Raw genomic sequence first — 144,179 nt, 5'->3', positions numbered from 1 at the left:
CTACTCTAGTGCAACAAGACTTCTACACCATGGGTTCCGAACATACAAACTAAACATGTTAATTGTAGGAAAGGTAAATGCGGAGTTCAAACGGTGCAATAAGTGCAAGACGTAAAGGGTGGAGATAGTGCAAACTGGACACGATAACTTTTCTATAGGTATCGGAGAGTTGCCATTCTCCCCTTGTCCTCGTTGGAGCCCCTATCATGGGTTATGCTCCTCGATCGGTGAGGGCTAGTAAGCTCGCAAGTCATTTTCCAAACACAACCAACTCCGCTAAGGTAGTGCTTCGCCGTTCTAGCACGGCCCAGTTTTGCCACTCACAAAGTTTGCATGTGCTCCACAATCGCCTCGAAGGATCTTGAAAGAAAACATCGCTGCAAAGTCATCTGGGTGCCAGCAAGCACCAATAATAACAACTCTAGGCTAGGGGCGGAGGTAGAAAAATTACAGAGATGGGCTATATAGTACTAAATAAATTATTAGGGGGTCAAACTGAAATTTTCATTGATTTGTAAGGTCAAATTCTGTGTATATCAATGGTGTTCATCGAGCATAGGTGCTAGCCCCCCTCATCTCCCCTTGCATCCGCCCCTGTTAGATGCACACTAGGCCTAATCTAATCAATCTTTCATCTTGTGCGGATTGCCTTGACCTTCAATATACTCATTAAAGTACTCCTCATCCTCTCCAATTTGTGTCTAAACCTTCCAAGGGATCAGGGCCACTTAAAAAGGCCAGGTCGAGGGGTTTATATGAAGCCAACCCATAAACTAGCTGTTGGAGGAAAAACCTAGCCATTGTACCGTAAACCAGGACCACCGGATGGTCAAGTGACCCCACCAGACCATCCGGTTAGTAGGAACCTTTTAAACCTTGAAAATGGCCTTCTCAGAAACATAGGATGGTGACCCTCAGAAGACTATCCAGTGACATGAAAAACTATGATCCGTATTTCAGCCATAACTCTTTCGTTCCGAACTTTGATTTTGATGATGTTAGACTCTATAGAAAGCTTGTGAAGATCTATACACATTTTCTTTTGGAACCTTGAGATGAAACAGCTTTGGAAAATTCAAACGCTACCGAACTGTCCGGTGCACCAAAAACTTCAATTCGTATTTCGGCTATAACTTTTTGCTCCGGAGTTCAATTCCGATGATCCTAGGCTGTATGGAAAGCTTGTGAATAAACTAAATATCCCCTTTGAAATATTGAGCTCAAACCAATTTTGTCATATTCTGATTCATGGGACAAGTCCAATTCAATCCTCTCTTAGGGTCCGTTTGGTTGGGAGACAAAGTGGGATGGGATAGGGCCATCCCTGTTTTTAGGGATGGGATGATCCTGTTTTTTGTTTGGTTGGTTGGATGGGATGAGTCTCTTTTTTGTTTGGTTGGAGGGACGAGGACGGATGAGGATGAGAATCATCAACTAATTATATTTTTAATTTTAAATAATAATTATTAATAATACACTAATCAACATGCACCAACATGTATTAACGTTACTCTTGCCATAATCATTACTAATTAACAATAAAATATACTAATTAACCATAATCATACTCTAATTAGCTCATTAATTAGCAACAATTAGTACATTAACCCTTACAAATTCTAATCTCGTAGTAATATGTACTAATAAGTAATACAAGTATACTAATATCATTAATCATTTTACTAATGTGCATGATTAGCAAAGGTGGATGGCTTCATCCCATATATTTTGAGGGATATCTTCATCCAGCATATTGAGAGAATATTCCTCAGGAGGGATCATCCCATCCCTGCTGCCCCTGAACCAAACAACACAAAAACAGGGATCGCCCCATCCCATCCCACCTCATCCCTTGAACCAAACGGACCCTTAGTCCCCGCTTCGGTTCTTCAATGTCTTGGGTATTCCTTTGGTCTATTAGAGCTAACCAAGCATAGCGTGCATCACCTATTAGATATCTAGCCTAAAGACAATAGATCAAGATACTAAACCCAAATCCCTCTTTGTAGTATGGTCAAAGGAAAACAAAACATATCTACTACCAAGTGATACTCTCAATATCATGATCACTTGAGCTAAACAATGAGTCCTTATTTCTTTATGGCACTCTTCTTTGGCCTTCGCTTTGATCTTTTGAGGTGTTTTGTTCGCAAGTCCATCTTCTTCATCTATGAGACTAAACTTTTACACACTAGCAAACCTCGTTAGTCTCACTGATTATGTTGATATTAGTCACCAAAATCACATGGACCCTATGCTATGATCATTGATCTTACACTTGGATCTTGTGCAAAACCTCTCCGTAATCGTATATCTTATCTTGTCTATCAGGATTTGTCATGACTAATCTAGCTATTGAATGTCACAGCAATGTTGTTTGTCACATAATCACACTTATAGATAGTTGAGAACATACATCTATCCCATAAATACTTGTTGTTGTCATGTAGCCTCACCGCTGAATTTGGACAAACTTTATCCACCATATTGCAGCACCTCTAAAAAATGTCTCTTATGTAGGCCTGGAAGAAAGCCACAAGTTTCTCTCAAAATCCTCACCACACAATCTACTTTGGAAGGTCTTCACAATATGTCTCTTGCATTCTCTATGCTCAACCCCATTGTTAAAGATGTTTGCAACTATAGAATCTATTCTATTTCTTGCATATGTGGATATTACCAACTCATGGGTGAACTTATTGCCTTGTGCATCTTCTCCATAAACCACTACCAATTTTCCTTTGACTTGGAGTCAAAAACACCACAAGCAACTAGGAACATCCAGTTGTGCCCATCTACGGCAATGGCAGATGCCAATTGTCCCCTCCAATTGCATGTTACCACAATTGAGTCAATTAAAGCTTCTATCAAATTTCTAGAACAATTACCAACCTTAGCATAGAAGAAAGGAAATACAACTACACAAATAAGCTGGGAGAAGGCAACACAACTAGCAAGCAAAGACACTATGTAAATGTGGGATTGAAAGCTTACAAGAATGCAAATGCTCAAATTAAATTGCAAAATGGTAAAGAGATGGACGAGAGAACACCAATTTTTTTCCGAGGTATCAAGGAGTTGGCACTCTCCCCTAGTTCTTATTGGAGCATCCACCATGGATATAGCTCTCCCTTGAGTCACGAAGACTCGAGTGCTCCCTCATGATTGTCACTTCTCCATCTCAGATTAGCGGATATCAAACTAAGTACATAACTCTTCCTGAGGCTCCCACGAGAACTCCAAGAGCTCACCAAGACAACTCCAATCACCAAAGATTGGCTAGGTATTGCCAACCACCAAGAGTGACGATCCAATAGCTTCACTTTACTATGATCAAGCCTAGACTATAGCTAGATGCACACTTGCTACTCTTTAAGCACTAATGACGTCATTAATCTTCAATTAGAGACTTGAAAATCAACTTAAGTGATCTCTCTTCCTTCTTGATGACACACACAATGTATAAACTCCTCTGGGTCGTATTTATAGGCTAGAGGTCCAAATCTAGCCATTACCCAATAGCCCAACTTTCTATTAACGCTGGAAGGTCTGGCTTGCACCTCACCCACGCAGGACTATCCGGTGTGTATATTTTCACAGCCCCAAACTGTGCCAGTTGTCATTAGCTGTTACTGTGAGAAATACTCCGGTGAAGCCTTTGGTTCACACGTCGGACCATTTGACGTGTACAAACATAGAAACCAGTCTGAAATTTCTTCTCTACACTCCGGCGATGTCATTCGGTGAATGCCAGACCATCCGGTGTGCACACTCAATTCTTCTGTCGAAAATCCTATTCTGCGTAAAATGCTCCGATGTTCTTCATCCTCAACATTGGACCATCTAGTGCGTAGACTCGAAATTGCCTTTCTGAGTCGAAACACTCTGGCGTGTTCATCTCGCAGTGCGTCGGACCATCCGATGTGGACTTGTTGTTATTCTAGCCACATCACCCAAAAATTGCTCTAGTGTAAATGACTTTGTAGATCGACGGACCATTCGATGCACTCAATACTTACTGAATTGAACCAAGAATACTCCATGGAGTTCATCTTCAAGATCGTCAGACCATACGGTGTAGGTATTTTCTTCTGAACTCATCCAATTCAACCAATTTTGAGTTCTAACATCTCGACAACTTATCCATGGGCTTCTCTAAGCTACCTAATTGTAGAGTTTCACAAGTGTGCATCAACCATGTCTAGACACACCTAGGTCAAGCTACTACTCTTAGTCCCTCTTTATAGTACTGTCAAAAAACTACCAAAAAGGAACCTATACTAATCTAAGTGTCCTTCATCTCCTTATGACACCTAGAACTAGAAGATATTTAATCTTGATGCTCAAGTCCTTTGATCGTCCATGAGCTCAACTTAAGAATCAAGAATACGCAATTAACATTGTGAACTAAATTTTTTATTCCATTCAAAGCATACACGTTAGTCACAATGATATGATTGTCATTAATCACCAAAACACTTACCACTTACCTAGAGCCTAGATGCTACAATATCCCCCTTTTTGGTGATTGATGACAACATAATAGGAAGATAAAGATATGAATTGAAGAACACCCTATCATACTAGGAAATTAACGACATATAACAATTAAGTAAGAGAAAATCTAGCATTAGAATAACCTATCATCCTAGTAGAATAAGAAATAAAACTGAGCACGAAAGGAAACACAATACGATGACAAGCGAAACACATCAATTAAGAACCAAATGACCTATCATTACATCATAATCGATGAAGAACCAACATTTCGTCCCTAGTCTACCCAAGCTCCCTCTGAGACTAAGAAACTAGAAAGCTCACTAATCACTCTAACTTTCTCCAACACAAAAGTCCCCCCTATCACCTAGACTCCTTCTAGACTATCTCCCCCTTTAGCATCTAAGCACCAAAAAGAGTACACTCCTAGACATCTAGAGCTAGAGGAGAAGAGGAGTCCAGAGCTACAGAAGATGGCAACACGACATACTGAGATCCTGAGTTGGACTCAAAGCTGGAAGAACTGATCTCCTAGGCGGCCAACTACTAGTCAACCTATGACTGTACTGCCCGAAGAGTAGAGTTTGCCTCGTCAAGTGCTGGCTGCATAGCTGGAGGAGAATGAACTAGTGGCTACGGAGCTGGGACTGTCGGCTGAGGAGAGTCCTCAAAACTAAGAGGTCCAGTGGTCAAATATGAAGTTAACGAAGGAAGCATTGGCCTTAGAGACATCCCGGCAGGCTATGAGAAAACTCCAGCTGAGAAAAGTGATGAGAGAGGAAACTTTGACGCTGGAGTACCCAAAAGTCCACAAACACTGCCTGGGAGAGGAATAGGAGTTGGAGTAGGGGCTCGAGGGGCAGTTGGCTGCTAAAGCCCGGTAACCTGGAACAAGAGCCTAAACAACCGATCGTGGTTCTACCTGTCTAACTGAAGCATTGAAAGCATGGCTTACTGCTGCTGCTGAAGAGACTGATGCTGCTACTAAAAAGACTGTAAAAGAGCCATCTATTGCTCCTGCTGGTGTACGAAATCTGCTTGAAGTTTTCCTGAGCCTCATCATGACGTATCTGCGTCTCAGCCTGGAAAGCATGCTGCTGCAAAAGCTGCTGTTGTTGCATCAACTGAAGAATAGTTGTGAACTCTGAAGGCGGTGCAGCAGTAGGTACGAGAGGTGTCGACTTAGGTGTCAAAGGAAGGGGAGATGAAAACTGAGGAGCGGCCTAAGAGCAACCTCCTACCTCGGTGTCGTGAGACCTAGCGACTGGAGGAATGTACTCGACATCATCTGAGTCGTTATCACTATCCAAGTCAAAGAGCGCCTGATGTAACTCTGCCTCGGCATGCAACAACTTACCTAATAGAAGACTCACCGACATGCAACAACTTACCTAATAAAAGACTCATCAATTGACTCCAAATGACTCAAATTGTAAGGTGCAATATTCTTAGATGCTTGCCTTGCTGCTCCAGGTGCTTAGGTCACGATCAGAAAAAATCCGGTGTCAATCTTGACCACGAAAAATGGCGGCACATCACTCTCTAAACAAAATACGAATGCATCGAATAAATAATCAAAAAATAGAAAAGTGTGCATATGATGCATACTTGAACAATAATAGAGCATCGTGTTTCAAAAACATTTGTAAAAGACCGCAAAAGATCAATGTTTCAAAGTTTGAAACCCTGGATAAGGTAACCTAAGTACATACAGCCTTGAATGGCCGGCGGTCAGACTGACATGCAAGTGGCGGTTTGACCAGCAGCCAGCAGAGAGTTTTGGCGCTTGTTAGTTTGACCGAAGGCATGGTGGCGATCAGATCACCGACCAATGATCAAACTAGCCCTAACGGCTGTTTGACTCCTGTATAGGGGTTTGAACTCGGAAGGTCCAGTCCTAACGTGCAATCAAACCGGCTCTAGCGATGGTCAGACCGCCAGACCTTGCTGGCAACACCTTTGCGGGGTCGCCAACGAGCACTCTGGCGAAACCTTTGATGACGAAAGGCACCAAAGTACTCAACAAAACTAAGATAACATTTTATGTGGTCGTTCGGACAACATGCACGGTCTGAACACGTAAAACCCCCAAAATGAGATTTAGATCTAGCTTTCACTAGGGTTTTGCAACAAAAATCACAATGGCGATGCCTAGGGCTGGAATTGACGGGAACACGGTAGGGGGATGTTTACCTCGGTGTAGAGGAACTTCCAAGCGGATTGGAATCCTTTGGGAGAGCTTCGATTCCCGAATCGGGCTCCCAAAGTGGTGTTGGAGTTTGCAGTGGAAGAATACCTGAGGAGACGATTTTGGCAGGGAAAAGAAGGGGAAGAACTTAAGGAAGCGTTCGGGAAGCTCAGATAAGTCTTCACCGATGGTCTTCAGCCTTCAAATATGACGGACGAACCTCACCTTCTCTCTTTAGGGTTTAGGGAGAAGGGGGAGTGAGAGAGGGAAAATGAGAGAGAGAGACCAATCAATCCTCTTAAGTGAGCCTTTGTGGTTCTAGCGGTCATACCGCAGGAGACCCTGGTCAAACTTTTAGAGAGGCCTTGTGCTGAAAACTTGATTATATTCCCCAATTTCTATTCTTCTTCATCTCAAAGGCATTTAGGGTTTTCCTACAGAGCTCTAAACTATCTCCAAGTACTTTTGAAACATGTTTAACTCAATTTAACAACCAAATACATATAAACATAACATCATGATGATTATGCATGCTTAATTACGTACTAACGTGTTGGGATGTGACAAACCTTCCCCCTTAAAAGAATCTCTACTCGAGATTCGGCAAACTCAGGGAAAAGGTGATGGTGATGAAGTCGAAGGGAATCCCCCACAAATGGAAAAGAACTCTCATTGAATTTCATCGATGGAAGAAAAAGATAGCCATTGGGCCTTCACATGAGCTAGTGGTCAGACCGTAGCTAGGCTCGGTATGATCGTGGCTCAGTTAGACCGCGGGGATGGCGGTTAGACAAAAATCTATACAGATAGTTTTAGGCTTTAAATGCCTCTGGCAATCTAGCCACTGTTGGCCTGCCGGTTTGACCACCAAGAGTATGTTCTCCCGGTTCGAAAGGTTTCTAAGTGCAATCCTTTGGGAACAAACTTTCCATTCAACATGGTGCTCCAATATGCAAAATCACAATGATATTTACACGTTCTCAAAAAGTTTAGGATATTCAGAGCGGATTTGATCCTCACGCTCCCAAGTCGCTTCGTCTTCTGAGTGATTGCTCCATTGGACTTTAATGAAATTAATGGAATGTCATCGAGTTTTGCACTCGGTTTCATCCAAAATCTGTATTGGTCACTCACAATAAGAAAGATCCGGCTGTAACTCTTGATTTGTAATCTCAGTGACTTCGATTGGAACTCGTAGGACTTCTTCAGTTGCGAGACATGGAAAACATTATGAATGGTAGAGAGGGACGGAGGCAAGTCCAATTGATAGGCCACCTCTCCACGTCGATCAATGATTTGGAATGGTCCCACATATTGAGATTCTAGCTTCCCTCTAACTTAAAAGCGTTGAACTCCTTTGAGTGGGGAGACTTTGAGATACACAAAATCCCCAACGGGGAATACAAGCTCTCGGCGGCGGCGATCTGTATAGCTCTTCTGTCGGGACTGAGCTGTGAGGAGACACTTCTGAATAGTTACAACATGCTCTTATGCATCCTTGACCAAATATGGACCTAGAAAAGCTCTTTCGCTGGATTCAGACCAATTCAACAGCGTCCAGCATCTTCGACTGTAGAGACCTTCAAACGGTGATATTTCAATACTTGATTAATAGCTATTGGTGTATGAGAATTCCGCAAACGGCAAGCAAATCTCCCACTTCTTCCCACATGAGCACACAAGCTTGGAACATATCTTCCAGAATTTGATTCACCCTTTCGATTTGACCATCAGTTTGAGGGTGGTATGTGGTACTGTGAAAGAGCTCGGTTCCCATGGCTTCATGAAGGCTCTTCCATAAATGAGAAACAAAGATAAAGCCATGGTCAAAGACGATCTTCACGGGAACACCATGAAGACAAACAACTCATGTGAGGTATAGCTCTACATACTGCTTGACCGAGTACGTGGTCTTGACAGGAAAGAAATGAGCAGACTTTGTCAATCGGTCTACAATGACGCAAATAGAGTCATAGCCTTGAGAAGTCTTGAGCAACCTGGTGATGAAATCCGATCTCCTCCCACTTCCAAGAGGGGATAGGTAGGAGATGAAGTGTACCAGCCAGCTTGAGGTGTTTGGCCTTCACCCTCCGGTCAACATCACACTCGGCAATATACCGAGCGACTTCTCACTTCATGCGAGTCCACCAAAAATCTCTACTTCAGATCTTGATACATCTTTGTGCTCCCAGGATGGATGGATGGATAGCATTGAATAATGAGCTTCCTCTAGAATCTTTTTTCTCAACTCTGAAACTTTAGGAACCACTAGTCTCTTCCCGAACCATAAGACACCCCCATCATCCAGAGTAAAGCATCTAGCTTGCCACTCCTTGAGCCTATGACGGATCATTTCCATGCCTCTATTTTTCTTTTAAGCTTCCTTGATTTGGTCAAGGAGGATGGATCTTATCTCCAAGTTGGAAAGATAACCCTCCGGAACCATCTCGAGTCCAAGCCTACGGAAATCATCACACAGTGTAGAACTTGCAGGTGAAACCAAAAGACAACTACACCAAACCTTTCTTCTCAAGGCATCGACGACAACATTCGCCTTGCCTGGATGGTAATGGACCTCCAACTCATAGTCCTTGATCAACTCAAGCCATCTCCTTTGCCTCATGTTGAGATCGGCTTGAGTGAAGATATATTTGAGGCTCTTGTGGTTGATATAGATGTTACAACCATTCCCGAGGAGATAGTGCCACCAAATCTTTAGGGCATGCACGACTACTACGGGCTCCAAATCATGAATCATGTAATTCTCCTCATGTGGCTTCAATTTGGCGTGAAGCGTAAGCAATAACTCGACTCTCTTGCATAAGAACACAATCGAGCCCGATGCGAGAGGCATCACAATAAACATCAAAACTCTTGTGAATGTCCAGTTCTACTAGAACTGGTGTTGTGGTGAGACGAGACTTTAAAGTCTGGAAAGCTACTTCACACACATCGGACCATTCAAACTTAACATTCTTCCTCAACAACTCAGTCATCGGCTTGGCAATCTTGGAGAAATTCTTGATGAACCGGCGGTAATATCCAGCAAGTCTGAGAAAACTCCAGATGTTGGTAACACTTTGGGGTTGCACCCAATTGAGCACATCCCTCACCTTGCTCAGGTGAACCGCGACACCTTTCTTAGAAAGAACATGTCCAAGTAACGAGACTGCCTCCAGCCAGAATTCACACTTGCTCAGCTTGGCATAGAGGTGATGATCTCGAAGCTGTTCAAGAACCACACAAAGGTGTTATGTATGTTCTTCTACGGTCTTAGAGTAAACGAGAATGTCGTCAATGAAAACGACAACAAACCAGTCAAGTTCTTCTATGAAGACCTTGTTCATTAAATACAAGAAATATGCCGGTGCATTAGTCAGGCCGAAGGACATAACCGTATACTTGTGTAGTCCGTAGCGAGAAGAGAAAGCTGACTTTGGAATGTCCTCCCAGATTTTTATTTGATGATAGCCCGACCTCAAATCAATTTTGGAGAACACCCAGGCACCGATCAGCTAGTCAAACAGGATATCAATCTGAGGAAGTGGGTATTTGTTCTTGATAGTGACCGCATTTAACGGATGGTAATCAACACACATCCGCAAAATCTAATTCTTCTTTTTCACAAAGAGCGTCGGGTATCCCCAAGGTGAGGAGCTCGAACGAATGAAACCCTTTGCAAGTAATTCCTGAATTTTCTTCTTCAACTCCACCAATTCATTAGGCGGCATATGATAAGACTTTTTGAATATGGGAGTTGTTCCAGGCACAAGCTCAATGGCAAACTCGACTTCTCGGTCAGGTGGCTTTTGGGTAACTCATCCGGAAAGACGTCCGGATATGCACTCACTACAGGAATACTGGCAAGCTCCATGGAGATGGCACCCACCATTGCATAAAGATGTGGATCACTCTCATCAAGGCCTAGGGTGACTCGATCACCAGAAGGACTTGCAAGAGAAATGGACATTGGTGCACATTTGATGATTGCATTATACTTGGTCAACTAATTCATTCCTAGAATAACATCCAAGCTCATCGAGTCAATCACAATTAAATTGGTAGAATAAATGACTCCATTGATGAGAATTTGTGCACCACGAACAATATCCTCCGAAAAAATCTTCCCACCGGACGATATTACAAGATAGGGAGTAGGCATTACTTGCATGACAAAAGCATGGGTCGTGGCACAACTCCACTTAATGAAGGAATGAGAAGCCCCAGAATCAAAAAGCATAGTCATCGGGTGAGAGTTGTTGGGGAGCATGCTTAAGAGCACACCGATCTCCTTTTCAGCTTCCTTAATGGTGATAATATTAATATTCCCATGCTTCATCCTCTGCGACCCATGAGATGGTGGCATAATTAGGGTATTTACCATACTGTCTCACTTTAGGTAGCGACAACACTTGGCAAGGTGCTTGAACTGGCCACAATTGAATCATGGATGCCCCTTTCCACAATCTACGCAGCTCCTCTGATTCTTCACGGCTCCTTGGGAAGAACACGAATGGGCCAAGCACATGAATTGTGGAGGCATCACAATCATTGCATGAGATGAAAGTGACATTTCTGTGCATAAGTGTTGTTCACTGTCTCCATCAGAAGAATGTTCCTCTCTCTTGTGCTTCTTCTCATCTTGATGCTTCTTCATTTTGTACACCACCATAATAGACTTGCTCACTATTATGTTGAAATCATCAAAGCGATGCAAGGAGAGCATCTCTTGCATCTTCATGGAAAGATTGTCCATGAAGTACTCTTGCTTTTGCTTGTCAATGGAGATGAACTCAGGTGCATATTGAGCCAAATCGTTGAACTCCTGCACATAATCCATCACAGACTTATCCCCTTGCTTTACATTGAGGAACTACTACCTCTTGATGTCCCTCACACCCTTAGGGATGTAGGAAGCACAGAAAGTTGCGTGGAATTCCACCCAAGTGATGAGGTGTCCAGGGGCTTGCATGACGAGGTAGCTCTACCACCATTCCTCGGTTGTGCCTTGAAGCTGATGGGTGGCATATCGGACCATGTGATGATTGCTGCACCGTATGAGAACAAGATTCTGCTCCATTGTGCGATGCCAATCATCGGCGTCACTGGGATCTTCGACGCTGGTGAAGATAGGAGGTTGAGTGCGAAGAAACTCAAAGAAACCTCTATGCAAGTCAACTCCACCTCCAACAGGATGGGTTGTATTCTGAGTAATGACCTTGAGAAGATCTAACATCTCCGCCATGGGTGATGGTGGAGGTGGCTCTCCATCACGGGCATTCGAACCCTTCGAATTGTCTTTAGAGCCACCACGGTGGGTTCTCATCCTGTTTGAGATGACAAAATGAAAAAGAGGCTTACAGTCAATCTCTGACTTTGCAAAACATCGTTATCTGGATCCCAACAAGCGATGCATGCTAAGGCATCATATAACAGGTAGAATGCATAATCAAACATGTAGTGCAAGATATGCACAAACGTAGCCTAGCTCACAACTCACAACACGTTTCTTTCTCGAGCGCATCACTCCACAACAAATATCAAGATCAGAGCCATTCATATATCCAATAACTACCAATCATCACCCTTCGTGCTACCTTTTACTTCTCACATGAATGGTGCTTGTGCATCTCGCCGCACAAGCGACATTTTCACACATTCTTGCCAACATATTCACTTCCTGTATCGTCGCCTTACAGGACACCCCATGTAATTACCACATGGGTGGACAACCATATCTACCATCGTATGATGGATTTCATACGTTATTGCTAACGTATTCACTTCCTGTACCATCACCGTACGGGACACACTAGGCCCCTACCTTGCACTTGTTGAGCCCTCGATATTCATCACCATTGGGATGTGTTCCTTACCTTTTTCGTTGATGCAACAACCAAAAATGCGGAACCCAAATGACTTAAGCACCACAAACAACACGTTACACTTAGGGGTATAATATAGCAAGTTCATACATATTAACCGAGGAGGTACAAAATAATTTTTGTGAGTTGTTTAAGTGAAGTTGACACACTTACTAAACAACATCCTAATTATGTTTAGGCTACTTCATTAAACTAGGTTCTGATACCATGCTATGAGAAATCATCCAAATAGTATTCTAATTAATCATTAAGTTGATCATTTAAATAATCATGACTTCAATGATTAACCAGAATACCATTCCAGTAGTCCTGGTATGTGTTTTGTACCCAAGATCGAAACACATGCCTTTCCAACTTATGACATCACAACAAAACTTAAGGAAGAGCGAGTAATTAAATTATATTATAAACATAAGAGTTATTACAATTTACAATAGTTTACAGAGATATTATGTAACAACTGGTTTTATAAAGGGATAAAACCAGATGTAAACCACATGTATGTCAGGATCAAGTTTCATACATGCAGCGACTTCATCAGTGTATCACACATAGTGTCATTATTACAATGCTTAACTTAAACAAAATAGAAAGACCTCAAAGTTTTTAACTAAAATACACTACCAAAACACAGCGAAGCTCCCATCTTTCACAGGCAATCGACCGGGGGTCCACCAGCCTAGCAATCTTCATCTTCATCAGCAAAGTAGTCTAGTTCTTCCTCATTGTTTGAGCAGTGTTTGATGTACATTTGGATGGAAATAGCAAGTGTGAGTACATATCGTACTCCGCAAGTGTGGGAAATAAATATCATACAAGCTTAAATAAAGGAACAAGTTGTAATAGGTTAAATTTGCATAAATATCAACTATGCTAATGAAGAGTTATAAAAGCATCCTATTTAACTATGTGATTCACCACTAAACTTCCAACTCTTAGAAACATCTCTGTATGTTTCTCAACTTCTTGAAAACCACTTCAAATTCCCAAACCATCCGACTCGATTCCCTCCAAATGTAACCAGGAACTATCCAACTAAACCAAACCAACTAATCATGTGAGGATCCAAGTCTTTCATGACTATGAGCACAGTTGATTTATCAGATTTTACACTCTGCAAAGGTTGTCTAGCTTTCCCCACGAGTTGTGATTTCTTGTTGCCATTCCGGCCAAGCACTTAACACACGCCTTTGGTGTGTCGCCGGAAATCACTACAAAACTGTTACAAAGTTTCATCCAGTACGTGCACGCCCACTAGGTTTCACTGTCATCAAAGTGGTTTTCATGCCACCCAAAAGCCCCATTTTGCGCCTTATAGATTGTAGCAAGTTTTCACCCTTCCCTTCCACTACACATATGATACCACTAACCAAATGGTTCTGGCCTTAGCCATCCCCACACATCCACTCTTCTGTTTGGCATGCACAAAAATTGGAATCCACTAATTAATAGGCCAAGCTTGTCCCATACCAGGTCTCGTGGTTGGTACAATATTTCTTGGGTTGTCGCTCCACGAACCGGTCCTTACTGAGGTCACTTGAGCAAACACTAAACCAACTACATAATCATCATCATCAACAACACTACTTTGCTCAAGGCCTAAGGTTCCATATTGCTATACAATTACCAGAATTCCCAAGTCATAGTTGCATAGTTCAATAGTCATGTTTAACCAACAATCCATCCATACCCTTGTGTGAAGCTAAGCATAAGCTACCCCACATAACCACTATTGGAAACTAGGCGATAAGGAATATACGGAACAGTGTACTACAAGTAAATAGGATTCAGTATTAATAGCATGCATGTTTGAAATAAAGAATGCATTTGAAAAACTAGGATCAGAATGTTCAAGGACACTTGCCTCTTCCAACTTGCTACTCAGACTCTTCAAAGACTTGGTCATGGTAATTCTCGAACTGCTCTTTTTCTACTTTCGAAAGACACCGGAAAAGCACACAACAAAACTAAGAACAGTACACCAAACATCATTAAAACACTTTAAAAATACTAGGGTTGGATAAGCATGATTTTAGAATAATTTAGATGCAAGTATCTCCTAAATCAAAATTAGAATGAAAAGAACGAACTTTTGGAAGATCGATTAGGTTGAAAAGGAAAGGTTGATTTACTAGAGTTATCTTCCTATGGGAATAGGCATTATCACACAATTATTGTATCAGGCTTGACAACATCCTTATGCAAGGTTCAAGAAGTATAGGGCTGACTAGGCTAAGGAGGATGATGTTGTGCTAACTTGGCATGCTATGGAAGCATCGATTTGGATTAAAGAAAAGATACACTGAGATCTAGTCTCGATCACCCATGATCAAATGGCCGGGGTTATTCTTCTAGGGTAAGGATACTACTGGTAAGTCTGCATAGCGGCAGCGGCTCGGGTCTCGTCGGAGACGGCGATCGGGCACGTGGCCACTGATATTGATGTTGGGCTTCATTGGTATTTCAGCAAAATGAGGGAAGCATAGCATAGAGCGTGGAAAGTCTAACTCAAAGGTATGATCAGTTTTGAAATGAGTCATCCGAGGTAGCGGCAAAATAGTGACAACTGCTGCTAGGTTTGGTGGTGACTGTGAACAAATGCAGCACCAAAGATGCTCACGTTCCCAGAGATTAGGTATGAAATTTGAGAAACCATTTGAACAAAAATGTTCATATATCTTAGAAACACAATTCTATGGTATGGGTTTGGGTATATCATCCCCTGAGAGGAAGAACAATCAGCGGGGATTAGATGAGTGGCGGTTGAGATATGCTGTGGTTGGCAATCACGTTCTAGTCGAGTCGTTGAACAACCGGTGAAAGGCTCCAATGGTCGCATAGCAGACTTCATGGGACATGTTGTGACGTAGATGAAACATCCATACGGCCTCTGGATTGATGCGGAATGCGACAGCAAACTCGGTGCGCGCGCAGAATGCGTCCAGAAACCTGATAGCGGGCATGTCAACCTTGATCCCGATGGTTTGGCTGATCTACTGGACGACCCGGTTTGTGAGGGTGTGGCTAACATCATGGGTCATGCTCTGGTTAAAGGGAATTATGATTTGAGATCTGGTCAGCAGGGAACGTCGTTGCCAATCGATGACGGTGTGGCTGTCAGTGACGGCGATGACCGTGCTAGTGTAGATCGTGCTTTGGCCAGGGCTAGGGCTTGGCTAGGTACTTAGTATGATTGTGAAACAGGGGTAAGGAAGGAGAAGGAGGTGTCCTCACCTTGCTTTGACGACCGAGGAAGGAGGATTCATGGAGACGACGACGTAGCGCATCACGGGCGGTGACGGCAAAAACACTAGGAAATGAGCAGGGCACCTATGGTGGTTATGGCTTGGAGGCATAGAAAGGGGGTAGGGGAGGATGTTCAACACCTATTTATAGGGCTAGGGATGGCTAGTTGAGGTGGAGTCCAAGCCGGACATGATTCGGATTCGAGTTCGAGTCGGTTAGGATTTCCTTTTTCATTGCTCTTTATTCCGAGGACGATATCTCCACCGTTAGGACTCCAAATTGGACGATTCTGAACTCTAAATTATAGTACTCGAAAATATCTACAACTTAAGTATTCATTGGAACTTCTGAAAACGCTATTTTGATTTCCAAAAATGTGTCACAAGATTAACTATTTGAACTGAGAGTTATCTGCGTAGCACTGATTTCGGGGGCCATAACTCCTAGCTCCATTATCCAAAAGGGGACTTCCAAAGGATTAAATTGAAGCTCTCTATGAGACCTACAACTTTGGTATTTTCAAGATTTGCATTTAAGGTTGTCTTGAACTCCGGAACTGCATGGAAAGATTAGACTGTCCAGGACTCAGCGAATATTTACAGATTTCGTGGATCTTTTGTGTTGGGCCTTCTAGATGACTTGTGTGCCAGCCAAGGGATTGGGCTTGGGTAGGATTGGGTCCAATAGCACCTTAGCATATCTAGGGTTTTAGAAAAGTGTCATATCCCAATTCCTAATCATGTCATTATGCATAATTAAGCATCATAAGCACCAAGTTTATTTGTTAAGCATTTGGATTGCTTGATTAAATCAATTGATGGTTTGTTTGTTTATATGTATTTTAAAAATACCCGATGATAGATTTTTCGTTATTTAAAACCTCCGCTTATGTGTGTAAATGAATCCTTTTAGAAAGGTTTCATCTCCTTTTGAAATTGGGTCACAAATTTCCTTAAATTTTTGAAACACTAGAGTTCTAATCTTTGGGCTATTAGATTGGGGAGAGAAAATTTGTTTTTCAGCTGTACTTTTATTCTCTATTACGTGTGGGACCCATTTTGGTCAGCCCCACACCCTCTCCTTCACTTGGGTAGCAACCCCACCCCTCCACCTCAGCTCCCTCACTATCCTCTCCTCTCCCCCACGCCCAAACAGCAGCAGGAGCTGCTGCTCCCTCCCTCCCCCACTCAACTCTCTCACTTTCCACCCAAATCCCACCCCAAGCCCTTGGATTTGAGGTATGCATGTATTATCACTGAAATCCCCTCCTCTCTATCTCTCCATCCCTCTAATTCTTGCCCACATGTATGAAGGTTTGAAGGTTTGGTAATAAAAATTCGTCACCACATCTGTTCTGAAATTTTAGCAGCCCTTTGGTCTTCCTTTCTCCAAGCTTTCCTTCAATTCTTCTCCAAATTGATAGCCCCAAACCTTGGCTAAACACCTTGGGTAAGTCTCCTGGGTTGGAAAGGTGGATTTCGAATTCGGAGCTGCAGTCAAAGAATGGTGACGCAACCATGTGTACTTGAGACATTAAAGTTAGAAGAAATGTTTAGATGGAGTTGAGCTAATGATTCGAGTTTGTAAAGTGAGTAAATTAGATTTAGAACCAATGTTTTAGTGCCTTTACATGTTTAGGTGGCTTAGATTTCGATATGCAAGTCGAATAGGCCGAAGAATCGTCAAAAAAAACTCGCATTCTGCTGTCAGAAACAGGACTATATGGGTAAACCCGGAGGTTCCAGGTGATTTTAACCAAAAATACCTGAGGACCCCCTCTCGGAGGGCCACTGAAGACTCCGGATTTTACTGTTCATCAGGTATTTTCTTATTTTCCTGATAGTTTGTATATTTCATAGTTAATTCATACGGACTCCAAAAATTATGAAACCAGTTGTGTTAGCATTGTATCAGTATGAAATGCATTTTAAAAATGTTGAAACTTAATAAATACTTCCTGATATTTAATTAATTATTTAAATGCATTTTAGCTTAATTAAATCACTGTTAACTAATGCTATGTCCTAAAATATGGAACCACTTGGATAATTCATATTATGATCAGTGCTATCTAGGAAAAATATACTTTGGTGTGAAAGTGTTCTTTAAATTGTTGAAGCTCATTTAGTCTGGATAGCTAGGTTAATTAAGATCCTTTTTGGACAGACCTTAAATAAATTCTTTTTACCATGAGCTTATGTATTTAAAGTCGAGTGTTTCTTGCTGCATTATATTCATTACCCAGTACCACATCCTCATTAAAAAAATTTAGCATTTTTTTTGCATCTCTTTCATGCTCATGCGATCTTCGTTAGTGAACGAAGGACCGGAGGGTGACACAGCGTGATTGAGGGCGATTCGGAAGTTGTTTCCCTTGCTTGTGAAGCTGATCAACAAGGCAAGCATCTAAGCATTTTCAACCTATTACTTTGGATCATATATTGTGTCAATTGATAAGTTATGTTTTATGTATGTTTGCATGTCAATGAGTCTTATGTCATGTTTTGGGTTAGATCCTATTTGTTGTATTACCCTCCCTTGACATTGTTTATCACTTGATCCTTTGTAACCTGGGTTGTTCATGTCACATAATGATCTAACTTAAAAGAATGCTTATGCTTAGCATGGCTTAGGTCCTCGGTAGAAGTCGAGCGGTGGTTCGGCCATCGTTCGCGAGATTAGGGCTTACCTTCTATCACAAAGAATGATGATGGAGGATGGTGTAAGTTAGTGAGAATGAGCCAAGATTTGGGCGGGCAATAGGGATGGCTCGAGAAGGGAGTCTCGGATGCTATATGCCCGCTTGAATCGATTAAGCACCGTCCGTTGTTGCAATTGGCTTTAGCACTTATCCGTACTTACCACGTAATCCGTATATGGGACGGATGAGCCAAATACCTTATGTAGCTGTGATCTTTTGGCGTGCTAGTCTCGGGTATTGTCGGTATAATAGGCTTGTAAGGGGTATCTAGTTTGCTCTGGGAGTAGTTCTAGATGACGCCCGCATGCCGAGGCGCATGTTCAAACAATTGGGGCTTATTTGGGAAAAGTTGATATGAGTACCCCCCTTGTGTGGACCTGTGTGGTCACGCAAGCCGTATGGTCCTCAAGTCGTGTGGGTAATGGAGTATCCCCCCTGCAGGGTGTAAAACAATTCGAATTGTCGTGCTCTCCGTTATGAGCACGCTTCTGTCCATTTGCATCAATCATAGAGTTTCGGTTGTGGTTGTGATGGTATGTTGGAAAATGTATGGTGATGTTGTTTAAGTTTTGATACGGCTCAAGTTAAAAATTTGGTATGGTAATGATCTTAGGATAGAAGGTTGTTTATGGTTAGATGTAGATGCTTGCACCTAAGTCAAAATTTGCTCTTGCATATAAAATTCACTTGACTTTGTGGCCGAGTCCTTGCTAATTATCCAAATTGTATTCTCCTTAGAGTCAGGTTAATTATAAATGCCTATTATGGATTAAGTCTTACGAGTACCTTCGTACACATGTGCTTGGTTTTCTTTTCAAGTGAGGAAGGTTTAGTATTTGGCTACTTTATGCCTACCGATGTTGGTGACGGGCATGAGTAGTGCCGTCTACTCGGTTGATGTTATTTTGGAGTAGCGCCTTTGGGAAAATGGTGCTACTCATTTTTTTGTTGTCATGTATTTTATTCCGCTGCGTAGCTACTCTAACAATATTGGGTTTATACTTTTGTTGTAAAGTTAATCTACTTAAAAGACTTGTAACTTAATTTAATTACTCACTCTTCATTATATCTTGTGATGATGTGCTTGTTGTTAAGGTGTGTGTTCCGATCCTGGAGGAAACACATGTCGGGACTACCGGGCTAGTTAATCGTTGTAGTCGTGGTTATGCAAATGACCGACTTGATGATTAATTAGAATATTATCTGGACGGTTCCCCACAAAAAGAAACTATTGTAGAGAAATTTGAAAAGGTTTTGAATTTGAATTGAGCTTAGAGTGAATTTAAGTGAAAAGGGCTTGAATTTGAATTGAGCTTAGAGTGAATTTAAGAGAAACGAAAAATGAGGTTGAACAAGAATAGGAGTAGATCAGGAATTTGAATTTGGATTTGGGTAGAATTTGAGAAAGAGGAAAGATTGGCTTTAAACAAGGATTTAGATAAGATTTGAATTGAACTAGAGAAGGATCAGGTATGATCAAGAATTCAACAGATGATGAATTCAAAGAATTTTGAATTCCAACCATTAAGATCCTTAACTAATTTACTACAGAGTTTTGTAAAAACCTTTTCAAAATATTTTTCACTTGAAACACCAAAGAGAAAGAAAAAGAAAAAGAACTCTAATGCATTTACCTGGCTCCTAGCAAAACTCAGCATGCAATGCACACAAAATAATAACCTATATTGGTTGATTGTTTATGAAAATAGGTTTTAAACCTATTCTACTGGTGAAGCTACTTACTAATGTTGGAAATTTTTAAAAAAGTTGCAAATTCTAAAAACCAGGGTGTTACATACTAAGTAGCAAAAAAGTAATATCTATGAACAACAACAATTTGGTGAAGCCATATGCCCTTAGGCTCCAACCAAAAGCACGCCACTCGAGTAGATAGCATTACTCTTGCCCACCGCCAGCATCAGCGGACATGAAGTAGCCGGCAAGTAACCTTTCCTTGCCTGCAAACTTGAAAGAGTAGCGTGAGTATGAAGGTACTCGCAAGATTTAATCCATATTGGGTACATATAATAACCCGACTCCAAGGATTATGCAATTGAGCCATTAGCAAGGAGTAGACTACAAGGTTAAGTAAATTCATATACGTAAGCAACCTTAACACCTATGTGTGAGCACCTAGACTTAACAACATATATCTTTCTACCCTGTAACCAACAACAAGAACATAAAGGTAACTGGAACCATAATAGTCATAGCTGTGAACATAACCATCTCAACCATAATCCAACATACCCTACATTTCCAAAGTCGGAACTCTATGACTGCTGCAAATGGACAAAAAACATGTCATTGACTGAGAGTACGGCAATGCAAATTATTTTTACACCATGTAAGGGAGTACTCCTGGACCCACATGACACAAGACCACCGCCCACACCATTAGTTGTGAATGATGATTCACGTACTAACCGTTCACGTACCTGCCACGAACCTTTGTTCCCATGTCAAGTAATGTGGAGGCCACCTAGATCTCGTGCCACATCCCAAATTTCCCTAACCATGTCACTAAGCATACACATGTCATTAGCATCATAAGCATCATGTTTATGTGTTAAGCATAGTGAATTTATTGAATTTCATATGGTGGTTTGTTACTTGTTTCGTATTTTATGAATGGCCGATGTTAGAGTTCGCGAGAATGTGGGAAACACTAGAGTTCTAATCTTTAGGCTATTAGATTGGGGAGAGAAAGATTTGTTTTTCAGCTGAACTTTTATTCTCTATTACGTGTGGGACCCATTTTGGTCAGCCCCACACCCTCTCCTTCACTTGGGTAGCAACCCCACCCCTCCACCTCAGCTCCCTCACTATCCTCTCCTCTCCCCCACGCCCAAACAGCAGCAGGAGCTGCTGCTCCCTCCCTCCCCCACTCAACTCTCTCACTCTCCACCCAAATCCCACCCCAAGCCCTTGGAATTGAGGTATGCATGTATTATCACTGAAATCCCCTCCTCTATAGCTCTCCATCCCTCTAATTCTTGCTCACATGTATGAAGGATTGGAGGAGTGGCAATCGATTTTGTCTCCCGTTGTAGTGCTGAAAATTGCAGCAAGTTGCTCCCCTTATTCAAGTGTTCTCCTTTGATTCTTCCCCAAATCAACGTCCTCAAGCTTTGGCAAGGGACTGTGGGTTAGTACCCCAGGTTTTTCCTTGATGGCATTGCACATTTTTACTCGATTTTAGATGGTGTTGAGGGCTGCAAATTGAAGATTGGCGAAGCACCTCATGTTCTTGAGGTTTTGAGCTTTACGAGTGAAATGAGGTGAAGATTAGTGATTCGTGTTGCTAGAGTGAGTGTATTGGGTCTAGAACTAGTGTAGTACCATTGCATGTTTATGTGGTAAGGATTTTAACATACAAATCAAATCCACAAAAAAATTTGCTTTGCAAAGTGCTCTCTGGAGAGCCCGGAGTATCCGAACTAACCCGGATAGTCCGGGTGGCACAACGAGAATCCCGTTGATTTATATTAAAAAATCATTACAATTTAGAGTGTGTTTGAGTTTAGAACTCTTGTACTAGTCCTTATGCATGTTTGGGTGGAAGGGATTTAACATGCACTTCTGAATCAATCGTGAGAATTGCCATGAGTTTTGGTACTGCCAGAATCCGGAGTGTTCGGATCCACCCAGAGACTCTAGGTAATTCGGGTTAGAACTTCCCGAGAGTCCCCCCACGGAGTATAACCCGGACAATCTGGCTGACCCAAAGTATCCGGCCCAGCTCGGATAGTCTGGACCAATTGAGTTAGAAAAATACCGAGAACCCAGGTTGACCCGGAAGGTCTGGCCCCACCCGGAGGGTCCGAACCCTAATACTCCGGCTTGACCCGGACTATCCGGGCAGCTATTATTTTCCAACGTTGTTTAGTTTGCAAATCTTATTTGTTCCTTTGTATGTCTTGTGCCTTTAGCTTGTGTTTATGATGCATCTTGTACTGTTATACATCATGTAGCACATATCATACTCATCATTGCACATGTTCTTATTTAGTGAACGAAGGACCGGAAGGTGACGAGGCTGCGATCGACGGTGATCCAGAGACTGTTTCTGTTGTTGATGAAGCTAATCAATAAGGTAAGCATCTAAGCATATTGCACCTATTACTTTGGATCTCATATGATATAATTTGATAAGATATGCTTTATGTATGTTCGCACTGTTATGAGTCAAGTGTCAGGTTGAGACGGGTAGACCCTAATTGTTGCACTATCATCCCTTGACGTTGTTTATCCCTTAGTCCATTGTAAACTGGTTGTTCATGTCACTTAATGGTCTAACTTAAAATGAGCATGTTATGCTTAGCAAGGCTTAGATCCTCGGTAGAAGTCAAGCGATGGTTCGACCATCGTTCGTGAGCTTAGGGCTTACTATTCTACACAATGATATGGAAGATGGTGGATGGTGTAAGTTAGTGAGGAGGAGATGAGATTTGGGCTGGCAACAGGGATGACTTGAGAAGGGAGCCTTGGTTGTTATAGGCCCGCTTGAATCGATTAAGCACCGTTTATTGTTGCAGTTGGCTTTAGCACTTGTTCGTACTTACCACATATCCAAATATGGGACGGATGAGCCGAATACCTTATGTAGCTGTGATCTTTTGGCGTGCTAGTCTCGGATGTTGTCAGCATAATAGTCTTGGAAGGGGTATCTAGTTTGCTCTAGGAGTAGTTCTAGATGACCCCCACATGCCGAGGCGCATGTTCAAACGGTTAGGACTTATTTGGGAAAGGTTGACATGAGTACCCCTAAGTGTGGACCTGTGTGGTCATGCAAGCCGTATGGTCCTCAAGTCGTGTGGTTAATGGAGTACCCCCTGTAGGGTGTAAAACAATTCAAATTTCTGTGCTCTCAGTTATGAGCATGCTCCTGTCCATTTGCATCAATCGTAGAGTTTCGTTTGTGGTTGTGATGGTATGTTGGGAATCTATGGTGATGTTGTTGAAGTTTTGATACGGTTCAAGTTATAATTATGGTATGGTAATGATCTCAGGATAGAAGGTTGTTTATAGTTAGTTGTAGATGCTTACACTTGAGTCGAAATTGCTGCATTTGCTTAAGAACTTACTTAACCTTGAGGCCGAGTTCTTGCTAATTATTCAAATTGCATTCTCCTTGAAGTCGGGCTATTTATTAGTGCCCACTATGGATTAAGCCTTGCGAGTACCTTCGTACTCACATGCTTTGTTTGCTTTTTAGGTGAGGAAGCATTAGTTTTGCGCTACTTTACGCCCGCTGATGTTGGCGACGGGCAGGAGTAGTGCCTACTACTCGTGTGTGGATATTTTGGTGTGGCACCTTAGGGCAAACGACGCTACCCACCTTTTGTAGCTATGTACTTTTCGCTGCATAAATACACTATCAGTGTTTGGATCATATATTTTTGTTGTAAAGTTTAATGGCTTAAAGACTTGTAACTTATTTTTAATTACTCTCTCTTTATTATATCTTGTGATGATATGCTTGTTGTAAAGGCGTGTGTTTTGATCCTGAAAGAAAAACACATGCGGGACTACTGAGGTTATATTCCGGTTAGTCATGAGAGTTGTGATTACACAAATGATCGACTTAATGACTAATTGGAATATTATCTGGACGGTTCCCCACATCTCGAGCGTACGACAACTTACCGGACACAATCTTAGGCGTCCCTAATAGCATTCTCGCTCACACCTCGACTCATAGGTCAAATGAACGCGGTGACTTACAGTACTTAGCTTACCCGTCTCATATCTGGTTATTTGGTAAGTACGAAAAGTGCTTAAGCCAACTGCAACAATGGTCGGTGCTTAACTGATGCAAGCGGTCTATGGCATCCTGGATCCTCTCCCAACCTACCCCTAGCACTGCCCATATCTCGTCTCATTCTCACACCTCATACATCCCAACATCATAATCAATATTATTGTCAAACAATAAGTAAGCCTTAAGCTCGCAAACAATAGTTGAACTATCGCTCAACTTCTACCGAGGACCTAAGCATAACTAAGCATTTTGAATAAAACTTGTAAGTTGGACAGCAACATTGCTAACCAGGTTACAAGGATAAGGAGCATCAACAATTCAAGGTGAAGGTAATGCATCAATATAGGTTCTACCCATATAGCCCGACATTTGATCACCGACATGCAACAAATTACCTAAGCAAAGACTCATCAATTTAGACTCCAAATGACTCAAATTATAAGGTGCAATATGCTTAGATGCTTGCCTTGCTACTCCAGGTGCTTTGCTCATGATCAGAATCGATCCGGCATCAACCTCGACCACGAAGATCAGTGGTGCATCACTCTCTAAACAAAATACGAATGCGTCAAATGAATAATCAAATGATGGAAAAGTGTGCATATGATGCATACTTAAACAATAATAGAGCATCATGTTTCAAAAACATTTGAAAAAGACCACCAAAATATTAGGGTTTCATAGTTTGAAACCTCGAACAAGGTAACCTAAATATATACAGCCTTGAATGGCTGGCGATCAGACCAACGTGGAAGTGGTGGTCTAACCGATAGCAAACAGAGAGTTTTGGTGCCTAGCGGCCTGACCGTAGGCATGGTGGCGGTCAGACCACCGACCAACGGTCAGACCAGCCCTAATGGTGACCTGACTCCTATATAGGGGTTTGAACTCGGATGTTCCGGTCCTAACTGGCGGTCAGACCACCAAACCTTGCCAACAGTGCCTTTGCGAGGTCGCCACCAAGGACTCCGATGACACCTTCAATGACGAAGGGCACCAAATTACACCACAAAACTAGGGGAACATTTTATGTACTCATTCGGATGACATACACGGTCCGAACACACAAAACTCCCAAAATGAGATCTAAATCTAGCTTTCACCAGTGTTTCACGGTAAAAATCACAATGGAGATCACCTAGGGCAAGTAAACAATGGGAACATGGCAGGGGGCGTTTACCTTGGTGTAGAGGAACTTCCTAGCGGATTGGGCTCCCAGAGCGGTGTTGGAGCTCGCGGTGGGAGAATGCCTGAGAAGACAATTCTAGTAGGGAAAAGAGGGGGAAGAACTTAAGGAAGCCTTTAGGAAGCTCGGACAAGTCTTCACCAATGATCTCTGGCCTTCAAACGCGAAGGACGGACCACACCTTCTCTCTCTAAGGTTTGGGGAGAAGGGGAAGTGAGATAGGGAAAATGAGAGAGAGAGAGAGAGAGATAGAGAGAGAGAGAGACCGATCGATCCTCTTAAGTGAGCCTCTGCACTTTTGGTGGTCAGACAGCAGGAGACCCCGCTCAGACCGCGAGAGCTGTCTTGTGCTAAAAACTTGATTCTTTCCCCCAATTTCTATTCTTCTTCATCTCCAAGGCATTTAGGGTTTTCCTACAGAGCTCTAAACTATCTCCAAGTACTTTTGAAATATGTTTAACTCAATTTAACAACCAAATACACATAAACATAATTTCATGATGATTTTGCATGCATAATTATGTAATTAACGTGTTGGGACGTGACACATAAGCAAGAAAGCGGGAGATGATATGCATATAAGGCTGATGTCTGACCATCATCATCCCATCGGAGATCACATCCTCAATCTCACACAATATCAGATCAACAATATCAAAGCGTTGTGAGTGATAATGGAAAGGAGTAGCCACTGTTGCAAACTCGTGATCGACTCTACATATCCAATATGTGGCAGCAAACTGCATCTAATAGCCATCTAAATCGTCTTCGCCTCATATATAAGCATATCCGGCAGGCGATCTAAACCTGGAAGGAAGGGCTGCCTAATGAGTGGCATAATCTCGTTGTTAGTAGGGAAGACTCCTCCAATGAGACCACGATGAGGGGGTTGGCGTTCGGATGAACAACCTCATGCAAGCACCTCTCACTCGCCTGAACCCCTAAGGCCTCGAGCATGTTACTCTTGTAGAGCCTCATCTGCTCTCCCTCAAACATGAACTGGATGAACTTCCGTTCATGCTCTATCCACACTATCACATAGAAAACTCTGACTCAATCCACAATATATTTGTCAACGTCTGTCAAAAGGGTCAAGAGTCTAGGAAAGGTGTCAAAGTGAGCCTTCACATCCATGCCTCCTGTTGCCTGCTCCAAGTAATACCAGTTTAGTGTCTTATGCTTGCTCAGGCTGACTTTCTTCTTCATGTAAGATGCATGGAAGCTCTCCTGTAGTAATGTCCAGAACCTGGGATTTACCCCCTCATCTCTGTCTGGGGTAAACCACTCATCGACGGGCACAAAACGCGCCTTCTTAATCTTTGGTGACTTGAAGGAGGTCAAGTCATGCAACCGTATCTCTCTCTGAGCTGGGGGCTGCTGCTTTGACTACTACTGCTTGGTCTACTCCTCTATCTGACACTCCTCTTCCTCCTCCTCCTCCTCCTCCTCTAACTCTAGCTCCTGACAAGCCCTCTTTCGGCTGACCGACTATTCGGAAGGTGTCGAGCCTAACCCCACAACAGAACGAGTGCACGTGGACCGACACAGTGTAGAGGAGTCATCCCTGATTTGAAAGCCATACTACATATCTAACGCATTGGCTGCAGCAAAAACTCTATCCCACTCCTTCTGTGCTTTAGACTTCTTCTTCTTCGGCTGCTCAACGGCTTTGCACTTGTCATGGCATTCATGACCCATCTAGGAGATGAAACAAATGAGAAGAGATGAGCGAACGATTCAGGTTCAAGAAATTTCAACGAATTTGACCTGAATTTGAATCCTAAGCAATAATTTGTGGACAAAATTGAATAACATGCTATGGATGCAGGTTTGTGATAGTAGGCAATGGTCAATTTCAAAGGATTTTACTTTAATTTGAGGGAACTGATAAAAGGGCATATGAAAATTGCAAGATTTTGACCCAAATTTGAAAGAGTTAATTAATTTGAGCACAATTTGGATCAACATGCCCTAATACAACAATAATGTATAGGATATGACACTAATTGCAACAATTGATCAAGTAATTCTAGGATTTTGGCCTAAATTTGAATGAAATTTGAGCAAATTTTACAAAATCAAACTAGGGCATGATCAATTTGAAGTTGTGGCCGAAGATTTTTGCTCACCACAAAGGATTGGGGGAGTAGAGGTCGGCACTAAGCTTTGGAAGTGGCTGGGCGATGGCGAGAACGGCGGCGGTGGCTAGGGCACATTGAGGCAGTGACTCTGGAGGCGGCGATGCTCGGCGGCTCTGTGGTGGTGCGGCGAGTGACAATGATGAGGGTAAGGCACTAGGCGGCGGAGCTCGTCAGTGGTGGGAGGCGCAGAGGTAGCGAGTCAACGTGTGGCGTGGGAGGTATGGGCGGTAGCGACACAGATCAAAAACGAGAGAGCAAGAGCCAAGCCCAAAAGCTTATATGAAAAATGGGACCCGCATGTTTTTCTATCGCCGAATGTTCCGATGCTGGATTGAGTGAATGCTAGATTAATCACCGGACAATTTCCTTGCAGAGAGCTTGTAAGCTGAGCCAAAAACCAGATCTAAAGGCCGGATGTTCTGCTGAACATTGCACTGATTGCCAGACCTTTTCTGAGAAAATTTTCAATTTTGAATGCTAGAAGGTCCGGTGTTGTATTTTTTGTACAATTGGACTAATTTCCAAAACTTCTGAGAAGCTGCCACTGATATGAGCGCCAGAAGGTCCGTTGATGACCTAAAGCAGATGTCGACCATTTTCCTAGGTCTAACATAACTGACAAAGCACTGAGCGTCGGATAATCCGCTGAAAAGAAAGAAGGGAACACCAGATCATCCGGTGAAAAGAAAAACTTTCTGCTAAACTAAAATCTCTCACTGAGTCCAAATTTCAAATATCCACTCAACATGAACACACATTTAGATCAGTTTGAGTGAAGCCCTTACCTCTCAAAAACTCATTTTCAAATATTTGCCCAAAAAAAGCTATATTATACATAATTCTCACAATAGGCAATAAGAACCAAAGAAAGAGGGAGAAAACTACAAAGGAAATGTATGAGCTATATTGCCTATGAATTCAAAGATTAATGATTTAAATTCGCTAGGACATGACTCAATAGGCGCGATGCACAGACATCTATCTAATCACACTTATAGAGGTGTATGTTCACATCAAGAGCGAACAACAATATCAAAGAGTGATATCCTCCTTTTTGAACTCTCTACCACTGATGCACATGCAATGCAAGACATATGCATGAAAGCAAACATGAGTGCATGCTATATGACATGTGAGTGTATAGTATTAAAATAAACTATCTTGTAATATTATTTCCCTTCTCAAGCTTCTTCATGGTGAACTACATGCCTTGAGAGAAACTAGGGGACCACCAACTCAAGCAAAACTCATGTTTACTACTATCTTGAGAAAGTTAGACAAGCACCTATCATGAATGCATCTATATAACAAGGCAGCACATGATATTAGAAGCATCTATTATGTTCAACTCACTTCGCAATCTACAAAATGTCACTTCATTTAAAGGTTTTGTAAAGATATCTGCCAATTGATCTTCTGATCTTACACTAGTAAGAGAGATATCATTATTATCCACATGGTCTCTAGGAAAGTGATGGCGAATATCAATGTGCTTTGTGTGAGAGTGTTGAACATGATTGTTTATAATTTTTACTGCGCTCTCGTTATCACAAAGAAGTAGAACATTCTCTAGACGAACACCAAAGTCTAACAAGCTTTGCTTCATACATAACATACTCTAGCAAGGCAAGGAATTTGATCATCCAAGGCTCGGGAAGAAATAACTTCGACCATATGATACATCTCAATTCAGTATATGAGGTATGGAAAGCACTCTATGATTACCATGAAGGTTTATCTACCATTAAAGAGATACGTCAAGATTTCTATAAGAAAGAATACATGAAATTTGAGATAAAACCCGATGAGTCTCTTGATAATTTTTTTGCTAGATTTAATATTCTTAGCAATTTGTGTGCTGTTAATGTTACATATACTGATGCTAAGAATGCACGTTAATTACTAGAAGCTTTAGATATTTCAGTGTGGAAGATGAAAGTTACATCTATTAGAGAATTTACTATTATGAGTACACTTGAATTAGATGTTATTTATTCTAAATTAAAAACTCATGAGCTAGATCTCTTTTCTAGAAAGAATGTTAATAAATCAATTGCTTTGGTCTCTCAACCCAGCATGTCTCTCATATTGAATCTTCCTCATCAATCTTTTCATTGTCTTCTATATCTTCACTAACCGATGATCATCTTGAGTTGATTCCTGAAGAAGATTTAGCACTATTCTCTACTCGTTTCTCTAAAGTATTACAGAATGCGCATATGAGAAAGAGAGGAAGTGGAGGTCCTCAAACATGCTATGGATGTGGTGATCTCAACCATATTTGTTTCAATTATCCTAAGCTTGTAGAGAAGGCATAAAAAGAGGAGAAGGAGAAAAAGAAGCGCTTGATCAATGACAAGAAGAAGAAGAGCTTTCTCAACCGTAAGGTTGTGCATCGAGTTCTTTCAGCACTTAAACAAGTCAACTTGAGTGACGTTGATTCGGAGAGCAACGAGGATGACACAACATCCAAGAGCGAGACATTGCGTGATTTGACTGAGTTGTGTCTTATGGCAAGCAACAAAGAAAGTTGCGTCAAGGATAAACTTAACAGCAATGGTAACAAGATATTACCTACTTATGATGATCTATCTAATGATGTTGTTCATTTTGGTACACTCTTAGAGAAACGTAACAAAAAATTAAGAAACATGATGTTTTAATTGAATCACTGAATTATGAAATTGCAAGACTTAAGATTTTAATTCCTGATGATGATGCTTGCAAGTCATGTGACTTAATTTATACTAAGCTCACTTCTTTTAGAGATGTTCATGCTTCTACTCTTGAGAAACTAAGAGAAGAAATTGAGAAAATGAGAAACGTGTTGTGTTAAATTGCTGACAAGTTAAAAATGCTAGTTGTTCAACGTCTGATTTGCTTGATTCAACTTTCTGTTCAACTTGCTCAATTCTAAAATTGAAGTTGCATGATGCTAATGCTACAAATAGTTAATGACATGATCACTTGTGAGGTTCTTTCATGCTCTAATTGTCGTAAACAAAAGAAACCCATGAATATTGCTTGTAATAAGTGTTCAGCTCTTTCTAAATAGGTTGATTACTTGAAAGGAACTTTAGAACATTTTTCTAAGAAAAAGAAAAAATCTAAACCTGATTTTAGATTCATCTAAGTCAAGCGCATGTTAAGGTTTAGGTTTTGATCCCAATGCTCATTCTAAGACAAATGCACCCACTGTTGTTAGAGCTCTTGGTAGTGGTAAATTTGAAACACTTGCTGAATCTGAACCTAAGAAGGTTTTTTTTTTAAGTCTGCTGGATTTTTATCTTCTACAATGAATGCAAATGCTGCTTCTTCTTGTAAATCCACACATCAGGTTAAGTATAATTGCACTCATTGTGGTAGAGATGGACATTTAGTAGATTTTTGCTTTAGACTAGCTAAACAACAAACGAAAGAAAAGTTTAAGGCTATGTCTAATTTCTGAAAGGCACACGTTATCCCTCATGAGGTTGTTGCACCTCATTTTGTACCTCAGGTGAAATAGTCATCAACTTTTGCTACTCGTGTAACTCGTCATGAGCCTACTCAGGCTTCTCGAGTTAAGACTAGTCAAGCTGCTGGTGCCTCTCGAGTTGAACCTACTCGAGCTTATCGAGTTGAGTCTACTCGGGTTACTCATATTTTGGCTACTCGCATTTCTAGTCAGGTGACTCAGTACTGGACCCCTAAATGCCTTAATACTAACCCCACTACTGAGGCCTCAACATATTCTGTTGTCTTATAGGTTTCTCGAGCGAGGAAGGAGAACATTTGGCTAGTCGATTTCGGATGCTCATGCCACATGTCTAGTGATAAGAATTGGTTCTCCTCCCTTGTACGTGCATCTCGTGCTGAAAGTGTTACTTTTGGAGATGCTTTTTCTACATTGGTTGTTACAAAAGGTACAGTGCAGGTAAATGACAAGTTTATATTCATTGATATTGCTCTAGTTGAGAACTTGAAATTTAACTTGCTTTCTGTCTCACAAATGATTGATCAAGACCATAAGGTGTGTTTTAAGAAAAATAAATGCAAAGTATTAGATGATTCAAGTGAGAATGTTTTTGGTATCGCATATATTAGAAGAGTTTTTAAGGCTGATTTTGATGCATCACCTTCTTCTAAGCTTAGATATCTTGTTGCAAATGATTCTAAAGATCTATTCTTTTGGCATCATAGACTTGGTCATATTGGTCTACATTATCTCACTCGAGTTAGTGGTTTAGTCTTATTCGTGGTTTGCCTAAGCTTAAGGGTGATAGCAAATTAGTTTGCTCTTCTTGTAGACATGGTAAAAATGCATTCAAGTTCACATCCACCTATTACCATGATTATGACAAATGCACCTGGTAACTTTTACACCTTGATATTATTGGTCCTTCTAGAGTACAATCTTTTGGAGGTAAGTAGTATGTACTTCTTATTATTGATGATTTCTCTAGATACTCTTGGGTTTTCTTTATAGCATCTAAGGATGAAGCTTTTGATCATTTTAGGAATCTATTTCTTAGATTTTTAGTTGATCTCCCAGGTTCACTTAGAGTTATTAGAAGTGATAATGGAACTGAATTTAAGAATTCTTCTTTTGATCACTTTTGTGCTAGAAAGGGGATTGAACATCAATTTTTATCACCTAGAGTACCTCAACAAATGGTGTAGTTGAAAGAAAGAATAGAACTCTTGTTGAGATAGCTAGGACTATGTTAGATGAATTTTCTACTCCTAGAAAATTTTTGGTTGAAGCTATATCTATTGTGTTTCAAACCATGTTTTCTTGAGATCTAAATTGGGTAAAACTTCATATGAGTTGTGGTTTGGATATAGACCTAGTGTATCTCACTTTAGAGTTTTTGACTATAAGTGCTTTATGCTGAAATCTGGAAATTTAGATAAGTTTAAGTCGAGATCAATTGATGGAGTTTTTCTTGGATATCCTGCTCATACTCATGGCTACCGTGTGCTTGTTTTGGAGACTAACAAAATTATTGAAACCTGTGAAGTTACTTTCAATGAGGCTAGTCCTGGAACTAGACCAAATGATACAGGTATAGGTACACATGTTTCGGACGAGTCCGAGAGCATATTTGTGGATGATGATGAGGAGGATGAGATGTTAATTCCTGTGACATAATCAGTTCAAGATCATTTGGTACCTTCGACTACTTCGGCTATAGTTGGACATCCTCAAGCTACTACATCTATGCATGTTGAAGGAGAAGAAGAGATTGCTTCTGGAGTCAATGTTTCTTTGCACATTCAGCAGAGTCATCCACCTAATTAAATGATTGGGGATTTGCATGAACGAGTCACATGGTTCAGGTTTATTGATTCTAATTCTCATGCTCATTCATCTTTTTTGTTTCTTTTGAACCCAAAGATATTTCACATGCATTAGAATCTTGGATCAATACCACGCATGAGGAAGTTAAAATTTTTGAATGCAATAAAGTATGGAAGCTTGTCGCACCTCCTCCGGGTCATACACTTATCGGTACTATATGGGTTTTCAAAAATAAATAAAGTAAGGATGGTGTTGTTGTTAGAAATAAAGCTAGACTTGTAGCTCAGAGTTTTACACAGGTAGAAGGGCTAGATTTTGAGCTAACTTTTGCTCCGGTTGCTAGACTAGAAGCTATTAAAAGTCTTTTAGCGTTTGCTGCATCTAAAGGTTTTAGGTTATATCAAATGGATGTCAAAAGCACTTTTCTAAATGGCTACATGAATGAAGAGATTTATGTTAAGCAACCACCTGGTTTTGAAAGTCCTAAATATTCAAATCATGCATACAAGTTGTCTAAAGCTTTGTATAATTTAAAACAAACCCCTAGAGCATAGTATGGTAGGCCTAAAACTTTCTTGCTTGTAAAGGGTTTTGTAATGGAAAAAGTGGACAAGACATTGTTTGTGCTCAAGCATGGTAATGAATAACTATTTGCTCAGATTTATGTAGATGATATCATCTTTAGTTGTTCTTCTCATGTTTTGGTGTCTCAGTTTCCAGAAACGGTGAGCAAGGAATTTGAGATGAGTATGATGCGTGAAATAACATAGTTTTTGGGTCTTCAAGTCAAACAAACCAAAGAAGGTATGTTTGTTCATCAAAGAAAGTATACATAAGACCTGCTACGACGTTTTGAGATGGAAAACAGCAAGCTGATCATGACACCTATTGGAGCAACAACGACGCTTCAACCTGATGAAGACGGTGCGCCAGTTGATCAAAAAGAATATAGAAGCATGATTGGATCACTTTTGTCTCTCATCGCTTCAAGGCCAGACATACAATTTATTGTATGCTTGTGTGCATGATTTCAAGTTTCCCCTCGTGCTTCACATCGACAAGTTGTCAAACAAATTCTCAGGTATCTTCATGGCACTCAAGACTTTGACATATGGCTTTCTACTTCTTCTTGTATTATCTTAAGAGTTTTTTCTTATGCTGATTTTGGAGGTTGTAGCATTGATATAAAAAATATATCTGGTACATGTCATTTCTTGGGTAATTCTCTTGTTGCATGGTCATCTAGGAAACAGAATTGTATTGCACAATCTACTGTTGAATCTGAATATGTAGCTGTTGCTAGTTGTTGTTCACAAACTCTTTGGATAGTTGCTATATTTAAAGATTATGGGGTTAATTTAGAGAGTGTTTCACTTTTCTGTGAAAGCACCAGTGCTATAAGTATTGCTAAAAACCCTGTGCAGCATTCTCAGACAAAACACATTGACATCAGATTTTATTTTCTTTGAGACAATATGGAAAAATGGAACATTGAACTTCTCTGTGTGGATATTGAACACCAATTGGCAGACATTTTCATAAAACCTTTAGATTCTTCTTGTTTTACTTTTTTTTCGGGGAGAACTTGGTGTTTTCCATCCTATGGGATTGTTTTGAGGGGGGAGTTATTATATCTTGGAGCTTGTCAGAGTTTAAAAATGAGAAAATAATGAAATATGATGAACATCATATCTGATACATATGTGACTTTTAAAGCTAATACTTATACTATATGGGAGTTTTTGCACCTTCATATCAATATATGTATGATGTTGTTTTTGTCATGACTTTCTAAATCGAATGACAACTTGAATTAAATCTTGTCATGGTTAAACTCTCTTGATTGCTTTAATCTTTGATAAAAATGTTATATGTGAAAGACTCAAAGAAATGAAAAAGTGTAGAATAATAGTTGTAGGAAAAAGATCAAGAAAGTATGTATTGTCGCACTTCTTCTTTACGAGATTGCTTATCATTATACTTTGATATGAACTTGGAAGAAAAGTTGTGCATGACCGTCACTAGTGTCTTAAGCTTCTGATTATCTTTTTGACATAGGCTTCGTATGGTTGGATAGAATAAGGCTGATGATGCATATAATTCCTTCCAAAATAATATATGACGTTCTTGACAGCACAATTGGTGTCTTGTTACATGTGATTTTTAATCAAAACGTACATGCTTTTAGTATCCATATTTTTTATAGCATATTAATGAAGATTTGAGTAGTTGAGATTGTGAGACCATGCCTTGTAGATAAATTATTAATTATACTTGATAAGTTGTGCACACACTATATTTTTTACATGTGTAGACGGGTTGGTGCAGATATGCTTGATAGTGTGGCTTGGTCGAGTATATGTTTTATATGTGGCTGATCTATGTTGCTCATTATGATAAAACAACAAAAATATTTGATTATCTCTTTTGAATTTTTGATGAAATCATTGCCAAAGGGGGAGAGAGAGTTGCTCATTTAGGGAAAGATTTTTGTTTTTTCTCAAAAAGGGAGAGATTTTCCGTGTTTGAAAAAATTTTTGTTTCGCTTTGAGTTTGATTTTAAAACTAAATCATGTCTGTTAAGAGGTTGCCAATGTTCACATGAGAGTTGCCAATGTTTTCATCAAGGAGAAGATTGTGAGATCATGTGATGAAAATTCGGTTTGAATGATGAAATTGGCAGACCAAAGTGATTTAGCATAATTACATTAGGATAATATTCATAAGTTACTAGTTGCTGCTTAGATATGCTTATACGCTTGTGTAAGCATAGAGATGATGCAATATACTTGTGCGAGTAGTGTTGAGTGAACTAATCTTGAGTCAAGTCGGGAAGGACTTATGATCGTGCTCATTTTTTATTCATGTGCAGGTGTTGCTTGAAGGTGAACGTGGTCAATGTTGGATCGACGAATTAAGTTCGGGGAGGAACTGAGGTTCAACGACTTGGTTTAGGAGGAACTGAGGTTGTAGTGATCGATGATGTCATGTGGGACGTTCGGCTAGAGAATAATGTATGTGAAGACAGGGTTGCAGGTGTGCGACTAGATGCATTGCGGAGAAGGGCAAATGCATGTGAGGTCGTGGGCAACCAGATTGTGTGTTCAGATGATGGAGTCATTCGAGTACATGGCAAGCAGGTTGCGGTCTGATTGGTCAAAGAGTTTGGTCCCATAGGGAATTGAGTGCTAGTCTGAGTTGGACTCAAGCACGAATTGGATTCGGTTATGGGTGGACATGTTTTTGAGTGGTCTGTGTCCAGGTAAGATACGATCAGGTTGTTTTCAAACCAAGATCGGTTTGTGAGGCTATATATTGAGAGGGTCTCGGTCAAGGTGAGATGTATGTGCCAGAGCCAAAAATGAGATCAGATTTAGACTTTTGATCTAGAGAGTAAATATGTCTAGGGTTTTGGGATTTCAAAGAAATCCTTATTGGATGCTTTGGAGAGGTATCTTGTAAACTCATCTATGCAATGAAAATTAAGTTTCGTAAGTTGATGAGTTGCTGATTCAGAATTTTCTTTCTATTCCATATTCTGCGTGCTTGGTTTTGATTTTTGATTAATTTTGTGTTTATATCAAGTTTCATCTTTGTTTAATCCCTCCAAAACCTTTCTAGAATATTTAGTGTTTGATCTATGAAAATTTTGAGTGGATTTGGTTTGATCTCGAGTAGCTTTTCGGTCAACTAGACTAGATTTCGATCTACTCGATTCTGGTTGACATAGTATGCTTCGACTAGGCATAATTCTTTATCCGCATATTTGATTGACTCTATTCTTATTGGGTTAGTTTCGTATTTGAATCTAGTTTCAGCTGTCCAAATTTGAAGGCAATCGAGCCAGTAGATCTTTCTCTACATTATTTTTACTAAAGTATGTACAATCTATTTTGAGTGGAATATCGATTTTCAATTTGGTTGAGTTAATCTTTGAATTTGGTTTCCGCAATCATTCACCCCTTATGATTTCCTTATTAGAGTGTAACCGATCCTACAGAGAGTGAGTCTCCAAAAAAACGAAAAATTATTGTGACCCATCTCCTCCCAGGACCAAGAAAAGGTAGTAGAACAGTGTTTAATTAGTTTTGAGTTTGAAAAAAAAATCATTTCATCATTCGAGACTAGCTGTTGTATACTACTCAAGCTAGTGTTTGTTTGCATTGCACTTCTTTTCGGTATGTGCGTGCTCCACGTCATGTGAACTTTTTTGCGCCCTTAACATCAACTTTGAGTAGTCGGATAGCGTCTCTCCTAATACTTGGTGTGTGATTTTTCGTTGTTTGCATCAAGTCACATTGATCTTTGCGCAAAACCTACCGATATGCTTCGCACCTTGGTTGGATCAGCAACTTGGACTGGTACTTTGAACACTTATTCAACTTGCATTTGCTAAATTGATTGTGCTAATTCTTGATACTATAATTGAACCTTCCTAGCTATAACTTTCTACAACGAACATGCTTGTGTCACCTGGAAATCGCTCCATTCAATCTCCTTATAAAGTTTGACACTGCAGGTTGCAGATCACCTATGTTGGCTTGGTAAGAATTGGTAAGAGATTGATAATGGCTTGAGAGTGTCTGTATTGACATAACCACATCCCATTAGTTTGTAGGACATATACTTGTGTTCTTTGTTTTCCTTTTTCTTTCTCCTAACAATGACAGGATCTACAATGAATTTTTAGAACACACCTCACCACATTCTCCTCGTACTCGAGGCATCATACAACATTTTGAGCGACTAGTGAGACTGCAAATAGAAGGCCTTAAGGAGGATGTAAGGACAACAAGCACCTTGCCATGAGGGTGCCCAGATTGAGACAGGTGCAGCTCTTAATGAAATGAAGACCGTTCAAGACAACACCAACACTAATCTGGTAAACATTATGGCACGCCTTAACGATCTGTAATGAACATTTTCTACTGTTGTACAAGGCCAAGCTACCCACAGTGAGATAGAAGAACAAGGTGATGATGATTATGTGGGTGATATTGAGTGTGAACAGATTATCAACCACAACACTGCTCGAGATCATCGTCGAGTGCATTTTAATCAACAAGGTATGCGTCAAAACTAGCCTCGACATGTAATATGTAATCAAGATGATTCTTTTGCTAAGGTTAAATTCACTATACTTGTGTTTAATGGAAAATATGATCCGGATGGTTATCTTAACTGGGAGCTTACTATTGATCAAAAGTTTGCATGCAATTCTTTTCCTGCAAATAACCAAGTTAGGGCTGCTACTAGTGAGTTTTATAGATTTTGCATCTGTTTGGTGGAGAGAATATTGCCTCAAGCATTCCAATAACATTTCACAACTTAGGAAGCTTTAAAATTGCTCATGAGACACAGATTTGTTCCCTCAAACTATGCTCATGACATGATAAATAAATTACAATGCTTACGTCAAGGTACCAATTTTGTAGAAGAGTACTATTAGGAGTTACAAATTGGTATGTTGTGTTGTGGTTTAGTTGAGAATGAGGATGCAGCTATGGCACGGTTTTTGGATGGGCTAAATTGTGACATCCAAGACAATCTTGATTACAATTCTATTACTAGATTGTTCCATCTTGCTTGCAAAACTGAATGTGAAGTGTAGGGATGTCAAAAGAAGACACGAGTTAACTTTTCTGCAGTTCACGCAAACTCTTGGAAGCCAAGCACTGCGGTTGCATTGGCTTCCCATTCTGCTGCACCATCCCCCTCCAACAACAAACAACACCCCACTACTTCAGCTCCAACATCACAAGCTTCCGTAGCAGTCAAAACTGCACACCATGGTTCAACACAGAGTGCTTCGGTTGCTTCTACCGGACATACCAAGGATGTCCAGTGCCACCGCTGCAAGGGTTATGGACAAATCATATGTGATTGTCCAAACAAGCGAGTGCTAGTTATACGTGAGAATGGTGAGTATTCTTCAGCTAGTGATCTAGATGATGAAACATATGCCATGCTTGCCACTGACATTATAGGAAATGAAGATACATTTGATCATGAAGAACATGTTGCTACTGACGATGATAATAACTATTTGAGCATTGTATTCCAACATGTACTTAGTACTCAAATTGCCAATGCGGAACAAAATCAACTCCATAATTTTTTTTAAACCAAATGCATCATTAAGGAGCAATCAGTTCAAATCATTATAGATGGAGGGATCTAGAACAACTTGGCAAGCACAGATATGGTGGAGAAGCTTGCTCTGCCTACTAGACGGCATCCCCATCCCTACCACATCCAATGGCTCAACCAAAGTGGTAAACTGAAGGTAACTCATTTAGTGAGGGTACACTTTGCTATGGATTTGTATCATGATTATGTTGATTGTGATGTTGTTCCTATGCAATAACTACATGTGTGCATAATGGTCTAACTACTCAATATTCACTCATTGTTAAAGGAAAGAAAATTGTGTTGCATCTAATGACTCCAGAATAAATTGTTAAGGATGAACTTGCTAGGGCGAATAGAGAGGAAGTTAAAGAGCATGATCCAAGTGAAAATTAGGCTGTAGGTAAAGAGGTCGTACAACCAAAAAGACACTCTCACACTACACAATATGAAATAAAACTGAAGGGTCCTATTTTCCTAGCTACTAAAGTTGATTTGGATGAGTGAGATGCCAGTACCTCCATTTGCTATACTCTCATGTGCACACAGATCTTGTTTTTGTTTGATGATATACCTCTTCTTTGACTCTTGCGATCACTAACCTTTTGCATAAATACTCAGACATCTTTCCAAAGGACGTACCAGCAGACCTACCACCTCTTTGAGGCATTGAACATTAGATTGATCTTATTCCAAGATCTTCACTGCCCAACCGTACACCATATCGCGCCAATCCTAACAAGACAAAAGAAATTCAGCGTTAAGGGCATGAGTTACTTGATAAAGGGTACGTCTGTGAATCGCTTAGTTCATGTGATGTTCCTGTCATTCTAGAGCCCAAGAAAAATGGTTCATGGCATATGTGTGTTGATTGTCAAGCCATTAACAATATTACAATCCGATATCATCATCCTATCCCCAGGTTAGATGATATATTTGATGAACTAAGTGGTGCTATACCATCAAATTCGTATGAAATTGGGGGATGAATGGGAAATAGCTTTCAAAACTAAGTTTGGATTATATGAGTGGTTAGTCATGCATTTTGGGTTAACTAACACACCTAGCACTTTCATGAGACTAATGAACGAAGTTTTGCATGATTTCATTAGCAAATTTACGGTGGTATATTTTTATGACATATTGATTTACAGCAAATCTTTGGAGGAACATTGTCGGTGTATCAGGAACCAGGGGTCCCTGAGTCCCGAGACCGGGCCGGCCATCCGCCACGCGTCACCATCCCGCGAGGTCCACCCTGCAAGATAAGAAGAAGCTAAGTCCCGGGAGAAGGTGCTCGGGGCCGCCGCCTCTGGTTCCCGAGCACCCCAGTTCCCCGATGACCCGCAGAGTCCAAGTACCGGGAAGAAAGTACTCGGAAGGGTCCTCGTCTACCCTCGAGTACTGTAATCCCCCGATGATACAAACAGCCAAGTGCTCGGGAGAGAGTGCTCGGGGCTGCACGTGGCTGCCCCCGAGGACTCGGTTCCCCGAAGGTCTCACCAAAGTGCTCGGGAGAGAGTGCTCGGGGCTGCACGTGGCAGCCCCCGAGGACTCGGTTCCCCGAAGGTCTCACCGAAGTGCTCAGGAGAGAGTGCTCGGGGCTGCACGTGGCAGCCCCCGAGCACTCGGTTCCCCGAAGGTCTCACCGAAGTGCTCGGGAGAGAGTGCTCGGGGCTGCACGTGGCAGCCCCCGAGGACTCGGTTCCCCGAAGGTCTCACCGAAGTGCTCGAGAGAGAGTACTCGGGGCTGCACGTGGCAGCCCCCGAGGACTCGATTCCCCAAAGGTCTCACCGAAGTGCTCGGGAGAGAGTGCTCGGGGCTGCACGTGGCAGCCCCCGAGGACTCGGTTCCCCGAAGGTTCGCGCAAGATCGTCCGACGACCCGAAGGGTCCCATCGTCGGGGTGTCAGCCAGTCAAAGGCCAAATGCCGCATTTAATAGGCACGCGCGTCCTGACATCCTGACATTCTCAGCTGCCCACGCCCTAGTATCAGACCCTGCCATGCTCTGGCAAGGGGGCGTGGGACCATTAAATGCACGGGTCCCGTCCCGTTTCACCCGGGTGCCTCGGGATAACATTGCCAAAATCGAAGCGCTCTGCCTGCCACCCTGCCCCGGCAGAAGAACAAGACAGGGTGGGCGCACCGGGCACCTCTGTGGCTGCCCGGTGGGCCCTCTTAATAGCACCGGAGGACATCTACAGTGACGAATGGTCGGATGCACGCCGCATTTTTTCACCGCCTCTATCACTTCGCCAAGACGGAATGATGACGCCTTTCTCCGTGGCGCCCTGGCACTCGCACCGCCTCTTTCCCATTCAGGATAAGTCGAGGTCGGTGCACCTATAAAAGGAAAGGATGGAGAACACATAAGGACAAGCCCCCGAAGCTCAGATCAAAAGACGAAGAACATCACAAACTAGCTCGAGCCAAGCTAGAACACGAGAGTCTCAAGCTCTCTGTAGACAGCTCACCCCTGTAACCAGATACATCCTTGAAGAATTCCCTTCAAGGAAAGGTATAGCACTCACACAGGAGTAGGGTGTTACGCCTCCGTGCGGCCCGAACCTGTCTAAACCCCGGTGCACCCATCTTTCTTGCACTAGGACGATCATCTCCCACCACCAGCCACTGCATTTATTTCCGCTCCCATCTATTTCCCAGACAAGCTCGTTCAGGATCATCCCCCCGGCCGAATCTTTAAAAAGGGGTCTCTCGGGATCCCTGCGACAGGAGTTCATCCTCCGACAGCTGGCGTGCCAGGTAGGGGGGAATATCCCTGGATTTGTTTATTTTGCTTTTTTCCACAAGAAAAGATGGCTGGTGGGCACCGTCTCCAGCGTTCCGGCTCCACTTCCAGTGACGGAGTGCTGCCCGACGCTCGGGAGAGCCCAGTCGCTGCTGCGTTCCATCAGCAGCCTCTATCCACGTGCGCGGTTTTTCCCGCTCAAGGGGATCAAGGCGCTGGGCCCAGCAGGGCCGCCGTCGCCGCTGCTGATGCACTTTCCGACCCCCAGCAAGAGGTCGGGACCCCGGCCGCCAGGTCCGCCTCTGGACCACGTCGGGTGCCATCCCGGCGCAGGCTCGCATTCGGCGAGGCCGGCCCGGGGAGCGCGCTGCTTGCAGCGCATGCTCTCCTCAGGCACCCGCCCGTTCAGGCCACACCGAATACTCCAGAAGGCCGGTGGATACAAGATGTCGTCGCTTTGGTTGGCACTGCTCGCCGCCAGGTGCAGGCCGGGAGTCCTCGCACCACTTCTCAGCGTGGTGCCGCCAGAGCTGGCTCCTCAACGGGCAACGCCCGCACGGGCCGAGGGGCCTCCAGGCGGAGTGCCGTCCCCCTGGCCGTGTCTGAAGCCCGGGACCTCCGCTTGCGCCTTGGCGAGCGGAGGTGCCACGAGGACGCCCGAGTTACTCTCGAGCGCCAGGGGGAGACCCGGTAGGAGGTCGGGGCAGAGGACCAGGCTTCCTCTCTCCCGGCCCAAGGCCATCGGGAATCCCCGGCTCGCCGCCACTCACCACCAAAGACCCCTACTCGTGCTGCGGGGTACGGCACCGGCTGCCGTGCCTTCACCATTGAGCTCCGCCGGGTCAGGTGGCCTTCCAAGTTCCGCCCCGAGCTGCCGGAGAAGTACAACGGGTCCATCGACCCCGTCGAGTTCCTCCAGATCTACACAACGGCCGTCCAAGCGGCCGGAGGCAGCGAAAAGGTGATGGCAAACTATTTTCATGTTACCTTGAGGGGCTCCGCCCGCTCTTGGCTTATGAACTTACCCCCAGGATCTATTAGCTCCTGGGATGACCTGTGCCACCAGTTTGAGGCCAACTTTCAGGGCACGTTTACGCGCCCCGGTTTGGAGTGCGACCTCCACGCCATCCAACAGCAGGAAGGGGAGACGCTACGGCGCTTTATACAGCGCTTCAGCCAGGTTCGCAACACTATTCTGCGAGTGGCCCCCCATGCTGTTATTGTTGCTTTCCGGTAGGGCGTCCGCGACGAGCGGATGCTCGAAAAGCTAGGCACGCACGAGATCGAGACCACTGCGGAACTCTTCGCACTGGCCGATAAGTGCGCCAAGGCTGCGGAGGCCAGGGCGTGGCATGCCCCTCGCCCCGCCTCCGACCAGCCAAGTTCTTCCTGCTCCGACAAGCGGGAAAAGAAGAAGAGAAGGAAGCGCGAGGTCGCTCCCGTTGAGCCGACCCAGGTCCCCGCTCATCGGGTCCCGCAAGAGCCCGACCGCCGGCAAGAGCGCCGGTCGGGCGTCGACCGACGTCCCGCCAGGGCCCCTGCTAGGGCTCCTCCTCGGGCCTCCGTGCCCAAGAGGGCCCCGGCACCAGCTGGGGCACCGGCTCCCGCAAGAGCCCCGACCCCCGGTCGAGCTCCTGCCCCAGCAAGGGCCCCCGCTCCCGTGGGGCCCGAGCCAGGTAAATGGTGTCCCATACACCAGACCAGATGGCACGACCTCACGGAGTGTCGTACGGTCAAAGGACTCGTGGAGCAGCGCCAGAGGGAGCGCGACGAGTCCCGCGGAGGAGGCAATGCTAAGGTCGCCCCCGACAACGCCGAGCTCGGCTTCCAGGAGCCCGAGCACGCCGTCGCCTTCATCGACGGAGGCGCCTACACACCTTGCTCGCACCGTGGCATCAAGGTCATGCGATGCGAGGTGTGCTCAGCAACCCCGAGCGAGGAGGCCGCAAGGCCCCTGAGGTGGTTGGACGCTCCGATCACGTTCAGCATGGCTGATCACCCCGCCAGTATTGCAGCCGTGGGGCGGCTACCTCTGGTAGTGTCTTCCACTATCTGCAATGTTAAGGTCGGCAGAGTGCTAATCAACGGTGGTGACGGCCTCAACCTCCTCTCCAAGGAGGCTTTTGAGAAGCTGCAGGTGTCCTCCCGACGCCTAAAGCCATCGCTCCCCTTCTGTGGAGTGACCCCCGGGCACTCCCTGCCCCTCGGGTAGGTCGAGTTGCCTGTAACGTTTGGGAGCCGGGACAACTTCCGCACGGAGTGCGTCCTCTTCGACGTCGCGGAGCTCCCTCTCCCCTACAACGCCATCCTCGGGCGTCCGGCGCTCGCCAAGTTTATGATGGCCGTGCATTATGCATACTTTACGGTTAAGATGCCCGGCCCCGCAGGCTCCATCTCCGTGATCGCCGACTCCGGCGGCGCCGTCTCCTGTGCTGAACAGTCATACATGGCTCTGGTCTCAGCGTAGGCCGAGGTCGATGGCTCTACAGGGGGCACAGGACCCTCTTCATCCAAACCCCGACTCGCCGCCGACGCCTCTGTTCAAACAAAGGAGGTCGTGGTGGGTGAAGATGCTACCCAAGTCGTCCGGATCGGCGGTGACCTGGGCAGCAAATAGGAAAGCGCGCTCGTCGCCTTCCTCCGGGCTAACGCAGACGTGTTTGCCTGGCAACCGTTCGACATGCCCGGGATCCCTAGGGAGGTGATCGAGCATCACTTGGCAGTGCGTCCGGACGCCCGCCCAGTGAAGCAGAAGGTCCGGCGGCAGGCGTCTGAGCGCCAGGAGTTTATCCGCGAGCAGGTCAGCAAGCTCCTCGACGCCGGATTTATCCGAGAAGTCCTCCACCCCGACTGGCTAGCAAACCCAGTCATCGTCCCGAAGGCCAACGGCAAGCTCCGCATGTGCGTGGACTACACCGACCTAAATAAGGCTTGCCCTAAAGATCCCTTCCCCTTACCTCGCATTGATCAAATTGTAGATTCAACTGCGGGATGCGATCTTTTATGCTTTTTAGATGCAAACTCTGGGTATCACCAGATTCGCATGGTCGTAGGGGACGAGGAAAAAACTGCTTTTACCACTCCGGTGGGGACTTATTGCTACATGTCAATGCCTTTTGGCCTGCGTAACGCTGGATCCTCCTTCCAGCGCGCTATTCGTATTACCCTTGACTCGCAGGTTGGTCGCAACGTCGAAGCTTACATCGACGATCTCGTGGTCAAAACCCGAGACCGCGCCACCCTGCTCGAGGACCTCGCCGAGACTTTCAACAGTCTCCGCTCTACCCGCCTCAAGCTCAACCCGGAGAAGTGTGTCTTCGGGGTGCCGGCGGGCAAGCTCCTTTGTTTCTTGGTTTCTGGCCGAGGAATCGAGGTCAATCCAGAGAAGATCCGGGCCATCGAGCAGATGCGACCCCCGGCTCGACTCAAGGAAGTCCAGCGTCTCGCCGGCTGCATGGCAGCCCTCGGGCGCTTTATCTCCAAGCTCGGGGAGCGAGGGCTCCCCCTCTTCAAGCTTCTGAAAAAATCCGGTCGTTTCGACTAGACGCCGGAGGCTGAGCAGGCCTTCCACGATCTAAAGAAGTACCTCACTTCGCCACCCGTGCTAGTGGCTCCCTCTCAAGGTGAGCCCCTACTGCTCTACGTTTTGGCCACACCTCAGGTCGTGAGCATAGTGCTGGTGGTGGAGCGCGACGAGTGTTCAGGACCAGGTGCTGGGTCCCAGCTCCCAGAGGTCCCTGACCACTCACCTGTCCTCGCGGCTCCCCCTGGGCAGGGGGTCGAGCCCGAGCGCACTGCTCCTCCCAACCCGGGAGTCGAGCCCGCATGCCCGGCCAGCCCCGACCGCGCCGCCGAGCCTGGGGGCTGCAGCAGCCCCCCGGGTGAAGCTGCCGTCCGGGCCCGCCAGGTTCAGCGACCGGTGTACTTTGTCAGTGAAGTCCTCCGGGAAGCCAAGACAAGATATCCCCAGGCGCAGAAGCTGCTCTATGCCGTGCTCGTCGCTTCCCGGAAGCTGCGCCACTACTTCCAGGCGCACAAGGTCTCGGTGGTTACCACTTATCCACTGGGGCCCATTCTCTGGAACCGGGAAGGCACAGGGCGCGTTGTCAAATGGGCGGTAGAGCTGGCGGAGTTCGACCTACACTTCATCAGTCGCCAGGCAATCAAAAGCCAGGCGCTCTCCGACTTCTTGGCAGAATGGACGCCCGTCCCCTACATCGTCCCGGAAGAGATCTCTGCCTATCCCGGGCACGACGCGCCCCGGTACTGGGTCATGCACTTCGACGGCTCCCTCTTGCTGAAAGGCGCAGGGGCCGGAGTGGTTCTCACCTCCCCAACGGGTGAAGAGCTCCGGTACGTCGTGTAGTTGCAGTTTCGCGCATCCAACAACATGGCGGAATATGAAGGTCTCATCGCCGGCCTCCGGGCTGCGGTGGGGCTCAGGATTCGTCGCCTCCTGATCAAAGGGGACTCCCAACTGATCGTCAACCAGGTATCCAAGGAGTACCAGTGCACGGATCCTCAAATGGCGGCGTACGTGGCTGCGGTCAGGAAGCTCGAGAGACACTTCGATGGCCTAGAGTTGCGGCACATCCCTCGCCGCGACAACGCTTTGGCCGACGAGCTCTCTCGCCTGGCCTCCTCACGTGCGGGCGTCCCTACCGGAGTCTTTGAAGAAAGACTCGCACGGCCTTCCGTCCTGCCTGCCGAACAGGATGAAGGGGAAACCTCGAACTCAATTCAAGGGACCCCGGCGGTGCCCTCAGTGGGAAGCCCCGTTAGGGCGCCGCCGCCCGGTGAGTGCGCTGCGCTCGCCGAATGTTCTCAAGATGCCTCGTGGATGTCTGACATCCGAGGGTACTTGAAAGAAAAGTTCCTACCCGGGGATGAGGCGTCTGCCGAAAGAGTTGCTCGGCAGTCCAGACGCTATGCCATAATAGATGGGAATCTCTACCGGCGTAGCGCAGGAGGTGTCCTCCTGAAATGCATCTCCCGGGCAGAAGGCGGCGATCTTCTCGCTGAGGTCCACGAGGGCGAATGCGGTGGCCATTCATCATTCCGCACGCTGGTCGGGAAGGCCTTCCAGCAAGGTTTCTACTGGCCTACAGCTCTCCAGGATGCTTCCGAGCTGGTTCGGCGCTGCAGGGCGTGCCAGTTCCACGCAAAGCAGATTCACCAGCCAGCTCAGGCTCTTCATACCATTCCCCTGTCATGGCCTTTCGCGGTCTGGGGTTTGGACATTCTGGGTCCATTCCCCCCAGCAATCGGGGGCTATGCATACCTATATGTCGCCATCGACAAGTTCACCAAGTGGCCGCATGCGGTCCCAGTCATCAAGGTGACCAAAAACACGGCGCTCCAGTTTATCCGTGGTATCACCAGCCGCTTTGGCGTCCCGAACCGGATCATCACCGACAACGGCACCCAATTCACAAGTGCCCTGTTCGGGGACTATTGTGAAGACCTCGGCATCAAGCTCTGCTTCGCCTCCGTCGCTCATCCTCGGAGTAACGGGCAGGTCGAGCGCGCCAACGCGGAGATACTGAAGGGCCTCAAAACCCGGACCTATAACGTGCTCGCTAAGCACGGGAAGGGATGGGTGGACGAGCTGCCAGCCGTGCGGTGGGCTAACCGGACTACGCCAAGCCGCGCCACCAGGGAGACTCCGTTCTTCCTCGTCTATGGCGCCGAGGCAGTCCTCCCCTCCGAGCTCACTCTGGGCTCCCCTCGAGTGCATGCATACTCTGAGGGTGAGCAGGAGCAGCAAAGGCGCGATGACGTGGACTACCTGGAAGAGCGCCGGCGGCGTGCCGCTGTCCAGGCGGCTCGGTACCAGCAGAGTCTGCGGCGTTATCATCTGCGCCGTGTCCGGGCCCAGTCTCTTGAGGTGGGGGACCTAGTTCTCCGACGCGTCCAGTCGCACGAAGGAATGAATAAGCTGTCCCCTGTGTGGGAAGGTCCCTTCACCGTGATCGCGGTCCCGCGGGCAGGTTCTTTCAGGTTGGCGACGGAGGAAGGACAGCCACTCCCGAATCCGTGGAACATCGAGCATCTCCGACGCTTCTACCCATAGATGGTCGTGCTCGCGGCTCAGGTCAGCAAGGCCGGGGGCTTCTCCCCGCCCAAGCAGTCCAAGGGCTCCGCCCCTTGGGTAAGTCGCTGTCGCCCAACCTTGTAAATATTGTACATTCAGTATTTCAATAAGCAATCGCTATGTCGAAATATTTTTTCTGGATTCCGTATGTTTAATTTGTCTAGTGAGGTGCTCGGTTGTGCGAGAAAAAGTTCGCTCTCTCATTTTCCCCGCTGATAAAAGAATCCCAATCGGTATGCATGCGAGCAGTCACCGCTGACTTACGTCCGGCATGGTAGGTTGTGGTGTTCGGTGTCGTGGCAGGCTCCCGGGCACTACCGAGTTTCGGGGTGCTCTGGGTAATCCCATCGCTCAAGCTGCTTGAGTAGTCCGGAGCTCAAGCCCCCGGAGCGGGCTGTCGGTGCTCGGTCTGGTCTGTCATACCCGGGCGCCACCGAACCATAGGACCTCTGGGTTATGCCTCTGTCCGCTCTTGTCCGCCGGTTTGGGTATTCAAGAGGTCTCGGGTCGAAAACGAGAGCAGTCTATAGCAAGTACCGCACTAACAGAGCGCACCAGACAAAGAAATTCTATATTCTCTCTTAAGTCACAGGCTGGCAATCACGAGCAGTTCGGCCGCAGGGGCTTCAATGCCCCAGTCTCTGGCCAGCCCCAAGGGTCCTCGGGTGGTCCTACCACTTAGGCGTGGGTGGTCGAGATCACCCGACCCTGGGAGCCTCGTATGCCTCTGGGAACTCGGGCGCTCCGCTGAAAGAACCAAGTCCCCGGGCACCCGAGCTCGGAAGCACACCCCTCCTGGATCGGTTGGCCGAAGGGCCGACAGCTGTCCGGTGAGTGGTTATATTCAGACAAGTCTGCTTTCAGTAAATTTATATTCCCGAGTCATTCTCGGGGGCTCTCACGCTTTAATCTGTTCGGCGAGGTGGTCTCCACACACGCAAAACCCTGCCGCGTGTCTACTTTTTCTCAGAACGACCGGGCGGTTTGTAGAAAGGAGTTCCGCGCGTACGGTAATGTCTGACCGAAGCCCTTCGTGGTGGTCGTGATGCTCGGTCCGCTTTTAAGGACCCCGAGCACTACCGAGTCCTCGGGTGCCCTGGGTAATTCTATCGCTCGAGCTGCTCGAGTAGTCCGGAGCTCAGGCCTCGGGGGCGGGCTGTCAGTGCTCGGTCCGGCCCGTTTTAAACCCGGGCACCACCGGACCACGAGGACTCTTGGTCACATTCTCGCCCGCACGCGTCTCCCGTCTACTAACTGGGTGGTCGCGAGGTGAAAAAGTGTTCACCGGGCATGGCGTGTTCTGTGCTGGATCGATCTATCTCCCGGGCAAGGAAGTCTGTGTTTTTGTTTCTTAACTTAGACAGTGTGGACTCGCGAGAACTCGAGGGCCGACTACGCCAGCAATAACGATCGGGACAACTTCGTTTTCGGGGATGGGAAGGTCGGGAACGGCCCGACTGAGTACTCCCCGGGACTTCCAGGCAAAACATCAGAAGAAACATCAAACACTCAGAGAAATTGGAGTTGCGAGCCCAAGGAAAAGCTGCCATTATATTCACAAGACATATACAAGGCATTTTCTAAGGGTTCACTCCTATATTTACATTCATCAAGATGACAAAAGAAAGAAAAAAGCTACAAAGGATCTAGTCGGCGGCAGAGGCGTCGGCTGAATCCTCTGAGTCGTCCCCGGGGGCTGGCGGCAGCGGCACCTCTCGCCTGAAGCCGGCCGCCACCACGGCGGCGGTACTCCGGACCGCTACCCGGGCGGCCTCTCCCTCAGCCTCGACCACTCTGTCACGTCCTGAAATCCGTAATTGTGTGTTTTAATCCTAAAACATGCAATTTCAGCCTTATGTTCCAGTTTGGGTCACTGGAGCACTTCACTTTGAATCAATGAGGTGGGAGAAGGAAAAAAAGAGAAATAAAGGAGCTAGAAGTAAGTCTAGACTTTCCTCTAGGTAAATGGGGCCCACTTGGGTGGAAAATATCTCTCTATAGGTGGGCAACAACACTCTCTCTCCCCCTAAAAAGAAGAAACTTGCCCATACGTACTACTCACCCACTCCACCAGATAAGGCTTTTTGAGGAAGCAAGTTGGAGTTGGCTGTCTCTCACTCTCTCTCTTAGGCTCCTTTTTTTTTCCCCTTTTGGATTCCTACCTCTGGGAGCAAGATCAAGGTACGTATGTGGTACTCACGTGACCACCAGCTCAAAGACTACTCGTCCATCCAATTCATTTTCAGTTTCCCCGAAGGAATTCGAGCTGGTTCTGAACTTGTTTGGTGTTCTTTGGGTGAAGCAAGGAAGCAGCAGTTTTTCCACCCTTCTCCAAGCCATTTTCCGTCGTTTCCTCCTTCAACTGGCGGTCACCAATCTCAGCAAAGGACCTTGGGTGAGTCTGCTAGGCTCCCATGGCAAGTATGCTCATTTTTGGTTGGATAGATCTTGAATCTGGAACTAGGGTTGTAAAGTTCTTCAGTCTGGGAAAAAATGAGGATTTATGTGGATTTGAGTTAGGAATCATGTTGCTAGACGGTTGAGCAAAGTCTAGACCCTGTACACCCTTCTAGGCATTTTTACCTTTGATTTAGAGAGACTCCGAGGTTAGTTTAGCCTAGTTTTTCCCTTCGTAATAGCTGCTATTTTGGAGCTGCACGAGGTTGATACTGTAGCGCCGAGTACTGTTCACCCGTGCACCCGGGGTACTGTTTTCCCGAGGACGGGGGGTACTGTTCACCCGAGCATCCAAGCACTCCGGGGGGTACTGTTCACCGAGCACCCGAACACGGGGGGTACTGTTCACCCGAGCACCGGGGGTAATGTTCACCGAGCACTCGGGGGGGGGGGGGGGGGACTGTTCACCGAGCACCTCGGATACTGTTCACCGAGCACCCCGAGAACTGTTCCCTGAGCACCTCGGGTACTGTTCACCGAGCACCCCTGGTTACTGTTCACCCGAGCACCCCGGGTACCGTTCACCCCGAGCACCCGGGAGTACTGTTCACCCGAGCACTCCGGGTACTGTTTATCCAGAGTACCCACGAGTACTGTTCATCCCAGGCACCCTGAGCACGGTTTATCAGGCTTTCCTGATAGCTGATAGCTTGTAAAATTCGTAGTTAATTCGTACGAACTCCAAACTTTATGAGACCACTTGGAAAATTCTAATTTGGACAGTACGATCTTGGAATAATGTTGTCATGTGTTGTGGAGCATATTTTTCTTACATGGTCGCATTTCATACATGCTTATTACATTGCACGCGTTGCTCTCTATAGTTAACGCCGATCCGTCGATCCCGAAGGCCATGGGCGAGCGTGAGGCGCCCCACCTTTCTGATCCAGGGCAGCAAGGCAAGCATCGTTCATATTGCACCGTGTCTACTTGAAAATTTAATATGTTATCTACGCTTATGTATACATTACATGTGTCGGGTACTGAGTTGGGTAGAACCTATGCCGATGCATTATCCCATTTCGGTCACGTGTCATGTGTTGTTCCTAGGAGCCTAGTGGTGTCATCGAGGTCTAATTTTAGTTCGCTATGCTTAGTGTTACTTAGGCTTTCCGGTAGAAGTCGACGACGGCGTCCACCGTTGTCGCGAGCCTAGGACTTATTACTTGTTCACACTTATGGTTGTGTTGATGATGAGTCGGTTTGGTGAGTGGTGAGTTGAGACGAGGTGTGGGCGGTGTTAGGGGTGTCATCTGCTCACGAGGAGTCCTCAGGCAGTTCGGGGAGGGAACCCGGATACCGTAGACCGCTTGCACCGGTTAAGCACCGATCATCGGTGTAGTCGGCTTTAGCACATACCTTACTCACCACATGCTGATATAATGGTAGGCGAGCTGATTACCTTCGCAGACGTGGTCATGTGGGCCTCGTCATAGACGGTGTGAGTCCGGTTTGAGTCTGGGCTTTTAGCGGTATTAGTTTGCTCGGGGAGTAGTTCTAATACCGCCTCGTCGAGCTATGGTTGATCCACATGGTTGGGCCTGGTTGGGAAAGGTTGTCACGGGTACCCCCTTGTGTGCATCTTAGCGGGTGGCCTCTCCCTCAGCCTCGACCACTCTGTCACGTCCTGAAATCCGTAATTGTGTGTTTTAATTCTAAAACATGCAATTTCAGCCTCATGTTCCAGTTTGGGTCACTGGAGCACTTCACTTTGAATCAATGAGGTGGGAGAAGGAAAAAAAGAGAAATAAAGGAGCTAGAAGTAAGTCTGGACTTTCCTCTAGGTAAATGGGGCCCACTTGGGTGGAAAATATCTCTCTATAGGTGGGCAACAACACTCTCTCTCCCCCTAAAAAGAAGAAACTTGCCCATACGTACTACTCACCCACTCCACCAGATAAGGCTTTTTGAGGAAGCAAGTTGGAGTTGGCTGTCTCTCACTCTCTCTCTTAGGCTCCCTTTTTTCCCCTTTTGGATTCCTACCTCTGGGAGCAAGATCAAGGTACGTATGTGGTACTCACATGACCACCAGCTCAAGGACTACTCGTCCATCCAATTCATTTTCAGTTTCCCCGAAGGAATTCGAGCTGGTTCTGAACTTGTTTGGTATTCTTCGGGTGAAGCAAGGAAGCAGCAGTTTTTCCACCCTTCTCCAAGCCATTTTCCGTCGTTTCCTCCTTCAACTGGCGGTCACCAATCTCAGCAAAGGACCTTGGGTGAGTCTGCTAGGCTCCCATGGCAAGTATGCTCATTTTTGGTTGGATAGATCTTGAATCTGGAACTAGGGTTGCAAAGTTCTTCAGTCTGGGAACAAATGAGGATTTATGTGAATTTGAGTTAGGAATCATGTTGCTAGACGGTTGAGCAAAGTCTAGACCCTGTACACCCTTCTAGACATTTTTACCTTTGATTTAGAGAGACTCCCAGGTTAGTTTAGCCTAGTTTTACCCTTCGTAATAGCTGCTATTCTGGAGCTACACGAGAATGATTTTACTGTAGCGCCCGAGTACTGTTCACCCGAGCACCCCAGGTACTGTTACCCCGAGCATCCATGGTACTGTTCACCGAGCGCCCGAGCACTCCCGGGTACTGTTTACCGAGAACCCCGGGTACTGTTCACCGAGCAACCGAGCACCCGTGGATACTGTTCACCCTGGGTACTGTTCACCGAGCGACCTCGGGTACTGTTCACCCTGGGTACTATGCTTAGTGGTACTTAGGCTTTCCGGTAGAAGTCGACGACGGCGTCCACCGTTGTCGCGAGCCTAGGACTTATTACTTGTTCACACTTATGGTTGTGTTGATGATGAGTCGGTTTGGTGAGTGGTGAGTTGAGACAAGGTGTGGGCGGTGTGAGGGGTGTCATCTGCTCATGAGGAGTCCTCAGGCAGTTCGGGGAGGGAACCCGGACACCGTAGACCGCTTGCACCGGTTAAGCACCGATCATCGGTGTAGTCGGCTTTAGCACATACCTTACTCACCACATGCTGATATAATGGTAGGCGAGCTGATTACCTTCGCAGACGTGGTCATGTGGGCCTCGTCATAGACGGTGTGAGTCCGGTTTGAGTCTGGGCTTTTAGCGGTATTAGTTTGCTCGGGGAGTAGTTCTAATACCGCCTCGCCGAGCTATGGTTGATCCACATGGTTGGGCCTGGTTGGGAAAGGTTGTCACGGGTACCCCCTTGTGTGCATCTTAGCGGGTGGCACAAGCCGTATGGTCCCTGTGTCGTGTGGGTCCAGGAGTATCCCCCTGCAGGGTGTATAATCAGTTCGAACTGCCGCGCTCTCGGTCATGAGTATCGCTATCGCTTATCTCCACCGAGCGACCATGTTTTGGTCGTAGAGTTTCGATGTGGGTTGTGGCATGGTTGGATTGGGGTGGTTTGGTCGGTATGTGGTTGGTGGTTTGGTGGGAATGGTTTGCTTTTATACACTTGTTGTTCATATATCTGTTCTGATCAGTTGGTTGGCAGGGTTTGAGTCGGTGGTTGGTTAAGTCAGTTGCTTACACTTAGAGTCTAGGTTGCTTACCGCTTAATAAACTTAAACATGTCTTAATCCTTGCTACAGCTTTAAACATGTCTTAAGTCAGCTCGGCTTGCCGCTCCTCCGCCGCCTGCTCCCGAGCTGCGACTGCCACCTCCCTCTCCTGCGCCTGCCCCATCCTGGCAAGGGCCTCGGCAACTTGCTGCTTCGACGCCTCAGCCAGGCGGGCGGCGTCTTCTCGTTCCGGCGCGGCTTCTGCCCGCGCGGTCTTCAAAATTTCTTGTTCCCGCGCGGCTTCCGCGCGGATGTCTTCTAGGAGCTTCTGCTCCCGCGCGGCCGCCGCGCGGGCCTCCTCCTGGGCGCCCACCAGCTGCGCCTTCTCCGATGCCAGGCGGGCGCGCTCGGCCTCGAGCTCCCCCTCCTTGGCATTCACCGCTGCGCCCAGCCGCCCAACCGCTACCTGGACGCCTTCGATGGCGGCCAGGAAGGGGTCGGCGGGTTGGCCGGACATCGGTAGGGCCCAGGCCTCCCCGCAGAATGCCTCCGAGGGATTCGAGCTCTCTGTAGGGCCCTCTACCATCATCCGTCCTGGGCTCTCCGCGCCCGGGGTAGGCTCCGCTGGCGCCGAAGACTCGGGCGGCGGCCGCGTTCCCGCATCGGCCACTCTGTCCGCCGGCCCCGGCAAAACATCCACCTCCACCGTCATCCGCCCCGGGCTCTCCGCGCCCGGGGTAGGTTCCGCCGGCGCCAAGGATTCAGACGGTTGCTCCGTCCTCCTCTCGGCCGCCGCCTCCGCCTCTCTCCCAGTGGCCACCACGACAATTGGCGCCTTCGCCGTTCTTGTGCCCGTCTCCGTCGGCGCAGCCGGCGGGCTCGGCCCCGGTCTTGGCGCCTGCGCCTTCTCCGTCACAGTGGTGCCTGCGGCCGGCCTACGGGAGACAGATGAAAAATGTCAAAGCTTAGTTCGGGCCAGAAATGCCCAGGAAAAAGCAAGAAAGAAGACTCACCGATACTGCCATTTGGCCGCTGGGAGCCTGATGTCCGGGTCCGGCGCCGTCGGTCCGGACTCCTCCCGCCGCCTCTTCCGCTGGGGGCTCGGCGAGGCCGCTGCGCGGGCCTCGGGTTCCGCCGCACGGGTCGCGGGCGCCGGCGCAGGCTCCATCCGCACCAGCCGCGGCTCCAGCACCGGGAATGCCGCCGCTGCCGTCGGCGACGGCGGAGAGTCCGGCACTAGAATCAGGGCCCGGGGACGCTTTCCCCGGTCTCCCGGTGCCACCTCCACGGCAATTTTGAAGGCGCCCTCCTCTCTGGCACAGCGGCTGCTGCATGCGGCGGCCCCGTCGCCAGCCTGCGCCGAGCTGATTGTCGCCTCCTCGCCGAGCAGCTCCTCCAATCCGGGGAGTTCGGAGGCTTCGGGACTCCGGCTCCTCGGCTGGTCCACGGGCCCCTGGGCGTCGAACTCCGGCAGCCCCGCCATGATGGCCACCCGATCGGGGTTGGCGCAGAGTGCCATCTCCGGCCACGGGAGTTCCTCCCGGCCCATGTCCTCCGTTCCGGTGATCACCCTTGTCATCCCCCGCAGTTCCGCCGGCCCCAGATCCCAGCTCGCGCCGATCTGGGTCCTGGTGATGTCCTCCGGCCCGGTGTAGAACCAGCTCGGCCGGGCCCGTTCTCGCAGAGGCACCAGCCGACGGCGCAGGAAGTCCACAACCACCATGACGGAGGTCAGCCCAGCCTCGCGCAGTTCCAGGATGCGCTCCAACACCGGCTTCAGCCTCTAGTCTTCTGGCGGCGGCGCCTCCCACGTCGATCGCCGAGGTTCCGCCGCCACCTCTGGCAGTTCGAGGTGCTCGTGGGGGTCGACGTCGACGAAGAACCAGTCCCGTCGCCACTCCTCCCACTTGCTGCGCAGCACCTGGGGAATGTAATGATACCCCAGGCCATCCCGGAGCCGAAGGTTGCAGCACCCCGCGACGTCCGCCGTGGAGTGCCCCCCTCTTCTTCCCCACCGGCCGAAGGACGAAGAAATGGCGAAGCAGCGTCACCGACGGCGCCACCCCCACGAACATTTCGCAGAGATGCGCAAAGACCGCCAACACCACCACGGAATTGGGGCTTAGGTGCACCAGTTGGATGCCGTACGTCTCCAGCACTTGCAGGAAGAAGGTGGAGAACGGCGGCACCAACTCCGCCGCCACAAAAGAGGTGAAGAGGACGATCCGCCCTGGGACGGTCGTCGCCGGCGTCAGGCTCGCCGGCGTCACCACCACAGCACCTTCTTGCCCCTCCGGCACCAGCAGTTTCCTGATCTTGTTCGCCGCCTCCTCGTTCCTCAGACGAGACTCCGGCAAGATGTTGTTCGAAGCCTTGTCCCGGCGTCTTCCTCCAACCCTCGTCATCTCGACAAGAATGAAAGGTGTTTTGGTGGTGGAAAGAGAGAGAGAAGGAAGAGTGCTCCGGTCGCCTGAGAATTTCCTAAAGGCTTCGGAGCACAAAGAAGGCAAGAGCGCAAGAGCAAGAAAGCGTAAAGAGGGGGACGGACCGATCTTATCCCCCTTTTATATCTCGGAAGTTCAAAAACTACCGCCCAAACGGTTCGCTCGTCGAAGCGTCGCCTCGATCGGCGCAACCGCCAGGCGAATCTCCCGCCGATCGCGCAATGTCAGCGGCTACCAGGCATATTTTCCTCGATCCGCACGGTGACCGCGCGTGACGTCCGTACGGTCACCATACCCTTCGGAAGTTGTGTGGACACGCGTCCATTCATTTTCCCGTTAGGGCGTACTTGAGGTCTGGGTCCGTAAAGACCACCTCTCGAAAGCCTGTCACATGGCGTCTGCACCAGCCTCGGCCTCGGCCGCGATGAAGGGCCCATCCGCCGTCTCCATCCCGTCGCCTACCAATGGGCCCGGGGGCTACTGTCGGTGTATCAGGAACCAGGGGTCCCTGAGTCCCGAGACCGGGCCGGCCATCCGCCACGCGTCACCATCCCGCGAGGTCCGCACGTGGCAGCCCCCGAGGACTCGGTTCCCCGAAGGTCTCACCGAAGTACTCGGAGCTGCACGTGGCAGCCCCCGAGGACTCGATTCCCCAAAGGTCTCACCGAAGTGCTCGGGAGAGAGTGCTCGGGGCTGCACGTGGCAGCCCCCGAGGACTCGGTTCCCCGAAGGTTCGCGCAAGATCGTCCGACGACCCGAAGGGTCCCATCGTCGGGGTGTCAGCCAGTCAAAGGCCCAATGCCGCATTTAATAGGCACGCGCATCCTGACATCCTGACATCCTGACATTCTCAGCTGCCCACGCCCTAGTATCAGACCCTGCCATGCTCTGGCAGGGGGGCGTGGGACCATTAAATGCACGGGTCCCGTCCCGTTTCACCCGGGTGCCTCGAGATAACATTGCCAAAATCGAAGCGCTCTGCCTGCCACCCTGCCCCGGCAGAAGAACAAGACAGGGTGGGCGCACCGGGCACCTCTGTGGCTGCCCGGTGGGCCCTCTTAATAGCGCCGGAGGACATCTACAGTGACGAATGGTCGGATGCATGCCGCATTTTTCCACCGCCTCTGTCACTTCGCCAAGACGGAATGATGACGCCTTTCTCCGTGGCGCCCTGGCACTCGCGCCCCCTCTTTCCCATTCAGGATAAGTCGAGGTCGGTGCGCCTATAAAAGGAAAGGATGGAGAACACATAAGGACAAGCCCCCGAAGCTCAGATCAAAAGACGAAGAACATCACAAACAAGCTCGAGCCAAGCTAGAACACGAGAGTCTCAAGCTCTCTGTAGACAGCTCACCCCTGTAACCAGATACATCCTTGAAGAATTCCCTTCAAGGAAAGGTATAGCACTCACACAGGAGTAGGGTGTTACGCCTCCGTGCGGCCCGAACCTGTCTAAACCCCGGTGCACCCATCTTTCTTGCACTAGGACGGTCATCTCCCACCACCAGCCACTGCATTTATTTCCGCTCCCATCTATTTCCCAGACAAGCTCGTTCAGGATCATCCCCCCGGCCGAATCTTTAAAAAGGGGTCTCTCGGGATCCCTGCGACAGGAGTTCATCCTCCGACAAACATCTTGACCATTTGCGTTTTGTTTTTGATTCTTTGCATAATGCAGGTTTATTTGGTAATCTTGGCTATGTTGTTATAGCGTAGGGTATCGAAGTGGACAACGCCAAGATTGCTGCAATTTAGAGTTGGCCGACTCCTAACATGGTTATGCAGATCAGAAGTTTTCTCGGGCTTACCAGATTCTATCACAGATTTGTTCATGATTTCAACACCATAGCTGCCCCCACTGAATGAACTCATGAAGAAAGGTGTTCCCTTCTCTTGGGGTCCAACGCAAGAAGAGGATTTCAAGATTTTGAAAGATAAGTTGACCCATGCACAATTACTTCAGCTTCCTGATTTCACTAAGATGTTTGAGTTATAGTGTGATGCTAGTGGAATTGGGTTGGGTGGTGCACTACTGCAAGAAGGCAAACCAATAGCTTATTTCAGCGAGAAATTGTGTGGTCCTAGTTTGAACTATTCAACTTATGACAAAGAATTATATGCTCTAGTTCAAACTCTAGAAACTTGGCAGCATTACTTATGGCCTAGAGAATTCATTATTCATTCTGATCATGAATCATAGAAGCATATTCGAAATCAATGAAATCTAAATAGTCGACATGCTAACTGTGTGGAATTCATGAGTATTTTCCCTATGTCATCAAACACAAGAAAGGGTAAGACAATGTAATTACTGATGCTTTGTCTCACCGATACACTATGCTCTCACAACTCGATTTTAAGATTTTTTTTTAATGGAAACTCTGAAGAAGCAATACACACTCGTCCCTAATTTCAAGGACGTGGTATTGATTTGCAAGGATGGGAGAATGTGAAACAAGTTCTTCATGGATGATGCATTCTTGTTTTGTTCTACCAAGTTGTGTATTCTAGCTAGTTTTTTTCGTCTTTTGTTGTTACGGGAAGCACATGGAGGCGGACTCGTGGGTCATTTCAGTGTCAGAAGACTGAGGACATTCTTGTTGATCACTTCTTCTGGCCAAAGATGTGACGGGATGTGGAGAGGTTTGTAACTCGTTGCCCAACATGTCAAAAGAGCTAAGTCATGACTTAACCCTCATGGTTTGTACATGCCTCTTCATGTCCCTAGCATTCCTTAGGAGGATATTTAGATGGATTTTGTCTTAGGATTGCCTACAATCAAGAAGGGGAGGGATAATATTTTTGTAGTTGTTGACATATTTTCTAAAATAACCCACTTCATACCATGTCGTAAGAGCGATGATGCTACTAATATTTCTGATTTATTGTTTCATGAAATTGTTCGCTTGCATGGTGCGCCCAATACAATAATTTCATAATGTAATGCGAAATTTCTTAGTCATTTTTGGATAACTTTGTGGAACAAATTGGGGACTAAATTGTTGTTCAGCACTACATGTCATCCTCAAACTGAAGTAATTAATAAAACTTTATCTACAATGCTTAGGGCTATTCTAAAGAAGAATTTGAAAATGTAGGAAGAATATTTGCCTCATATTGAGTTTGCTTATAATCGTTTAGTACATTCTACCACAAAGATGTGCCCTTTCCAAATTGTATATGATTTCATTCATTGTGCACCAATTGACTTAGTCTCTGTTTCATCCTCAAAGACCATAAATTTTGATGCTAATCAATGTTCTGACCTGATATTGAAAATACATGAGCAAACCAAAGAGAACATTGAGTGCATGAATGCAAAGAATAAAATTGTTGGTAGTAAGGGAAGAAAGCATGTTACTTTTGAACCTGGTGCCTTGGTTTGGTAACACTTGAGAAAGGGTCGCTTCCCTGATTTGCACAAGTTTAAATTAATACCTCGTGTTGATGGTCCATTCAAGGTTTTAGAAAAATTAAATGATAATGCCTATAAACATGACCTACCAATAGAATATGGTGCTTCTTCCATTTATAGTGTTGCAGATTTGAAGCCATATTTAGGTGAGGAAGAGCAGATTCCGTCGAGGACGACTCCAATTCAAGAAGGGAAGGCTAATAAGGACATCACTTCTTCAGTTCAACCCACATCACTTGTTGCTGCTACTACACCAGTTAGACAAGGACCAATCACTCGAGCTCGTGCACGTGAACTCAATTACGTGATTCTTTTAAGGAATGAAGGTCCAGAAGATGTCAACAAATGAGAGCCATATAAAATGCGTGCTACGCCACCTATCTTTGGGCTGGGCCCATGTAATAAAGTCTTCGTTTAGGCAGATTCGGTAAACATGGAAGGGTTGGGAGGAGATTTTGCCTTGCCTCTTATGCTGGTCAAAATTCCCTTCCACCCTTCCTATTTATGCCTCTGGCTGAACTCTCTTACACCTGGGGGTTTTCTTTTTGTTAGGTTTAGCCATCGTGCAAACTTCTATTCTTTAGTTTTGTCGGATGACCACCTGTCAAGCTAGCCATTGTGAACCCCACCTTCATGTAATCTCGGTTTACCTACATATTATTCTTGCTAGTTCTTCAATTGCTCGCAAGAATTGAACCTTGTGTTCAGGTTGATCATGCTTTCTGGAAAAGTCAATAATCATTTGGAGTTGGTTCAGCTATTGCTAAGGCGCACAAGACTTGTTTGGTTGTAGTCGGATCACGAGAGTCGTCTCCACTAGATCGACAGTATTCAGCTTGGAAAGCTTCAAATATAATGGATGTGTACGATTTTCTTGCTTGCAACAAAATAGGTATCCTCATTTTTATTCTAGGTAAACTTTTCCTTGAATCAAATTCTAACTCCAGTTCTTTATTTCTCTTTACTTGCACCACCCTTCCAAAATGCTTTAGAAATTGAATGATATCAAAATCAGGTTTGAAATGGTCTTTCAAGTCACTATTCAGACTCTCGCTTAACGGTGTACTTAATATGAACAAGGGTTCCCGATCTTCCGAAAGGTTCTGGTAACTCTCGATTTGGTGGAAACGAGACACAAGTCGATCCGGCTTCCGAACAACACGATCCGAAACCCCGCAATCGCAGCACCACGTCTCCTCTGGTTATCAACCGGCGTTGCACGGTTGACCTCGCCAAGAAGGCTAAAATCCTTGCCTGCGAATCGAAGAACACAAGCAAGAACAAGGAAGAATGCAACCAAATTGCAGATGAATGATTAATCTCACGAGTTGGGGTCTCACAAACCGACGAAACGGCGAAACTGTTCTTGACAGAATAATCTAAGCAAAACCCAATCCTAATTAGGGCGGCGGCTACTGTATATAAAGGATTAGGGTCGGCCAAGGACCCCTAGACGCGTCCCTAATGGACTCCAACATGATACATGGCCCAACGGACCAAAAACGGTGACGCAGCACCGGGATAGATTCTGGACGCTGACTTGTTTCGACATTTCCCGTTGACTCAGAAGGAATTTGGACCTCAAACCAACGCCATTGGTTTCCTTATGAAATTATCTTTCCAACCATATGTGAATCGTCGAAAACGGAGTCCGGATGCGTCCTGGGCGTCCGTTTTATTGCTCGCTGGTCCTGGAGGCCGAGGCTGATTCGGACTCGAGTTGGACTGGACCTCCTGCTGTTGTTGGACGTCCTAGCTGCTCCTCCACGCCTCCAAGTCTTCCTCTATGTGTTTCCTTGTCCTCTCTATGATTCCTAAACAACACATAATCATTAGGTAGTAATCTATTCTCAAAATTATATAAAGAGTTGCTTAGGAACGAGCTCACCTCTAAATTTAATTGTCGTGCGCGAGCTCTTGTGATTGGACCTTGAAAGTTCAATGGAGGATCATTGTATGTATCCGAGGGAGTGATGTCCTCATCAGTACTTCTCATTCCCAATGTGAAAACATCATTCATACAGCATTCAACTCATTTTTCTTTGAACGTGTAGATACTATCTAACCAAGTTTACTTGTGCACCTTGCTCCTCATGACATCAAATGCTTCTTCAAAAGTTGCCTTGTCCTCATACTCATACATGCATGAGCTAAAATCTAATAGAACACTTGACCATGTACTCATACCTTTGTCCTCCTATTGAGGTAATGCTTGATGACATTCTACATTATGTGAAAGGTGCACAATCCATGACATGCTTCTATGAACACTTCTTCAATTTCTTTCCCCATTACACTATCTTTTTTTTAATAGATTGTTTTAGGCTGCCTCCCATTATGTGTTTTTAGAAAGGTATCTAAGAGCCACTTGAATGACTCAAATGTCTCATCATACAAAAGAGCTGCACCAAAAACCATGGTTTCTCTAAAATAGTTTAATCCAACAAAGAAACCAAAAGGCATGTAGTCCATGTTTGTTCCAAAAGTAGTGTCAAATGTAACAGCATCACCAAAGTGTGCATAGTCCACTATCATTTTAGCATCAGGCCAAAATATGTTTGCTATTTGTTCATCATAGTCCATTTGTAAAGCATATTGGAATGAAGGGTTCTCAGCAATGTTGTCTTGAAAATACCTCAACATACTTCCAGCTTCACCATATGCCATCTCATGTTGACGCTTGGTTCGCAAATAGTTTTTGTGATCACGACGAGTGTAGCTGAGATTAAATGATCCACCAACTTATCGACTAGCCAACTCATGTGCAGCTTTAGGCCCAATTCCAGTCATCGACTGTTTCAATTTCAAAAGCGTGTAATTCTGAAATTTTCCGTTGCGATGCCATCAAGTGGAAGGTTTCTGGCAAGTGAAGGATGTGACTGTGATTTAGAACATGATCAGATAATTCATAGTTTCCCACCTCTCGATCAAGCACAAGACTCATGCATACTTCACAATTGGTCCTAGTTTCTGCACGAGGATACTTTACCAGATGATATCTTTTATCTCGTTTATGACAACTCTCATTTGAACATACATACCTACATGATCTAATCTTACCATCATACTTTCTTTTATTTGTGTACCTCTTCTTGTTCTCAAAACCTATGTTACCTCCATAGGCTACCCAAAATTTCCAAGCCTCATCCACATTTTGAAACTTCGTCCCAAGTTGAGGCACCCAACTAGCTACCAAGCTGATTGAAAACACATGAGCTCTTTGGTGCTCCTTCAGAACTTGGGTCCATGGTGCTCCTTTAGAAAGGGGGAGAAAGGTGAGGTAAGCGCGAAGATGGTTCCTTTTGTAGACAAAATTGAAATAACTAAGCACAGATATGGTTCTTTTTCAAACAAAATTGGGAGAACTAAGCATGAAGATGGTTCTTTTTTCAGACAAAATTGGTAGTAACTCACATACCTTAGCCAAAGAATTAGGTTGTTTGCAAAGATTGCCGCGGTTGGCGCGTTCAACCTCCTCCTGCTCGGTTGGGCTGGGTCCTCCTTCCACCCGCCTAGCTGGGCCATGTTGTCCTTCCGCCCCTAGGCTGCTTTCGTCGCATCCAACTAAGCATGAAGAATAGTTCTTCTGTTTGCGAATACTTTGCAAGAAAAGAGGGAAGAATTGGTTGTGAGCCCTTGTGATCGAGGTTGTGAGCCCTTGCGATCGAGGTTGCGAGCCTTGCAAGATGACACCCTTGTGCTCCTATTTCTCACAAAATTTTCCTACGAGTTTGTTGTCCGCATTGTCTGTTGTGTGGCTCGCCTCTTCTCGTCATGTTTTTGGGCCGAACTGGGCCATGCCGTGCCAACGCAAGGTCGCTAAGAAGGGAGAACAAAGGAGAGACGTTGGACGTAGTGGATGGCGGATTGAAGCTGATTGTACGCCCATAACTTCACCCCGTGAAATCAGAGGATCGGAGTCCCTTTGGGGGGGGGGTCCTTGTGTGCACTCATATTTGCATCCAGTTGGGGTCGTCGTGGGCGTTAGCGACAGGAAAGCGATGGTGTGAGCAACAACCCAATCCGGTCGTGCTGGATTTATTTTGTTCCAGACGGCACAAATGGTTCAAGGCATGTTTTTTAAAACACCAGTACAACCCGTAGACGCACGCACACACTCACACCACTACACACTCACACAATGTTTACAAAAGACCATATATGCGAAGCTTAGATATTAACAAAATTATCATAGACATCTCTCTATCGATGGATTGTCACCTACCATTAAAAAAATTCTACTTTAATGAAACACATCAAAAGCAAACGTAATATTTGATCCCTGATTTGCACAGATATAACCAACTCTACTAGCCATTCAAAGCCTTGTTCTCAAGAGAACCATGTCAGTTTGAAAAGTTTCTATCGCTCCTACTCGGCCGAGAAACATAATTTTAATCAAGCCAGCGTCAAACAGCAGATTGGCTGAGCCAAAGTGTCTTTCAGCAAAGGACAGTTTTTACGGTGTCCACCAAGAGCTCGGCAACGTTTTGGGTGTCCATAGCAATTTTTGCCAAAATACATTGGGCGCAGCAGGTCACGGAAGTACACTCGTTAACAGCTTCACATGAGACTAGGAAAACGTAACAGTATCCGTATCGAAAACAGAAACAAACGCTGTGCTTTGACGCTAGAGGCCTGACGTTTTCCAGCGTTTGGTAATCGTGACTACAGATACGTGGCATCGTTAACTGCCTTTACACTTCAGTCAATAGTGCAGCTCACCACGAATTCCTGCCCACTTGGTCCAAAGTTGAAAGTTACTGGAGAACACTCCCGAAGATCTTAGCCACATGTTGCCTTTCTTTCTTGATGCAAAATAATATCAACAAAGAATACAACACTACTAGCCGAGGCGAGGTACAATGATTATTTCCTCGCTGCAACACTTAACTCCTGAAATTTTCAAACAACAGTTACAGCTATATTCATACAAGAGAAAATGGCAAAGATAACAACCTATGCCGCCACCATAAAATACACCCAAACATTCTTTTCATGAAAAATAAAAATAGCAAACTGAGGCAAACCTCAACCAAGCGCCTGCACTGCATCAGCCAGACATCACATGATCACAATCTCCCATCCTAAGTCACTCTGATATCTCTCTAACTCGTTCAGACCTCGCAAGTCGCAACCCATGACAAACCAGAGGGTTTTAATTTAATTTCTGACGTTCAACTATCTTGATGATTTTTTACGGCTTAGAATCTCCTGTTCCTTGAGGCGCTGCTGAAACCGTGCCAAGCGCGCCTGGAGGCTCACCAAACCAGAAGCCTTCCGTGACAACAGAAAGCTCAGCTGTGCCACATAGTTGTCAATAAGGCTACCTGGCTGGTCAACCTCTGCTAATAGGTTCATTTCCTGCAATAAAGTGGCATGTGATGTCAAGCAATATATTGTAGTGGTGATACAACTACAAAGTTGTGAACCGTCCTGAGCCTTGACTAATGGAATCGTCAGATATACTGAAATCAACACAAAAATCGGTGATGGTAAATGATGTATATCATTAAAGACCAGGGGTATTACAAGTTGGTTTTTGGCCAAAAAGTGTAAGTGGATATATTGGCACACCTGGACAGCATAAATTTGTAATGGTATGAAAAAAGTTTATGAATGGAATAACTGTAGACACTATCAAAACGTGCAAACATAACATTATTAACTGATTTAGTTCAAATAGAAAGTATTGTAGAACCGGGAAACTTTTCTCAAGTCGCGAATAAATGAGAATATGAAGAATTATTTGATTCTGCAGAAGATATAGAACTGGCAAAGATTTTCTAAGGATGAGTAATATAAACTAGGAGAAATTCAGTGCAGAGATGGCATCGAGTGCTTTCAGATTGTAAGGTTGAAATGGTTGAAGCTGCTCAGACATATTTTTTTAACCATGAAGCTGCTCAGACTTGACAGTGACCACTGGCATACAGTTACTGATAAATATTAAGCTTGGTTCAACACATACAGGTGATGAGACTGCAGTTGTGACAGAATCTAGTCAGTTGGCATTACTATGACTTTAGCTCATAGTTCTAGCAAGCACATTTGAAAGCTCAAGAGCTAGACACAAAAAAGACCAAGTTATCCAATTATAATCGACATATTTACATCATAAGAAACTCAACAGAAGGGAACAAGATGGTACAGCCCACATACATGATCAAATGAGAAGAATATTACCAGACACAAGATATAGATGATGTAAATTCAAACATAACCGAGTAGCTGGAACTTACTTCCCGTACTATCTCCATAGTATTTTCAATTTCCTTTCTGTGAGCTGTTATCAACGCCTCTTCTTCCTAAGACACACCAAAAACAAAGAGCTGACACCACATCTCATATTCAGGACCAAATAACAAGTGATTCTGATTATTTATTTTTAAGATTTTACCTCAAGTATTGCATTTATTTCCATATCATCAGAACTTTCCTTTTCAGATTGCTTGGACGAAACCTGTGATGTCCAGGTAGATAATGGTTTTTGCTGCTTAAGTTGCTGTTGCTGCTTAAGAACAGTCCGACTTACTTCGGGTCCACTTTCTTTTTTCATGTAGTTACTCTGCCTTTCAGATTTTTCATCCCTGTTTGCTTTTCTCCGAGGCAGTGAGACTTTTGTGACTTTCACCTCTTCCTGTGAATTTACTGAATCCTGAAGTGATTGTGCTTTACTAGTAAAACTAGTCTGGTTGGAATTCAAATCCCCCGTATCCCTATCATTCAAACCAGATCTTGAACTAGTTTCTTCTTTTGCCTGATGTGGATAACTAGGAATCATACTAAAGGAGTTCCTATCATGTTCTATGGAAGAGTTGGAAGCGAAATTGTCAACACCCTTCCTGGAAGCATCAACAGGCCTAATTTCTTGAGTCTGCTCCATAGTTTCTTCAGCTTCACCTGATAAAGGAAATGAAGTGTAGGTACATTCCTTGGCAGATGATACAGACTGCGCAGCGAACTGCTCTTTTTTTGTGTTGCCACCTTTCGAGAGACTTTTAACCCTGTTTTTCAATCAGTGACATCAGTTAGAATTAACAACTAGATAACTAGATGTATATTCAAAGCAGCGAACATATTTGCAAATTCAAGACATTTAAAGAAACATTACCTATCGGCGTATCTTAAGGTATTTAATGTGTGTTCACATGAACCTGAACTTGGTGAGATGCAAGAAATCATTACTGTTCGAGAGTTGCCAACAAAAGAGTCACGAAGAACCTCTGTTAGCTTGCTTCCTCTGAAAGGAATGTGTATTTGATCATTATCCAATGCCCGAATACATTCTTTGAGAGCCAAAAGACTCTTGTTGATTTCTGCACCCTCAATTCTGGCACAAGACAAAAGCATAAGGAATAAATGAAAATCATACAGAATGAACACAATAAGACAGAAGTCCGGATCTACAGTCAAAATTCAATACCTTGTTTGTTTGTCATTATCTGTTGTATCAGCACCACGCTCACTTCCAGCAAGATCAATAAATGACATTTTCCCCACAAGCTTTGTATTCTTTGCTTCAATAGCATCTCGGTCTCTCTGCCTCCAGGTATCAGTAATTGGGATATGCTTCTTCACAGCCAATTGCAGAATAGCATGAGATCGTGATGACTCTTCATTGGCCCCGGTTGTGCCTGTGCTTCTTGCAGCATTTCCTTTCTCAATGTATTCTTTGACAACTTGGACATCAGAAACCTCGAACTCCTGTAAACCAACAATGCAGACCTGTTTCCTTCCATCTTCTCTCATTAAGAGTTGCCTACAAAAAACAAGAGAACAAAAATGAAGCCTGATTTAAATATATGAAATAAAATCCACAAAACCAAGTCAAAAGAAAGGATAGAAAAAGGCAGTTCCATTAAAGCATACAACATACAAACAGAAAATCGCAAAAAAAACAATCACTCGATTAGATTTCCAAAGCAAATCTATTAGAATGTTGAATTCAACAGACTAGATGTGTCATTCTACAAACAAAGATACATCTTTATATGAGTCAACAATTGGCTTAAATGCTTAACCCATTGATTACACATTTCCATTAAACCACACAGGGAGGCACATATTTCACACATCTGGAAATAACCTGATTCCACTGTCTCCAAACCAGGATCCAGTGAGCCACTGTTCCGAAAAGCGTCCACCCCCACCCCACCATATTCATCCATGTGCCACAATAAAGAACAGGCAGAAGCATGAAAGCAAATACATAAAGATAAGTGCACAAAAAAAGGTATCAATGTGCCCACTAGAATTATACTCGAAATTATGCATATAAATCTGTGCACAATCAGTATCTAAATCCGACCAATGATCCAAAAAACAGAAATTGACCAATGGATTTTACTATGCCAAAGTATAAAACTTAAGGATTAAAAAAGTAGCCAACCTCCTATCGCTGAGAAGATCAAAGAGCTTCCCACCATAAATCTCAAAGTAGCTGAGCCACAACTTGAAATGTTGACTCCGGTACATAGGTTGATGCAAAAGACAAACCATATCATGTGCAGCTCTTAGAGGTAGGGGTTGCATTGTATAGGTCTTGCCACTGCCTGCACATGGAGATTGATTAGCCATGCTACCAAGAAAAGCCAATAATAAATTCAGGAGGGAGTAACGAACTATGAATACAATAATAGTCCTCTATCATAGTTCACCAGTGTAATTCCATGTACAATGTAACATTCAGCTGAGAAAAATAAACAAAAGGCCCAAAAATTGGCATATAGAATATAGAGCATTTGATAATTGCAAGATACAGCTCCGGTAGCATTGATTGTAAGCACCTTTCCCAGAGAATGCTCCCCAGAACAGCGATCAAAGTCACAGATTAAACTATTAAACTGATACAGTTTCCACACTTGTACTTAGTGTCGAATACTCAAATCTCAGGTGCCCGATTTTATCACATCCAATAGTCATTCAACCTATGCAGGTAATCCCTGCAGAGTAATATTGACAATCACAAAGTTTACCAATAATCAACACTGCACCTTAAAGAAGTTGAAGCATGGTAAATACAAGGTTATTTCCGAAGAGTTTGCCAAAGAGATACCAACATGAATAATAATCAGTGGGTGCAAGACATAATTAACTATTACTTCCAAAGAAAATAGAATTCTGGTGTTTAGCTTATCTAACCTGTTTGGCCGTATGCAAAGCATGTAGCTTTTGTCCTTTGGAAAATTATTGGTATAATGGGCTCTACAGTCTCGCGGTACACCTGTCAAACAAAACAGCAAATCCAATGGTAAAGAATGCAAAAGAATACAAAAAAGGCGACATCCTTCAACATCCATTGGGGACAGCACTAGGTAATTGTTTTTAGAGAATAATAATTACTGAACACAGTTAAAAATTATAGTACCTCATCATTAGTTACATGCTCGTCCAAGACAGCATCAAAGCAGAATTCATGCTTTTCCACATAAGCTGTCAAATCCACCTTTCAGTAGATAACATGTTAGTCTATTTGGCATGAACAAGCATTAAAAGTTTGGAATGGCATCTATTTCCTAACACGTGCTGACTCATGCATCTTATTAGCATCTTTTTTTTCCTTGTTAGCAGAGCAAGCATATGATACACTGATAAGAAAATAGCAAAGCATGGAATGGTTTATCTTTCCAGAAATCCTGCTTTGTAGAAAGCTATTTTGCCACCCTAGATCAGGAATTTAGTTCATTTTCAGTGATACATAGAGACAACACCATGCAGATTATTATAACAATGTATATCTATGCCCAGAATCAACATACTACCAACTTCTCTAAAGGGACCAGCTAATTCCAGGTAACACAGACAAGCACTTAAAAGAACTCAAATTGCCCACTGAAATGGAGCTTTTCGCATGAAATGCTTCACTTTCTTCATGAAATCAAAACAGTCAATTGCATCACTTCAAAACATGCTTATTCATGTTAAGGGTATAATAGTTGAGGGTATTATGGTAATCTCCTAGTCCTAAGGTTTCCCTCGTGTGCTCTATATATTACACCTATGGGGCTACCATTGAATACAAATTGCTATTCCTAACGGTTCATTCAAGTTGTAATTCATAATTACCTTAAGCATGCTGGAATCATAATGATTTAGTATTACTTGATTTCTTAGGTAGTGTTTGGTTGGAGAGCGAGGTGGGATGGGATGATTCCATTCATGTATTTAGGGATAGGATGGTATGGTCCGGAATCATATGTTTATTTGGTGGGTGGGATGGAACGACTCCATTTTAGATTTCGGGCCCACCGTCAGTGACCCGTCCCAAGTGGGATGACTGCGTTCAGCCTTTTTTTTGGAACGGATTCGTCCCGAATCTTTGAAGAATATTCTCTGATTCAGAACCATCCCATCCCACTGAACTCCAACCAAACAGCTCAAAAACAGGATGGATCCGCTCCGTCCCACCCCGTCCCACGAACTAAACACTACCTTAAACAAAGCCAAGGTGCATATAAATATTGTCAAACATGTAAGTTATCCTACATATGTAGGTACAGTCATGGTTGTCATGGTATCGCCATAACAATGATATGACGGCGTGGTGGTGGTTTAGGCCTCGCCACAGTGACGTCACAGCGCCGGCGTCTATGGCGCCCACCATATAGGCATGGCATCGCCGTGGCGGCGTCGTCGTATGACGTCCGTTTTCGTGTGGCGGACGTCATACCGGTTGGGCGGAGCGGATTCGAAGGGGAGGAGAGATCGAGTGGGTCACAGAGGAGCGCCTCAACCTTTACCCACTAGCAACTGGTCCAGTGGTCCTTGTTGATCCCCGTCGCCGCCGCGGAGACGGCTCCTCACCGACGCGCCCCCCTCAAATCCGGCCGATGCGCCACCGGTCACCCTCAGATCCGGTCGTCGTCCCTGCACTCGCCGTATCTGCCGACCACCCTCAAATCCTGCCCGTCTCCAGCCATCGTCCCCAGTTGGAAGTCTGCCTCCCCCGTCGCCCGAGCCGGCCGCCTCCCCCGCCTGGAAGTCCGCCGCCCCTACCGCCTGGAAGTCCGCCGCACCCGTCGCTCGAAAGGCCACTCGAGTCGGAGGCGTCGGTGTGTATGGCGTCACCACGCAACGCGCCATGTCGCTGTAAAGTTGTAAAGGTGGGGCACCTTGCCACGCCGCCGTAACAACCATGGGTACAATGGTTATCATTTAAGACATTGAAGGAGTACATGTATTGCGTCTTTCTCTCTTCCAATGTTGGCCATAAATATATCATCACTAGCGTCCAAAATTGATCAAACTATTCCAACAAGTCCAATAAGATAATTAATAGATATTGACCAAACATTCAACTATTCAATGAACTACCAACACAGCAGTATTCTTAAGCCGTTAAGGCGAGACGTGGTGACCCACCCCCTTCTTATCGCCTAGGTGCTTAAGGAACAGAAAATATGAGCATCAATGGGTCACAACCACAACAAGCAGTCAGCTCACTAGCCTACTAAAGCCCAATCGAAGCCAACAGCCCATAAAGCACCCCTCCCCTCCCACCTCACATGTCCATCTCCTGACGTCATCCACTTCACGCCGCCTCCCGAGTCCCCGGTGCCACTAGCCCCGTGATGAGTGACGAGCCCCACCGCCCCCAAGCGTCGCCGCCACATTTGAGCAGGGGCAAGGCTGCTCCGGCCACCACGCTGGAGCCGGCGAGGATGAGGAAGGCAGAGGGAGAGCCGCGCCGCCTACCGGTTCCTTGGTTCCTCACCTACTCTTCTCTTCTCATTGCTCCCTCCTCCCCTCTCTCCTCCCCTCTTTTGGCTAGGCGACACCGACACCCAGAACCACGGCTCGCCTAGATGCCTAGGCGATGCCTTAAAAAGCATGCAACGCAAAAATAATTAAGTATACAAATGAAGATATAGGACCTTCAGCTTAGGTTCATGAACAGTCAAGAATTGAGAATTGTGGACATCAACGATGTCATCCTCTTTTCGAGATATCTCCTTTTTGTTCAGGGGTCTCTTCCTTACCTGTAAGTGTGATGAGACAAATAAAGTTTTATCATGGGCAATAAGAAAGAAAGAATGGATTCTGATTTAAGTGTATGACAGTAGTGGACCAGATCATAGCAGTATTTGAAGCGATCAACATACCACAACTTTAATCTTTGCCACATTACTTTCTCTAGCATTAACCACGGTGCTCTCTTTTTCATTGGTGAATGCACTACTACGGCTATCCGCTAGACCTTGCTGGCTTTCTGGTATTACATCATCCTCGTCGTCATCCATTTCCTTTGGCATAAAAGGTGAAGGCTCAAAAGGTTCTGACGCAACATTCTGACAAAAGAATAAGGCGTAACTAGATTAGGATGCATGAAGATAATATTGCCAACTATAAATCAGTTTGGGACACAAAATGTAAATATATTAATCACCCGAATCATCTCTCAGTTCCTAGAAGGAACAACTAGAAGAAAAAACAAGATGCAAACATAAACTTTGTGGAAATACAAGCTCACTTTGAGGGTACAATCTGGAGAAATACCTCAGAAAGAAGCTCACTGTCATCCATTGCATGAAGATCCAAAAGGCCAGCACCAAATTCACCTCTAAGTTCGGGTGAATAAAATCCATCTACAGGAGCCCCACCACCAAAGCTTTGTGCCGTTGGAGTATAGGACTCGGATATAGATGCAGATGCTAATTCCCCATTAAAATTCAGGTTCCTCAATAATGTGTAAAGCTTCTGTTTTTCTTCAATCGATTGCGGCCCATATCCCTACCAAATAACAATCGCAGCAAATTGTCAAACTACATGGACGCAATTGGTGACAGCAAATGTATATTAATAAAACTCCTACCAGCAAATTACATATACTTCAACTTCATGATACGCAATAATAAAAGACAAAATGTCTTATGAACATATCAAACCACATGACAAACACGAGCTCAACATGGGAACCTCACACATAGATATAGTACGAAGTGCAGATTTTAAACTACTGTCAATGAGTCATCCTAGCATAGGACCTTAACTTTGAACTAGATGGCATAAGCAAAAGTGAAATAGTCATTTATACAATGCTATGGGATAACAATATTGATGCAGTTTTGGTAGTATGCCACCGGTTATGAAAAACTTTGGGTTTTGCCGGTTGCCACTGTTTGTTGGCTAATTGTTTTGGATTTTTCATTATGACAAGGTAAAATATCTTTGACCAAGGGAAAATGACCGGCTAGCCCTTTTAAATTAACAAAGTTTACAAGTAAACTCCATGGCCAAGTGTCTAGCCTGGACAAACTCCAAGGCATGCTCAGTGAGTCAATGCAGGAGTAGAAGCCATGAAACTAAGATGGTCAGTGAACCTTGGGGTAGACCGAAAAAGAGATGATCAGAGGGGAGAAGGTAAAAGGAGAAGGGAGAGGCACTGGGCAGATTAGTTAATTTTTAAAAGAAATAGAACATGGAAAATGGCATGTTCCAAATAAGTTTAGGAAAACAGTGGCACAGAACCAATACAACGAAAGTAGAGGCAAAATTCATACTCCCTCCATATTTTTTTTGGTTTGGCGTCATAGAATTCATGCTGTCAAAATTTCTAAAGCCTGACCATTAATATGTTTAAAATTATCAAGCTTGGCTACAAAAAAAATAATATTACTAGATTTTTCTTTAGAATTACTTTCATAAAAGGTAGTATTAGTATTAAATATTGATATAAAGCTATAAAATTTAGTGGTCAAAGCTGCATCTTGGAGACCGCGAAATTCAAAACCATCAAATAAAAAAAAGGAGGGAGTATCATGTTTCTCGGTGGCATAGAACCAATCATACCATCAATATTCATGTGTAATATGGAAGATGTTCCCTGATAATTCAATAAAAAGAACAGTGCCTTTTCCATTATAGTATGTAGTGCTGGAAATAGCAGACACAAAAGTTGTTCTCTAATTCCAATATATCCATTTTGTCATTGCATTAGGCCAAATTGTTAAAGTTTCATTTCTCTCCTGGGGTGTTAAAGAATGAAGAAGATGTTTAGTTGCATTTCATGAATGAAGAATGGATGGAGTATCTTCTAACTAAACATGCATATACATGGACCAAAATGCCTCACAATGCCAGCCTTCATAACTCATAAGCAGACAAGGACTTGCATGTGGCAATGTCATCTCACATGATTGTTGATCATCATGAATCCAGCATTCACATTTTACAAGGACAACACCAACTTGCCAGCCTTAGAAACTTTAATATAGTAAACTTTTGTACACTTATAGCCCTCATCCGCAATGTGGGTCGCAACTGAGATACAATTTTGTGCTTGTGCTATCAATCATGCAATGCGGCTGGTAACTCTAATATCCAACAGAGCTAGGTTTCGGATGGGAAGGCAGAAGTCACTGGATTTCGGCCATTTCTACAACGAACCAGATGCACGATGAACCCAAAAGCTATCGCTACAGATACAAGTCTCCACAGATTCCGCTACAGACACATAAAAAAGATCCTCGTACCTAAGCTGACGATCGCACAATGAACGCTACGGCACGCTCAGAAACACCAAGGGTTTCAGGCGCGGAAAAGGAACATGGCAACGCGAAATGAACAAAAGACGGAATCTTTGACACACCTGCATAAGGTTCGGGAGGATACCACCAACGCCGCCGCCAAGGCCGCCGCGGAGGTCCCCGGCCCCTACCCCATCCGCAACCGAGGACCCCGCGAGGTGCTGCAGCCCCGCGGACTGCAGCCACCGCGCCATCACCGCGTCCCCCACATCTCCGGACGACGCCGCAGCGGCGGCGCCACCACCGCCGCCGCCGCGCTGGGATCGCTTCTGTGGCGCCAACTTGACGCCTGGCGCCGCAGCGCGAATCCTGGGGAGGGGCTAGGACGGGAGGCGGCGGGATCTGGCGCTCGAGCCGGCGTCCAGATCTGGGGAGGCCGGCCGGCGGACAATGCCGATCGGATTGGGGTGCGATTAGATTGGAGGGCGATCGAGGTTGCGTTGAATCGAATTGGGGGCGTGGGATTCGGGGCTCGGAGGAAGGGATTGGATTGCTGGAGGAGTTTGGATGGAGGTGGTTCTGAAATGGCTTTCAGAGAGGGAGAGATGTTCTGCTGTTGGTGGCGTTGATGCTGCTCACACAAGTTTGAAAAGCAGAGGGAGGGAGGGAGGGAGGGGGAAGATTATACGTTTTTTTAATGTAGAAAGTGGAAAATGAGTGCACGGAATAATTCTTAAGAAAAAACAGCAGCTGATTCAAATGTTTTCAAGAAAATAGAAGGAGCGGGGTGCCGATGGGTTTTATAGTTTTGGCATATGAAATTTTTATACAAAGATAGCATTTATGTTGGAAATGTAAACATCAATGAGCACCGGACGGATGAAGAATCGTAATAAGAGTCTATTTGATGCAGCTTCCAAAGTAAAGTTTATAGGAGCTCTATCAAATAGCAGTTTGTAGTTTTCAGAATGATTTCATATGAGTGATTCTCTGAAATGAACTAAATGACAGAAGCTGAAAAACTAATTTTTCTGATTCACTTTGCCCACATAATCACTTTTTCAATTGAGTTTACCTTGAAAAATGACTTTCAGTCACAGAATTACTTTCTACGAGGAATCACTTTCTTCAAAAAAATTAGATCAAGAAAAGTTTTATCAAATAAGTCCCAACACAGTATAGGTGAAAGGGGCTCCTAGCGAAAGTTCAACACGAGAAGGAATACAGGGGAAGCGAAAACATCTAAAGAGAATAAAAGAAGAGAAATGTTTAGTTGGTATTGTACATAGGCAACTTGTAGGGTGAGGGACCCCATGACAAGACGATATAATGAGTTGTTGGGTAGTGGGTTGCATGAAAGATTGCTCAATCGGGTTTGGGTCTTTGGACCCTCTCGCTCCTTTGTATCTCGTTGTTTGTCGATGATGACAAATTTATTTATCATATAATATTATGTCTCATGTAATTTCAAGCAGCAAGGAAAATTCATTTGACTCTAAACTCCACTATGTTGTCCCCCTCCCCTTTCCCCCTCTGCTTGCCCATCCCCTTCCACCTCACTCCATCATCCCTCCCCTCCCTATGTCGTGTTCGTGCCTCCTCTCCTCCCCCTCCCCATCCAAAAAAGAGCTAATCAGTGTTCAAATTCATGATTTTGTTTGCTGAATGTGTGTGTCGGATCAAGGGTGACGATTAGAGGGAGGTGAATAAGCGACTCAACAAATTTCTTGCGAAATTGATGACTTTCTTCTATTCGATCACCTAACACACCTCTAAAAGAGAATCACAATAGAACGCAACCCAAATACACAGTGGAAGAACTATATCTACCTAGAAAGTCCGGAGACTCCAGAGATAGAACCGAATAGTCTGGAGATTTCGAGAAAGATAAAAAACCAAACTTGAAGATTCATCAAAAGGTGGGTCTCATGGTTGAAATCGAACACTAGGTTCCACAGTAAACCAATTCATGACTCATCCTTACATAAAAGTTAAATCTTGAGAAAAGATCAAGAGATAAACACCAAATGAAGAAGATCTTTAAGATGATGGTCTAAAGGCAAGAGAATTCAAAACCCTATCACATATGTATGTGTATGTAAATTTTATATATTTAGCTCAAGAAGAACTGCCTCCTAAGATGTTAAAATTTCAGCTCAAAAAGAAAAACAAAAATCAACATTAAAAAGGAAAAACTTGCATATAAGGTAAGGGAACCAATAGAGTAAAACTAGAATGAAGGAAATTCAAGCATATGTAACAAAATAAACTTCATTACTCAAAGTGGTCAGCCCTATTTTAGACAGATTATAAAGATTTTTCTCTAAAAAACTCTTATATATTACATAAGCTAAGCATTTATCCCCTCTCCTTTAAAATTCTAGCACAATGCTCTTATATGGGTGTCACAAGGAGCTCAAATGGCTGGTTTAAGGTTCTGTCTAGCCTTACCTTTCTATTTATAGGCTAAAAAACTTGACCTCTAAAATACCCCTCTTATGTTGTATACTCCTACTTACCACCGAGGATATTTTGGTCTATTTTTTTCTTCATTTATCGAACGGCCGCAGCACCTTCACGACTTAGTTTTGCCTCGACGCAAGATTCACGATGATACCGCATACTCTTCCAGTTCTCCCATAATTTAGAGACCAAACCGCGAAACTCTCTGCATGCTTCTCAAAGCGTGTCATGCCACTTGCTTACACATTAAGCAAACGCTCTAATGTTGATGCGTGTACTCCGTCTTGCGATCGTGACCATCGGCAAGTCTCTCTCACTCTCGATCTCTCAGGCTGCCTTGTCACTTGCACTGGTATCCCTTTCGCTTGATTTTGTCAACACACTATCTTCATCTATCTTTCAAGCGTTGTTTGATCTCTACGTGTACCGGTAGGATCATCCTTGACTCTACTTGGCCTTTTTAATTGTCCAGCACCAAGCACCTCACTTGGTCCCGATCACCCGCCATCGACCACCAAGTTACATCCATCACCTACACATCATAAGACAAACAAACACACTTGACTCTACTTGGCCTTTTTAATTGTCCAGCACCAAGCACCTCACTTGGTCCCGATCACCCGCCATCGACCACCAAGTTACATCCATCACCTACACATCATAAGACAAACAAACACATATCTCCAACTCAGAGCATATTCTAATCAAAATGCTCAATTGAAAACGCAAATCAACTCAAAGCATATTCCAATCGAAATTCAAATTCTGCTTAACTTCGGACTCCCCGAAAAAAAGAGTGGACACTCCACAAAAATAAGAACTCTCCAAGAAAATATGCGGACTCTTCGCATATCCTAGTTCACTTCAAAACTACGGTCTATCCGAAGAATTTTGCGGACTCTCCATACAACTCAGACAATCCAAAACTCGGCAAACTAAATCGATAACCTTGTTAATCACTCATCACATATAAATCAAGTCACATTTCAACTTAATTTTTCAGTGGGTAATTTTAATCAGTTCAAAATTCGACATATCTAGTTCATAGCACACAAAAAATCTGTAGACAAGAATCGAGCATCAAAGGTGACCGGGGTCCAAGAATCAACTCTTCATTGACGTGGACCTCTCCGAAACATGTGGGCTTGATAAGTTGGAGGCCGGCAGCTTCCGGGGCTGCCGCTAACCCTACCCCAAGGATGGCTGCCCTGCACCAACCTGGCCCTGCGCCTCTGCCATAGAAGATCCTGTGAAGCGCACTTCACCAGTGCATCATCCCTTGCGTCTCCTGCGCAAAGATTGGGAGTCACGTATCCTCCGTGGCCAACGACTCTGAGTTGCATGCAGTGGTAGCCGTAGCAGCTCAAAAGGAGGCATAATACTGAGGTTTCCGGAAAGCAACTCGGACGATGTCTTGCCTTGGTGGGTTATCAACGGGATTCGCTCTCCCGGCAACCCTAGGTGATGTGAGCTATGTGATGTGATGTGTCGCTGTTGAGCACCTACCTGCCGGAGTGCCGGCTGCTACCACGCTCGCGCAGCATTGTTCGTTCGATCGCGTTACAAGACACGGCCTCTCTGTTAGGTATATATCCATCTCCCCGACCAAAAAGACCCAGAGCCATTAACACTGACCAAGCTGACAGTCGAACAGAACTATCAGATACTCTACACATCCGTGTCATCCCGGTTGCTCATATGATTGAGATCACGTCACAGCGACATACGATCGAGCTGCATGGCGAGGACCGACCAATCGCCATCGTCCTGGCCGTGTTACAAATTATGGATCAGCTAGCATGCATGATAGCTATGGCTAATAAGCACGAATGAATTGAAGCAGACCTTGCGTTCGGGCCAAGGGAAATTAGAGAGCTCTTATTATGATGCCTGCCTCAGGAACCAACCAAGAGTACCAACCAGCATGTATGATACATACTTGAAACATACCCAGGATACGATGTGCGATGGTTTTGCTCGTGAATTATGTTTAGGTTATGGTGAGAGCGCGGGTCTGACGGAGCGGACAAAAAGCTATCCTGTATGTACGTATATGTGTGGGTGGGGGGGGGCATAAATCGACTCGAGTCAAACAGTAACGAGTTACGGAGTAAAGTGTACCGATGGCCATAGACTCCATGCATGGGCACGTGACAGAGCTCCATTATAACAGTCATTGGCGAAGATGGGTTAAGACCGCCCGGGACGGGAAGAGAAAGGCTTTGGTTTCTTTAGTCACTAACTTAGAAATCAACCAGCGAATGCCAGAGGAAGGGGATGGAGGGAGACCGAACAAGAACCGTTGCTGTGAATGTTATGCTAGGATCAGCAACTTCCACCTCGCCTAATGCTCTTTTGGTACAGCTTTTAGGTGAATACGAATTCAAATCGAACATAAAAAACATGACTTTGCACCAGACTTAAAAACTCATCCAGATCATTAAACACACTGTTAACTCGAATTCAAATGCACAGGGATTGAAACAATCCTGGTCAAATTGTTTCAAGCATCGAAGCCCATGTCCCCCAAGAAAATTAATGAGCGAGTAGCTTCAACACAATGCCCATAACCTTTCCGACTCAAGTCAGGAGCGTGACAACCGCAGCATTGTTGTGTATCGTACAAATAAATTGGTAAAGTTCAGTGCTCAAAATATGCATGAAGAAAAAAGAACATACAAACTGAGTTCTTAGCCCTATACAGGTCTCGTACACAGGTATTGATAAATGTACCTGGCAGTTCCGAAACTCCAATCGTATTGAATTTCCAGATATTCTACATAAAAAATGAATTTCCAGAAATCCTACAGGAAAAATCGCTTGAGCACTCGAAATGGATCATTGGATGATGACAGCAGAAACAAAACAACATTCCAAAAAGTCTATTGTGTGCAGCAGCCGTGACTCCCGCGTCAACACGAAGATAAAGTAGTTTACAACAACAATCTGCCAACCGTGAATATACCATGTTGGCATGTACGACCTAAACAAAGGTAAACACAACGTTAAAGAGCAGTCGTCTTTAGACAATATACTAACCAAAGGTAGGCAGCAGTAGCACACAGCACCTACACATACCTATTCATAGTTTCATACTTGACCTTCTCATTCAGATAAGCTTCACCAGGGACAGAGCAGAAGTTTTATGGTGAGGCATAATCGAGAAGCCCCGTTTGGTTAGAAACCAGAGGTCTTTTAAAACCCTTATAAGGCCTCGTTTGGGTAAGCCAGTATGGACTGGATCAAGACCCATCCACATGTAATTCAAATTCAAATTCGGAGTAAGGGACGGGACAGAACCCAGACCATAACGGTCCATCCAAACGAGGGATAAGTGGTTTACACAAGGATGTAAAAGACTCGAAAGTTGCAAAAGTAACTTTTTACAAAGCAGCTTATTTGGCTTATATCACAAGACGGCTCACTGCTCACGCATGACTTATGGAAGTGGCTTAAGCTAGACAAGAGAGGCTCAATAAGCCAATTTGTATTATACAATTAAGCTTCATTGTATAATCTATTGTCAACTGAAACTTTCTTCTGAAAATTGGGCTAAACTTATTTGTCAAAAATCAAGTTAAAAACACTGTAGTAAGACAGCCTTATAAGATATCGCATTTAAAATGTCAAGACTTCATACCTCAGGTATATTATACTGCTGAGAGACTGCCAATCTTTCCCATCTCATATGTATCAGCGTAGTAGTACAACTTGATCTTATTTGACAAAGACAGTCCAGATGCCAAAGGAAGATTTCGCAAGTTTAAGCCGTCAAGTTCAGAAATGTCATCAACAAAGGCAGTGACATCCCCAAGCAATCTAAAGATAACACAACGGGCATCTTGTTGTAAATCTGGAAAATCAAAATATAGTGGTGTATTTGCCTTTACTTCTGGTAAACGGTATTCCTCCACAACCAGCTTGCCAGACTCCTGTAGAAGATCACAAGCACAAAAAAGATGATTTACGGCTTCACGCACACAAAATATAAATTAGGCTGGAAAAACTATGGCATCTAATAGGTTCAGCTGTGTGCTTATTGAACTAACAATATCATAAAGCGGAAAATAATTTATGGTTTGCAGCAAACTTGTAAAAAGCACTATCACGTTGGTGAATTAATAATATTATATTTTGTATATAGGCATTTGAGATATGAACATAGAGCTTCTCTAACTACCCCCTCTCTATATAAATGATGTGATATTGGACAAAACTTAGTCAAATATTTTAATTTTTTATTACTAACATGAGCAAGACAAAAAAAAATCCATTTTACAAACTCTAAAACTGTCTGAAACACGACCCTTAACTAACAAAAAAAGGTCACATGATCACCTAGACACATTCCATGGCTGTTTTGACATCCACATGGATCCTAACTAGCATCAGAAAAATTACAAAGGATTTTAACCCCACTAGTCCACATGTCAAAATCTCTTCCATACACATCAACAAAAAATATCATGTTGAATAGTGGACCTCACTTCCTTATTTATTTTTCCTTTTCTTGTTTGCTGGCTTCATCATTTATAGTTTATTGGGATACCAAGTGGTCCAAGTGGGTGTAGTGTAACTAACAGGCGTCCACCTGTTAGACAGTTACCTCAGTGAAAACTACTGCCATGTGACCATGTCAGGCAAAAAAAAAAATGGTAGTGTGGTTTCAGGGCCAGGGTGGTGTCTTGAACTGGTTCTGAGTTTTGATGGTGAAAAGTAAACAGTATTAGAGTTGTGGGTTCAAAATCAGACTGAAACTATAGTCGACGATTCTAAAATGAATCTACAAAAAATACAGCTAGAAAGTGCTAGTGAAAGAGAGCGCTGAGGGACGACGGACTTTGGGGAAGAAGATCTGCTAGGCTGAGAGAGAGAGAGAGGCGTGAGACATGAAGAGGTACATGAGACTAGTTTTTTTATTGTTCCTTGCTTTCCAAAACAGATGCCGACTGCCTCTTAAATAGCCAGCGACCCTAACAATCCAACTAACCAACTCTATCTCTAAGCAACTAACCAAAATCTTCATGCGTGTTAACAATCCATTTGCATGCATGTATGCATGCGCCTCCTAACAAGTAGCTAACTAATGCATTCTTGTTGTTGGAATAGCAACCTGTATTCAATGGTAGCCACAATGAGGCAATATATAGAGTACATGAGAGAGTACAGGGAAAGGACTCTAATAACCTATACGTAAAGGGTAATGATTCTATATTCCTAACCCCCCCCCCCCCCCTAGCAATAGCATTGCATTTGAAAGAGTAGGCACTAAGTACTAATAAACTTCGATAATATAAAACTAATACATTCAAAATTTGTGGCTTCAAAGCCATCGTAGAGTGGAGCCTTAGTAATCCCGTCGAATCAAGACGAAGAAGTGCAAAACAAAGCACAGGAGTAGAGTTGTGATGATGACAACAAAAGAATGCCCTCGGTCAAGAGTCACAACAAAGCGACGATAAGTAGCAAGACGACAAACGAAATTGCTACTAAAGCTATAGAGAAATCAAGATGACAAAAGAATGTCCTAGATCAAGAATTGCAAACAAAGCAATGTCGAGTAGCAAGACAACAAATGAAGTTGTCACTAAAACTATAGAAAGATCTAGATGACATTGTTGCATCAAGAACGACGGGAAAAGATTAGCTAAACAAAGACAAAAGTTAGCTAACCATAAAAGAATCAGTTGATCGATGAACATCGACGAACTCAAAGTGAGACTGAGACTTGGATGGATGCAGCAAAAAGTGTTGGACTTGGATAGACATGACGATAGAATGACTCAAATACGAGGCAGACACAAGTAGCAACAAGGATACTAGTGGCAACAGTAGAATCAACCAAAGCATGATGTAGTGTGTAGAGGAGGGAAACACAACACCTCCAAAGCAGCACAAGGAGACATGCACAAGAGGCGCACAAACTGAAACACGATGCCGAGGAATCCTGACGACGGACTGATCCGAGGTGCGAAAGAGGTAGATGAAGCAACAGGCGGCAAGGAGGCCTGGTGTGGCGAAGAGAACAAAAGGCTGATCCGAGGCGCGAGCAGCGGTGGCCTCCAGCAAGCTCTTGTGGGCAAAGCTGCCAACGATGAAGGTCTGGCAACTGAATCGGAGAAAATGGCGGATCGAAGCAACGCCCCCTACACGAGGCAGTGGCAGCTGCAGCCAACGGCGTAGAGCAACGGTGGAGCCGTGACAGCGAACGACAGTCGATCAAGACATTGCAGCTCTCCTCCCATGCATGGGCGGCAACAGCTTTAAGACGATAGTGGCGAAAGGATCTGCAACCGCCGGCGCTCAACAAAGGCAAAGATCGGCTAACAGATTGAAGCCTCAGCAGCGGATTGAACGGATCCCAGCTCCTCCCGAGCGCAATCCTCCCGACGGATCGAGCGGAAGACGATGAGAAGCACCCCAAAAGTAGCACCGAAGGTGAGCCACAACGGAGAACGGCGAACCCCAGTGATGGTTGCGCAGCCGGCGAGGAGAAGAAGCCAGCAAGTAGAGAGAGGTGCCGTCCGTGCGACTGACAAGCACGAGCGTGCGCGGCGAACAAGCATAATGCGAGATGGTATGCCGGCCGACGAGGGGAAGAAGTCGGCAGGGAGAGAAACCGACAGCAAGTGGGCTAGATCGGGACGAGTTGCGGCGTCCCAAAAGAAAACCTAACTCTAATACCATGTTAAAAATAGCAACTTGTATTCAATGGGAGGCAATATATAGAGTACATGAGAGAGTATAAGGAAATGACTCTAATAACCTATACGTAAAGGATAAGGACTATATTCGTAACACCTGTAACTACCTAAACCTACTGACGTGTGCAGCTTGTGCCTTGCCATGCTTGCGCTATTGTGCAAGCTCAGGCCCATAACAATACATACGTAAGTTCATTATCATATTACTATCTCTTGGTGGTTTAGACTAGTACTTTTGTTACCATGGGTAACGGCATTTTCTTTTTCTTTTCTCTGGCCATATGGATGACAATGTGCACGTCTGAATAGAAATACACCCTCCTAACCACAATACCACAAGCCACTACCCGAACTGGGTGTTGCACCTAGCAAAGTAGCCAGTCACCAGCAATCGTCTTCAACGCAGCTTGTTATCTGCCCAGTTGTCACTTATGTTGCTAACCTCCTACCGTTTTGCTATCATCTCTAGCAAAACCTTACTTCCTATCCCACCCATCGAAGAAGGGCTGGATGTTCATCACCCCACACACAACTGAGGAAGTCACCCTGCCGCCAAACCACTCCTTGTGCCGTCGGTGTGCCATGCTTAGAGGTCACTGCCGCAGACCGCCATGGCACACATTGGAGTAGGATAGGATGACCGCCATGACTTTGAGGCAGATGATGATGAGTGGGGTAAGGAAGGACTGATGAGTGGGACCGGCGACATGTAGGGCACTAGGGCTGATTTTAATGTCCAATGGAGAAACCGATCCACACTACCTTCCAAGGTGGCAAACCGGAATTAGAAGTTTATGGGGTAGGATAACCAATTTTGTAGTTTCTTCCAGCAAAGTTTGGTGTGGGCGGGGGGGGGGGGGATGGTTGTTTATTCCTAGTTAGATTAACCACATGGAAGGCATGAGAGTAATAGTAACATGTTCTCATAAGAAATACTTTCATTTTCCTATAGTTTAGTTTTTACCAACGTAATGTGGTATAAAATATTAGTTAAACTGGGCTCTTGGAGACCATGCCATGTCCAAAACATCTTATAGTTACAAAGAGGTAATGGCTACGATAATTTATTGTAAGGTCAAAATAGCAACTAAAGAGTGGTGCAGAAAATAACCAACCATAGTTAAGTGATTTTTGAGCAGAGGCAGTGTCTTATTACCTTAACAACTGTAACTTGCATGTAAAGAATTGCTGGATTTACAAATCTATCTTCCATGTGTGCCAATGAAAACTCCCTCATGTCCAATTCTGATGAGGAAGGTGAATGAGTCACGCAAGGTCTTATAACACTGAAAAAATCAAGGCGAAATCCAGCTATTGCAGGTGTATTAGGTAAGAGATATTGCTCAAGAACCAGATCATTATCTGTGAGCCTCTCAGCTTCAACTGGAATCTGAAAAATAGGGAATAAAAGCTTCAGTCACAGCTAGAATGAAAAGCCTAAAACTATTCAGCAAAAGACATAGGCTTTACCCTAAATCTGCCCAAGGGTGGTGATCTGTCTAAATAACTTTTCATTCTCATTATTCCCATAGATGTATCAGGACTCATGTCCTTTCTCAAAGAGTTGCCAAAAACGACAATTCTTTTTGCATGGATAAATGAATTCTGTGGATTTGTTGGCTTTGATTCATAAAATGAGCTATCATCCAATGACAGAAGATCAAATTCTTCAGTAAACTTGGTTGAACGAGAACCAATAAGAGGAAGTGTCATTTTTATTGAAATTATACGACAACGGATAGGATTTGAGAACTGAAATTTAATGTGTCTTGGTGCTTCACTCAAGCTACTTGATTTTTCTGGTCCAAAAAGCTGTGGAGATGAAGATATTATATCTTGTACATCCCATTTTCCTATGAATGTACGATCTTCTCGCTGTATTTTATTACTAGCCCATATCTCCACCTGCACAAGCAGCACAATTATTAGCATATTAAGTAAGGAAGTACAAAAATGCACTAAGGAACAGGGAAAATGAAAATAGCTCAATGGGCTAGTTCAAATGATCCTCTAGTTTTTGCATTGATAGCTAACTCCACCAGTATATAAAAAAGATGTCTTGTGTTACAGATATATTGCATCTGCGTAATATCCCCGTGTTATGGGGGATTCTTTGTATATTGCTCACATGTACACGTATATATATTGGCCTACGGCTTTTAGGGAATACAAATTGCTATTCCTAATATGGTATTAGAGCTAGGTTTTCTTTTGAAACGCCGCAACTCGTCCCAATCTTTAGCCAAATCGTCAGCTTTCCCCCTCCCGTCGGCTCTCTCTCTTCCTCCTCGTCGCCGTCCGGACCGCCTCCCTCCTCTCTTGGGCTGCCCTCCTGCTTAATCCCCCCCCCCCCGGCAACTCGGGTCGCACCTGTCGATTCGCCGCCACCCGGGCCACGACGTCCTTGTCGCTATCGACTCCCTCCGCTACCACCTGGGGCGCCGATCCCTTTCAAATCCGCTTGCCCGCCGGACCGCTCTGTCACCGGCTTCCCTACCTATTGCTGTCAATGTGGATATGCCATTGCGTGATCTATTACCTCTAATAACATAGTAACGCGTCTGCTAAAAAAATGCAGTTGTTGCAACTTTTCTTTGTGCTCAAGCCGTCGCTCACCTCTACTCTATGCACTCTTGCTCATCTTTGGGGTGTTCTCTTTAGCGACATTCCTTGTCCGATTTCCCTTGTTCTTCTAACAAAGCTTGTGAAGCCTTCCGCCGACAAAAACGACAAAGCAACTACTAAAGCCGTCACTGTTGCCTATGATAAGGTTGTCTCCGCCTACCAGGATGCCTTGGAGTTGTACCGAGATCAGTTATCTGATTATGCTCAGTGGATGGATGATGATACTCATGCAACTAGGGATGAAAGCGGTACAGGAATATCCCGTCTCACAACCGTTTTTTGTTTTTTTTCCCGATCGTTTTCATTTTTCCAGTTCTTACACGGGAACGGGACGGTGAGGTTCAGAAACGGGGCCGAAAACGATTGAGACCTCATCCCACCCGTTTTCTCGAAATCCCGTTTTTATTCGAGAAAATCCCTTTTTATCCCGATTTACACTTGTACAGACCCAGCCCACACAACTCGCCCCCACTGCCCACACACGTCGGCTAAATCGGCTCCTAAGTCGCGCCGCTGCCACTCCGCGTCTCTGCCTGTCTGCCGGTCTTGTTACCCCCACGACGCCACCAGACTCGCCTCACCCTCCTGCCCGCCGTCGAATTGTCCTGCCCGACAGCGCCCCCTGTCCACTCGTCCTGCCTCCATGGCACTGACGTGCCGCCCGTCCGCCCATCTCGCCCCCACGACACCGTCAGCTCGCCCTCGCTGCCTCGCCTCACCCACCCAACACCATTTTGGAACTTGGATGCTTCAATTTGGACATGTTTTAAGATTTGTTTAATCAAGTGCAATGACTACATTTTCATTTTCATTTTCATCTCCATACAGGAAGCTATCTCCACACCCTGGAAGAATCTACCAAGAAAGACAACTAAATTATACTTTGTCATGAGAAGTGAGGAACTGAGGATCTTTAAGACACTTGAAAGAAAAAAATGTTAGTTGTGCTTTATATTCACCTAATAATTGAAACTGAAAAGATCTGTTGTCTATTTATTTTTGGCATTGTTGATTCCCTGTGTGTATCTCACAGACTCTTTTCTTCTTCTCACTTGATTTTGCAATCATAATAATTCTGTTCTTTAATCATGCCCTTTTGCAGTATTGGAGAATTATGAATTATCTGAAGGGCACAGCCCAGGTGAAACAACACTTTTTAATATACCTGCAGTTTTGGCTCGGAGGAAGGACATTTGCAACAGAATGGTATAGCAGTTGTTGTTATTGTCTTAATTTTGTTCATAGTCCTCCTGATGTTTTACATGGTATGGTAAACTGCAGTCTTTCAATGAGTCTCAAATTCTTGGTCAGGTGTGCTCCAATGTTTAATCACTAAGCTATCCTTTTCTAAGCTATCTAGTAATTGTTTGTATTACATAGCTCGTTTTCCTATGAACTATGGTTTTCATGAATTTCTTTTTCTTCCCAAATGTTGTTTGAACGTTGCAAAACACTAAGGTAATTTTAGAAAAATATGTGGTGATCAGTCAGTCTCGTCTCCTCTAATGTGGAGCCACATCCAAATGGAAAAAATAGTTATCTCAAATAAAGTAGGTACTATGTCACCAATGAGGACATGAAATTATGCTAAGCTAACTAATGTTTTATGTTTTTCAATCAAGGCCTCATAGAACTGATGCATCTTCTGTAAACTGTTATACGTGATGCGTCTTCTGTAAACTGTTATAAGTGCTTTCCTAGCTCCTGGTCTAGCTAGGAAAAGATCTATTTTCTGTTCATCAATTGCAGTCAGCATACAATTTTTTTAGAATTAAACAGTTTGATGCTTCATTTTCCCCAGTGAGCTTCATTACACTGATGGACTCTGCTACCCTTATTTGTATTTCAATGTTCTTAAGTCATGGACTCATGGTCCTGAGGTTCGGTCTTCCTAATTTTTACCACCAATTTTCGTCTGGTACTGACATATTTTCGTTTGGATTGGTTTGTTTTCGTATAACCGGCAATCCCGTGTTCGTTTTTCGTTTCTAGCTTTCCCCTTTTTGTTTCCATCCGGTCAAGAAAATGTGAAAGTAAAAACCGTTAGGGGGTTTTTCCAACCGTTCACGCCCGTTTTCATCCCTACGTGCAGCGTCCATTCTGGTTGCTAGTGTCGAGCCCCGGTTCTCCTATGAGATTGTTGACTTTTCTACTGCATTTCAGATGTAGACTCATCTTCTAGAGATGCTCTCTACCTGGAGCAATCTCTTCAGTACAGTGATGCCTCTGTTGACGTGTTCTACACTCAGATGCTGGCAGTGTGGCATCAGCTGGACTCTCTTTGCGCTGCTGGTTGTCGCTCCTGTAAGTGATTTTTGGATCTGTGTTAAAAGGGATTTTCGTCGCCTCTAAGAATTCCCGACTCGTCTTCGTCCCGAGTTTGAGCAGTGTCGTGCTCAACTGCTCACACGTCATCCTCGTGTCACGCTTGTGGAGGCCCTTACGGAAATACGTGCGGAGGAGACTGGTCTGCGTGGTTCTAGACGTTTGCCACTTCCCTCAGTGTTGCCTACTCGTCCACCTGTTGCGCCTACGTCTTCGTCTACACCGCCACCTGCTCCTCGTGTCACTCCTTCGCCTTCTACGGCCTCCTCAAGTGGTGGTGGTCGCCCTTGCTGCACCTACTGCAGCAAAGAGGGTCATGCTGAGGTGAACTACTATTGGAAGAAGCATCTTCGACAACCCTCTGGTGCTTCCACCCCGACTACCTCTTCGACTGACACTCAACAGGACATTATGACACTACTTCGACGCCTGGTTGCTACCTCTACCTCACCGTCCCTCTTCCAGCACTGAGAGACCACTTAATGCACAGTCAGATACCTCACCTTAGATTCGGGCTTCTTTTCATATAACTTCTGATTCGTCCAGTCTATCTTTGCTTTATCCTCTTATTTCTCCTCTTCATGTCGCTATCGCTGATGATACTTCTCTTTATGTTGCTAGTCGGGGCACTCTTTGCACTTCTTTCGGTATTCCTTCTGTTGCTCATGTTCCCTAACTCACTAACTGATCATGGCTGTCGTGTTATTCTAGACTCTGACTCTTCCTGTGTTTAAGACCATCACACAGGGGCTCTAGTTGGTATGGGCCCTCAGCACCGTGATTCCCAACATCTATAGGAGCTTGACTGGCTTTATCTTCCTTTCGCTGCCGTCACCGATCTTTCTGCCTCCTCACCTAATAGCTCATTCCAACAGTGGCATCATCTTGGTCATGTCTATGGGTTGTGTCTGTCTTCATTAGTTCGTTGTGGTCTTCTAGGGTCGGTCTCAGAAGATGTGTCTTTAGATAAACAGATTTAGCTTCCTTATCCTCATAGTGAGTCGGTGTCTCAACGTCCTTTTGATCTTGTTCACTCTATGTTTGGGGTCCGACTCCCTTTGTTTCGAAAGGAGGGTCACAACTACTATATTATATTTATAGATGATTTTTCTCATCACACTTGGATTTACTTTGTGTTATTGTAGCTAGGTGTTATCTATCTATAAGTGTTCTGCTACTATTATTCGCACTCAATTTGACACTCATATTCGTGTTTTTCGAGCTAATTCTGCTGGCGAATTTCTTTCTAAGCACCATCGTACTTTTCTTGCTAAATAGGGTACATTGTCCCATATCTCCTATCCTAGTGCTTATGATCGGAATGGTGTTGTTGAACGCAAGTATCGCCATCTTCTTGAGACAACTCACGCGGTATCCATAGCCACTTATTTGGTCACATCCAACTCTATTTAGCTCTCAAGAGTGGGATTCCGTTTAAGTGTATGTGGGCGTCTTCCTGACAACTCTTGTCTTCGCTTCTTTGGTTCTGTTTGTTACGTTCTTCTCGTCCCTCGTGAACGTACCAAATTAACTACTTAATCGGTTGATTGTGTCTTTCTAGATTACAGTGCTAAGCATAAGGGTTATCGGTGTTAGCATCTAGTTACTCGTCGGATGCGTATTTCTCGAGATGTTACTTTTGATGAGCATCATCCTTTCTATTCTTGTGCCTCCCCTTTCACTTCTTTAGCTTCCTTACTTCAACCTCTGTCTTTTCTCACTTTTTCTGCCATACCATCAACGTTTAGTCTTCTTTTCCCGACAACCTGTGACGCCTCCTCCTGTTGCACCTTCTTCAGTGCCTACCTTGCCCTTGGCTCCATCCCCACCAGATCCTCCTCCTTCTGGTATTATTGCGCTTTTTCCTTTCTGCTACACTCGCCGTTCTCATGTTGTCTCACATCTTGTTCTGCCACCTTCTGATGAGTTATCTCCTTCTGATGATTCAGCTTCTTTGCCTTCTCCTTGCTACTCTCTTCGTGATCGCCAATCGATTCATGCTCCTGATCGATTTGGTTTTGCTGGTATTGTTCCTGCCGAGCCGTCTTCTTACCCTGATGATGTTGTTCATCAGGAATGGTTGCATGCGATGGCAAAGGAGTTGGCTGCTCTTGAGAGAATTGGCACGTGGGATATTGTTCCTCTGCACCCACGTGTTCGTCCCATCATGTGCAAGTAGATCCATAAGGTTAAGACCCGTTCTGATGGTTATCTTGAGCACCACAAGGCTTGTCTTGTCACTCGTGGTTTTAGCAGGACATGGCCGTGACTATGATGAGATTTTTGCACATGTCGCCCACATGACCGTAGTTCACACTCTTCTGGTTGAGGCCGCTGTGCGTCAATGGTCTATCTCTTAATGGTGAATTGCTTGAAGAGGTATACATACACCCACCGCTAGGGTAATCTGTTCTTGAGGGCATGGTCTCCATTGCTCTCTTTATGGCCTTAAGCAAGCCCTGCGTGCCTGGTTTGAGCACTTTTCTTCTGTGATCATTGTTGTTGGTTTTTCTGCTAGTGCTCATGATCCAGCACTCTTTGTCCACACTATCTCGTAGTCGGACTTTTCTTCTCTTATACGTTGATGATATGATCATTACTGGAGATGATTCTGAGTATATTGACTTTGTGGAAGCTCGTCTAAATGAGCAGTTTCTTAATGTCCAATTTGGGTCATCTTCGTTACTTTATTGGGATTGAGATTTCTTCTACACCTGAGGGTTTCTTTTTGTCCTAAGAGAAGTATATTCAGGATCTTCTTGATCGTGTTTATCTCATTGATAAGCACATTGTTGAAACTCCCATAGAGCTTAACCTTCATCTTTGGTCCACTGAGCTTCTTGCGGATCTCACACGCTACCGTCATCTTGTTAGGAGTCTTGTTTACCTTGGTGTCACTTAGCCTGACATTTCTTATACAGTGCACATTCTTAGTCAGTTCGTTTCTGCTTCCACTCAATTCCACTATAGTCATCTTCTTCGTGTTTTGCACTATCTTCGTGGTACTCTCTCTCTCTCTCTTCTTTCCACGTTCTAGCTCCTTAAAGCTCTGTGTTTCTATCTGCCTACTGTGTTTTCTTTTGTGGTTCTTTCATTGCTTGGAAAACTAAAAAGCAGACCGCGGTTTCTCGTTCCAGTGCGGAGGTTGAGTTGCGAGTTATGGCTTTGTTGACAACGAAGCTCAGTTGGTTACGGTGGTTACTTGAGGATTTTGATGTTTCATCTTCCGCACCTACTCTTTTTCCCGACAGTACAAGTGCTATCAGTATTGCTCGAGATCCGGTGAAACACGAGCTCACTAAACATATTGTTGCTGATGCTTCTTACACATGGACACAGACACAAGATGAGGTTATTGCTCTTCAGTATGTTCCTTTAAAGCTTCAGTTGGCTGATTTATTCACAAAGGCACATAGTACAACTCAACACAGGTTATATCTCTCCAAACTTAGTATGGCTGATCCCCCATGAGTTTGAGAGGGGTCAGGGGTGTCAGAGATATATTGCATTTGTGTAATATCCCCGTGTGCGGTGTTATAAGGGGTTCTTTGCATATTACACACATATATATACTAAGCTATATACAATTCTGATGCAACAGAAATCACCTTTCAATCGGTAATTGAATAGAATTGTATATAGCTCAGTAGAGCCCATATTAGAAATTTCTCCCTTGCCTTACTTTTTTCTAGACATTCTGGGAAATAAGTAAGCTAGAGTATGAAATATCTCTCAAGGCGAGTCCAATTCTTTTTTCGCATACAATTCCAGAGAGAAAGATAGTATTTTTGTGCATTGCTTCCCTTGTATCAACAAGTAGCATGCTCAGCATACAGCTGAACTCTTCTCTTGCTCAAAAAGAACATGCGTTTGATCAAGCTACATGACTTCATGATTAAAAATTATAATTTCAGTAACTTCGATTTAAATTAGTTTTTCCAATTATCAAGAAAGCTGGATATGGAAGTAAGATATATCCATATAGCTGGGAGTCCATATATATAACATTAAGGTATGCCTGGCTAATATTGTTTGTACTAGTTTTATAGATAAAATAAGGATAACATGATGAAGAAAGAGAATGTAAAGTAGGCTATCTTACAATTGGGCAGTCAGATGTTGAATAACCGCAAGAACTGACAATTACGGCAACTCCTGCAACATCTGATAAACCACCAAGAACAATCGAGAACTCCATAGATGTGTTGTCCTGTGGAGCTTTCCAGTAAGACTTGTTGTCCCCATTACCAAGTGGTGCCAGTAATGAAAGCGGTGGTTCAGAGTCATCGTCAGTTTGGACCTGAATAATAGAAAATGAGGGAATGATCAAAGCATTATCTATGGTAAAGGTAAAGGTTCATAGAAGAATAAAAAGAAAAAGAAAAAGATCTTTCAAAAATGATGCATAAGGCCAGTTTATATAACTGTTTTTCCATGGTCCATGTGCAACAGCATTGTAAACTTGTAAACGCAGCAGAATGTATGGATAACAAAAGCAGCAGATCATAAAGGAGCACTAGTTATCACAATATAGTACAAAGTTGAGAAATACCGTATGTAAAAAGCTTGCATATGGAAATTCTGCAAGGGATTCTTCACCATCAAGGATGTGCTTCAATTGCCTCTGACCAGATTGAATACTTTGTGATAAATCAGATATTCTGCTGGATTCAAATCGGCAGACCTGATTCACAGCATTCAGTGCTGCTTTCTCTGTACGATCTTTTCTCCGCAAGCTATGAAGAACCCGGACATAATCCACATACAGGGCATGTTTGATCATTTCACTGCAGCATGATTTGCACACAAAACAATCTGCGAGTGCTGAATAGCCACCACCTTGACTCCCACCATATAGCTTCAGATCTCTGTAAGTGTTAAGCAAAAGGAAGGCCCCTTTCCCAGCACAGCAAGCTTTGCAAACTGCCCTTTCACACTGGGAACATTCCACAAATACTGATTGATTTTCACTAGTGGCTGAAGCTTGTAATGAAGACAAAGCACGGACTTCACATGCCCCACCATAGCAGGATTCATCATTTTCACTGACATTCCAAAAGTCTATAGTTTGGTCATTGACCTTTTCGAGCCCTATTGAAGCATTAAGACGATCCTCAAGGACAGCATGGCCCAGCAGTGCTAGATTATCAGCAAAGCTGGACAACTTCAACAGATAAGAATAATCAATTGAACGGTTTGGATCTACAGTGGCAGGAATTACACCAATTGATAACAATGCCCGGTCCCTTTCAGCGGCAGAAAGATCAAGATGGAGACGTTTTATTTCAAGCTTCATCATTTGCTCAAAGTTAAGACCTTTTCCCTGGAAAGATGAATAAAGCTTACGTCAATATGATCCAGAATTAAATTTATATACATGTCATTTCAAAATAAGCATTTTTTCTTTTTTTTTATAGAATAACTGAATAAGCAAGTCTATATTGAAAAACAAGGCAAGTTATAGCATCCAAACATATGTCACGTCGAATTCAAAACCTTATCAGCAGTAGATGATGGTAACCAGAATAGAACTAAAGATTCAGGGAACTAACATAAATTCGAAGTTGTCTTTGTTGAAAACAAAAGTTTCAGTTATGTTGTTGCTAGAAATTAGAATCTTCTTGGACATTTACTGGATACAAGAAGCCATTCAAGATATTACTGGTAACTTCAGGACAAGCTCGCTCAAGACAGATTCAATGAAAATCCACCAAGATAACAGAATAGAAACTGAAAGATGAGTTTAGTACAAATGCAGACCTTATTATTTCCAGAAAGTGATTCAAAAAATTTAAGATAGAGATGTGTGCAGCCACTTTCTTCAACCTGGTTATTCACTTTAGCAACAGGCACTTCCAATGCAGGGGCAAAAGGGTTAACATCAAATCCATCATCTAAGAAGGTTGTTTGTTCCTCTTCCTCATTACCAAAAGACATATTGTCGGTTATATTTGACTTTGATATGTCAAAATCACCAGTGAGAAAATCCACAAAATTTCCTGAACCGCCTGATTGAACTGATGGCAAACTTTTAGTACAAGAAGATCTTACACTACTATGAGCATCATTCCCAGGCAAGAAAGAATTTGCAGAAGACTTTGAACCTAGATCACAGTGAACACTGGATAATTTTTTATGGAGAAGCTCCATTAATTCAGGACTGCGTCTGCTATTGGTTAAAATATCTGACCATGGAAGAGAAACTCCAAGTACTTCAATCTGTTAAAGAAGTTAACTCAACTCATCAAGGGAAATAAATAAATAAACACAGGAGAAAAGGTTCTAATGCCAAAAGTAACCATTTAAAAGCATCTACATCTCGAAGATTTCATCAACCTTTTACCTCACCAAGAGTAATGGGTTTTCTCGACGTGGCAGATGGATGAAAAGATAATGCAACAACCCGATTTAAAAAGTTCAGTTCTCCTTCCAGCTCTTCAAAGTCATATAATAGAGGAAGGTAAGTGCTCTCTTGAACATCAGGCCTAGCGCTTTTCCCTGTAACGGCTAAGTCTTCTGGATCAATTCTTCCAGTGAGGGGGATCAATAGATTTGTCCCATTCAAGCACTGAGGAATGCAAGCACCCTAAAAAAGTAATCCCTCAGTTAATATTCATCTATCGCTTAAATAAGACGTGTAAAAGATAAGAGGTCAAATAGTAAGAATGAAAAACTGCCTAAAAATGGGAGAGTTCCACTTAAAAAGTAAATATAGTTCAAAGGATCTGCCTGCTTTAATTGGATCTCATAACAAATACACATCAAATTCAAAGCAGCTGTATACAGAGAAAATATCCAGAGAAATAATTACATAAAGTGCAAAAAATACAATATCATGCAGAGGACTACAGGATCTACATGCTTTTAAAAGGACGCACATAGAACAGATGAAACCAATACCAGGATGGAAAATAGACCAATTTTGAAACTACAAGATCTCAACAGCATATGGATAGAGTTGTAAAGCTAGCCAGAATCAAGAGCCCAAGGCCAAACTCAGAAGCTGCACTTAGCTCATCTCAGCTCAGCCAAAGTTAACAAGCATTCAGTTAAGCTCTGGTTCTGAACCAAGCAAAAATGTGCCAAAGTTCCAATTGAGAATTACAAGATAACATGTTGGCTTAAACCCAAATTTAGATGGCACATCCGAATCTGATGAGGCACAATATTAGCAAGGACTGCCATTTTTTTTGTGTGTGCAGTCTCAATTTTGAGTGCAGGGGTGAAAGTCCATCAAGCATTCAAGGCAAATGTTAAAAGTAAACGAGCTAACTTGGTATTTGCGAAGGAACTTGATGAAACATCTGTAGCAAAAAAAAAAGATAATAAAACCAGTGAGGTAAGATGGAAACAAGGACCTCAACCACGAGCTTAAGGGCATCTATGCTTGAGCCAAGTCTAACATCTACAGTTTCTGGAAATGATGAATCTTCAGCACCGTGAGATACAGTAAGAAGCAGCTGACAAACTTGACAAGGTTCCCCAAGGTATATAAAAAGCTCAACGTAGTCTGCACCTTGCTGACAAACCTGCAGGAGTATAAGTCTTTAGCATGCTGTGTGAAAAACTGAAAAAACTTTGAGACAACAATTAAATAAACCAGACAACTGTTAGGAAATATTACTGGCCAGTAAGTATCTAAAGAAGCACTATACCCAAATAATATCCTTCTTTTTGAAGCTGAGAAGACTGGAACCGCCATCAGCCATTGGAATGATACTAGGAACTGGTTTCAACATGCATCCAGACGGCCTTGATAGCACCTGAATCGTCAAGATTAAGCATGTTACAACAAAAATTTATACTTCTAAATAGCACGTTGAAATAAAGAACCATAAAGTGAAGTTTTCAATAAAGATACTGATAATAAGTAAGTTTACATACTTTGAGAGGGAACATAGGGATGGATGGGAGATGCTTATATAGCCTCAATCCAAGGAACATCTCTAACTGTTTTTGACGAGAACTGTCATTCAGAAAATTGTGGTACCTTCTTTGCACCGTAATCCTCACATTCTGAACAGCTGAGAACTTACTAAATTTTCCAGTTTCCTCCTTGAATATGTTCAGAATCTCACTGTGCATAGCTTTTGAGCCAGTGTACAACGTGGCATGGATATCACCAGCCAGAAGAAAAAGTTCAGCAAGGTGGTTCACCGGAGCAAGCATTGTTGAGCCTTTGAATTGATCAAATGTCATATCAAATCTCTTCCAGGGCTTCTGCGGGGCCTCCTGGCATGGATGTTCCCAGGTGGTAGTTCGTGTATTATGATCGATGTAGAATGATTTCCCTGTTACAGAGTCAAAGCGCTCCTCCCATCCAGGGGGCAAGGAACGAGCACTTTGACCATTATATTCGGAATATCTGCTTGTTGATAACCCAAACATGGCATCTATGTCAAGGGAGATACTCAATCGACTGCACTGTTCAACAAAAACTTGAAGTGCCCCAAAGTAGCTAGCAGCATTAGTCCGATCAAGAGAGTCCGCACAATTGAAACGTATCACCCCATTTTGAATGGATTCCATGCAAAACCCGCCATTAATGTCATCGTTACAGATAATAGATCCTTTACATTCCTTAAGCTGCTGCTTTGCATCATAGTAATTCCCTTCACTGAAGCCAATAGCCATCGTAGGTGCTTTAAGATGTCTCCATAGGCCCTCAACTGTCTGTTGCTGCCCTTTTAACTTTACAGTGGCATGCCAGTCATAATTTATCAACTGAATCCATGTGTTTCCAAGCTTTCCAGTAGACTTCATATACTGTAGAGATTCTTTGAAATGATCAACTAGAACTGTCTCAGTTTTTCCTTCGCCGTATCTTAGTAAGTTAACACAAACAATGGGAACCATTCCAGATTTCTTTTGCCGAGCTGCATTCACTCCAGATGATTTATTGCCGTATCTTCTACTCAGCCGTTGGTAATATTGTAAGCTCCCGTTGTAAGGATCATCAGCAACATAAATTTCAGCTTCTACTGACACAGCATTTTTTAAATCTGCACCCCACCATATTGGTATAGTTCCACGCCGCCAGATATATGAGCTAAAAGGGATATGCTGACCGCCCTTTAGTGGAGCCCAAACAAGTTGCTCACACTCTACCTCATTGCCTGTGCCTGAACATGCATTTAGTCCACGAGCCAAATAGCGCGTTCCAGGATGCAACCGACTACGGCGCGCAATAAGGGCAACTGACCCACCTTGCTGCCCTGTACCTCCAAAGTTCCGACACTCAGCAAACCCCTGCAAAAGAATGACACAGTGTCCTGGCAACCCAATGTCCTTAAAAGGCTTTGATAGCCAACCATTCCAAACGAATTCCTCATCTGGTTCCCTCAGAGTCATACGGCTAGGAAATGGCCTGGTAACATCCCTTGTCTCACAAAAGTAGTACTTCCCATCGATGTCAAGATCAGCCAATTCGCGGATATTCTTCAGCTCTCCATTGCCCCGGGCTTGAGGGTTTTGCAGCGGAATCTTTATCCATTGACTCTCTGCCACCGTATATATGCACCCACCTCCAGGCAGATTCGGCACCGTTGCACTCAACTGTGTTGCAACCAAAAGCATAGTGTAGCTTCCTAACACCGCATAGCCCAGCGCTGCTTTCGCATATGTGGTGCTCTTGGATAAAATCCTTGATCCATCAGTGATGTAGTTCAATGCCGCAGCCTCAGAATCGAAAACGTCCTCCCCGTGCTTCCCCACGTAGCGCAGGGATCCCGTGGTTGGGTCGACATAAATCACCTGTGTATCCCTCCTTGTCGACAAGCCAATCACAATGTACACCTCGGTCGTCTCCAAAACGACGACGACGACGGATGTGTCCTTAGACCTAGGGAGGGACTTGGTGTGGAACATCTGGAATTTCTAGAGAAATGAACTGCACCGGCACCTTCGCTAGACTGATCTTTCGTGCTGAAGTAGAAGAACCTAATCGGACCATGGATCAATGGATTAGATAAGGTTAGATGAGCATCACCCAGCCAACAAATCCGCAACCAAATTAATGGAGAACAAAGAAAGATTGGGATTTGGTTGCACACGGTCGCAACAACGGAAGGGGAGATCGGCCAGGCCAAAACCAGCTCCATGAACAATTCGTGGAAGCAAGCTAGGGCTACTTACCGACAGAAGAAGAAATCCACCCGATCCCGAGGACGGATCTACGCGCCGCGCCAGTCCAGCACCAGCAGAGGCTGGCGGTGAAGAGGCCGGCGCGACGACCCCAACGCCGGGGAGGGATCCGGCGATCGAAATCGCGCGACACCGACACGAATTGGACTAGAAGTTGGGGCTGAGAGGAGAAACGGGGGTGTGAAATAGTCAGAGCAGGGGCAAGGTAGTTAGCTTCAGATCCATCGCGAACGCCTCGGTTTGATTCCAACACCTTTACGTACACTGCACGGTGGACCAACCGATTTGTGCAGTGTGCCTACTCACACCCAGGCAATGCCTCAATTGAGTCCTGCCAATATTTTGGTAGAACTTAACCTGGGCGAGATCAGATTTTGGAGAAAAAAAGTCATTTAGAGTGTAGCTAAAATTTTGGTGAGCATTTTTTTTGTGTTTAATTGCCAAGGTGTGAAGCAAGGTTTAGACGGCTTACCAGGTATAACTTAACATGGGCGAGGTCAGATTTTGGGGGAAAAGAAGTCATTTAGAATGTAGCTTAAATTTTGGTGGGCAATTTTTTTTTTTTTTTTTTTTTTTGCGTTTGATTGTCAAGGTGTGACGCGAGGTTTAGATGGCTTACCATGTTTCAGGCTTGTTTAAAACGTAAGGATTGAAAATAGGTGAATAAGAGAAAATGCAAGGGCATGAAAGGAACGTAGTGACAAAACAGAGGAATGCAAAACAGCCGAAAGTTTTAGAAACTGATGTTGGAATTGGTGCAGCTTTTCTACCACTGCACAGTGGCTCCGACGGTAACCCCTGAGTTTTAGTATTTTAAAAAATAGCAAAAATCATTTTAAATTAAAAAAATATAATTATTAAACTAGTATAAATTTAAGAAAGTAAATATTTGAATATGTATATACTTGTATGTGTGTTCAAATATATTATTTTAGCTAAGTATTCCATAGATCACTAAATTAATTTCTAAGTTGATAGTTGCAATAAATTGATTATATGCATATTTTGGCTTATCGTTTTTATGATTCTTTATGTGGTGATTTGAATTGCATGCTTCTCAATTCGAATCCATTTTACTTCTTCTCGGTAATTTTCTAATCCAAATCAATTCATGAAAAATTGATCTTCCAATCCAACTCAAATCTATAATTCAATTATTCAATTGAATTATCCCCATTTAATTTTGTTCTACTCGAGTTGAGTCTCTCTCCAATTCGAATCCCAATCTTGTTTCAATTCACCGACATTCAATCGACTTCAAGTATTCTTGTTGAATCAATCTCAAATCCAAATACTCTTAATTGGATTAATGCCAAATCCAAATTTAGATCCGAATTCAAATACTCCTATTTGAATTCAATCCCAAATATCTCAAATCCAGATTCATTAAATCATTATCGATTTCATACCCGCATGCAATTCGAATCATTCAAATAATATTCCATTCATTTCAATACAATCATTTCGCAATTTCAATTCATTTTATTCGAATCAAGGTTCAAGTTCTGATCTTATAATTCAAATCTTCGTTCCAATATGTTGTCAAATCATGCCAATCCAATTCAATTCAAGCTATTCAAATTGAATTGTTATAAATCCATTTCGAATCCAAATACGTTCATCGAATCATCACAAATCGATTCCAAATTCAAATGCATTCATTTGAATCTTTCCAAATCTAATTACCAATTCAAATTATTCAATTTGAATCTTTGCAAATGCATTTACAAAATCTAGTTCAAATTCATTTTGTTCATTTGAACTGTCATTCACACCCACTCTCACTATTTCACCTCTTTCTCTACATGTTCTCTCTCTCTCAATCTCTATTCATCTAGGCAGCAAAGTCCATGGGCCACCATCAACCCATGCCCTGCTCCCTCCATGCCCCTCCTCTCTCTAGTCACCAGCCAAAAGCACATACCAAACCACCGGCCATCACCATCCCCATCCCCATGTTTCCTCTGATTTTTTTCAACTGGATGGCAAAATCCATTTGCTCTTCTCCTCTCAAGCTTCACCTGCAAGGAACTCCCCTCCGCATACATTCACACACAAGCATACAACAACACCAGCACACACACGCAACAACACACAGCAGCATCACAGCCACCATCTCCACTGCATCGGCCCATGCTGCCCAGGCCGCCGCCGCCGCCGTTCAACTGCTGTCCAGGCTGCCCCACCGTGCTATCGTCATCGCACCGAGCTGCCATGCTCGTTGCCGAGTGCACCACCGCTTGGCTGCGCAGATGCCCACATGCAGCACACCGCATCCTGTCGCGTCGTCCCGGCCCTTTCGCAGCGCCACGCCATTTTGCCGTGACGCAAGACCATCGCCATGCCACTGCCCCGCCGTGCATGCTATCACCGCCCGTGCGCCACCCATCCACCACAATGAGCAACCTTTCCCCTTGCTCCCTTCTCCCTCTTCGTTTCCCGATGCTGCTAGCCGCCGTGCGCATTGTCCCGCCACCGGCAAGCCCTTTTCTCCGGCCTTCTCACTCTTTGTCATGCCCGGTCGAGAAGCCTAACCGCCCTCCGGCCGGCCGTCACTGCTCCGTCACCACCAGTCGTCCCTCCTCTCTCCGGTGCCTCCCTCGCTCCCTCTCTCTCTCTCTCTTCATCGGCTCCCCTTCTCCCTCCTGGCCATCTCCACAGGCACCCTTGGCTCCCTCCTCTCCCTCTCTCTCCGACTCCCTTCGATGCCCTTGTCTCCTTTCCCTGGTGCCTCCCTCTCCCTCGATCTCTCTCTCCCTTCCCTGAGCCACGCGCGGGCGGTCAAGAGGCCCAGACGGCCTTATCCTCTTGCCTCCTGCATCCCTCACCTCCATGTGGGCCCCCACTAGTCCACCAAGCCGGTCCGCAGTGCACCGTCCTCACAAAGCCTCACCGGTCCACCAAAGCAACGGACCAAGTCCACAAAGCCGGTGCACCATGAACCCCCCCCCCCCTTCACAAATCTCCTCGAGTCCACAGCTCAGTAGACCGTGTCCGCGAAACAGTGACATTTTTCAATTTCCAGGGTTTCTATTCAGACAAATCTTCCGATGTTCATAACTCCTCTGTTTCAACTCCGATTTTGGCGATTCTTTCATTGATATTCCTCTAAAATCATAATCTATCACTCCGCCAAATTCTTGTAATTTTTGGAGTTTATTTATTTTCCCGCTCGGTATTTATTTTCATATCGTAGCATTTAACCTAGATTAGATTTAGTCTTTTATTAAACTAAGTTGAGTTTAGATAATTCGATAACCATGTTTAGATTATAATCATAGATTAGTTGCTTATATTAATCTTGCTGAAGTGTAGGTTTAATCATCATGTTAATTAAATAATAGTTCTTAGATTTATTCAAAGGGTTTTCTTTAATTCATGTTTAGAAATAGATTGTCATTTCATGCTATAATCTATAGTTTAATCTTAGTATAATTAATATAACAAGTTAACCAGTGTAGCTGCTTGGGTAATAACTACATGTTTTTAGAATATGATAGAATAATTTAACATTAGTAATTAATTAATTATTATTATTATTTAATAAGCAATAATTAGATTAATACAATAATTAACCTAGTTAATTGATTACATGCATGCTCTTGCTATAGCAATAGATGTAGATTAATTAGAGTAGCAATTAAGAAACATTGGGTAACTAAAATTAATTACTAGATAACCATGTTATAATGCTATAGATTAGAAGATTTAATCCGACACTTGAGCACTTAAAGCACATTAATCGTCTAGAGTCATACTTACGTATATATGTATACATGCTCACATATATATAGACGTAAGTATCCCACACACTTTTATATCTGTACACGTGCACTCACCTACACGTAGAATCCCTAACTGTTGTCTTCCGGTAGTTAAGCTTATAAACGATCACTAGTCATTAATAACTTGTTATGCTTTTATCTAAAGTTAATAAAATAACTAGGTTAACAATTTGACCTAGCTTCACTAGATAATCTCGCTAGTCTCTGTATGTTAGTTTCGCTAAACTTAGTGATGTCGTCGTCTTCCCATTAGGTTAGCTTTTGTCATTTTCCTCGTTTGTTCTTCGTTGTTTTGATGTTTTTTTGGTTTCGTTTTGGTGTTCCTTTGCTTAGTCATTTTTGCGCTTTCATCGTTAATCTGCGTAGGCTCGAAGTCAAGGTTCTAAGCAATAACGCGAGGAAGGAACTGAAGGAGAGGCCCGATGATGAAGAGCCCGGAAGACCTGGACTACAAGACCAATCGTGAATTGACCTTCATGAAGGCAAGTCCTATCTCCTTGATCATATTGAACCTATATTTTCAAATAATCTACATGAGCAACTTAAAACTGGACTTATATCACATGTGCTATGTATTGCGCTTTTACAAACTGCTTGTAGTAGTTAATCCTATTAAACACTTGCCATGCTATAAATGTTATCATCCAAAACACATATCACCTTAGGATTACATGTGTTATCTATATTAATGACATACGATATCTTGATGTCTAGCATTCTTAGGATTGATTACGTCTCCTTGAAGATGTCGTTTTTAAAACATCTCTCCTCGGAGATAAGATTTAATAGTATTAATGATAACTCATATACCATAAATCCTTGATAGTTGTGAATTTCGTGATGGTTGTGAAATCCTTAATGTCATGTGGGATATGGTGGGAGATGTGTAAAAATAAGTGAAAATTATTTGACGGTGGCAGGTGGAGTAATACTCTGGATGAGGATGCTTCTAGGGCATGAGTTACCTTTGTGGTATTAATTGCTGGAAGATACATGCCTTGATTGTTTAAGGACCGAGTCATTTCGTAACCATACCTTAGCCATCCTGTGCAATCATGTGTCCTGAATGGGCAGGACCTGACATCTTCTTCATCGGACTGAGTTGTGCATCATACTAGGAGTCTGGGAGCAGCAAGCAGTCAAGTGGTCATCTGTCCCTCTGTTTGGAGGTTACTAGTACCGACCTAGGCTTAAAAAGGGGATTTTTCTTGAGTACATGGACTTTGGCATTTGGGGGTAAATCTCGTAGAAAAGTCCTGCAGGAAATGTGTTTGGAGGGTCTTGGTATGATTTGCTCATCCGCTTACAACGGTTGTAGGCTAAGCATATCGTGTAGGTAAAACTGTACAACCTCTGCAGAGTATAAATTTATCTGAATAGCTGTGTCCACGGTGATGGATATGCGAAGGCAAAACCTTTTTGACTAGACTCCGGACGCGTGTGTCTTGATGAGTGAGTGTGTAGACTAGATGCCTGTGTGATGAGATTATTGGTTCAATCCGCCAGAAGCTGTGTGGTACTAGAGGTACACCAGATGTAATAAAAGGGGCTGCGGAGTGTGGTGTAGCCCCTTCCAGGACCGAAACCCCCTCAGATATAATTTGTTACTGTTTTCTGGATTTAAAACCGTTTCAAAAGCTTATTACCTTGTTTAAAACTATTTCAAAAGCTTTGTTACCAGGTTATTTTGGTTTAAAACTGTTTCAAAAGCTTTGTTATCAGGTTATCTTATTTAAAACCGTTTCAAAAGTTTTGTTACTAGGTTACCTTATTTAAAACCGTTTTAAAAATTTTGCTACTAAGTTACCTTGTTTGAAACTATTTCTAAAGCTTTGTTACCAAGTTACTTATTTTAAACCATTTCTAAAGCATTGTTGCCGAGTTATCTTGTTTTAAACTATTTCTAAAGCTTTGTACCGAGTTATCTTGTTTTAAAACTGTCTCAAAAGCTTTACTAACAGGTTAGCTTTGTTTCAAAAGGTTAACTATAGAGAATATAACTGGATACCTGCATAAAACATGTTTTACCCTTAAAATTATACCATAAAACCTTATCTTTAAAATACCTATTATGCATCTATCAACCCCTTAAAGTAATATAGGACTTGTTGAGTAACTTTCATACTCAGTCTTGTTACTTTTAGATTGTTGCGATGGAGATCAAACTAAACCCATGTGAAGTTAAGGAGGAGAAGTATAAGGTCGCGTCCGTACCCGAGTTGCCGGGTTGTATCTTTGTTTGCTTCGCTCCGCTGTAGGCACTTCTAATTGGTTGGTCTGCTGTGGATGCTTGTCCACCAGACCATCTTTTGCACCTTTCAGGTAATTATTTTAATTATTTTATTCGAAGTATGTATTTGATATCATTCTAGAGAATTCTGTGCGTATCAGCTATTTGATACAGGGACTGATACATGAGGCACAAAGAAACCCGAGATCGGAGTCCTTACACCGACACTAGTGGCCTGATTCACATCATCTTCTTTTGGTTTCGCACGATCAGGCAACACCTCCTCTATTTCTCTTTGTTTGCTTCAGGTTTCCACAAAATCTTGAGCTTAGAGTGGATTTTTTTATTTGAACGTTTTTTTAGGAAGGCGAACCTTTCCTTCAAATTAAAAAAAAAGGGTCTATGTAAGTATGTTTGACCAAATGAGACCCTATGTTTCCATTTTGTTTAATTTGGAAATTCAACAAAAAAAAAAGTCTATTTAAGTATGTTCAATGAATATGCTACATGTGAGAAAACTCATGGTTGACCACATCATAAAAAAAACTTCAAGCCATAAGATAACACTATCAAATGATCGGTTAAGGATTAGTTAACATGACTATAACATTGCTAAAAAGTCTCATTACATGATGACATACATAACAAAGAGGAAAATCACTATATTACTGTAGAATTTCCCTTCTTTAAGAAACAAGAGACGGGTCTTAGTAGTTACATATCCTTCTCTTTCTTTTGCATTTCTAAATCTCTGTAAAAAAGTCACATGCTACATATTAATGTCCTATCCTCTGTCACGAAAATCGATTATTTATGGTTTGACTTGATATATGTATTTGAATTATCCTTAAAAGAGCCAAACTAAAGCTAAACAATAGACCATATAAATATGACTCAACATAAACTGTAACATGCTAATTTTATGTTGTTGTTTATATGGTGAATCTTATATGCTGAAAAATATCATTCATTTATATAAAAGCCTCTTACTCCGTTCCTAAACACATTGTTAACATGAGCACAACAATGATGCGTCTCTTGTTTCTTAAAGAAGGGAAATTCTTGTCTCCGAGGATAAATTCATCATTACATGTTCATTTTCCGATGGCTGATGCGTCACTAGAAGGAAGTGAAAATACGATGTTTTCGATACTTTTATTTTAATTGTTGGATTTGGTCAAATGTGACTTATCAACTATTTCAGATAACAATACAAATGCCATAAATTATACTGCTCCTTTGGGTACTTACTCATGCTGAAATAGATATTTGAAAAACTATTTACCGAGAAAATTAAAACGGCAACAAAGCAAGCCGAGGACGAATGTCTGCCACCTCGCTAATCGCACTAGAAAAAAACCGCGTAAACGACAAAAATATTTTCAAAAACACTTCGGATTCTGCGAACACACGCTCCTCTCCCCCACCCCACCCCACCCCACCCCACCCCGACCATCCCCCCCACGCCCTCCTTGAAGCCGTCAACACCCAAACCCCGCGTAGACACCCCCCTCACCCCTCCCGATTCCGGCGCCCGCCAATCCGTTCCGGCGCAGCCAGAGGCGTCCTCGGTCCGGCCATGGCCGACCCCGTCCTCGTCGACGACCTCGGCCTCTTCAGGCCACCGCCGGCCTCCGTCTACGACGACATGTTCGACTCCTGCTTCAACCGCGCGGCCGAGGCCCCCGAGCCGTCGTCCGCGGCCTCCTCATCCTCGCCGTCGCCGCGCCCGCCCGTGTTCGACAAGCCGATCTTCGACGACGATCCCGACGCGGCCGATGTCGACCCCTTCGACGCGATCCCCTTGTTTGGAGGTGGCGTCGGCGGCGGCGGCGGTGAAGGGGAGGAGAACTTCCTCGGTGGCCTCGGGAGCGCGGCGAAGCCAGAGGGGAAGAGGGAGCCGGAGGTGGCGGGGTTTGATGACGACTTGATGCCTGGGCTTGGTGGGAGCGCCAGGTCGACGGAGCCGGTGAGGGAGGCGGAGACGGACCAGGAGGCGCCGGGGTTTGACGACGATTCGGTCCCTGGGTTTGGTGGGAGCACGAAGCCGGCGCCGCAAGCGGAGCCCGAGGTGGTGGGGTTTGATGATGGTGTGATCCCTGGGTTTGGTGGGAGCACGAACCATGACGATTCGGCAAGGTCTGGTATTCTTCTAGTTCGAAATTTCCAATTTAGCTTCTACTATTTACATAACTATTACCTAGCTTAGTTTATCATATAGAAGGTGAGGTTGGATTGGTAAAGTTTGAGTTCTGCTGCTAGTAGTATTAAATTATGCTCCATGGAAATGGAAGCCCAATCCACGTATTTTATGTGATGGTGGTTGGACACTGGGTTTCGCGATGCAATGCCATATGCAGCCGCATCATTTCAAACAGTGGGGAAAAATGTGGAAAGTGATAGTGTGGTTATGCTTCGAAGGACAGCAGCCCTCTTAAAATTTTCCACTAAATAAGTGCAAGTCAAAACAATGATAAACTTCTAACCGAACCATTGCCCCCGACAGGTAAAAGATATTATGATTATTTAAGAGCGCGGAGTTTTGAAACAAGTAGAGATATTCTGTGTTGAGGTTTTCACTGGTTTGAAGGTTTATTTTTTGATATCTCAAATAGAGTCTCTGTTCTTTCGTGCATTGTTTTCTTGATTTTAATCTGATATGTGTTATTTTCTACTATAATTCGTAGGCATCTCATGAACACATAATTATGCCTTTATAGCCTTAGGATTATATCCTGGGGCTATCCTATTATTTGAAAACTCTATGTGAACTTTTAAGAGTTATGCCTTTTAAATGGCATCCTTTTTTCCCTACAGTAGCGAGCAGTGTCATTCTGCAGGTATGATCAAGTTGAATCTAGGATACTCACCCTAAATTTTGAACGAACATGTCATATTTCTGTCAATGTAGTCATAAATCCTGTATTGGTTGGTTGGATACTTTGTTGACCATGAAGGATGATTTGTCTATGACAATGTAAGACCTTCACATGACTGGCCTTATAGATCATATTTTATTCGAAGAAATCTCAGTAGTGCAAATTAGTGCATAACGGATAAGTTTATGCGGCGTCTTGTAGCTGACTATAAGTTGGAACTGGAGCGGAACTTGTTATTCTGCCAGTGGTTTGTCATTACTCATTAGCTACCTTTTCATAACAAAGAACCTTTGGTATTTTATAGTGTTATTACTTGTCTATTTCTTTTACTGCTGGTTTGGAAGTGAGTAATTTGTTAGATGCATCATAACTTCATGACTGTGCTATTGCAAGTTCACTTTGGATTACCTTTCGGTCCGGGTTTTCCCCTTTTTGTGGCGCATGAGAGTTAGATTGTTGATAAGTGATGTGTTCTGTTGACCTGTCTAATTTCTATCACTTTGATTTTAATCCTTGACAATATATATGGCTGTTTGTTGGAACTTTAAGACTCTAATGCAAAAATAGTTATCTTTGTGATAACCACATGAGCTGTTCTTCTCTTCTTTGGTGATCATCTGTGAATGAAATCTATACAGGGAGGATCCTATAACAAGAGAAGAAAGTGAATCAATTTCGTCCAGCAAAATGAGTGTGAGCATGCCGGAAGATCCTTTTGTCATTTTAGGTGCTATGCCCAAATCGGGATATTCATCCTTTAGATTGTTTTCAGACCATTTGGATAACATCGGCATGCCTGCGAAGTCAGGGAACACAAAGGTTGATGCCCCTTCTAATACTAGTGTGGTGTTTCAGAGCTCTGATATTTTTGCTGGGTTTCCAAAAGCCATGCCATCCTATTCATTTACATCTGAAAAAAAGAGCGATACAACTGAAAGGAGATCTGTAGATAACATAAATAGCATGAGTCATTGCAATCAGACGGCTCAGGAAAAGCCAGTCCAACGAGCTTCAGCAGAAGCGCATGGCAATGTATTGCCTGTGATGAACGTCTTTGAGCCATCTGTTCTCCATGAAGTACCTGGCACCACTGGTTTCCAGACTTTAAACCCATTTGCTATGGATATGCCAGATGAATTGCCAGAGGAGAATCAATATTCAAAAATGCCTAATGATGTGTGGCTAACTGTTTCAGATATTGCTCTAGTGACACAACCTACAAGTGTACCACCTCCTTCACGTCCTCCACCTCCACTTGCCACCAAGCAACCACTAACTGAATCTGTCACTAGCAAAACATATCCTCATCTTCATAATCAAGGCTTCCATCATTCCGTTAGTTCTGCAAATACTTCTAAAACATCCCAAATTAATGAACTGGAAGATTTTTTCATGGCAAAGCCTGCTAAGTTTGCCAATGGGCATCCACAAGCTCTAAATCATGAAGGAAAGGAACAATACTCTTCTACAGCTACTGTAAGTTTCATGGATTGGGCTGAATTGAGACATTCTAAAGGGATAAACCAAGGGGCTTTCGATTCTATGTTCACTAGCAGTCAGTATCGACAGCAGGAAATAGACGAGAAAATAGAGTTTTGTTCTCATGAAATGGAAAATATAAATGAAGAAGGGAGAGTAGAGAATGAACGAAGACAAAGAGAACATGAAGAGGAGCAAAGAAGTGCAGAAATGGAGAGGGAAGAAGAGCTTGAGAGGGAAAGAGAAAAGGTGAGACAAAGGGAACAAGAGGAGCGAAAGAGGTGTGAGAAAGAGAGAGAGGCCAGGCAGGCTGTAGAGAAGGCCATTCGGGAGGCACGCGAAAGAGCAGGTGCTGAAGCACGCATGCAAGCTGAGAGGATGGCTCGTCAAAGGGCGGAACGAGCTGCAGTACAGAAAGTAGCAGCAGAAGCTCGTGAGAGAGCTGTGGTGGAGGCAAAGGAAAGAGCTGCAAAGGCTGCTGCAGAAGCTAAGGAAAGAGCAGCAGCAGAGGCTAGGGAAAGGGCTGAAGCAGAATCAAGGGAAAGTGCCGCCAAAGCTGCTGCAGAAGCAAGGGAGAAGGCAGCAGCAGAATCTCAGGAGAAAGCTGCTGCAGAAGCTCGGGCAAAAGCTGAGCGAGCTGCTGTTGAGAAAGCTGCAGCAGAAGCAAGGAGGAGGGCTGAAAGAGCAGTTTTTGAGAGGGTTGCTGCTGAAGCTCGACAAAGGGCTGCTAATGAAGCTAGAGAAAGGGCTGCAGCTGAAGCACGGGCAAGAGAAAATAAGCATAGAACAGCAACAGCGCAACCTGATCTTGAGTCTATCTTTGGTATGCCTTCTAGATCAAGCAGTGTATCAAGATCACAAACTGCAACAACGGTGAGCACTGAGCAGCTGCATGAGTTGTTTTTGTAGAAAATTTGCCCTGGTTTAACCTTGTTTTCTCCCTGATAACTTCAACTTTTCAGAATCCTTTTGATGTTCAACCTCAAGGTAGTTCTGGTTCTGGTACTGTGAGGACATCTTCGGGTTCAGCTTCTCCCTTCGCTCAGCCTTCATCAAGCAATCTTATGGATGACTTATCTTCTATATTTGGAGGTACTATTTAATATCTGAATATTTTCATTGTTAGTAGTGTTTGTGTGCTATCTTAGAAACTAATTTGCACTAATCATATTCAGTGTTGTTAGTTGTGGAGGTAGGGGTGGTCACAAATCAGGCCCTCAACAGGATTTAACATTAATTATTTTTTTAGCATAGAAGTACTACTCTAGCATTATTTCGAGTGTATGCAATTATCACTGACCAAGTTTTAATATTCCTCATATATAGCACCTTCATCATCTGCTGTATTTCAAGAATTGGATGGAGAGAGTGAAGAAAGAAGGAAGGCAAGATTAGAGCGTCACCAAAGGACAATGGAGCGTGCGGTATGCTAACCTATAATCAATCTGTTACTTTTCTTTTAATTGGTAACTTTTAAAATCTGTATTAAAGATGCCAATTATATTGCTGTTCATATGATATTTCAGGCAAAAGCTCTTGCTGAAAAAAATGAGCGTGATTTGCAAGCTCAGCAGGAGCAGGAAGAGCGACATGTAAGCTCTATATTCTATTATAGTGCTTCTGGGCTTTCGGCAATTCCTACCAATTTTGATATATAAATAAATAGATCAGATGATTCATTTTGTGAACTAATGTGATTTCTCTCTTTTCAGAGAATTGGTGAAACACTTGATTTTGAGATAAAGAGGTGGGCTGCTGGGAAGGAAGGCAACTTACGGGCCTTGCTATCAACATTGCAATATGTTAGTATCCTGTTTCTAGTACTGATATGATTCTGTGCTCCTTTTTTTAGGAAATATTTTTCTGATTGCACTCTTGCTGGAAATTGGGTGGATAGAAAATGTGGCATAGCCATGTCTGTTATCAAGTACTACTAATTGTGTGCAATAATGGCAACGTAAATAATTAGTTAGCAAGTCTATATAGTATAAACATTGTCAGTTTACTCTTTGGGACTTGAAATTGAGAATTTTTGAGGTATTGTATACTTGGAGATAGTTAAAAATCGACACTTCTCCAAATCCAGAGGGCTCGAGAACGTCTTCCCCCTTCTACCTTGGGGAAAATATTTTCTTTAGTAGATTCATACTAGGTTTGAACAGAATGGTTTTGTCCAAACTGTTCACACGATCGCTGTGAAGCGATAGTGACCGGCGAAGGAACAAGAGTGGCTGGCAAGACAATCCTGAGTGTCAAATGCTTTTGTGAAAACATTTTGAACCATCTTTGAACACCCCTAATTCATAGTCCCTCCATTTTAAGATTTAAGGCACTAAAGCCTCTTGCACATGGATTAAGAAAGTGAAATAAGGAAATTTAATTGCTCAAAATCTCTCGGTTCTAGCCTGGCTGGGGTCAGAAGTGTGCAGGCTTTGATACTCCCTGCATCACTGACAGTGCCTTTCCTTATTTTTGAATGGACGTCCATTTGGACAGTCTGATCCACAAGGAATTCTGTTGACATTGTGTTGACAATATGTAGCTGATTTTGAATCATGTTATTACATATACCTGTTTTTTTTTAATATATAAGAATTCCCACAGTAAAGGGCTGTGCTGAAATTTCAAGTTGCAGAAATAAAATAAAAGTGTGAAGATGCTGTGACTAGGTTATAAATATATGCGTCTTGGTCAGTAAGGTGATTATTTGTCTGCATAAGAATTGTTCAGGCATGTCATATCATGGCTATTTGACCAAACCATTTTTCTTCCCGTGCATGAAAAACCACGCAGATGGACTATCTCCTAATGACTGGATAAATGATTTGATTCATTTAATGTTTCTTTTTTCCATGAAATTTTTGTAATGCAGTGTTACATCTGGTTTTACAACAAAACCGAATATACCTATATGTATGCTAGGATCAAGTAACACATATAATGACATCATAAGTGGTAATAACAGAATAATATCATCAACTTAAACGTACCTTCTTCTAACAAAAAGGGAGCATTGATGCAGCGGAACTAAGTGCAACCTTCATTTTCAACTGGGCAACTCCACAGACAATCGATGGAGAATACATCCTAGAATGCACCATCCTCTGTAAAGTCCTCAAATTTTTTCCCGACTGAGCGACATTGTTTGGGTAGCAAGTGTGAGTATATGGAATAATCAGCAAGTGTGGAAAAGTATGACATGCAGCTAATATTAACGATGGCTTATTAGAGGTTTATTTGCATAAATATCATTTTAGTAGTAACACAGTTACAAAAGCAATTTATTTTCTATGTGAATGATTTTCTAAAAATTATAAAAATTGAGTCAAAGTTCCAACCACCTTGCTCCTCATCTGAGGTTCCAATCACCTCTAAACAAAACCGAATTTGAATCACAGTTCCGACCACTGTGATCCACCAGAACTAACCAAAAACCAACCCGAAAACCACTTGACTAATCATGTTCATACTGCTCATGACCATAAGAACGGCTGATATATCAGTTTTCACTCTACAAAGGTCGTACACTTTACCTACAAGATGTGCCTTCCTATTTTACCAAGTACTCATTGGCCGATGGATGACTCTCACACTTCTGAGGTGTGCGCTAGAAATTCACTACAAAGTCTTTCCAACGTCTCTCTCAGCACGTGTCAACCCGCTAAGATTTCACCACCGTGGGAGTACACCCTCCACTCAAAAAGCCCCCTTTTGCGCCTTGAGGTTCCAGAAAGTACACCCTTCCATCCCCGTATCACCAAATGATCTTCATCATGCTAAGAAATAGCGAATTACTTGGCTAAGCCCGTCCCATACTAGACTTGTGGTTATACTGTTTTCATGGGCGGTCGCTCCACGAACCGTCCTTAACATGATTTGGGCAAGACTACCATCAACCAATATAGGGAGATAAACCAATATTCGATAAAGTCAACATTCTTGCTTGGAACACATCCACAGACCAACCATCATGCCAAACTTGCTCAGACCTTACTTTCCAAATCTAAGCATCTTTACCAAGGTTATCATCATGATTCATATTATTAAACAGAAACGTCATTTGCCTATACTACCTATGAGTAAGCAACACTAAGCATAATCTATCTATAACATTATAACCAAAACTATGGCTACAAGGAATATGGGGGAAATGCTAGTAAACCCTAACTATGAGATATCATATTTGATCAATATGCAATATTTAAAACAAAAATTTATAAAACTAAGTGCAAGATGATCAAGGACATTTGCCTTTTTCGAAATGCTGCTCAAAATCACCTAAGTCTTGATCCTAGATGTTGTCGAACGCCTCCGGGACAAACTCCTCTGCATGCGAGCAAAACAAGCAACACTAAGAACAAGCACGAAACAAAGTAAACATAACAAACAAACGCTAAAGCTGGTTAGGACACGATTTTAGGAAGATTTGGGCGAATCTTAAACAGCTAAAAACAACAAAAACTATTTTTTTGGATTTAAACCTAATTTTTAAAAGGCCTAAAACTTTTATTTAAAATTTTCCAGAATTATTTATAGGACAAAACTGAATAAAACAATTTTATAGAATTTATTTCCATTTTTAGAAATAAAACTAATTTTATATGCAACAAAACATATTAAAAGCATTTATTTTATCAAAGAAAATATTTTTAAACATTATCAAAAATAAAAACAGAGCTAAAAACATACTCCTTCTGTTTATCAATATTTGTCCATGGCCTCGGGAGTATCTGTCTCAAATTATTTGTCAATTGCGGTAACCAAAGATGCTTTATAGTCTATTTTTCTACTATGCCCTTGAGTGTATGCATGCATTTACTCAACGTTGGTGAGTTACTTGCTCTCATCCTTGCATTGATTAGGGGTAGCATGGTCATCTCAGTGTATTTTTCACTCGATTTCAGTATTCCTTGGTTGTATGCAATGGTGGGCGTGGAAAAACATTGCGAAACAGAGGGAGTATTAAACACATTAATCTAAATTATTTTCTATTTTTTGGAATCTTTCTATTAAAAGAAAACCTATTTTTCATAATAAATAGATTATCGAGAATGATTCTTCTAAAGGAAATCTGAGTTAATGCGCAACGATGATGCCATCGCTCTGACTGGGCTGTTGACTCGGCAAGACGCGCTGACTGGACTCACCACGTAGGACAAATACGCCTACATGGCTTGCTGACATGGCAAGGTGACTAGGTGGAAGGCTAATTAAATCTAAGCCCTTGATTTCTAATTCGATGTCTCTGATCGGCTATGCCCGAAGGGGTACGCTACATCTAATCCTAACCCTACGAACACGATCAGACGGTGAGGGAGGGAGCTACCATGGCTTTGGCGCTGAGCAATTTGACGACGAGGTTTCCACGGCGGAGAATGGCCGGCGAAGGGCGAAGAAGGCTCTGTGACGCTCGGGAGACGACAAGCGGTGGAAGAGGATAGAGGTGACGGCGACTCCATTTGATGCACTTGCGGGCGTCGGGGAAGATCAAAGAGGCTCGGCTACGGCAGGCTTCAACGGCGGGAGTCCGACAACCTCTGGAGCTCTGTGCGGTAGAGGTTTGGCGACGGTGAGTGGCGGACGACAACTAGATGCGGATGGCGAGCACGGGTGTGAGCTCAGACGACATCGAGAGAGGCTGGAGCAGCACGACGACGACGACGACGGACTTTAGCAATGGCGCGGCGGCTTCGCTGGAGTGATTGGGATGTGGATTCGTGACGAGAAGGTGGGGTTCGAGCGTGGTGGAGCGAAGAGGAGCTCGGGGAGGGGTTTGGGTGGCTATATACACACGGGAGGGTGAGCTCGATTCGGCCAGCTCGGGATTAATGGCGGCGGACAATTAGGGCTTCAGTTTCCAATTTTTTGTTGTGCAATTGGTGACCTTCAATTAGGGGTCGACGGTTTGAGGCTTCAATCGGCATTCAAATGCTTTAATTTGCGCAGACTCAAATGGGAGAGTTCAAACGAGCGGCTGGCGTTTTTGGAGGGGAAATAGGAGGTTAGGGGTTGGGTCTGACGGGTGGGCCCGGTTGGTAGCGACGTGAAGGTAGATCAGAGAGAGGGCAGGCAAAATCAGGCTGTCACATGCAGTTGAGAGAAATCTTGGACGGGAAGGAACGATATGGTGCGAGATTAATATTAGTAGAAATAGAATAATGTAAATCGAATTTGTGATTGTGACCACATTTTAAACATAGCTAGTGAAGTAACTCTAAGAGAAGTGATTGGATCAGAATGTACGTCGACTAGGATAACTTCAAAATAATTGTCTCATGGGCAGTATGTTGATGTTACAACCTTTCATATTCTATATTGTGCTTTAGAATCTTCGCCCCTTTTTTGTTCTTTTCTTGGGAAGAAGATGCTGAAGCATGACCAATGAGGGCTAAAAATTTAGCTTTCCTAGCCTTTTGTTCTTGTCCGTTGCTGTACTCATGTATTTTTGTTAATTTGTGCAGATTCTTTGGCCTCAATGTGGCTGGCGACCTATATCATTGACTGATTTAATTACAGCTGCATCTGTCAAGAAAGAATACAGGAAAGCTACATTGTGCATCCATCCTGATAAGGTGCAGCAAAAGGGTGCAAATCTTCAACAGAAATACATTGCAGAAAAGGTGTTTGACCTTCTAAAGGTATGATTACTCCCCTGCATAATGCCATTCTAGACTTGTTCAATTTCCCTCTTACCATTTCAATTCAAGTTCACTCTACGCGTATGTTTGGATTCTTTGCCAGTAGAGGCAAGGTAGGCAAGGATTGCCTAGCCTTGCCGGGCAAAGCTAGGCAAGAAAACACGTGGTGTTTGGTTCTCAGACTTTACTAGCTCTGCTCCCTTCCTGCCCCTTTTTCTTCTTCCTCCTCCCAATCAAATTTAGCACAAACGCTGTTGAATACATTTTTGAAGAAATTGAGCACCAATACTACTGAATGCTAGCTCGATCTAGGCAGCAGGGACTTCGTTCTGGAGAGTGGAGGGCTCGATTTGAACATTCCCTAATCAGCTCCATTGAGTCCAAGCTCGCTGCTGCAGGTTCTCGAGCTCGATCCCGGTGATTCCTTGCCGGATTTGCCAAGCTCTGCTTCTAATTTCGTCTCCTTGTCGTTCCAGCCACCACTAGGTGCTGATTTATGCCGTTGATGGTCAATTTTTGCCACACGGCTCGGTTTGTTCTCTGTTGGCTGCCGGATTCGAGGATGATATGACGACGTGGAGGGGTTGTGTGGCGTGGCAGTGATTGAGCAAACGTGCAGCCAAAGTTTGCCCGTGCAGGAGAGCCGATTTGGCTCTCCCACGTGGGCAAGGATTTCCTTGCCAGCCTGGGCTAGATTGTCTGGCAAAGCAAGGTTTTGGAAGAGAACCAAACACATAGCCTTGCTAGGCAAGGAGAGGCAAGCCCTTGCCTAGGAACCAAACGTGCCCTACATTTCAGCTGTTATTTTAGCTCGTTGCTGCATCTGTGATTCAAATGCATTCTTAGTGTTATGACATGAAACATTTTCACGACTTGCAAGCGATGGTGTTATTCTATTGGACTGATACCCTACTGTGATACAAACAGGAAGCATGGAACAAATTCAACTCAGAAGAACTCTTCTAACATCTTGTTTGGGAAACATGTTGACCATTTATCCACCTCAAATGAGGTACTAGGAAGGACACAAATCGCAAGTGGTAGATATTTTATTCTTTTCCGTTATATTATACATAGTTTTGTTATTTTTCTCTTATTTCCTTGCTTTTCGATTCTTATGTGTTCTATTCATTGGCATGTGTAACCATATTTTGCGTTGTGGAACTTTGTATGTTGTCTCCCTTGGGCAGTGTAAATAAACTTATTGTAGAGAAACAACCCTGTAAATCTAGTAATGTAAGTGGAAAAATTCCGATTTTGATTATTTTTGAGAAGCATAGAATTTACATGCCTATGGTACGTGAACGGTGTAAACTTCCCTGATTAAATAAATATCAGATTTTATGGCAAAAGAACAGTCCTTGCAATCGTCATTGTCGATTTTCCATGCAATCTTTATTGTCAAGTTTAGACAATCTGTGTTGCACAGACAAGTTTAGAGCATCTCCGATGGATGTTCTATCGCGCCCTCCATCTCGACTGGTAGCCAAAACGACCAAGAATCGATCTCCAACACCTCCACACCACTTTGACGAGCATGGCATCCCGCACCTCCCGCACATCACATCTAGCGTCCCTCTCCCCTCACGCCATGTCCCGTTTGCTCGTGCGCTCCCGCCACCCTTGTGAGCCCTCACCCTCGCCGCGTAGCCCGTTGCCGCACCACCATTAACTCGTCGTCGCCATGACTTCCTGCTCGGAGCAAGGAAGCCAGAGGAGGAGGCCATCCCGCTTGCGTCAGCTGCGCAGATCTGGAGCCGCCTCGAGGGATTGAAGTCGAAAGCTGAAGCCAAGCTACCTTGCCGATGCTGTGGGATTCTTCGCCGCTGTGCTCCTTCTTCCTCTCCGTCCGAGCTTGTGCTGCAGCCCACCGGTAAGTGCTCTCCTCCGACTCCAATTCCATGGCTGCTCACCTTCACTGTCCTCCAAACCTCCTCTAGTGCTAATGTGCCTCCCAATTTTTGCTGAAAGTAGCCTCCTCTTCCACGTAGGGGTGGCAACGGGGCTAATTCCCATCGGGGAATGCTTCTCCATCCCTGTCCCTATTTAGCTATGGGGGGGGGGGGAGATTTCTTCCATCCTCATCCCCGTGAGGAATTTTACGGGGATCGGGTCCCCAATGGGAATGTAAAATTGAATTATATTTGATTGTTTCTATATATTAACAATGTGTACGCAATATAAATAAGTAATTTATTGATGCATATGAGGGTAATTAATACAAGATTGATTAAATATTATAAATTAGATAAAAAGAATAAGAGTAATTTATTATTTACTTTACGTAATGTAATGTTTGTACATTTATATACTAAGAAAAATGTGTATATATGTGGTATCGGGATATAGCGGAGAGCGAGGACGGAGAGTGCCTTTCCGTCTGCATCCCCATATGAGTTCGCGGGGACGAAATCTTCCCATCCCCATCCCCTAATAGAGGAATTCCTCGCGAAGAATTGGGATCGGGTCCCCATTGACATCTCTACTTCCACAGTTACGCTCCTCATCAATCTGCCACAGGCACCTCCAACCCTATTCCTCTTCCACCATGGTCATATCAGCTCATCTTCTTTGGTCTCCTATCTGCCCCTAATTTTGGTGAGTATAGACTACTTGTGCCCCCAAATTGCTAGTTAGAAAGTGTGTTGTACAGTCTTCTAATTGGGGGATTGGGGACTGATATTTTACAGATTTGTAATGTGTATTTTCTTATCTGGTTAGAACTTGCTGTCTCCTCTTGTGTTAAGTTAAATTGCTGGTTAGAACTTGTTGTCTCTTCTTATGTTTAGTTAAATTGCTGGTTAGAACTTGTTGCCTTCTCTTGTGTTTAGTGGACTGAACCTGAACCTAAAACGAAGCAACTGAACAATGGCAAAAACTGAAAGCAAACTATTTCCTCTTGGAAAATTGTGATGTAGGAGAATGTGTATGTGCTCTACTACTGTCACTGGAAAAGTGTTAGTCCACCTGAACATGCAAATTTTTTTTTTAATAAACTGCATGAATAATTACCAGTTTTCAGTATTGTCTGCTACTTATTGTATTAGTCTTATATCCTATCATCTCTTGTAGTCAAAACTGATCTGCAAATCTTTCTCTTGTAGGTGGCTTCAAGCAAAACTTACAAGGAGCCCTCCTCTCTGCTTTCAAAAGTTAGTTTGATTTATAAAATCTTGGCAGTTCTCTAATCCTAGAATATCGGCAAATTCTTCTGTATGTAGCATTTATCAGTATATGTCTCTCCTAGGTTAATAAAATTCCAATTAATGAAATGATAGATTTTGATCAGACAATTAGTGAAATGAAATGACACATACTGTTCTGGGGAATATTCATTGTCAATGCTTTCTCAATGCTGGGCAAGAGATCTGTTGAATTTGTATAACAAGAATCTCTTGTTAGACCTCATGAGCTCATATGATGCATTCAGTAGGTACTCTATATTTTTGCAAATGTTGTGCCATATGTTCCCTATTCAATTCATTAAGAATAAGAATGTTCCCTATGATCGATCACTTGCAATGGAAGAAAAGATGATTGCACTTGAAGAAAGAAAGCCGGAAATGATAGGTTTCGACTACATTATTGCAAATAGTTACATTATAAGAACTACGACTCTGCATACAGTTGCCATAAGTGCTCGATTAGATTATCTTGAAGTTGAGAGTGAGCTTGTCGATTTCTGATAACATGATTGCTCTAAATATACTCTATAAACTGAGATAGCTCAGGGGTGTGCTCAAGTGTGACCCTTTCTCCCTCATGATCGTAATCATAGTATTCTGTTCCTTCTCGCTTATCTTCAAGTATCATGTTATGCATAATGATGCAAGCTGTCATGATATGTTCGAGTGTCTCTTGATCCCAAAACCTTGCTGGTTCACGAACATAGCAAAACGAACATGTAGAACTCTAAATGCTTGTTCGACATCTTTTCTAGCAGCTTCTTGTTCTTGTGAGAAAAGTTTTTTCTTATTCTCTTGCGGAGATGGTATTGTCTTCAGGAATGTTGCCCATGGTGGATATATGTTATCTGCCAGGTAATAGACCATTGTATAGTTGTGACCATCGATTGTATAATTTACTTTTGGAGCTTGTACTTCGGCTAGCTTTGCAAATAGAGGGAAATAGTGAAGAACATTAATATCATTGTGAGATCCTAGTAAACCAAAGAAAGCGTGCCAAATCCAAAGATCTTGTGAAGCAACAGCTTTCAGAATAATTATGGGCTCATGCACATGGTCGGTATATATTCCTTGCCATGTTCCAGGATCATTTTTTCACTTCCATTGCATGCAATCTATGCTTCTAGCATACCGCGAAAACCTCTTGACTCTTCTATTTCAAGTAACCTAGCAGTATCAAGACTATTTGGAGATCTCAGGTACTCATCTTTAAAGATTTTTATAATAGCTTGTACAAACCTTTTAAGACTCTATATAGTAGTACTTTCTTCAATCTGAATAAATTCATCCGTAGCATCCGCTGGTACTCCATAAGCTAGCATTCGAAATATAGCGATAATCTTCTGCAAAGGAGATAACCCAAGAATCCCAGAACTATTTCTTTTCTACACAAAATAGTTATAATGTTCTACTACAGATTGCACTATACGAAGAAACAAAGAACGATCCATTCTAAATTTGCGCAGAAATAATAATAAAGACTTGAGGATAAACATTAAGGGCGAACAAAACATATTCACTAATTATAAACCTACGCGAAAGATAGCTGAGCCGTAGGTGGGAGCCTCTGAAAAGTAGTCTTGGTATAGTCTTACATGTTTGGCTTCTCTGCCGCGATGAATTACTCAATGTCTTAGCTCGAAACTGCCATGACGTTGAGCATTCAAAGCGCGGATCTTCATCGTGCACATGGAATGCTGTTGCAACAATAGAGTACATCATCATCGGATAAGGTCGACGATAAATCCATGAGAATTTGCTTAATGATGTTGCAACACCTCATTGCGATGTTGGAGACGAGACACAGATATATAGGAGAGAACACATAGAGAGCTAGGAGAGGAGACACAACTCAGGATTGACAAATAGACTTGCATATATAGACTAAAAAATAGCTGTTAGAAAAATATCCGTTGAAAAAATAGCCGTTGAAAAAATAACAGTAAAAAAATAGTCATTGAAAAAATATCCGTTAGAAATATAACCGTTATAAAAATATAATCGTTACAGTTATATAATACTATAAATATAAATATGCTGTTAGAGTGATGGAGTAATATAGAAGAGAAATATTTATAGATAGTAATCTATATGAAAATATGAATGATATATTATAGATAGTTTATTGAAGTTGCTCTTACAAGCTCTTCTTTTTTCACCAACATTATGTTCCCGAGGTCTTTTTTTTATATCACTGGATGTTAATGCAGTACGAGAAAAAATGCTATGTTTTGAAATAAACAGTACCCAGACTTGTTTTACGACACGTAAGCCGCACTTGAGTCGTCGGATGTGTCGTATCAAGCTCTGCACTGTCTGTGAGATTTGTGCTAGGAGTTTCATAGGAACTTCGCAGAAGTAAAAAAAAAAAAAAAAAGTAAAAAAACTAAACTTCTGTTATTTGTGAAAGGTGCACGGATCAAACCAGGCAGGTAAGGTGGGAACTTGAACGTCAGCTTTACCATTGTAACTTTGCCAGCCTATTGCAGCTTGTTTGTGTTCCTTCCAGTTTGACTAATTTGTATGCCGTTTGAGATTTGAGGTTAAAACTTCAAGCGTAATCTGTTTCTAAAGCCACTCGTTATATTAGAAGGCAATTACAGTAGAATAGATACAAGCTGGGATACCAGAGAAAATCACTGCTCTTATGGGTAGGAATGCGATACCAGATAACTAAACTGCTTTGTATGAGCGATGAGAGTAAAAGCATGCATAGTTGGCTAGTTTTGCAGTTGCATCGAAATCACTTAACGAAGTGAAGTATCTAAATGGGTGGTGTGCTCCACTGGTTGACTAAGCAGTGAACTGATCTAGGAAGATCTTAAATTTTTTCAAACAAGGAAAAAGACACAAAGAGAGTAGACCAAATTATATAGAAGGAGCTGGAACAAACAAAAACAATATTGAACAGCGACTGAGAGCCACGGATGGATACAAAATGTAGTTGAGGTCGAGCGACATGAGCCTTATAACATCAAACAAATTCCTATCGGCCACTATAGGCGAGTTTGAATTGAAGGAATTTCAAAACTAAGGTAGGATTGTTAGAGTTTGAGCTTTGGCCAGCACAAATGAAAATTTTAATAAATCCCAAAGGCCCATTCATACATACTTGGTGAAAACTTTAGTCTCATATTGCTAAATTAGGTGGAGATAGACCAACTTAAATAGTGAAGTTGGCCTCACATAGTTAAAGCAAGCAAAAGAAGAACACACGTACATTCACTCGTCACTCCACGCTTTCTTTTGCATTTTTGCACCTCACAACTATGCATGGATGAAATGATGGAATGATTCAATAGGGAGGAGGGGGGGGGGGGATTGGGCTCTAATTAAAACTACTTCTACCAAATTTTAAAATAAGTAGAAATTTTATCATAGATGAAAGATAATGTAACTACACGGACAAGTGAAAGGAAGACAATTAAACAAGCAAGCTAAAATACAAATTAAATTACGGAATTGAAGGCATGAAAGAATGTAAAGGCTCAAAGCAAATGCGAAAAAGTAAAGAGACAGACAAGAAGACATCAATTTTTTCCCGATGTATCGAGGAGTTAACACCCCCTAGTTTTTGTTAGAGCATCCACTAAAGATATCGCTCCTTCTTGAGCCATAAAGACTCAATTACTCCCTCATAATTATCATTTCTCTATATCCGAATTGACGAGTATCAAACCAAATATATTGTTTTTCTTAAGACTCCCATAAAAACTCCAAGAGCTCACCAAGACACCTCAAATCGCCAAATACCAGTTAGGTGTTACCAACTACCAAGAGTAACAAGCCAATAACTTCACTTAACCAAGATCAAGCCTAGAATACAGCTAGATGCACACTTACTACTCTCTATGCACTAATGATGTCAAGCCAATAGCTTCACTTAACCAAGATTAAGTCTAGAATATAGCTAGATGCACACTTGCTACTCTGTATGCACTAATTATATCTTTAATCTTCAATTAAGAACTTTGCAAATCACTCTAGCGCACTCTCTTACTTCTTGATGATACACATAGTGTATAGGCTCCTCTGGGTTCACAAGAATGCTTAGTGAGATGAAATGAGGAGGTATTTAAGGTCTAGAGGTTCAAATCTATCTGTTGCCCAACCACCCACATTTCATGGGAACATCAGATGATCCGGTGTACACCATCTCACATACACCGGACCATTCGGTATGTACAATTTTAAAAGCTCACACACTGTTAGCTGTCATTAGCCGTTACTGCTGAGAAATGCTCCGACTCTCCTGTTGTCCACACACCAGACCATCCGATGAGTAGCATCTCCACTGTGTTGAATGCAATTCTTCTGGAAAATACTTCGATGTTGCATCCCATTGAACACTAGACCATACAATGTATTCAACTCCATTTCTGAGAATTTGCATAACTCCTGTAAAATACTCTAGAGTTCTCTGCACTCTAACACCGGACCATCCGATATTGACTTGTTCTTTTCTAACTAAAAATGCTCCGGTGAGAGTAACTTGTTGATCGCCAGACTATCCGGTGTACTTATCATCTCTTTGACCTGAGCTAAGAATGCTCCAGTGAGTTTAACTCGTTGAACGTCAGACTATCCGGTGAGAACAATTTTTTTTAAGCTCATCCAATTCAAACTTTCTTGAGCTCCAACTTCTTAATATCTCAACCATGAGTTTCATTGAGCTATCTAGTGCTAGAATTTCACAAGTGTGTATCTAACTAACTCTAGACTCAACTAGTTCAAACAACCATTCTTAACTCCTATTTATAGTATGGTCAAAAGACTAAGAAAAGAGACATATACTACTCTAAGTGTCCTTCATTTCATTATAACACTTAGAACTAGAAGATCCTTAATCTTGATGCTTATACCCTTTGATCATTCATTGAATCAACTTAGGAACCAAGAATACATAATCATCATTGTGAACTAAATTTTTGATATCCTTTAAAACAAACCTATTAGTCACAATGATACGATTGCCATTAATCACCGAAACACTTACCACTTACCTAGGGATCTAGATGCTATAATCTCCTCCTTTTTTGTGATTGATGACAACACAAATTAGAAGATTAACATATGAATTAAAGTACCCTAAAAAACTAGGCAATTGATACATAAAGCAATTAAGCAAGAGAAAGCCTAGCACTAGAACAACCTATCATGCTAGTAGAATAAGAAATAAACTGAGCACGAAAGAAAACACAATGTGATGACAAGCAGAACATATCAATAGAGAGAGAGCCAAATAGCATGTCATTACATCAAAATCCAATAAGATCCAACAAGCCAAACCTAACTACCATGGCTTCTAAGCTAAGCTCCCCCTAAAACTAAGAAACTCTATATACACTCAAGTTAGCTCTCTCTCTCTCTCTCTCTCTCTCTCTCTCTCTCTCTCTCTCTCCCTCTCTCTCTCTCCCGACTCCCCTAACACTAGACTCTCTCTCCCTTTGGCATCTAAGCACCAAAAAGAGAACACATTTAAACACCTGGGGCTGGAGGAGATGAAGGAGCCGACATTGCCGAAGAAGGGCACACTACGAACCGAGAGCTGGTATCTGACTCGGAGTCAGACGCGGAAGAATCGAGCTCGACAACATCAATGACAGGTAAGAGCGATCCTGCTGAAGGCTGACTAGGAGCTGAAGGAGCAGGAACCTCTGATGATATTGTGTCAGGATAGGGGTTAGAGCTGGAATTACCGTGACCCTTAGCTGCCGTCTCCTGAATGATTTGGCTCCGCACTACTCGAAGCGTATGGTCTATCTCATCAAACACAAGCTGCAAATAGCGGGAGATACAACTGGCGGCTGCTGAATAGGGACGGTCGGCTACGGTGAGTCCTCAAAACTGATAGATCCAGTAGTCAAAGGTGTTATCAATGAAGTAAATGTTGGACTCTACGTAGTCCCGGCAGGCTGTGAGAAGACTCCAGTGGAGAAGAGTGATGCGAGTGGAGACCCTAACACCAGAGTACCCAAAAGACCGCTGACATTGCCTGGGAGAGGACTTGGGGCTGGAGTAGGTGCTCGAGGTGCAGTTGGTAACTTTAGACCTGAAGCGTAAAAGAGAGAACCCAAACAACCTAAGATGAAGCTAAACATTGTGTCATTGTTCTCTCTACCGGCTTGAAGTGCTGCAAACATAGCCTCGTCCTGTTGCTGCTGGAGTGACTACATAAGCACTAATTGCTACTCTTGCTGGTGAATCATATCGGTCTGAAGCTTCTCCTGCATCTCTATCTGGACTGCCTGATGCTGTTGCATCTATTGAAGGATGAGAGTGAGCTCATACGACTGGGAATAGGAGTCACGGGAGGTGATGTCTTAGGTGCTAAAGAGGAAGGCACTGAAGTCTGTGGTGCATCTTGAGAGGAACCTCCTACCTCGACGTCATGTGACCTGGTGACCAGAGGAATGTACTCAACATTGTCGGAGTCTGAGTCACTGTTACTGTCAATGTCAAAGATGACATGTGTAGCTTTGCCTCAGCCTCAGCTAGGGCCTAGTCCTCAACAGCTACCCTCTTGGACATGTGGATTGTCTTCACCTCGGGTGTCAACATATCTGGCAGTCTTGGCGAACCTGGAGCGAAGGGTTACCTGAACAACAGTTTGATCTCATCATCAGTAGGGAAGACACCTCCAGCCAGAGGATGACGAGGGGGGTTGTCGTTCGGATGAATGATCTCGTGCAGATACCTGGAACTCTCCTGAACCCCCAAGGCCTCAAGAATGTTGTTGCTATAAAGTCTGATCTGCTCACCCTGGAATATGAATTGTACGAGGTCCCTCTTTGGTGCTATCCAAACAGTGGCGTAGAACACTCTAACTCACTCCTCAACATATCTATTCACGTCCGTGAGAAGAGCTGAAAGACCTGGGAATGCGTCAAAGTGCTGCTTCATATCTACTCCTCCTGACGCTAACTGCAAGTAGTGCTAGTTAAGCATCTTATGCTTGCTCAAACTGACCTTCCTCCTGAGATAAGACGCATGGAAGCTATCCTGCAGCACTGTCCAAAACCTAGGATTTACCCCCTCATCTTTGTCTGGGGTAAACCACTCACTGAACACCATGAACTTCAGCTTCTTAATCCTCGGAGACTTGTATGCTATCAAGTTGAGTAGGTGAATCTTTGCTTGAGCTAGCGGTTGCTCTGACTGTTGTTGTGTTTGTTGCTCCTCCTCCTCTTCCTCCTGAGGATCTGGCTCCTGATGAGCCCTCTTTCGGCTGCCTAACTGGACGGAATGTGTCGAGCCCAACCCCACAGTAGAAATGGTGCGGGTGGACTGACACGGTGAGGAAGCTTCATCTCTGATCTGAAAGCCTCGCTGAACATCTGACGCATCTGCTGCTGCAATGGCACGATTCCACGCTTGCTTAGGATTCAAGTTTTCTCATCTTGTCATTCAAATGTCTTCTTCTTCTTCGTCTGCTCAATGGCCTTGCCCTTGTCGTGGCGCTCATGACCCATCTAACAGATCAAACATGAATAACAAGATGAGCGAATGCTTCAGGTTTAGGAAATTTGAATGAAATTGACTCGAATTTGAATCCTAAGCAAGAATTTGATGTGAATTTGGATGAACATGCTATGGATTCAAGTTTGCAACACTAGACAGTGATCAATTGCAAAGGATTTAACTCTAATTTGAACAAATTGATAAAATTTGCTGGGATTTTGATCAAATTTGGGGAATTTTGCATGAATTTATCTTATGATCAAATTAGGGCATGAGTAATCGACTGAATGTGCTCACCACGACGAATTTGATGAGGGAGACCCGGTGCTGAGGTCACAGCGACCGGAGTCGATGACTTGTGGAGATAGGGCTAAGTGGCGGCAGTTGTGCTATTGGGTGATGGGTGCACGACGATGCGGGGTCTCAACGGCGGTGGAGCAGTTGCTTAGGGCGCAGGTGGTGCAGGGGGCTAGGCGGCGGAGACTAGCCGGCGATGAGATGGCTGAAGTCGGCGAATCGGCAGAGCGGCTCATGTGGTGACACATCAGATCAAAAGCAAGGGGAAAAACTGAACCTGAGAAGAAATATATGATAGGTGGGTCCTGTCAAAAAATCAAACGTTGGAAGGTCTGGTGATGCACTGACTTGAGCACCGGATAGACCACCGAACCAAACTCTAGGAGAATTGCCAAAACTAAGCCAAAACCATTTTCTGAACACCAGATAATCCGTTGATTGTAGCCTTTACACACCAGACCTTTTCTGACTGAAAAACCTAATATGATGACCGAAAGATCCGGTGATGATATTTTTGTACTCGCCGAACAATTGTTCCTATTTCTGTTTTTCTATCTCTGAAGAGCACTAGAAGGTCCAGTGAAGGTCATCCAACACACACCAGACCTTTTTCCAGAGTTTGCAAAGCTGACAGAACAGAATGCCGGATGGTTCGTTGAGAAGAAAGCAAGAAGCACCAAACCATCCAGTGAGAAGAAAGACTCTCTGCTGAACTAAAATCTCTCACTAAGTCCAAACTTCAAATAACCACTCAACAAAAACACATATTTAGACTAGTTTGAGTGAAGATCTTGATCTTACCCTCTCAAACACTCATTTGCAAATATTTGCCCAAAAAAGACTACACCATACATAATTTTGCAATAGATAATAGGAATCAAAAAGAAAAAAGGGAGAAAACTCCAAGGAAATGTATGAGTCATATTGCTTATGAATTAAAGATTAAGACTTTAAATTCGCTAGGACATGAATCAATAGACACCAAACACAATTTTTTTAATCACACTTATAGAGGTGTATGTCCACATTTAAAGCAACACAACAATCTGAAAGAGTGATATTCTCCTTTGTGATCTCTCTACCGCCAATGCACATGCAATGCATAGCTAGTGCATGAAAGTAAATATTAGTGCAAGCTATATGACATGTGAATACATAGTATAAAATAAATCTATCTTATCGTATTACTTCCCTTCTCAAACTTTTTCATGGTGAACCCAACAACATGCCTTGAATAAAACTAGGGGGCTACTAACTCAAGTAAAACCTATGTTCACCACTATCTTGAGAAGGTTGACAAGCACCTATCATGAATGCATCTATATGACAATACATCACATGATGTTTGAAGCATCTATCATGTTCAAATCACTTAACAATCTACAAAAGGTAGTTTCATCTAGAGGTTTTGTTAAGATATCCACCAATTGATCTTTTGACCTTACACTACTAAGAGAAATATCATTTTTTAGCCACATGATCTCTAAGGAAGTGATGACAAATATCAATGTACTTTGTGTGAGAGTGTTAAATAGGATTGTTTACAAGTTTTATGACACTCTTTATCACAAAGGAGTGATACATTCTCTAGACGAACACCAAAGTCTAACAAGGTTTGCTTCTTATAGAGGATTTGAGCACAACATGCTTTGGCGGCTATGTATTCTGCTTTCGTGGTGGATAAGGCTACGAAGTTTTGCTTCTTAGAACACCATGAAACCAGGGACTGCCCTAGAAAGTGGCACCCACCCAAAGTACTCTTACGATCCACACGTCATCCGACAATGTCTGAATCCGAGTAACTCAAGAGTAAGAAACTAGTGCATTTAGGATACCACACGCCTATGCTAGGTATCTAAGGATCCTCGTAACCACACTAAGATGTGACTCCTTAGGATTAGCTTGAAAATGAGTGCACATGCATACACTAAACATAATATCGAGCCTACATGCGGTAAGGTAAAGAAGTGACACAATCATAGAGCTATAAAGCTTTTGGTCAACCGGTTTACCCATTTCATCCATGTCGAGATGTCCATTAATAGGCATGGAGGTCTTGATTGGCTTGTTATCATCCATCTTGAACTTCTTGAGAATGTCATTCATGTACTTCTTTTGATAAATGAACGTCCCTTCCTTCAATTGCTTGATTTGAAATTCAAGGAAGTAATTGAGCTCGTTAATCATCGACCTCGAACTCCTTAGACATCATGTCACCAAATTCTTTGCAAAACTCTTTGTTAGTTGAACCAAATATTATATCATCAACATAGATTTTTTTCTCGAATGCGTAGAAGAGCTGCACATCATTGCATTAAGAAGAGGAAAAGAGGTCAAACAAACATCCTAGCAGACAACTCACGCCAGAACACAACTCAACACACGACAACAAGAAGAATAAGAGGACTCACACTAGGACACACACTAACAATACTTACATAACCACTCAAAACTTTACAGGCTCCATTTGTCAGACATGCTACAAGACCATGTACTCATCCTGCAGCTCACTAGGAACCCATCACAGTGAGCTGGGAGAATCTAGTCACCCCTGCATCTCACCAAAGTTGAAGTTCCTCAATAGCTTGATGCAATATTCTTTGCAATTTTGGAGAACCACCATTGAACACACAATCATTTTGATGTTTCCATATCATCCATGCCCCAAGTATCACCAATGAGTTGAACCCTTTCCTCAGTTGTTTGGGCAACCTCTTGCAAGATTGCAACCACCAAACACTGAAGGTTGCATCATCGTTCCGAGGCGGTAAGTCTAGCAGTCCAACCATCCTAAACAAGTAGTACCATACTTGTTGAGCAAAAGCATAGGAGACCAAGAGATGGTTGATGGTCTCATCCTCCTGATCGTAGAGCATACAAGCAGCAGGGTGTGGCAGACCTCTTTGAGCCAAGTGGTCTGCTGTCCAACATCTATTGTGGACTGTAAGCCATATGAAGAAGTGACATTGCGCTGGTACCCAGGATTTCCAGATTAACTTCCAAGGTTCAAAGTGTATAGCTCCCAAGAAGAAGGCCTCACATGCTGACTTTGTTGTGTACTTACTAGAGGAAGAAAGTCGCTAGCAATGTTTGTCTTGTAATTCAGGATGGAGCACGACCTGGGAGAACAAATCTGTCGGTGAATCAGGAACCGGGGGTCCCCGAATCCTGAGGCCAGGCCAGCAATCCGCCACATGGCGCTATCCCGCGGAGTCTCCTCCCCGAGGTAAAAAAAAGATTAAGTCTCGGGAGAGGGTGCTCAGGGCCACAGTTGGTGGTCCCTGAGTACCCAAGTTCCCCGATGATCTGCGAAGTCTAAGTGCCGGGAAGAAAGTGCTCGGGGAGGTATACGGTGGCCCCCGAGCACCCGAGTTCCCCGACGTTAAGGAAAGCTAAGTACCAGGAGAAATGTGCCCGGGGCCGCGAGCGGTGGCCCCCTGGGCACCCAAGTATCCCGAGGACCCACTGAAGGAAGTTCCAGGAGAGAGTGCTCGGGGCTGCGTGCAGCGGCCCCCGAGCACTCGGTCCCCCGAGGATCCATACAAGCGTGCCCGGGAGAGAGTGCTCGGGGAGGTGAACAGAACCCCCGAGCACTCGGTTCCCCGAGGATCAAGAAAGGACATTCTCGGGAGAGAGTGCTCGGGGAGGTGAGCAGTGACCCCCTAACACTCGGTTCCCCGACGACTCAGAGAGCCCCCCGACAGTGGCCCTAGAGGGGCCCACTGATGAGGTGTCAGTCAGTCAAAGGCCCAAGGCCGCATTTAAAGAGCGCGCATGGCCTGTTATCTCCAACTGCTCCCGCTATGCTCAATGTCAGTTCCTGCCACATTCTGGCAGAAGGGCGTGGGGTTATTGAATGCACGGGTCCCATCCCGTGCCATCCGGCCCGTCTCGGGATAACATCGTAAGGGCCGAGGCGTTCCGTCTGCCACACTGCTGTGGCAGAAGAACAAGACAGGGCGAGCACGCGAGGCCGCTCCGCGGCTGCCCGGTGTGCCCTCTCCACGGCGCCCGTTGCCAGTGCATTTATGGTGACGGATAATCGGGCGTGGGATGCATTTTCCACCCCGGTCACTTCGCACAGAGGCTATGATGACGCCCTTTCCATTTATGGTGTCTCAAAACTCGTGCCCCCCCTCCCGTTCGGGGCACGCTACTTCCGGCGGGTATTTAAAGCCGTCGGTAGCACACACAAAAGAGAGAGCTCTCAGGCAAAAGAAGTTTTTTCTCTGAAGAAGTCTTTGAGGTAGCGAAGAGAAGATCGAGAGCACCCAAAGCCAGCATCTACACGCAGACCGAAGAACAAGGAGCCCCAGGCTCTAAGATAGATAGACATCCTTATAACCAGCAACATCCTTGAGGGACATTCTCAAGTCATTTATAGTATCCATACAGGAGTAGGGTGTTACGCCTCCGTGCGGCCCGAACCTGTCTAAACACCAGCGCATTTACTCCGTTCCGCATTAGATCATTCCACCCCACCGGCCATCGCATTCATACCCATTTATTTCTCCGACGAACATATTCAGGATCATCCCCCCGACCGAATCTTTAAAAAGGGGTCCCCCAGGATCCCTGCGACAGGAGTTAACCCTCCGACAAAATCCCACAGCTCCAAGTACTCCGATAGGGCTATAAGAGATATAGCACCTCGAATATCATGGATCAACTTATTGCCCACCATGGCTTCTTTCACAATACGCCTATTGACAATCTATTTGGGAATGAGGCCAATGAGATTAGGTGCCAGGTCTGTGATTGCCTGTCCATGCTGCTAACGATCACACAAAAAAGGGTGTTGGCGCCATTACCCATCGAAGTTACCACCGGAATTGAGAAAAGGGCCATGACGTTAGGGTGGACCGAAATTGTGAACTCTGCCCAATGTTTATCACGCTTTGTTTTTTGCAACCATAGCCATCTCATTCTCAGGGCCCATCTAAGAGTCGTGAGGTCATGGATACCCAAGCCTCCTAGTTCCTTGGATCGACACACCAAGCAATCAAACAATGCCCGCCTTTGACTTGATCTCTTCCTTTCTATAGGAACACTCATCTTATCTCATCGATAGCTTTGAGTGCCCATTTTGGGAGATCCAAAGCAATAGCATGACAGATTGGCATTGCCGTTAGAATTACTTGGATCAAATCAATCTTCCTGCCCAGGTCATAAGTGATGCCTTCTAACCTGGTAGTTGGTTTGCGATCTTATCAATGAGTGGCTGCAATTGTGCTTTAGTCAGCTTCTTAACTGTAAGTGGCAAACCAAGATAGATACATGGGTCCCTGATCTCACACGACAGATATTCCTTAATCACCATGATCTCATTATCTGTGCATTGTATTGGTGTAATACTGCTCGTTGTTATATTTTTTTTGAGGCTTGATGCTTCTCCAAATACCCTTAGGATATCTTGCAGCATCTTCATGTCCTCAACACAAGGCCATAGGAATAATACCACATCATCTACATATAGTGAGACCCTATGCTGAATGTTCCTATTAGACATAGGTTGTAGCAATCCCTTCGCACAAGCTTTGTTAATTAGAACATTAAGCATACCCATCACTAAAATAAATAACAACGGTGATAGGGGGTCACCCTATCTCAACCCTCGTCCATGCTGAATTTCATCTCCAGGGATCGTATTTAGAAGCACCTTAGCAGTAGATGTCACTAGTAAATTGCAGAGCAGGTTGCACCTGATTGGACCAAAGCCAAGTTTTTGAAGGACGTCCAACAAGAAAGGCCACAAAACCAAATCAAAAGCCTTTGATATATCAAGTTTAACCAGGATATGAAGTTCTTTTTGACGGTGTAAAAACTTCATTGTCTGCTGCACCAATAAGTTGTCATGTATGCATCTACCCTTAACAAATGCACTTTGGTTTGTGGATCAACATAGATTTGACATAAGAAAAGCTCATTGTTGATGATATTTGTGAATAATATAGTGTCCACCCTCCCGATCTTGAATCCTTGGTTGATGAGAAAGTCATGTAGGCATTCATACCAAGCTCTTGGGGTTTGCTTGAGCCCATAAAATGCCTTGTGCAACCTATTAACATGATTAGATATCTAGGTTCTTTGAAACCAGAGGTTGTTTAACATAAACGAGTTCATTAATGAAGCAATCTAAGAATGCACTCTTCACATCCATTTGATAAAGCTTAATGTTATGATGTGAAGCAAATATAAGAAGGATACGGATGGCTTCAAGCCTTGACACCAGAGCAAATGTTTTGCCAAAAATCTAAATATTCAACTTGTGCAAATCTTTGTGCGACGAGTCTTTCCTTGTTGTTTACCATAACACCATGTTGATCTCGCTTTTGTTGCGGAAGACTCACTTTGTTCCAATCATATTCTTGTCTTGATGCCTCTCTTCTAGAATTCATACTTTTTTGCGGGTGAAGTTGTTGAGTTCTTCTTCCATTGCAATCACCCAATCTGGATCCCCAAGAACCTCATCTACATGGGTGGGCTTGAAACTAGAGACAAATGAGTAATATTCACAAAATAAAGCATATTGACGGGAGCGTGTTCTTACTCTCTTGGATGGACTCCCAATGATCAAGTCAATTAGGTGATTCTTGAAAATGTGTGTTTATTTCACTTGTGGTTCTCAAGGTGTATCTTGAGGTGGTCCAACATCTTGAGCTTGAACTTGAGCTTCCTCTTGAGAGATATGAACATCTTGTGATGGAAATGGTTGATCATCCTTCTCATCATCTTGATCAACTTGAGGTGATATGGAGGTGTGTGGAGTGAAAGTAGAAGGTACATCTTCATCCTCCTCCTTTGGCTTGATATCCCCAATTGCCATATTCTTCATTGCGTCTCTCAAGGGTTCATCACCTACATCATCACATGAAACACCTTCTCCTTAGGAGCCATTAGATTCATCAAATTTCACATAACATGTTTCTTTAACAAAACCAGTAGTATTGTTGAATACTCAATATGCTTTGGAGTTAGATGCATAACCAACAAGAAAACCAATATCACGATGACGCTCAAACTTTTCTAGGTGCTCTCTTTTCTTAAAGATGAAGCACTTACACTCGAACACCCGAAAGTAGGAGATATTGGGTTTGCTCCCAATGAGAAGCTCGTATGACATCTTCTTCAAGAGTCGGTGGAGGTACACTCGGTTGGATGCATGACGCCGTGTTGATTGTTTCCATCCAAAACTTCTCTGGTGTACCATACTCATCCAACATAGCTCTTGCTAGCATGATCAATGTCTTATTCTTCCTCTTCACCACGTCATTTTGTTGAGAGGTGTAGGTTGATGATAACTCATGCTTAATACCTCTATCATCACAATATTCTTCAACTTGTGTGTTCTTGAACTTCGTCCCGTTGTCACTCCGGATCTTCACAAATGTGGCCTCAAATTCATTTTGAGCCCTCTTAGAAAACTTCTTGAAGATCATAACAGTCTTGCTTTTGTCATCTAAACAGGAAGTCCAAGTGTACATTGTATAATCATCAACAATGACAAGACAATAGAGATTACCACTAATACTTTTGTAGGTAGTTGGTCTGAAAGAAGTCCTTATGTAGAAGCTCTATGGGTCTTTATGTAGAAATCAAAGACTTGTATGGATACGAGCTTACCACTTGCTTGCTTGCTTGGCAAGCACTACACAACTTGTACTTCTCGAATACCACATCCTTCAAACCAACCACCATTCCATTTTTGAACACCTTCTTGAGTTGGCTCATTCCAATGTGTGCAAGTCGACGATGCCAAAGCCAACCCATTGAAGTCTTGATGAAGAGGCATCTTGTCAAACTAGCTTCATTAGAGAAAATCCACAAGATTGATATGTCCATGTCTAATTTTTTTAAAGATTAGATCATTATGCTTCTTGCTAGTTATGATAACATCAACATCACTAAATAAATATGTGAAGCCTAAATCATATAGTTGAGTTACATAAAGCAAATTAAAACTAAGAGACTCTACTAAAAGAATATTAGAGAAAGAAAGATCATTGGAGATTGCCACCTTACCCAAACCTACCACATTTGCCTTAGAATTATCATCAAAAGTAACTTTGTCATGATCGTCCACTTCATTTTCTAGAGAGGTGAACAACTTTACATTATCGGTCACATGTTGTATAAATCCACTATAAAGCACCCAATGCTTGCTACCGGCTTTATAGTTCACCTACACATAAGAGATCAAGTTTGTTGTTTAGGTACCCAGACAAGTTTGGTACCCTTAACATGAGATACAAGAGCTTTAGGCATCCAAAGTTGTCTAGGAAGCTTGCCCCTAGCTTGAGTTCCAATGAATTTAGCCATAATTTTATCACTCTTAAACTTATCCAATAAGAAATGATTGTCACTGAAAGTGGAATTGTAGTTAGAAGGAAATGTAAGGAGGCGTTGAGCAGGAATTGAATACTCTCTTGTGTGGTGGCCGGTGACTTCACAATATTGGCAATATGAATCAACTTTCTTGATGAAGCAACTCTTGATTTTCGGTGACTTAGTGATCTTCTCCACTGGGTTAGGGAAGCACTCGAAACCTCTCTTATTATAGTACATTGCATTTTTCATTAGAATTCCCTTGTGCTTGTACTCTCTCTTAGTCAACTGGGTCACACACAAATTAATACTTGCAATATCATCTTTGAGCTATTTCTATCTTGCATGGTTAGTCTTAGAAAATGATATAGTATCAAATAAAGAGGAGTAAGGTACATCAAGAAGATCATCACAAGAAGTAGATGCATTGACTTTAACAATATCAATAGTTAGCAATTCATTAATGCTATGATTAATGGCATCATAAGCTAGCTCAAATTCTTGATATTTGCATTTCAAGTTTACATGCTCAACTTTTAGCTTCTTATTGTTCTCTTCAAGAGACTTGCTAGATGCAACTACTTCATCATGTTTTTTAAGTATATTATTGTATTTAGCAAGTAACTCATCATGAACAGAGCTAAGATTAGCATTAACATTTTCAAGAGACTTGGTTTTAGCTTTTTGCTTCTTGATGATAGTAGCATAGTCATTCATAAGCTTAGATAGATCATTAGGAGAAAAACCATCATCAGCACCACTGCTATCATCTTCCTCGCTACTCATCTTATTGTTATCTTTTTCCATGAGGCACATAGGTAGTGGAGGAAGTGGAAGACCATTGGTGATGGCGAGGCCCGTGAAGTTATTATTTTCATCATCGCTTGAATCATCATTTGATCTCTTGTCGGAGACCTATTCACCAATAATGTAAGCCTTACGGCCTCCACTCTTCTTGTTAAAGAGCTTCTTCTTCTTCTTCTTCTTCTTCTTCCTCTTCTTGTCTTGACCCTTCTTCTTGTGCTTGTCCTCATCATCACTTGTATAATTTGACTTTCTCTTGTTCTTGTTTCTCTTATTGTGATGAGGACAATCATATGACATGTGGCTATAGTCATCACAATTATAGCACTTCTTCTTATCTCCACCACTAGGCTTGTCAAATTTCTTGTAAGCAAAATTTGTTCTTCTTGGGATCATAGTTGTAGCCTTCTTGCCCAACTTAGATATCATCCTTGTGGCTCTTCTCGTGAGGAGGGTAAGCTCGGTGTCAGAATCATTATCATCATCATCATCATTATCATCTTCATTATTTTCACTTGATGATGGAAGGTTCATCATCTTCTTCTTCTTATCACCCATCTTGGCCTTGAGAGCAAGATTCTTATTGGATGAACATATTTCACTTTGATCTCCAAACAAGAACATTTCATGAGCATAAATCTTCTCAACGGCATCAGTGACAGTTAAATCATTGATGTCCCTTTCATGAAGAATATAGATGACAATGTTTTATTGTGGCTTGGATAGTACTATCAAGATCCTACAAATAATGTCTCCTTGAGACAATTGAGTAAGTTTTCAAGAGAATTGATTTCCTCAACAAGCATGTTCATGCGAGAATACATGTCATTGCACAACTCATTGGAAAGCAGCTTAAATTGATCAAGATTGTTCATTAGCACATGATATCTTTCCTCCCGAATTTTCCTAGAACCTTTATGAATTTCACATAAAGCAATCCAAATATCATGAGCTAACTCCTTGCTTCTTACTCTAGAGAAAACCTCTTCACCGATTCCCTCAAAAATAGCATGTTTAGCCTTGGCATTCCGTCTAAATTGTTGTTCGTTAAAAGGTTGATCAAACCCAATGAAGATTGCTAGCGAAACTTTGCGTTAAATATCCTCAAGATAGCTTGCCATGCAAACTTTTCAATAGGCAAAGTTCTTTTCCTTGAACTTTGGCATACTACCGCCATTCCTGGGGGGCCATTGCTCTAGGATGTTAAGCCTATCACGAGAACGTGGCTTTGGTACCAATTAAAATGATCGAATGGCCCAAGAGAGAGTGAATTAGGATCTAATTAAAACTACTTCTACCAAATTCTAAAATAAGTAGCAACCTTATCCTATATGAAAGATGATGCAACTACACAAACAAACAAGAGGTAAACAATTAAACAAGCAAGCTAGAATACAAAGTAAATTGTGAAATTGAAGGCTTGCAAGAATGTAAATGCGCAAAGAAAATGCGGGGAAGTAAAGACATGGATAAGAAGACACCGATTTTTTCTCGAGGTATCGAGGAGTTGGCACTCCCTCTAGTTCTCGTTAGAGAATCCACTAAGGATATCGCTCCCCCTTGAACCACCAAGACTCAAATGCTCCATTATGATTGCCACTTCTCCATCTCTAGATTGGCGGACATCAAACCAAGTACATTGCTCTTCTCAGGACTCCCACAAGAACTCCAAGAGCTCACCAAGACACCTCTAATCACTAAAGATCGGCTAGGTGTTGCCAACCATCAAGAGTAACAAGCCAATATCTACACTTGACCGAGATCAAGTCTAGACTACATATAGATGCACACTTGCTATTCTCTATGAACTAATGATGTTCTTATCTTCAATTAAGAACTTTACAATTACTCTAGTTCACTCTCTTGCTTCTTGATGACACACACAATGTATAGGCTCCTTTGGTTTTGCAAGAGTGCTTAGTGAGATGAAATGAGGGGGTATTTATGGGCTAAAGGTCCAAATCTAGCCGTTGTCTAACAACCCATATTTTTTTTAAACACCAGATGATCCGATCTACACCACCTCACACACTTCAGACCATCCGGTCTGTACAATTTTCAAAGCTTACACGCTGTCAGCTGTCATTAGCTATTACTGCTGAGAAATGCTATGATGCTCCTGCTATCTACACACCGAACCATCTGGTGAGTAGCATCTCCACTGTCCTGAATGCAATTCTCTTGGAAAATGCTTTGGTGTTGCATCTCATTAAATATTGGACCATCCGGTGTATACAACTCCATCTTCTAAGAATTTGCACAAGTCCTATAAAATACTCCTGCGTTCTCTTCACTCTAACATTGGACCATTCGGTGTTGACTTGTTCTTTTTCCAGCTAAAAATGCTCCAGTGAGAGTAACTTGTTGATCACCGGACCATCCGGTGTACTTTTCATCTCTTTGACTTGAGCCAAGAATGCTTCGGTGAGTTTAACTCATTGAACGTCGGACCATTCGTTGAGAATAATTTTTTTCGGAGCTCGTCCAATTCAAACTTTCTTGAGCTTTAACTTCTTCACACTCAACCATGGGATTCTCTGAGCTACCTAGTGCTATAATATCACAAGTGTGTATCTAAACAAGTCTTAACTCAATTAGATCAAGGTACTATTCTTAGCCCCTATAGTATGGTCAAAAAACTAAGAAAAGAGACATATACTACTCTAAGTGTCCTTCATCTTCTTGCGACACTTAGAACTAGAAGATCATTAATCTTGATGTTCATATCCTTTGATTGTCCATAGAATAAACTTAGGGATCAAGAATACCAAATTATCATTGTGAGCTAAATTTTTTATACCCTTCAAAACAAATTTGTTAGTCACAATGATACGGTTGTCATTAATCACCGAAACACTTACCACTTATCTAGAGGCCTAGATGCTATAGTGAAAATATTGAAATAGTCTAGAGAGGAAATTATGTTGGCCACTAATGACAGGAAATAATTCCCTTTAATGAGCCTTAATGGGTGATCATTTATCCAAGGTTTATAAGGAGGGGAGACGTCTCCTGCGATTGGATAGACGAGAAGAAAGAACAACTCCTAAGTTTTTTCCCTTGATGCCTCTGTGCTGTGTTGCCTCAACTACTCCATCTCGGCACCAGGGTACCACCGACGTTGGGAGAGCAGTGTCTTTGAAGCACTTGCCCCTTGAAGTGCCTACATGGTTCATATGCTTTATCATCCTCTACAACTCTGCCTACTTCATCTACGCATGCTTCATGTCTTCATCAGCGGATCTGACACTATAGCAAATGTCAATAGAGCACTAATTTGTTAGTCCTTAGATGGAGCCTGATATCATGCTAGATAGCGGTGACATGATGCCTAGACTGGTTACATGTGTGCTACCTTTATCTATGGTTTACATGTTGTTAGCTCTATTTACATATGCACTAAATAAGTTGCTCTCTATTATTGTTTATGTGTTGTTGCTATGGTTTACGTATACGATAGATCTAGTGCATAGATCAATGGTTTACATGAAATTCCTACCATTTACATTGCTACTAGTTCTAATATGTAGACCCAGTATACTTGTTATCTTTTTGATAATTTTTTAGGAATTAAAATAATCACTAAAGTGCGATTATTTTTAACAATCCAAAAACCAGATAGGCACTTTGTGATGGCTGGATTTGTTGATGCTATGAAACCTAAGAATTTCAATGGTGTGGACTTTAAGAGATGGCAGATGAGAGTGTACTTGTGGCTGACGGCTATGGGCATATTTTAGGTCGTTGGTGATCCTCCTATGGGACCTCTTACTGAAAACAAGAGCAGGAGTTCATCGCGACTACGAGAATATTTGTTGGGTGAATCCTTAGTGTTCTCTCTGACCAGTTGTGTGATGTGTACATGCACATCAAACGTGCTGCAGAATTATGGGAGGCACTTGAACAAAAGTTGGCTTTAGATGCTAGGTGTGAGCTATATGTCTTGAAGTAGTATCATGACTTCAAAATGGTTGACAACCATTCTATTGTCGAGTAGGACCATGAATTCCAACTCATTGTGAGAGAGTTTGTGCACTTTATCTGTGAGCACGTTTGTGGCTAGTGGCATTATTGTCAAATTGCCTCCGTGCTGAAAGAATTTCGCCACATCTCTGAAACACAAGAGGCATGACATTTCTACATGCACATCAAACGTGCTGCAGAATTATGGGAGGCACTTGAACAAAAGTTGGCTTTAGATGCTAGGTGTGAGCTATATGTCTTGAAGTAATATCATGACTTCAAAATGGTTGACAACCATTCTATTGTCGAGTAGGACCATGAATTCCAACTCATTGTGAGAGAGTTTGTGCACTTTATCTGTGAGCACGTTTGTGGCTAGTGGCATTATTGTCAAATTGCCTCCGTCCTGAAAGAATTTCGCCACATCTCTGAAACACAAGAGGCATGACATTTCCATTGAGGATTTGGTGGCTTCTCTAGATGTTGAGGAGAAACCTCAATGTCACACCCTGATTTTCATATTTCTTAAATTTCTAAAAAAAATTCAAAATTAGATTATAGGTTGAATAATTAGAATAGGAAAAAGCCTATTTTCTAAATTCAATTCTTTGAATTCGGTTATTATTCATGGTCATCTCATGGGTAGTGATCTTGCTGAAAACTTGACTTAGAGTCATCTTGTTGATGTCGGTATTGTCGTAGATGATGGGGACAATCAACTTGTACTTTGGAAGAAGAGCTTGAAGTAATCCTCACCACTTGATAATCTTTAATTTGCCTCAAACCTAACCCATTGATCTTATTGAAAAGAATATTTAAATGTGAGTAACATGTCATTGATATTTTCATGGGGTAGTTGTTTGATGTCATTAAGCTTAGTCACTAGTACATAATATTCTCATTGCGTATATCCTTTGTGCCTTCATGTATTTCAATGAGACTAGTCCAAATATCATGTGCATTGGTAAGAGAAGAAACACGATTAAATGCATCAACATTTAGAGATGATAAAAGGATACTTTTCACCAAAACATCTAATTGCCTCTCCTTGTTGGTGATGCGAAATCTCATCCCTTCCTCAGTGACCCTCCAAACATCTAAACCTCGGACTTGCAAATAACAAGGCATTAGAATTTTCCAACAGGAAAAGTTTATGCCGTCAAAAAGTGGAGCACTATAGGTATCCATCCCAACCAGAACATCACAACTCATTAGGCAGTGAAGCCTAACTGATTAAAATGAGACTAAGACTCAAATGACAGTTAAATTGGTGAAGCCTTGTGAAAGGTATATGGCTCTAAAACCAATTGTAGAGCCAATGTGAGCGCTAGTTCTGATACCACTTGTAGGGATCGGTAACGTCCTAAGAGGGGTGAATTATGATACTTAAAATCTAACCGGCTTTAAAAACTTCACAAGATAAACCTATATCAATTTTTATCTAAATATGCTCTAGGTTTATCTAGTGTGTCTACTCTACAGTACAAGAGATTTTTATCCCTTGGTATCGATGGTATGAATGTCACCTCTAGTCCATGTTGAAGCTCCACAAAGTATTATGTTCTCAGTCGCCAAAACTCTTTCGGTTAAGGCTCTTGAGCCACCAAGCCACCAAGGCAAGGCCTCAACCTGGATGAGGCACCAAGCTACCAAGGCAAGGTCCCACCGCTAGCCTCTCTTCCAATCACTTGTCGTCGTCTTCACTTTGGAGCTTGGGCCACCAATGGCAAGGGTCTTTGCGTCTCTATACATGTGTCTTGTCACCGCTCCACACCAAGTCAAAGGGTCAACAAGACTCCAAGGCGTTGGCGCACCTTTCGGTACAAGATTGTATCACTCCTTGATCCAGTCTCTAGGCAGCTATCACCTAGCAACACTCTCTCTAGGCCTATAAGTACTAATCAGTTACTAATTGTAACACCCAGTTTTGAAGGAACAAAACCAGGTACATACGTTACATCATTAGTGTATCATCACAGTGCTATTATTACAGTAACACTATTAATTTATTGCGAAAGGACTCGAGGGCCTTAAAAGAAAACACAGCGAAAAAGATAAACTCTAGCGCCAGAGGGTCTTCCATCTTCCGTAGGCGTCAACCGAGGGCACACCATCCTAGAAAAGGAGCTCCGGATTGAAGTCATCTTCATCGGAGGATGCAGCTTCATTGATGGCTTCTGAACAGTAGAAGGATGAAAGAGATGGAGCAACGGGTGTGAGTACATAACGTACTCCGCAAGTGTAGGAAAAACATGTTGTAGGGCTTAAGTCAAGAAAAGGTTAGATCCTGGTAGACTGCACTAATCAACCTTAACCCATGACTCCAACAACAAGCATCCTATATACTAATGTGAAAACACAACTATAACAAGAAGGAATGACTCATCAGATTCCATCCGACTACCAAGACTCACTAGGTAATTTTATTACCTGGCTACCCGACCAACAATAACCATGATCCCAGCTAATCAAGAAGAAGTTCAAGCCGCTCTTTACCGTGAGCATGAAAGTGTATCTAGCCTTTATGTGTATTTTTGATAATTAATGACAATACCTATGGACTAACAATGGTAGTGAGAATTGTTAGTAGGTTGTTCCATAGATGATGCATGGAGAAGGGTTATGCATCAAGATGAATTAGCTCTAAGTGATGCTCAGGTAAGTCAATGATAATATCTATGGACTAATAATTATGTTGTGAATTGTTATTAGGTTATTCGATAGGAGATGCATAAGTAATGAAGCATGAATTCATTGAGAAATGCTATGAGTTCAAAGAATTACATCAAAGTCATTGAGGTCTTAGTGATGCTTATGAGAGAAGGAAAAGCTCAAAGAAGAAGCTTGAAACATCAAGGTAAGTTACTTGTGGAGATCAAGTAACTAAAGGTATGAAATCTTTAATTAAGTTTGATGGACTAACCTATGTGTTTTGTACTTGAGAGTGAGGTAGGGTTAGGATATATAAAAAGGCATAAGTTGAATTGAAATCATATATGCCAAGAGTGAAGAACAAGAGTGGACTCCATATCTGATAAAGTGAATTCCTTAAATATGTTGAATACAAAGTGGTTTTCTATGGCAAGACGGTGAAGGGCAAGCAAGACTCGGTTGCAATGGACCATCCGATGGTGAAGGGCAAGCAAATGACTTGGCGCCGAAGTATCAAGGCGGTGGTGAAGAGCGAGTGAAGGATTTGCGTCAATGGACCGTGCGAAGCCATGGGAAGCTATGAGTAATTTGCATCAATCATATAAAAATTCAAGAAGAGATGGAGTGAAGAATATATGGAAGTTGGCAACCCTCGAAGTTTTAATGAAAGAAGCGGTACTTGAAAGTAGTCAAAGGCTCAAATTGGATCAAACGAGTTTTATCTTTGAAATTGAGTATAGGTATGATGCACTATAAAGAGAGATGCAACGTAGGGCTTATTGTTGTGTCTCAATGCTCAAGAGTTTTCTAACCAATCCAAAGTGAGAGTTAGCCTTAGGAGCTCGGTGTGGAAAGTGTGGAAGTGTCTGAATTGGGTTTAAAAGTATTCCTAGTTTAATCCAATATGTTTGAGGTCATTAATTAAGTTGGGATGTGTAGCCCTCTGAATAAGCTTTCCATAGAGTCCAAAATCGTCAAAATCGGACTTCGAGATCAAAAGTTATCGCTATTTTTCAGAGGGTCTGCTGTGTTAACACGGATACTCCGAGCCGAGTGGTCTGTTAAGGCCTTTTTGGTTTTCCTGAATACTCCGAGTTAATTCAGATACTCAGAGTGAGGTTCCGAGTTGAGGTCTTGGTTTGGGCCTTTTTTGTTTACCCAGAGATTCTGGATTGACTCGGATACCCCGAGTCAGCAAAAAAGATGCTATAACGGCTAGTTTTTAGGGTTGGGTATAAATACCCCCTCACCACCTCCTTTGTGCAGCTGCTGGAGCATGAAAGAGAACACTTTTTAGAGCTAAAATAACTCCATCCCACTCTGATCTACTGTGTGATTTGAGAAGAAAAGTGAGTTGGGTTGAGACATTGAAAGACTGAGTGCAAGTGAGCTAAACTCTATTCTTGAGCACTTGAGTTCATCGACAAGAAGTTCATGAAATATTTGTTACTCTTGGAGGTGAAGCCTCCTAGTTGGCTAGGTGTCGCCGGTGAGCTCCCATGCTTGTGGTGAGCTGTGGGAAAGTTTGTGAAGGTCTATCTCGCCTCCGTAAGGGAAGAGATCAAGCTGGTGGATCGAGAAAAGCGGTTGAAAGAGACTCGGCTCCTTGGAGCTTCCAGGACAGAGTCATAGAATTCACGATGGTGAATCCAAACTTCAGAAAACAAATGTTTGTGTCTCCACTTCGGTTTGTTGCGCTTGTTTTCTTGCTCAATATTTATGCATATTGCTCAATCTACTTGTTCGTGTGAAATTGATTGTAGGTTCTTCATGGATCTACTTTGAATCATCACCTGGAACACACGACTTCATTTCGTTTGAGATAGACCTCTTTAGCCGTTCTTTAATTTCAGTTTCAAGCTAATTCCCTGTTGAACCCGGAGGCTCCGGATTGAACCCGGATACTCCAGATTCTATATAATCCGTTGCAAACTCTGAGCCCGGATTCTCAAAAGGTTGACCCGGATACTCTGGTGAACAGTATTTTCATGGTTTTTTAATTAGAGGTTTCTTACATATCTTTTTCTAGAATTGAATAATTTTTGTCACCCTAGAATTGTAACTTTCACACTTATTTAGGGTGGTTGT

At 43.5% G+C, this 144,179-nt stretch overlaps 3 protein-coding genes across 6 annotated transcripts; 1 reads left to right on the top strand and 2 right to left on the bottom strand.

Moving 5' to 3' along the window:
* Positions 1–64,534: 64,534 nt before the first annotated feature.
* On the bottom strand, positions 64,535–74,814 carry LOC133901163 (kinesin-like protein KIN-13A). The gene is made up of 12 exons (XM_062342441.1): positions 74,256–74,814; positions 72,164–72,397; positions 71,770–71,955; positions 71,542–71,646; positions 69,036–69,113; positions 68,810–68,891; positions 68,058–68,220; positions 67,092–67,427; positions 66,780–66,998; positions 66,066–66,672; positions 65,908–65,973; positions 64,535–65,029 (listed from the first exon to the last, which is right to left on the bottom strand). Exons 1-12 carry the CDS (start codon positions 74,385–74,387, stop codon positions 64,847–64,849), a joined length of 2,391 nt encoding a protein of 796 aa, XP_062198425.1. The 5' UTR covers positions 74,388–74,814; the 3' UTR covers positions 64,535–64,846.
* Positions 74,815–79,126: 4,312 nt separating this feature from the next.
* On the bottom strand, positions 79,127–98,624 carry LOC133901153 (probable phosphoinositide phosphatase SAC9). 2 transcript variants are annotated; one of them, XR_009906662.1, is made up of 13 exons: positions 98,385–98,624; positions 96,135–98,189; positions 95,906–96,013; positions 95,609–95,779; positions 94,594–94,836; positions 94,011–94,469; positions 92,803–93,573; positions 92,353–92,550; positions 84,771–85,205; positions 84,457–84,690; positions 80,237–80,528; positions 79,675–79,833; positions 79,127–79,579 (listed from the first exon to the last, which is right to left on the bottom strand). XR_009906662.1 is itself a non-coding variant. In XM_062342424.1 (12 exons), the coding sequence occupies exons 2-11, from the start codon at positions 98,115–98,117 to the stop codon at positions 80,247–80,249; spliced, it is 4,884 nt and encodes a 1,627-aa protein (XP_062198408.1). In that variant the 5' UTR covers positions 98,118–98,189; positions 98,385–98,624; the 3' UTR covers positions 79,127–79,579; positions 80,237–80,246. The 2 variants fall into 2 exon arrangements, 1 of the variants encoding a protein (XP_062198408.1); XM_062342424.1 differs by lacking the exon at positions 79,675–79,833.
* A 7,238-nt stretch (positions 98,625–105,862) lies between these two features.
* Positions 105,863–116,668, top strand: LOC133901128 (auxilin-related protein 1-like). 3 transcript variants are annotated; one of them, XM_062342407.1, is made up of 9 exons: positions 105,863–106,547; positions 107,926–109,639; positions 109,729–109,858; positions 110,093–110,190; positions 110,293–110,358; positions 110,479–110,568; positions 115,228–115,404; positions 115,717–115,802; positions 115,881–116,301. In XM_062342407.1, the coding sequence occupies exons 1-8, from the start codon at positions 105,988–105,990 to the stop codon at positions 115,756–115,758; spliced, it is 2,877 nt and encodes a 958-aa protein (XP_062198391.1). In that variant the 5' UTR covers positions 105,863–105,987; the 3' UTR covers positions 115,759–115,802; positions 115,881–116,301. The 3 variants fall into 3 exon arrangements, with proteins under 3 accessions (XP_062198391.1, XP_062198395.1, XP_062198387.1); XM_062342411.1 differs by lacking the exons at positions 115,717–115,802; positions 115,881–116,301 and adding an exon at positions 116,332–116,668; XM_062342403.1 differs by having other exon boundaries at positions 115,717–116,302.
* The last annotated feature ends 27,511 nt before the right edge of the window (positions 116,669–144,179 follow it).

This window comes from Phragmites australis, chromosome 2 (genome assembly GCF_958298935.1).
Source record: "Phragmites australis chromosome 2, lpPhrAust1.1, whole genome shotgun sequence".
NCBI classification, from domain to species: domain Eukaryota; kingdom Viridiplantae; phylum Streptophyta; class Magnoliopsida; order Poales; family Poaceae; genus Phragmites; species Phragmites australis.
Note: the sequence above shows the minus strand (reverse complement) of the source record. Positions and strands in the feature narration are given on the sequence as shown.

Coding starts and splice junctions, on each gene's coding strand:
- LOC133901163 (XM_062342441.1), bottom strand. CDS start 74,387: ATGGCGCGGTGGCTGCAGTCCGCGGGGCTGCAGCACCTCGCGGGGTCC. Junction 66,999..67,091: donor GATAATGACAAACAAACAAG/GTATTGAATTTT, acceptor GTCTTGTGCCAG/AATTGAGGGTGCAGAAATCA. Junction 65,030..65,907: donor CTATGGAGATAGTACGGGAA/GTAAGTTCCAGC, acceptor ACTTTATTGCAG/GAAATGAACCTATTAGCAGA.
- LOC133901153 (XM_062342424.1), bottom strand. CDS start 98,117: ATGTTCCACACCAAGTCCCTCCCTAGGTCTAAGGACACATCCGTCGTC. Junction 94,470..94,593: donor AACCCATTACTCTTGGTGAG/GTAAAAGGTTGA, acceptor CTTCTTTAACAG/ATTGAAGTACTTGGAGTTTC. Junction 84,691..84,770: donor CACCCTTGGGCAGATTTAGG/GTAAAGCCTATG, acceptor CCTATTTTTCAG/ATTCCAGTTGAAGCTGAGAG.
- LOC133901128 (XM_062342403.1), top strand. CDS start 105,988: ATGGCCGACCCCGTCCTCGTCGACGACCTCGGCCTCTTCAGGCCACCG. Junction 106,548..107,925: donor AACCATGACGATTCGGCAAG/GTCTGGTATTCT, acceptor AAATCTATACAG/GGAGGATCCTATAACAAGAG. Junction 109,640..109,728: donor GATCACAAACTGCAACAACG/GTGAGCACTGAG, acceptor TCAACTTTTCAG/AATCCTTTTGATGTTCAACC.